The sequence below is a fragment of the Sceloporus occidentalis genome, unplaced genomic scaffold (assembly GCF_023333645.1).
Source record: "Sceloporus occidentalis isolate IW3139 unplaced genomic scaffold, rSceOcc1.0.p SCAF_40, whole genome shotgun sequence".
NCBI lineage: Eukaryota > Metazoa > Chordata > Lepidosauria > Squamata > Phrynosomatidae > Sceloporus > Sceloporus occidentalis.
In genome coordinates, this window is record NW_028317020.1 from 7,657,617 (window position 1) to 7,801,585 (window position 143,969).

A 143,969-nucleotide genomic window follows, 5' to 3' on the forward strand; every position below is an offset into this window, starting at 1 on the left:
TCCTTGGAATTTTCTTAATTGGTAAGTGAGGTGCTATTAAGGCTAAGACAAACCATTAGGTAAAGAGGGCACTGCTTGCAAGCTTACAATCTATTTCCTAATATTTTTAGCTGGTTAAATGGATGTGTGTGCTCTGTCTGTAGGTGACAGGCATATAGACAAAATCATGCTCATTCTCACCTATGATATCATATTGATGACTGTGAATAATCTGGTTTGTTTGTGAAAAATACTATTTTTGATTTTTTTTTATCCCTAGGGACCCATGCACAACACTCGGTGACACAAGATGCTTCCATGACTACCAGATCTGGAGAAAATGTCAAAATGAGCTGTATCCTAGGAGGGGGTCTAACTGTCAGTAACAACAGAGTGGTATTTGTTCAAAAGAAAATTGATAGTAAACCCTCATCAATACTACATTATTTCACTGAGTCCAACAAGGGAATGGGACCAGGGGTCCCAGCACGATTTGTGGGTTCTGCCTCAGGTAATGTAGGGTACCTCTCCATCTCCAAAGTGCAGCCTGAAGATGAAGCAGATTATTACTGTGCAACATGGACTGGTAGCCAGTATCACAGTGATAGGACAGAAAGAGGAAGACATGCAAAAACACTGAGCATCACCTGAGGTAGCTGTGCTGTAAATCATATGAATTCCTTGAGAAGCAATCCAAAGGTATTGGATGTTAAGACAATCGTGTAATTATAAGTGTAACTTCAGTGTAGCTGAGGACTGGCAGCCTCAGTTAGCTGTTAAGAAGAACAAAGAGGCATGTTGAGCTTTACCTTGGGATGCACAGATCCCAGCAATTATTACAGCCCCTCCATTCACTCTCCATCCAAGTAGGTGTAAAAACAGGCCATCATAACAACAACAAAAAAAGTTCTGAAAACTGCTGTCGTGCCTGGTAAATCTACTTATTCTGCACTAATTTCTGAAATATTTGTTTTAGCAAACAATTGGCCGGTTTAGTATAAAACAATTGATACATTTACCTATACAATTTCAGTGTTATTTAAAAAACAATTCACCTGCTTACATTTTAGTCTTTTTGAATAGCAGAAAGACTGGTGCTTCTGGTTTTGCACTGGAATGTGAATGATGAAAAGAAGCAGCAGTCTCATGTAATTTGGTTTGTAGCGTTTGCAAGACATTTTATTCTTAATTACTAACTGCCCCCAAGTGATGAGCACCCACACGTGTCACTTGGGGGCAGTTAGTAATTAAGAATAAAATGTCTTGCAAACGCTACAAACCAAATTACATGAGACTGCTGCTTCTTTTCATTAAGTCTAGAATACTGAACAGTGGCGTCACTACAGGGGGGCAAGGGGGGGCAATTGCCCCCCCTAGGTTAATCCTTTCCCCCCCTGTTGCCCCTCTGCCGAATTTGGAATAAAGTCGCAATGCGACTTTAAATCCCGTCTTTTTTTTCTTTTTTTTTTGTTAATGCGGAGGAGAGAAAGGGGCGCCTAGCAACCGCTCGGCACCCCCCATTCCCCCTTCACGAGGCCTCTACCTCCGTCACGGTGCCGGCATTTCATCCTGAGCGCCGAAATATGACGTCATATTTCGCCGCTCAGCGGTGAAGCAGCGGCCACCGCAGCAGAGAACGAAGACAGAAGCCTCGTGCTCCCGTCGCTGGACCTAAAGGTGAGACAACTACAAAGGGGGAGGGTAGATAGTGAGTAGGGAGAGGGGGTTAGAAAGTGATAAGGGAGGGAGAGGGGGTTAGAAAGTAATAAGGCAGGGGCGTCCAACATGCGGGCCAAATGCGGCCCGCGAGACCTCGAGGTGCGGCCCGCATAAGGTCGGCAGCCAGGGCAACCGATCTTACGCGGGCCGCACCTCGAGCATGTACTGGCTGACTTGGCATGATAGGAGTGTGATTGCTAACAGCAATCAAAGTCCCATCATCAGTGGTGTCGCTACAGGGGGGCAAGGGGGGACAATTGGCCCCCCTAGGTTAATCCTTGCCCCCCTGCCGAATTTGGAATAAAGTCGCAATGCGACTTTAAATCCCGTCTTTTTTTTTTTGTTAATGCGGAGGAGAGAGAGGGGCGCCTAGCAACTGCTCGGCACCCCCCATTCTCCTCCACGAGGCCTCTACCTCCGTCGCGGTGCCGGCATTTCATCCTGAGCGCCGAAATATGACGTCATACATGCTGAAACCTAGCTAGCTGCCCCCTTGTGTATTGATGCTGCCAGCAGTATGGGGTCTGCACATCACTTACAGCCACCCTGTACCAGCATGTACTGGCTGACTTGGCATGATAGGAGTGTGATTGCTAACAGCAATCACAGTCCCATCATGCCTAGGTTCCAGCATTTACTGGTTGGATGTGTAAGTGCTGGAACCTAGGCATGATGGGACTTTGATTGCTGTTAGCAATCACACTCCTATCATGCCAAGTCAGCCAGTGCATGCCGAAACCTAGCTAGCTGCCCCCCTTGTGTATTGATGCTGCCAGCAGTATGGGGTCTACACATCACTTACAGCCACCCTGTACCAGCATGTACTGGCTGACTTGGCATGATAGGAGTGTGATTGCTAATAGAAACCACAGCAAGCACAGTCCCATCATGCCTAGGTACCAGCATTTACTGGTTGCCTGGGTATGATAGGAGTGTGATTGCTGTGTGGGCAGTGTGGATGCCAGGGCTGGCTTTGGGGTGTGCAACCTGTGATCTATGCGTGTAATTTAGGGGGTTTTAAATATACCTTTTAATGATGTGTTTTTATGTGAATTCCAATTGATCTATACCTGCAAAGCTGGGTTTGTGTGTTATTCTGTATTGTGTGTTATTTATGTATACCTGCAAATACAGGGTTAATATGTCTTATTCAGTTGATTAATACCTGCAATGCTGTTTCCATGTATTTATTTGATCTATACCTGCAATGCTATGTTTCATATACTATTGTATACCTGCAAATACAGGATTTGTATGTCTGATTCTGTTTATTTGAGATCACAAGTGAATTTCAGTTGATCTATACATGCAAAGCTTGGTTTGTGTGTTAATGTGTTGATCTATACCTGCTATCGGCAACTGGGGCTAATGTTAATATATATGGGCAGCAGGGGCATCAATACACAAGGGGCAAAAACACTAAGGGGGGTATAAACGACAATGCAGTGTGAAAAATCCATTCTGATGTAGACGTCTGTGACGTAGATTGTGTCCTGCTGTTTGTGTGTTTTGGTTATCAGTGTAGCAGAGCCTGTCCTCGGGTGTGTGTGTATAGGTGTTGGTGTGGCAGAGCCTGTCCTGGTGTGTGTTTGGGTGTTGGTGTGGCAGAGCCTGTCCTGGTGTGTGTGTTCGGTTGTCAGTGTGGCAGAGCCTGTCCTAGGGTGTGTGTTTGGGTGTCAGAGCCTGTCCTGGTGTGTGTGTCTGGGTGTCGGTGTGACAGAGCCTGTGTTGGTGTGTGTGTTTGGTCATCTGTTTCCTGGCACTTAACTTACAGTAGGAATTATTTAATTTATATTTATCCAGAGATAAAATGCCCTCTTGAAGTTGTAGTGACTTCAGGAGACAAAACATTCAAGGCCCTGAAATCATTTAGTGGAAAAGTTATTTATTGTGTTATAATATTTATTTCAAGGATTAGTCGCACTAAATTGTGGCTTCAGGCTTCCCATGTTGAATGATATTATTTTAGCCCAATAACAAAAGTATAATTCCATAGCACATTACTTTTGGAAATTATTAATCCCCCCCCAGTTTGACTGTGGTATCTTGTGTGCCCCCCCCCCCTATATATTGTTTCTAGAGTCGCCACTGATCCTAAAATATTATATTTTATATAACTAAAAGGAACTAAAAAAATAAGTAAATGCTGGTGTACAAAAGGAAATTGTCTGTGGGCTCCAGGGGAATTTATTGTTAAACATGTTGCTTTGATCTCCCATTTACATACTGTTTCTGGGAAGCTTGCAGTACTAATAAACAAGAAATAAGGTCCCTACTGGGGATTCCCCCTTAACCAAGAGAGGCAGCCAAGTTTTTTCCGCCACCGCATGTTTATGGTATATAGTAAAAAGTTATTAGGGAACCCAACAGTGCCCACATGATGTCATCCAATCCTCATATTTGGATCAAGGAAAGTAACCATCCCAAAGTCACATGATGTTTTAATAAAATGTGATGCAAAAAAATAATCCATTTGGTGGCAGAAATTTGCAAAATGGGCATTGGTTGTGCAGGAGCATTCTTATATACTCCTGTTCACCAGCAGTATCAAGTGGTTGAAGGATGCATTGCATCCTCCATTGACTATAAACAAAGTCTCTTGTTTCTATTTTTACTGTTAACTGAATCCCCTTCATCCCATAGAAAAGGGTTAAAGAGAAGGCGGAGTGATAAAGTTTTCGACATTCTCAGCACATCTCATGAGCTTGATTATAGACCCCTTACCCATGCTTCTCATTTGCAAGAAATGGAGTTAATCCCTTTTTTTTTTTTTTTTTTTTTAAGTATCATCATGTCAAACGAGCTGCAGCAACTTTGCCCCAGGACACCAGCACTCTCTAAATTATCTACATTCACTCACACTCTCTAACACTCTCACAAACTCTCATTCACATTCACTCTCTCTAAAGGTTTCTCTACCTTCTCTGCCAACCACTTCTGCTTTTTCTGGCCACTTCTGATGACCACTTCTTCATCATCTTCTATCATTTATCTTCTCTTCTATCTTCAGTCTGCTATCTTCTATCTTCATCCACATCTCCATGGATATAACCTGTCAAAATGACAGCGCTCCAGATCCTCCAATTGGGGGAGGGGATGCCAACGCAAGAATTACAAACATTTTTTTTATTACTTTAGTATGGTTTGGGTTTTTTTATTCCTTTTTAGACCTAAGAACCTAAAAGAACTTCCCATTGGTACCCACTCAGACGGAACATTGGCTGACACTAACTAATGGTGTTTGGTTTCGAAAGATAAGGGAATTGTTCTGGATTTACAAATTACAATCTTTATTCCCTAGGAAACTGAATGAGGACGAGGATTTAGCTTTATTTTTGTAGTCTCCATCCTGTGTGTATACATTGTTTAGAATAAGCCCTAAAGGGGATAAAGAGTGAATTTGGGTGGGGGTCAAGTGTAGATCAGTAGGTGCCCATTATAATTCATGGAAATTAAGGCCTTTATCAAGGGGTGGGGATGGGTCAGTCTTTCTCTTTTCTCTAACACCAAACATCAGGGGAAATTATGTTTGTCCAACCTTGCCTGCAGGCTGGGTTAATTCTAATTTATTTTGCCCTGGTATAGTGCAGAAGCAGGCTGTTGGAGATATGGCCCTGCTTGTGGTGCACAAGCCAATGGGCGCAGGTGCAAGACACTTCCTGGGACTGGTCCTCGGCGATAATGTAGGTTTCGTAGACACCGTGCTAGCAGGGGAAAAGCCAGTGGCTTCAACTAATTTATTGCAGCAGTATGCCTGTACCAGGGTCATGGGCCCCCTACATCATGCTGTGCCCCCCCAGTTGAAACGCCGTTTTTTTTTCCACAGCCGTGATAGACGAGGAGAGTGAGAGGCGCCGGAATAAGTTTTAAGCAACCGTGCGGCGCCTCCCCTCCGCGAGGCTTCTGTCTTGTCGTGGTGCCGGCATTTCATGCTGAGCGCCGGTATATGACGTCATGGTTTATATGGTTCAGTTATGGTACATATGGTGATGGTGTTTTTATAGATGTCAATTATCAGGTACAATTTCCATATATTCATATTACGTAATATGTGTTGGGTTAAAAAACTATTTATTGTTTGGAGTGTCACAGTGTTTTGATTGAAGGGGCACTGTGGCCATATTATATATTCCAATAGCGGAAGTAAAATGTTGGTTAATCAATAAAATTGTGTCTGTGTGTATTTTGGGGGTATAGCTATTAAGACAAGGCCCTATAGACTGTTCCACAGTCATGATCTCTATGTTTTTTAACTTTTATTCACACTCTTTACAGCACTATATTTTGTTTATGGAACTGGAAGATAATACTGCATTGCTCATCTTCAGTGTAGAAACAATATATAGGGGGGGCACACAAGATACCACAGTCAAACTTCCTGGTCTGCCGTGGTCTGCTTCACTGCTGGGCGCCGGATATTACGTCATATACCGGCGCTCAGCATGAAACACCGGCACCGCGACAGAGGTAGAGGCCTCGTGGAGGAGACTGAGGGGGGCCGAGCGGTTGCTAGGCGCCCCTCTCCTCCACGTCAAAAAAAAAATAATAAAATGTTTGAGGCTGCCCGGGACTTAAAGTCCCATTGCGGGACTGTCGTGGGCAATGCGTTGGGTGGTTCCAAATTCAGCGGGGGGCAACAGGGGGGGCAAGGAATAACCTAGGGGGGCAATTGCCCCCCTGTAGCAACGCCACTGCTCATCTTGGTTGCTCATGCACATATTCTGGCTACATGATACTCACGTATACTTACATTACCTCCGGTTTCTTATAACCCTTACGGTTTTTGGTCATACAGGATTGCTTGTAATGTATTACTAACAGTTATCTGTTTTTTCATTTCAACATATACCGTAATTTGTATGTAATTTAATAAAAATGACTGCTTAGGCTTATAGCATCCATACAGATTCCGGATGGGAGGGTGCAAAAGTTCCAGATGCTCTCCCTACCTGATTGAAAAGGAAGTAAGAAAGTGCCATCTCTCTTTATATAGCTGCTTGATACTAAGTTGTAAACATGATCAATGAATGAGAGGGACACACACCATTCCCGCTTAGGCCAGCAGTCTCCCAATAAGTGCTGGTATGCTGTAATGAGCATACAGGCTCCACTAAGCAATTTGTTTTACTGCTATGTGCAGGTATATTATTTTGGATATATATATATATATACCGGTGACCACAGATAGCAAGACAGATCACTCTTGAAGTCTATCATATCGAAACGTTGAGGATCTCAATCCCATTGTCTGCTTCTCTGCCACCATTTGTTTCCATGAACATATTTGTAAGCGCTTTTCTGTTTTTCCACAGTGCCGATTTATTTTACATTTGATAACATGATAACATATTTTGTTTATGAATAAAATGGCTTTTTATTGGCAGATCACTCTAGTGGTACAGTGTTTTTGACTTATATTTTTGGTACGCACCTCCTGCAAATTTATTTTCTACATACTAGCACTCACAATTATTATTTTGTGCATGCTCTATGGTTTCAAATGAAAGCCCTATTTTTTTCTGAATAAAAAGGATGTATAATTGAATATCTGCAAACAGTCCCAAATTTGCAGAGACAATCCCATTTTTTGGGGGGATAAGCAGTGGCGACTCTAGAAACAGTATATAGGGGGGGCATTAATAATTCCCACCATTAAATCATACCACTGAAAAAACATATATAGCCAAAAGTAATGTGCTATGGAATGATACTTTTGTTATTGGACAATACAATACTTGATCATTCAACATGGGAAGCCTGAAGCCACAATTTAGTACGACTAATCCTTGAAATCCTTTAAACAACACAATACTTTAACTTTTGCACTAAATGATTTCAGGGCCTAATATTAGATCCTGCTGCTGATATATATATATATTAGCCCCTGCTGCCCATATATATTAATATTAGCCCCAGTTGCCGATATATATTAATATTAGTCCCTGCTGCCGATATATATATATATATATATAAATATATATATATAAATATTAGACCCTGCTGCCGGTAGCAGGTATAGATCAACACATTAACACACAAACCCAGCTTTGCATGTATAGATCAATTGAAATTCACTTGTGATCTCAGCACTGAAGGTATATATCAAATAAATAGAATCAGACATACAAATCCTGTATTTGCAGGTATACAATAATAATATATGAAACGTAGCATCGCAGGTATAGATCAAATAAATACATGGAAACAGCATTGCAGGTATTAATCAACTGAACAAGACATACAAACCCTGTATTTGCAGGTATACATAAATAATGTATGGAAACATAGCATAGCAGATATGGATCTACAGAAGAACACACAAACCCAGCTTTGCAGGTGCAGATCAATTGGAATTCACATAAAAACACAGCATTAAAGGTATAGATAAAACCCCCTAAATTACAGGCATAGATCACAGGTTGCACACCCCAAAGCAAGCCCTGGCGTCCACACTGTCCATATAGAACCTGGCCAGCACCCAGATAACACACATACGATTTGCCATCTTTGTCCCATATACGCCCGGCCTGTGACATCTCGGTCCCCAAGGCTCAAACATCCTGCTAGTGCCATCTTTGCACTTCCACAATTATACATCTATGATACACACAAACACATTAACTCATGCTCTCCCTCATTCAGACAATTCACCCACACATTACCTCATGCTCTCCCTCATTCAGACAATTCATCCATTTTAAGAAACTACGCCCCTTGGAGCTTCAAATGAGGGGTTACATGTATTTCGAGGACAAAGAGTGCACAAATAATGATGGAAAATGTTGCTTTGGCTAGAAAATATGTTTTTTTTTATCCATAGCGACATGTTCATTTGTGTCTAGCGCACTCCAGGTTTGTACTAGAAACACATACAGCCCCTCATTTGATGCGCCAAGGGGTGTAGTTCTTGCAAATGTGTACTTTTTGTGCCATAATTTAACTTCCTACATGAGCAGTAATGCCACGTCAAGGCTTCAACCCTAATTACTGATCATTCACATGCCTTTCATATCTCCATTCACTCGCAGAAGCACACACCATACTTTCCATACATTCACTCACAGAAGCACACACACCATTCTTTCCCTTTACAATCCCAAAGAAATGATGGTAAAGGGAGAAAAAAATCACTTTTACAGCAAAAATACGTTTTTTTAAGGCGCTCCAGGGATGAGATGGTTACTCACGTACCGCACAGGCTAAATGGCTGATTTTAATAATATTTGCAGTTCATCAGGATTTCAAAAATTGCCTCCCTCTACCGTTGGCTAAATTTAACCCCATGATCAAAGGGATCATGGGATTAAAAATTAGTATCGGCCATTTTTAAAAAGGGAATGTGACTTTTTATAGCTATATGATCGCTGTGGTAACATTGGCTACCACAGTGATCATTTAGCTAGAATACTTAAACTTTTTTTTTTTTTTTTTTAAGTTTAACTACTTTATGTTTAAATAATTTTTTTAAAAAAAATTTTTAACGTAATTGTTTTAATTCTTTTTTTATATACCGTTGGAAAGGTGAGATAATTACCTTTCCAACTGTATATGTTGGGGGTCTGTAGCTGCTTAGATGCCTGAGATACAGGCATCTAAGCAGCATGCCCCCATACCGCTTTAACTGACAATTGTCAGTTATTAATAAAGTTGCGCGGTGACATCATCGCGTCATTGCGTGTGCCGTCACCGGCCGGATCGGGTGGCCCCGGTGATGCCCTTCAGTGTGAGGGGCGGATCGCCGGGGTAGGTGGTGATGGGTGTCCACAGACCTCCATCAAGGTAAGATAGTGCTAGCGACGGCATGGTGCCGTCGTTAGCACCTGACTGGGACTGCTAGCGACGGCACCATGCCGTCGTTAGCAGTCAAGGGGACTGTCCTGGGTGGCTCCAAATTCGGCAGGGGGGCAACAGGGGGGGCAAGGAATATCCTAGGGGGGGCAATTGCCCCCCTGTAGCGACGCCACTGGGGATAAGGCCCGTTAAATCTGTTAGGCCCGACTGGGATAGACCCATCTCAGCATAAAAGTATTCCCTATGTACAATGCATTACACTGTGCACATTCAGCATTGTGTTTATGTTGTGTATTTGTGAGAGACAACCTGGGACAGAAGGGTGTCCCGAGGTGTATTGAGCAAACATTGTCAAGTATTTAATTTATGTGGGTACATCGAAAACAAAAAAGGGAAATCTTGATTAAACTCAAATATGGTAGAAATGGCAAAAGAATGTTGGTACTAATGGTACTAATAAGTCTTGGTAAGGAAAGAGTTACTGAGAACTAGGCAATAACATGACTAAGGGTAGAGGGTGAGCAGAAGACAGCAGACTGAATATTGTAACAAAAAAAGAGTTAGAATTAAATAGGGGGCAGGAACAAATGGGGTGGAATATTAATGTTATTACTATTCTAATAGGTTCACTAATCACATCGTTTTGGCACCGCTTAATAGAACATTCCCACAATTACCCATACCTCACATTTCTAAGATTGCTGGATGAACAATAGATGCTAAAAAAGTTTAGGTAACTGCCATGTCAGTGGTAATCATGGTGCTTGGATTTAGGTATAAAGTACTACATGTTGCGCATCAGTTCACTTGATGAGATATTTTATTCCAAGACAATGAAAGGTCTGTATCGTGGATATATCAGCTCATTGCTTCTTAAATAATTTGCATATATGCAAATAGCTCAGTGTTGCAGGAGTTTAAATTGAATCTGGAGGCTTTCAAACACAGATCTGTTTGTCATAGCTGCTGTCACCATGTCCTGGGCTGTCTTTCTCGTCATTCTCACCTCTTATTCCTCATGTATGATATTAAAAAAACCTGAACACACAGCTGGTATTAGGAATCCTCCAGTATTATATCGCCTGACAATATTTTATTATCTTTTTTTAGGTTCTGTGGCTGAATTTGCAGTAACTCAGGAAGCTAAAGCGTTTGTGCCAGTTGGTTCAGAGGTCAGTCTGTCCTGCAGTTGGAGTGGAGGCGCAGTCACTGGGGATAACTGGCCACACTGGATTAAACAGACACCTGGGGGTAAACCCATGCTTGTTGTTGGCAGTAGCAGCACCAGCAATCAGAACTACAGACCCTCCTGGACCTCAGACCGATTCACTGGATCCATTTCTGGGGGATCAGCCGTTCTCTCCATTAGCAGAGTGCAGGATGAGGATGATGTAGATTATTACTGTGTTTTATGGGGAAATAACCAGCACACAGTGTTATAAACTAATGCAGAACTAAAGCTTTAACTCTGACTTCCCTTTTTTTTGTAATTTATGACATCTTCTTATGTTCCTTTTTACTGCATTGTGTATTTTACACCAAACCACAATTGCAGATAAAACTGAGTTTAAAAAGCAATATGGTGATAATAAAGTATACTTGTGAATGTAATTTGACTTATTTTAGCACATTTGCAGGTTGGATTTGTTTATATTGCCTTCAAATGTAGTGCCCCCAGACACTAAATATACTAGTGTATACTCTGGTTCTTATCACATTGAAATAAAGTGTTCATGCTAATTGCAGTATAAATAAATGTTTAAAAAATGGAAAAAGAAGCATGTAGTTGTAAGTAGACTTGGGCACCAGGGGGCTCTTCGTGTTCGTCTTCGTGCTCGTCTTCGGGGGAAAAAACCTTTGTATTCCGCGAATATTCGCCCGTTCCTGTCTTCTCTTCGGGCGAATATTCGCGGACATTCTTCGTGCTCGTTTAATCTTCGTTTCCTTCCCGGTTGCCTAGCAGGGGTTAATACGGGGTTAACAACACATCGGAGCAGCAGCAGCTGCCGTGAAGGAACGTGTGTGCAACTCTATTGGTCGTTTCGGCAGGGGGCTGGTCTGGCATCAACGAGTGAATTGCAGAACGCACTTCATTCGTTGATGGCAGGCCAGCCCCCTGCCGAAACGACCAATAGAGTTGCACACACGTACTGAGGTGTACTGTACACAAAATGACCTAGAGACAAATGCTCCAAGGAACTTGGCCTCCGTTTTTCATACACAATCACACATCCATAGATGTTTAATAAAAGAATAGGGATTATTTTACATTTTTAAATTGATTTTGGACCACTTGTAATACATGCCTAACATTTGCTACCTATTTACAATGGCATACTTTGCAACAACCCAACTTTTACTGGACAGGACTGGAAAAAAGCAGGACTGTCCACCAAAATCTTGGGTGTGTTGGCAGGTATGCGAATGGAAAAATGTTGGACAAGAACTAAAAAACAGCTTAGGGTTAATGTACGGTTATGTTTAAGATTAGTAGCAGTGCACTGCTTTGGTTAAAGCTGTATTATGTCTAAATAATAATTTTATTTTAATTTTAATGGGTTTTAAAAAAAAAATTAGGGGTTTATTTAAATGTATTTTAAAGTTAGATTTATTATTTAGTACTTTATTATATTTATTTAATGTTTATACTAGTGCTACCTACCGAGCTATAACTACCAACGTGTATTTGCATACCTAGTTTAGCTAAATTAGATGGGACAGGACTGGAAAAAAGCAGGACTGTCCCTGAAAAAGTTGTGTCTGTTGGCAGGTATGTGGATGGAAAAATGTTATAGTATGAAGTGTGAGTTATAGCGTTAATGCTAGTGAGTGTAGAAATGAAGGCCAGGACAAATAACAAGAGGAAAGGTCCTTGTGATTTGTGCATTGTACATGTATGTGTTATGTGTGTTGTCACTTGTCACTGTGTTATATGTGTTATGTGTGTTATGTGTTATGTCACTGTGTTATTTGTGTTATTGTGTGTGTTATGTTTGGTTGTGTATCAGAAGGAAAATAATGACATGGAAATGGAAAAGGAAATGGAAAAGGCGAATGAGTGGGCAATTGGCGACCCACTCACCTGTTTCACCCCAGAGCAAAGCATCCAAACACTGTCAGTCCTAGACGTTTGGCAGCTGACTTCCAGAGCTCAGACACTAGGCCCTAGCGTAAGCTGGCCACTCCGGCGGAGGTAGCAGGCGTTGCCACACCGCAAACAGACGCAGCCAGGGGGGAGAAACTGCCCTTACCATTAGGGACATTTTGGGCATGACTCTAGCCAGGAAGCGAACTGGCACAGAAGAGATGCTGGCTCCACCACCACAACCACCACCACCACCACCACCAGCAGCAGCATTGAAAAATGGGAAAGGCGAATGAGTGGGCAATTGGCGACCCACTCACCTGTTTCACCCCAGGGCAAAGCACCCAAACACTGTCAGTCTTAGACGTTTGGCAGCAGACTTCCAGAGCTCAGACACTAGGTCCTAGCGTAAGCTGGCCACTCCGGCGGAGGTAGCAGGCGTTGCCACACCGCAGACAGAGGCAGCCAGGGGGGAGAAACTGCCCTTACCATTAGGGACATTTGAGGCATGACACTAGCCAGGAAGCGAACTGGCATCGAAGAGACACTGGCAGCACCACCAGCAGCAGCAGCAGCAGAATTGGGAAAGGCGAATGAGTGGGCAATTGGCGACCTGCTCACCTGTTTCACCCCAGAGCAAAGCATCCAAACACTGTCAGTCATAGACGTTTGGCAGCAGACTTCCAGAGCTCAGACACAAGGCCCTAGCGTAAGCTGGCTACATTGGCGGAGGTAGCAGGCGTTGCCACACCGCAGCAAGTGCAACCAGGGGGGAGAAACTACCCTCTCCATTAGGGACATTTGAGGCATGACACTAGCCAGGAAGCGAACTGGCATTGAAGAGACGCTGGCACCACCACCAGCAGCAGCAGCAGCAGCATTGGAAAAGGTGAATGAGTGGGCAATTGACGACCCGCTCACCTGTTTCACCCCAGGGCAAAGCATCCAAACACTGTCAGTCCTTGGCGTTTGGGAGCAGACTTCCAGAACTCAGACACTAGGCCCTAGTGTAAATTGGCTACACCGGCGGAGGTAGCAGGCATTGCTACACCGCAGCAAGTGCAACCAGGGGGAGAAACTACCCTCTCCATTAGGGACATTTGAGGCATGATTTCAGCCAGGAAGCGAACTGACCAAAGATACTGGCACCACCACCAGCAGCAGCGTTGGAAACGGAAAAAGGTGAATGAGTGGGCAATTGACGACCCGCTCACCTGCTTCACCCCAGGGCAAAGCATCCGAAGACTGTCAGTCCTTGGCGTTTGGGAGCGGACTTCCAGAACTCAGACACTAGGTCCTAGCGTAAATTGGCTACACCGGCGGAGGTAGCAGACGTTGCCACACCACAAACACGTGCAACCAGGGGGAGAAACTACCTTAAACATTACAGAGAAAAAAAATTAACTTTCCAAGCTAAGAGCTGGGTAGCCCAACTTGGGCAGATTGAATTTAAGAAAGGCAATCTGCTCCATCAGATGAGGTGCCATGCGTGAGCTCTGTGGCCACACACTCTTCTTTTCATCCCAGTAGCTAAGAGGATCAACATTAGGCGCAGAAGGAACTTCACAGAGGTAAAGTTTGACCATTTCAGCAGCACTACTCTCCTTTCTGCTGCTAGCTTTGTCAGATGGTCCAACTATACTCCCAAGTGCCTCTTCCCAAAACGCAGCTGCTCCACTCAGCTGTGTTGTGCTGCTTGTGGCACTGCCGCTGATGCTGCTGCTAGGAGTAGCAGACCACATCATCTCTTCCTCCTCCTGCACCTCTCCCTCCTCGGACAGCATTCCCATTTTACGCTGCCAGTCACGCACCTTGTTGACCAATTGCTCCCGGTAGCTACTGAGAACATTAAATTTCAAAGCTAGCTTTCCCTTAATTCTTGGATCGCAAAGGCACGCTAGCATCATTTCGGGACTCTCTTCCATTCGTTTGCGAAGGTGTACTTTTAGCAGATCCTTCAGCTTCCTGACTGTGGCTGCTACGTCAGGATGTAGAGTGCCACCTTGAACAGCCTCACGGTTTCCAAGGAACACATCCATCTTGCTGCCTAGATGGGAGAACACTGGGATTACCTGGGCCAGACTGGCAGTGTTTGAGCTTAAATTTTCTGTGGCATCCCTGAATGGTTTAAGGACTGCCACTAGCTGGGCGATCACTGTCCAATCCTCCCTATTCAATGGAGAGGTAATCCCAATATTGTGCTCTGAGGCAAGATTATGGATTGCCCTCTGCTGCTCCAAAATCCTCTCCAGCATGTCTAACGTGGAGTTCCACCGTGTACTGACATCCTGACGTAGGCAGTGTACGGGAAGACCTGACCTCTCTTGCTCTTCCCTCAAAAGTTGGCTAGACTTAACACTATGGTGAAAGTGCCCAGCGATCTTTCTGCAGCGGGACAGAACTACTGCTGCCACATTAGTTCCTTCTGACATTGCTGCCTTCACTACAAGATGGATGATGTGGGCTGCACAGCGCACACCAACAATATGACCATCTCGCAGCGCTTTCACCATATTGGCACCTCCGTCAGTTACCACAAAACCAACTTCAAAATTGGTGCCCGCCTCTGCTCCCACCCAAAGGCTAAACATTTTCCTCATTGCATGCAGAATATTTTGGGAAGTGTGCTTTTCATCCATCACTTCTGCATGGAGAAGGAAAGATCGGTAGCCTGCTGCAGCAGCTTCCGGCTGCCACCAGTGTGCTGTCAAAGAAAGAAAGGCATGCTGGCCGCTAGGTGCACTCCACAAATCTGTAGTGAAATGAACAGACTGACCAGCAGCCTTGGAAAGCTCCTACAATGAGGGGACAATGTTCCTGCTGAAAGTGAAACGTGACGGAACTGTATATTGTGGAGCCACAGCCGCCATCAATTGTTTGAAAGGCTCCTCTTCGACCATAGAGAAGGATGCCCCTCCAACAGCAATGAACTGACCAATCAGTCTCGTTACTTTATTAGCCTGCTGTTTGGGCATTGACCTTTTGGATTGGAATGCCACAAATTGTTCCAGGGTGGGCTGGACATGCAGTGCTCCAACCTGCCTTGGTCTCTGGCTGCCAGCACTAGCTGCTGCTGCTGCCATTGGCTCAGAAGAAGCAGCTGTTGGGGTTTTTCCACGGCCACCAGCTATGCTGCCTGCACTAAGTTTTACTTCTGCATCTTTCCCCAATAGCACAGCGTTGTGTTGAGTGCTGAGGTGATGCTTCATGCTAGCACTGGTAAAATGGCCAGACACTTTCCCTCTGCTTATTAGCTTCCCACAATGTTTGCACTTTCCATAGCGCCCTTCTTCAACATTTTCAAAGTGCTCCCAAATTGGGGCGCGCATAGCCTTGGAGTGTGCCTTGGGTGCTGCTCCTACTGCTCGAGGTGGATGAACAGAGGCAGAACTAGTGGTGGTGGGACTGGTGGTAACAGTACTGGCCATAGTGGGACTGCTAATTGCTTTAGCTTTAGATTTGCTAGGTTTTGCTGCTGCTGCTGGTGGTGGTGGTGATGGTGATGATCGCAGCGGAGAAGGTGGAGGCTCAGGGGAAAATTGTGCACTAGTCATTTGGACACTGCTCCCTGAGGAATCTGATTCCTGAGCACTCATCTCCTCTACTTCCTCTGGCTCATAGTCTAGCTCTTCATTAGCCAGATCGAATGGAATTCCTGCTAGGCTGGAGCTAAGACTGATATCGTCGTGAGACTCGTGACTAGTAGTAGTGCGAGCAGGAAGAATAGACTCTGCACTTGGCCTCTCAGTCTCAGGCTCCTCTGCTACCTCGCTAGGTGGAGTTCCACTATGTGTAGCCCTCTCTCTAACTGTCTTTACAAAAATTTTGTAAGGACTTGGTGGCTTGCTAGAGGTACTAGGAGGACATGGTGTGGCGGTACTAGTGGGAACAGTAGGCGCAGCACTAGTGGTGGTAGAGGCGGTAGAGGTGGGGGTGGTGGTGGTGGTGGTTTTCCCTACAAAGGAATGAGATCGCTTTGGTTTGGGACCCCTCTGAGTCAATGCTAATTTGGCTCTGCTTGGTACCTTGCATGCTGCTTGTGGATGGGGAAGATGCTGCTTGGGGCAAAAGGCACTTCTTTTTAGTCACTGGGCTGGTACTACTTGTGCTACCCTTTAACTTTGAACGTGCTTCCGGTGCTTTAGGCTTTCCGTAAAAAACCATAGAGCTTGTGGGCCTAGCCGCACTACTACTGCCTGCTTTTGGTGCCTTTCCTTTACTTGATGATCCTTCAAGCAATGCTTCCCCAAATGATAAGCGAGAGCTTGGCCTACTTGGCCGACTAGACTGACGCAAAGGCTGCATCTTAGAACTGGTGGTGGTGCTGGTGGTGCTGGTGGTGGTAGATGGAGCTTGTCCCTCCTTAGTCCCAAAAGGAGGATCCATTTCAAATTTTGTGTTGTGTGTGTAGTGTAGTGTAGTTGTCACGGGGTCAGGTAGCGGGGGAGGATCCAACTATGCAGATATATGGACGTAGCGTAGTCCAGTAAATAGTCCAGTCAAAAGAGCAACGGCAAACAGCGAGGTCAAAACGTATCCGAGGTCGAGGCAGGCAGATAAGAGGCAAAACGGTATAACAGGTCCGAGGTCGAGGCAGGCATATCAGAATCGTAGTCAAAAGAGCAGGCAAGGGTCGGTACACAAGGCAAGATAATGTCACAAGGAACAGCACACCCCAAAAAGCAATATACTTTGAACGGGTACAGAAGAGAAAACAAATGGCCTTTAAAAAGGGAATGCCTACTCACAATGAGGCTGCGGCGTGCCGTGCGCGGCGTGCGTGTCGTGCGCCGCGTGACGTCATCGCGGCAGTCATCCGATCCGCGATCCCGGTGGGGAGAGGTGGTGACGCGCCTGCACGTCCCTGGCGAGCAGGCGCAAGCCCGAGCGACGACGTGGAGGCAGGACCACCCTGCCGGCGTCCGGTCGCGGCGGCGGTGAAGCCGCGACCTCGCCGCGACCTCGCCGCGACCGTACGGCGTCGGCGGCATCGACGGGCGCGCCGCCGGGATCCCCTGGTGTGCGCACCCCGACGTGACCACGCGGCGTCAGCGGCAGGACGGAGTGAGCTGCCGCGAGCACGCAAGGTAAGTGCCGCGGCGGCTCGCGTGACAGTAGTGTAGTGTAGTGTTTAAAAAACTATAAAAAAAATAAAATAAAAATAAAAAAAAGGAAAAACGAATTAAAGACAAAAAAATTAGAGGAAGTTCTCTTCAGTGCTACTGCTTAAAAAGTAAAACTATGCACTACTGCACTGTGCTGTTGTGTGCAATCTGCCAAAGTGCTAAAGTTATTTAAATTATTAACTCAAGATTAACTATTTAATAACTAGCAGTATTTTATTTTTAATTTGAATTTACACGGGCCTAAGAGTTTAGCCTACTACTATGCTAGCCTAAAGCTATATTTCCTTACTATAAGTCTACCTCTAGGCAGACGCTCTCAAACCCACTAAGCTAAAGTGAGGTTAAATCAGATTCAGTATATGATTTATTAATTAATATTAAGTTATATAATATTAATAGATTAGAAATAATTTACTTATATATTATGTATTATAGATAGAAGAATATAGATTATGAATTAGAATTTAGAATTAGAATTACTTATATTAAAGATTATGAATTAGAATTTATATTGTTATATATTATTTATAATATATTATAGATTAAGATTAAAGAAGATTATAATTATTTTAGTACTACAGCTAGTAGCTTGAAGCTTTGCTTAGTACAGCTCGTCACAGTCAATTTTTCTTGAAAAGAATTAGAAATAACATAAAATGTCACAGCAAAACAGTTAGCTTCACTGCTTGCTGCACTCACTAGCCCAACAAGGTCACTTCACTGATGGACTGAGGTGAGCAAAACACTAAGGGTACTTTTAATAAAATTGAAATAAAATGTAAAATAAATGAGAAAATCGTTGCAAAACAGTTAACATCACTGCTTGCTGATCAAAAAAAACACACCACTTATGCGGCTGCACTCACTAGCCCAACAAGTTCACTTCACTGATGGACTGAGGTGAGCAAAACAAATGAAATAAAATGAAAGATTAATTAAGAAAAATTGACTTGGTCTCTTACTGTTGCTAAAACAAAGCACAAACTATAGAGCTGCAGCACCAGTACTAATAAGATTAGCTGAACTATACGCTAGTAGTAATTAATTAATATTATTTATTACTTTTATTTATAGCTAATTTAATTAACTATTAAGATAAGAAAGAATTATAGAATATTTGATATTACTGATTTTAGATTAGACACTAGTAGATGTCTTGAATGTCTACAGTACACTCTACACTAGTATACTATTACTAACTATAACTGACAAATATATATATAATTTTATAATGAATTCAATTATTAATTATATTAATTAATATTACTGATTTTAAATTAGACACTAGTAGATGAATGTCTACAGTACACTCTACACTAGTATACTATAGTATATATATATATGACTGACAAATATATATATATATAATATTATAATGAACTATTAAATTATAGATTCTATTAAATTATTATTTATAAATTCTATTTAATTTATTTAAGCAGGACAGGCAATAGGCACTAGTGCCAGCCCAGGGCAAGGGCACCCCAGTGCCAGTGAGGCACTGAGTGCACTGTCAACTCAACAGCACTTACACTACAGTTGATGACAAATTAAATTAAAAAAAAATTAAATTAATAAAATTATTATTATTAATTATATTAAGTAGCACTGAAGTGAGGATGAAGTACACTGTGAGAAATGGCAGGCTAAGGCTTACCAGTCTCACACAGAACAGAACAATCTCTCTGTAACGCTCGGATGCAGCACAGCAGTGTTGCCAAAGCAGTCACAGCGAAAAATGAATGGATCTCTCAGGCAAGCTCTGGTCTTATAAAGGCGCCTTCAGAATTCAAAAAACAGCAGCACAGGCATTGGACGAGACCCTTAGCGTGACGTCACAAGAGTGAGCTGATTGGACAGACAAGATCAGCTCATGACTCGGGCACTATATATGTTAACATGCAGCGAAAAGACATGAAATAAAAAACACAAGAGACATGAGGTCGTTGGAAAAAGTGTAAGGCCACAGTGCTTTATTAACTGTGACAAGTGCAAGAAAATATGTTAATATATTAATAAAACAAGAGATAGGTTATGCATTAATAACATGTAAAACCATAACCAAACAACATCTTGTAGGGATATCCCGCCAAATTCCAAACGGAGACCGTTGGGTCGGAACACCCTACCCTTCGAGAGTTCCCCCAGGGACTGAACCCGTGGAGAAAAACCACTTGAACATGAATGTTGGCATAACAACCAATTGTAAATTCAGCATACCTATCTCAAAATTCTGCCGTACCCTACATACATTTACAACAGATTAAAATTAGGGAGGGAGGGCGGGAAATTCTTTGGTTTGTCACTCTGATAAACAGATTTCTGATCAGTGGCGGGAAAAACGGTCCCCTAAATAGCCACCAAAACCCCACCCATACGAGGATGTAGGACCCCATAGGATGTCCCTTAACCCCTTCAGTACCGGGACGTACCTGGTACTTCCTGGTTAACAGTCACCGGTAGACCGGGACGTACCAGGTACGTCTCCTCCAAAAAACGCCCCCACATCACCACAATCGCGGTGATCGTGGGGGCGCTGCTGCTGCTGTCTGCCCAGGAGTCCTGGGCAGACAGCACAGCCTGTCTAAGCCCGCCCCCAAGCCCACGATCACTCCCACGGAGTGATTCTCTAGGCAGAAACTGCGATTGCAGAAAAATCTGCAATCGCGGTTTCAGCTGCCACAGGCAGCTTCAGGGAAGGGTGGGGGGGTATTGAATGGGTCCCCACACAAGTGTGGGGGCCTGATCCAACACCCCCCTGCTGCCTGATCGCTCCATGAGAGCGTCAGTGCAGCGTTAACCCCTTCAATGCCGCGATCGCGGCATTGAAGGGGTTAATTCCCGTTTTTTAGGGGGTTCTGCTGCTGGTGGTCTGCCTGGAAGCCCAGGCAGACCAGCAACAGCAAAAACGAGCCCCCAGAAGTCCTCTGATCAGTCCTGTAGGACTCCTCCCCTACAATCTCCAGTCTATTGGAGATTGTGTCCCAGCTGCCAGAGGCAGCTTCAGGGACAGGGAGACAGGGTTCTTTGGTCTCCACATGAGTGTGGAGACCAGACCTCCCCCACCCCCACCCTTCCTCAGTTAACCCCTACCCCCCTCTTCCTCAATTAACCCCTTCAATGCTGCGATTGTGTATGACCCCCATCGCAGCATTGCAGGGGTTAATATTAGTCCCCACAAGCTTGTGGGGACTAAATATCAATCAATGCTGTGCTTCAATGGAGCATCAGCATTGAAAGAGTTAAAAAAAAATAATGTAAAAAATAATAATGAAATTTTAAAAAAATAAATAAATAAATAAATAAAAAAATTAAAATAATAATAATAATTAAAAAAAAATAACAGCACTGACCTGAAAGTCCAGGGTGCTTCCAGGTCAAATGCTGGGCTGATCATATCACTCCTGGCCAATAGGAGTGATCGGATCATTATGGCAGCCCACGGATGACCCTGCTCTACAAAGAGAGAGGGGTCATCTAGGGTAATAATGAAAAAACACAAATTATTAATAAATGAAATAATTATTACCTGATCACTTGTCGGTGACATTTTAAGTCGCTGATTATTGATCGGTCTCCCTGATTGATGTCAGCGGCCTAAACCTGTCACTTACAAGTAATCTGATGAAAAAAAATATTTAAAAAAATGTAAATGCACATGTTCCAGTTTTGCCCTCATAGCTTCCTCAAAAAATACATGAACCATGCATGTGAGGCCTTGTTGGAACCGGGGGGTGTTGGCAGGGCCGGCCCAAGGAAAAATGCCGCCTGAGGCGAATTTTAAAATGCCGCCCCCCCCTTATCTACCCTTCCTCTCCCTCCGTCCCTGCCACCCCCCCCTTATCTACCCTTCCTCCGTCCCTGCCGCCCCCCCTTGTACTTACCTTTCAGCTGTCCTGCGGCGAGTCTCCCTGTTCGGTCTCGGTGCCGGCTTGTAATGCTGAGCGCCGGAAATCTTCCGGCACTCAGCATTACAAGCCGGCACCGAGACCGAACAGGAAGACTCGCCGCAGAGGAGAGAGAGAGGGGCGCCGAGCGGGTACTGACAGCTTGGCACCCCTTTCTCTCTCTTTCGCTTTAAAAAAAAAAAAAAAAGGGCTTGGGGAGGCAAAGTGCCGCCCCTTCAAAAGTGCCGCCTGGAGTGGTTGCCCCACTCGGCTCCATTGTCGGGCCGGCCCTGGGTGTTGGTGAACAAAATGTGGTGTTTTTTTCCCAGTGTTACACATATGCTGTGCAAGAAATAAATTGCAACATTGAAATGTATGCGTTAAAAACGCAATAAAATAATTTCCCTGTGAAGTTTGGCAGACATCAGTGAAGAAATGGCTGGCTGAAAACTGTCAAAACTACCCTAGTTGAACACCTTGACTCGTCTACTGTTCATAAATATATACTTTTATGGGGTAATTTACAGTGGGGGGGCTTCCAAAATGTCCCAAATGGGATATGGGCCCAGGAAACCAATTTCTGAAAACTTGCGCATGTTCCAGTTATGGCCTCATGGCTTCCTCAAAAAATGCATGAACCATGCATGTGAGGCCGTGTTGGAACCGGGGGGTGTTGGTGAACAAAATGTGGTGCTTTCTTCCACTGTTGCACATATGCTGTGCAAGAAATAAATTTTAACATTGAAATGTATTTGTTAAAAACGCAATAAAATAAATTTTCCGTGAACTTTGGCAGACATCAGTGAAGAAAAGGCTAGCTGAAAACTGTCAAAACTACCCTAGTTGAACACCTTGACTTGTCTACTGTTCATAAATATATACTTTTATGGGGTAATTTACAGCAGGGGGCTTCCAAAATGTCCCAAATGGGATATGGGCCCAGGAAACCAATTTCTGAAAATTCCAAATGTGAAAACGAAAATGCGCATGTTCCAGTTTTGCCCTCATAGCTTCCTCAAAAAATGCATGAACCATGCATGTGAGGCCTTGTTGGAACCGGGGGATGTTGGTGAACACAATTTGGTGTTTTGTTCTGCAGTTGCACATATTCTATACAAAATATAATATAAAATCTAAAGCAACATTGCAACATATGCAAAAAAAAAACCAAAAATATAAAAATACCTCAAAATTTGGCAGCAATTGGCGATAAAATCCCTGTTTGAAAAGTGTCAAAATGACCCTAGTTGTACACCTTGACTTATCTACTTTTCATAAACATATAATTTTGGGGGGATAATCAGTATTTGTGACAACTATTGCAGTTATTAGACTACCATGCCAAATTTGAAAAAAATTACATTTCAAAAACGTGATGCATGCCTTGCAATATTTGCCCTATACTGGTCAAAATAGATAAAAATCCTGGCCATGTTGGGTGGTTTCCAAATCAGGACAAGTTAATGAATATATTTGGGATAATTTTTTCCCATTGGTTTAATGTGTGTACAATTTGTATGTATACAAAACTGTAAAAAAATGCGTATTTTTTCATTTTTTCCCCACTTTTTCCAGTTTTTTTCAAACAAAACAATGTACTACATAGCTTACTATTGTTTCAAATGAAAGCCCTACTTGTGCTGAAAAAAACAATATATGATTTGTGTGGGTGCACCAATTGATAAGAGAGAAATTACAGTTGAAGAAAGACATGGCAAAAACACAAAAACGGCTCCGGTCCTTTAGCGACACGTTAGTATCAAAATCCCGGTCCTGAAGGGGTTAAAGAGACTCTTGGCCCAAACCCAGAGTCTCACCTCCAAATAAATTAACCAAATAAATATAAATACCAAGCCATCCGCCCCTAAAAGCCAGAAGGCCGACACCATTTCACCAGTCCATCCCTATAAGGGACGACTTTAACCCAACAAAAGCACACGACAAATAAAAACTTTTTTTTTCTTTTTTTTTTTTTGGGAGGGTGGGTGGGATCTTCTCAAGCAGCAGTTCCATCTTCGCCCGCGGCTCTCCTGCACAGCCGAGAATACCAGCCTTAAAAGGTAAGTACCAACAGCTTAGCAGTTCGCCTTGTGGCATGAACGCTAGCACTTCAGTCAACTCTATTTATAGGGCAAATTCGCGCCTTTAGCGAGGCGCTCCAAAAGCATCCTCGAGGCAAAGGCGGTAAACTACTAAGCGGCGCGCGCAACTCCAGATCTTTCTGAGTTATATAACATCACCTATTTTTTTTATTTTTTTTTTACAAAGCAGCCGCCTGAACTTTTGACCCCACCATGTACTTAATAGATAAGCACAGAGGTTAACAGCTGACCTCTGTGTGAACCCAAACCCTTTCCCCACAACTACATGTCGCCCAGCGCTATTTAGGCGGCAGGGCTCTTCATTAAGTGAGGTTGGTCTCAATCTTTTCCTGGATTAGTTCTCAGACTTCTCTGTCTGAGTGGCATAAATACAGACATATATTTGACCACCCCAGCCTATTCATACCTACATCCAAAGGTACATTAATATATTCTAGTGCCCTAGAAAAGGTACTGATTTGGATTTCCAAACCCTTTACATATAGTATAATTTATACCTGCACAAGACCCTAACCATTAGCAGCAGGGCCCTAACCATTAGCAGTGTGTGTGTGTCAGATCATGATGTTAGCGTGAGCTTGTGTGTCAGTGTATGGTGTTGGAGTGTGACAGATGGGCTTTAGTGGCGCCTGGGAGGGCCAGAAGAGGAGCAGGAAAAAAATGTGTGTCTAAGTGTACAGTGGTAGAGTGAGTGGGTGTTAAAGCACGTTTACTTGTTAGTCTGGGTGAGTGTTAGTTAAAGGGAGGCCTTGAAGATACACTGCACTTATGTGGCACTAACCCTAGGCTTGCCTCTGTTCTCAAAAATTGTGCTTATGGGACGATCTTAAACCAAAGGTTGGAGCAGTGGTTGGGACAGTGGGATGGACATGTGGCAGGCTGATGAGAGGGACATGGGGGTCCTGGAGTGAAGCATGTACTAGGCCCCAAGATTCTGGCTGGAGGCCCTGCCGCTAAGAAACAAAACTAGTGAGGGACTGCCTGGGAACGAGCTTTGTCCCCAGGTATACAGAGGCCTTCTACCTGCTCGTTGAAGCTGGAACATTTCGGGCCCCAAATCAGATAATACATGATAAATTGTCTCCTCTGTGACATGCCCTCCGCTCCAGATAATGATTGATTTGCATATATCCCTCTGGAACAGTTTAAGGTGTGATCTTTTAAACATGCTCTTACGGACCACTGAAATGGTCCAATCAGCAAAATCAATGCATTGGATGTTGTGGTGGTAACACCACTTTTTAACTGAAATCATGCATCAATTAAATCTTTCACTCAGTTTATGTACCTTTTCTGTCACCTTCTTTCAGGATTACTTGGACAACAGGTAACCATATACCTGCTGCTCGGTAATCCATCTATTAATTTAAATGTCAGCAAGGGGCTAGACTTTTTCAAGGTCCGACATCGGTGCAGGCAACCAAATCCCATCCAGACCTGCTCCTAGGGCCACCATCAATGGTATACAACAGGTACCCTTACGAAAAAATTACTGCAGTTTTTCTAATTTTTTGTAAGGGTAGTGTTCAGAGAAGAGGGAGGCCCAGGCTGCTTGACCCAACATGCTTGACCCATGTGCTTCCTCCGGCCCAACATGGTTGGTCTGAGCGCCAGAATATGATATAATTTCCCGAGGCTCAGACATAGCGTGGTAGTCATTGGGTATGTGATAGTGTATGTACAGTGCCCTCGAAAAGTATTATCACTCTTAGTAAATATAAATAAAGTAGGCTGTGAAAATTTGTCTTATTTTAATCTTTACTTTAAACAATACACAACAATACTCTGCTCTTATAGAAAAATAGCAAAATTGAAAATGCCCATTTCCACCATCAGTGCAATAATTAAGAAGTTCCAGTCAACTGAACATTTATAAATCATTGAAGAGGACATATATCTATATTGTCTCAACGAACTGTGAAAAAGAATGATTTAAGCGGCCAAAAAATCTCCAAGGATCACAGCTGGGGAATTTTAGAAGTTGGGGCCTGAAAGCCTTAAAAACCGCAAACCAGTGTCACCTACATCAGCGCAAGTTGTTTGGTTTCAAGAAAAAACCCTCTACTCTCATCTGACAAACTCAACCGTCTTCATTTTGCCAGACGCTACTGGAACTTGAAATGGGATCTGGTTCTACGGTCAGATGAAACCAAAAAAGAGCTTTTTGGCAATAAACACCAAAGGTGGCTTTGGCGCACACACAGAGGGGTAGTTCAGGTTACTCCCTTTGCACCCAGACAGTTTTAAGTACACGGGTTGTTATTGTCAAGGAAAGTTTTATGTCAACAAATGCTTGCCGATGGGTTGCGCCATTTTGTGTGCATTCTTTCCGTGTCCGTGACACTGCTCTCTCCTGGATTAACTCATATCTTTCCAACAGATCCTTCTCTGTGTCTTTTGCTGGCGACTCCTCCTCAATGCCTCTGTCTGTTGGAGTACCTCAGGGCTCTGTCCTGGGTCATCTACTATTCTCCATCTATACTTCCTCACTTGGAAAACTCATCTTTGGATTCAAATACCACCTCTATGCAGACGACACACAAATCTATCTCTCCACCCCCAATCTCTCTGCATCTGTCCTCTCTCAGATCAGCAGCTGCCTATCTGGCATCTCTTCCTGGATGGCCTCTCACCACCTCAAGATAAATATGTCTAAGACTGAGCTACTTCTAATCTCTCCCTCTAACTCTATTCCCCTCTCTGACCTTTCTATCACTGTTGACGGCGCCACTATCTCTCCATCACCACATGTCCGCTGCCTCGGAGTGACCCTAGACGCTAACCTATCTTTTCCAAATTTCATCCTTTCCTGACTGCCAGCACCACAAAACAACTAATCCACTCCCTCGTAATCTCCCGTCTAGACTACTGCAACAACATACTTACCGGCCTCCCTCTCTCCCGACTATCCCCTCTTCAATCTGTGCTCAATGCATCTGCCAGGCTAATTTATCGCACCCGACGCTCTGCATCTGCCGCACCTCTCTGCGAGTCCCTCACTGGCTCCCCATCCATAGCAGAATTAAATTCAAAATACTCACTCTATCCTACAAAGCTCTCACTAATACCGCTCCCCTTTACCTATCCTCCCTCATCAGCAAATATACTCCACCCCACCCTCTAAGATCCAACAATGACCTGCTCTTTGTAAATAAAGTATAATAATAATAATAATAATAATTCTTTGAGTCATATAGCACATTCTTGCATTGCAGGTCTGTTACAGGGTCACCGTACCCAAGGCTGGGTCCCCTGTTTGAGGGCTGAGGAATCACCAGTCAGTCCCTCATACGGATAGCACTCAGCTATCCACAGATCATCCAGACCACCATTCGTAGTAAACCAAGAAGAACTTCTTTATTACAAACACACAGAACTTATATACAAGCTCAATGCAATGTGTACCGAACCCAACCCCCAATCCCATCAGCCACATCCCATCACAAATCCCATCAGTATACAGGGGATGTATCAGGTGAGGGGATTAAGGGATACAATGGTTTCCCCCACCTGTGTTATCCCCCCTGTAGTGCGGGTGCCGTCTGGGATTATGGGATTATAGGATTGTCTCTTTGAAGGCTGGGGCTGAATCCACATCAGTCTCTGGGCCGGTTACACAATAAACACAATATAATATATTACCGGGTCACGGTATACAGAACCGGACACAAAAGTGCTCCGTGACCCGGCTAAACTTCATATGACACATGAGCCAGCTAGCCTGGCCCTGTCACAAGGTCAGGCTCAGCATCAATAGCCCATTATCTTGATTATTTCCAAGTTATAGGTCCTTCAGGTGGGCAGGATTATGCCTTACTGTTATGTACCTTACTAGATTTATTCGCTGAGTTAGGTGTGCCTGTGGCAGCAGAGAAAACAGTGTTTCCATCTAGTCTTTCTTTCTTGGGAATTGAAATAGACACGGAGCAAAGAAAATGCAGGTTACCAGCAGACAAGGTAGAGAAGGCCAGGCTGCTTGTTACCCAAGCGATGTGTAAAAACAAAGTTTCACTTCATGAACTCCAATCATTGCTTGGCGTTTTGAATTTTGCATGCAAGGTGATCCCTATGGGGAGGATATTCGACCAAAGATTGGAGAGATCCATGGCAAGGGTGACAAAGAGCTTTTTTAAGATAAGGTTAACCAAGCAGCTAAAGCAAGACCTGGCAGTCTGGGACTGCAATTGTTTACTGATGCAGCGGGCTCAGTGGGCTTTGGTGCTTTCCTATCTGAGGAATGGTGTGTCGAGATATGGCCAGCCAAATGGCACCAGCTGGGGCTCATGAAAAAATCTGACACTCATCGAGCTGTTCCCTATTATTGTAGCACTCAAAATTTGGTGGGCTAGCTTGGCCAACAAGTCCGTGGTGTTCTGGACAGATAATTTGAGTGTCGTGCATGCTATTAATAACCTGTCATCTGCATCTCTTCCAGTCATCAGGCTCATTAGGCACCTGGTACTATTATGCATGAAGCACAATTTTAGTTTTAAGGCTAATCATGTGCCATGAGTAAACGATACCATTGCTGATGCTCTGTCCAGGGGTTACATGAACACATTTTTCAAAGCTGCCCCAAGGGCATGCCGTAAGGGCGTTAACATTCCCAAAAACCTTTGGCAGTTAGTAACAGATGCTTAGATTATCTCATTGAAGGGTCTACTTTACAAGAGCCAGGGCCCTTAGCTGCCATATCCTCATTTTAAGAAATTTAAAGGATTGGTAAGACCATACAAAGAAATTTGTCAGACCTTAAGGGCAGTAGCTGGGGAATTCTACTGGAACACAAGAATATTCACTGGCTCAAGAAAAGAGGAACGACCCAGAAAGACCTGCCGCGCATGTTGGACATACAGCTGAGGAGCTGAGGTAAGCAGGATCTTGTTAATTTTACTTATCCCGGGTAACGTCCTGACATCCGTTAAATCGGTTGCCAAAAAGCTAATGCTCAGACGGCCAGAGTTTACATTAGTTTAGGCATTACACCTAGAAAGGCGAGTATCCTACCCCCATATCTATCCTAGCTTTACAGTCAAGACAGGATTAATTTGTCAGATACAGAGTTAAATCTGTTCAACAAGAACGTGTAGGAATTCATTGAATGGTGTCAGAAGTCCAATTTGGTGGCAGCAAGAGGGGGTAAACAAATAGAGTCCCCTATTTTCGTGGCGGTAATGCGGCTTTCCTCCTCCCAAGGTGCCCAGCGAACACCCTCTACGGTTTGGTTCAAGCCAGAACTGGGCGCTGACTTTGTGGTCGGGCCAGGCAACGGCAGATGGCTGGGTGCAGGCATACCCTTCAAGTGACGGTATCAGTCAATGACAAGCACTGAAATTGTGGTCAGGCCGTCAATGGCAAGCACTGACTTTGTGGCCAGGCTTGTCTTCAGGGCGAATGGGGAGGGCCATGGTGATAATGCCCCGTTGATCCTCTGATAGCTGCTGGGTGGGGTGGCCCTACCTGCTATCTGTTGTTTGGGGGGGGGGGTGGATGGCTAGTTGAGCTCCTAGCCTGCCCCTCGGACCCATGTGTCACACCAGATGCAAGATGAAGATGAACTCAGCGTTGACTGAACGCTGAGTGCATGGTGACTCCGCAGCTATCCTCGGGGAGAGGGAATGCTGCAATAGTTGGGGGGACTCCATATCCCAGTTTGTCTTTTGCTGTAAATAATAAATGAGACTTTATTTACCACATCGTATGTTTCAGTCTGATTTTTTGGTCCACTTACAGTAAAAATTGCAAACCGTGCCTAGGGGTAACCAGTGGGGCATATGCACTTTACTGTACTGTAGGGAGCAGTACACTGGAGGTCTGAAGCTGCAGGTTTTCTCCTTATCAGAAACTGCCTTAATTTCCATAGCTCTGTTATAGTCATAGGTGACAATCTTATTAAAAGCTTACACTTTACCCAGGGAAGCCTTCTTTTTTCAGATCAAGTCAAGCTATTCATAGATTTTAGATTTATTTTAGGGCAAACTGTAAATCTCATCATGATATAATGGTAAAAATACAAAAATAAACCACAAATTGTAACCCCCTATTATTTCCGCATAAAAATAGTAAAAAAAACCAAAACATAGTAAGTTTAAAATCCAAGCAAAATCTGTGCATACACTTAGATTGCAGACAAAGCCCACAGAGGTGACATTACACAATGCAGGTAGGCACAACAAAATTATATAACTGTGCCAAAAAAGTTTAGGTAGAAAATACCCATGCCTACAAGTATGACACAGTTTTTGCACCTGAGAATAAAAGTGGTGGGGCTTGTAGTTCACAAAAGATCTTTTTTACTTTGAAACAATTTTATTTATATTATTTGTTCTCCCATAGCATGCAAACAGGGATCATGACAGATGTAGCTTCAACTCACAGGCCAGGCTCAGCTCAGATGCTAAATTAAAAAAACTCCAACACACAAGATGAGTTTGAAAACGCCACAGCCGTTTTATTTAACAGTCATTGTCCTGTAAAACCTGAAATAATGACGTAACCAAAACTTAGCCTAGCTTGCAAAGTTATCCAGGTACCATACCACACACCAATTTTGGGAGGGGACATACCAGGATGCCCCAACCCGGACCTGAGGTTCCGAGCACCACTCCTTGCAAGGAACCTCCCACCGGTTATGACTACCAATGATCATACCACCACATTAACCCCTTGGATACCTGGCAAGCTATCGCCATGAGCCCATCCCTTGACACCTCAAGCCGGATGGGCTCCCCTACAAAAGAAAGCTTGGCCCTCTCAAAACCCACCGCCACTCACAGAATCAAGAAATCCGCACCAAGCGCCTACAAAAACCTATCCAGCACCACAAACCAGCCCACCCACCTTTGCTGCCTCTAGACAAAGCACACCAGCAGCGTAACCATTACGCCCAGACAATGCTCAATACCCCTCTAACTCACCAAATCAACCGTCTCATATGACCAACCCTCACATAAGCAACATAAATGAACAAACTAATAACTGAACAAGTTTTGTAATGTCGAGCCACCAAGGTCCAACAACCCACACCGAAAATTCCATCACACAAGCATCAAACCCTCTGGGTAAACCCAGCTCCTCAAACGCTACGCCTAACTGCGCCCCCCCCCCCACGGGCTCAGTTCTCCAGCCACCGTTCCACCACATCCCCCAAACTAGTGAATGCTGATAGGTGACCCCCACAAACCGGCACCCCCCCAGCAAGAAGAAGAACCAAAACAATCTTACTCATAACCAAAATTGTGTAATGGCAACCCAACCACCACCAAAAACTCCATCACCAAGCACCAAAACCCCTGGGAAACCCAGCTGCAAACCGCTATACCTAACTGCGGTCCCCGTCGGGGTCATTACTCTTGAGAATGGCTGATAACCGGCCTACCAAAAGAGGCCCGAGAAGCAACCCGAGTCACCCCCCGACCACCAGCCTCAAACACCATTTGCATTTGCAACATCCATCCTGATGTACCCGGAAGAACACCATCCGCTGGTATTACCCCCAAAAGCCCATCCACATGGCGTCATTGGGCACAATAGACAAACCAAACCTTCCCACCAAGACCAAGACATCCGATCATTTATGACCATAACCACGCCAACTGGGGACACCGCTCAGGAGACATAATCCACCTCAGAAAAACAACCATCAACATCGCTTTCCTGCTGTAACCCTTCAACCACGCAATTTGTCACATCAACAGATAACGCGTACCCCCTCACCCCAAAACCCCAGTATGACCCTACTTGATTGCAGGCGACCTGGACAAATGCAGCTACACACCACAACAAAGCAAGGGTTCCCTGTGTAAAGCTGCCTGTGCAACCCACTCAAGAAGCAGCTACAGGAGGGGCCAATAAGGGGGGGGACGACAAAAATTTCCAACACACCGTTACATAGAAAACATAGAAAGTGACGGCAGATAATAACCATTAGGCCCATCCAGTCTGCCCAATCTCTGAGTACTTTCCTTAGTACCTGCCCTTATCCTATATCTAACTCGGTCTTATGCCTATCCCATGCCTGGTCAAACGTCTGTACCGTTTTAACATCTACCACTTCTGCTGGAAGTCTATTCCATGCATCCACTACCCTTTTCAGGAAGTAATATTTCCTGATGTTACCTTTAAACCTTTGCTCCTCTAGCTTATGACTATGTCCTCTTGCAGCGGTAGTACTTCCTTTAAAAGAAAATCTCTCCCTTTATCTTGTTGATTCCCCTTAAGCATTTAAACGTTTCTATCATATCCCCTCTGTCACGTCTATCTACCAGGTTTCACCTCCCTCCAACCACCGATTAGACTGACAGCTCTCAAGAGCAGAGCCATGCTTTCCCCCTGCAGTGGTCCGTCCGTGACCGTGAGCTAAAACCTTTCCGCTGCCCCCAATTGTAAGGTTAAACAAAATGGATCCTTACCCCTGTGATCACCAAACTTAAATATCCTCCTACCAAAACCAAAGCTAAGCACTCTGTCAGGGCCCAGTCTAGTCCATTCTGGCCCCCGTGGGCTTCAGGCTTTTTTACCAGCATACTAGCCAGCTGATCTCACAATAGATGCATTACACTGTGCACCGGCAGCATTGTGTTTAAGTTGTGTATGTCTTGAGAGACTGCTAAAAGAGCTTGTGAATGTCGGCAAGAAATCTGACGACACCTGTTCAATGAGTTGAGTAAGCAAGAGCTTCTTTATTCAAGTGCGCACAGGGGAGAGTCCAGTTCGCAGACTTCTCTCCCCCTCCTTAATTTTCTAACAATATATAGACAAAGAAGCGCAAACAGTTATTAGCATATTGTCTAGCCATCTGTTGGTATATTTACTTTGATTTGCTGACACACACGGTTTAAAGAGGTCAAGAAAAAATAGCCCCCCCCAGACATGTGAAATCTTTACTTACAGAAGGTCAAGAAAGGGACAACTTGTCCTTTGTCGTGGTGGACTCTGATTCTTTTGCAACAAGGCACTTAGAGCAAAGAAAACACACGAAAACATACCATACGTACACATTCTTCCAAGACACAAACAAGACATAAGTAAACTAAGAAATGAGGTAGACAGGTGATTGTAGTGTTATCTTATCTGCTATCAGCAGAATAAGCAATGAGGTAAAGATCATTGTGCTGACATCCAGAATCAGCAAAATTCTTCAACTTCCACAAAGCTCTCTCTGGTAAGAATCTTGGGTTGGCTGTTTTATTGTAATATCAGGTAGAAAACCTTAGTAGAACTAGACATATATATTATCTGGAAAAGGGCATACGGTTATATGTTAGTTCTTGGAGGAGGTAACAAGGGTATTACATTTATCATTAATACACAACGCAGAGCGGATTATTCTCCACGCATATCAATTGGTGGTATTGGTTTGAGAGAGGAGAAGTATATACAACAGTTATGTTTTGTTGTCTGGTGTGGAATCCTAAATGCCATGTTTTGGTTTAAAAAAAAAACAAAATGGGAAAAGTGTCATTTATATTACGCTATGTACTTGGTATGTGCATTGATTTCTGGTCACCATGGGGGGCTCGCTGGGACTCTCCTGGGTCATTTGTTCTAGACTGGTTGCTGGCACCTCGTGTTTCGCGAGGTATCGGTTGAGGGCCCATCCTAAATCACTTTGTACCTATGACACAATCTAGTTGCACTAACAGTTCGCCATCCTCTTTGCGCCTATTGTCCTGGAATGTTGAGAGCTTAAATACCCCTATTAAGAGGAAGAAGGTTCTAAGTAGACTTGTGCATTCGTCTTCGGGCGAACATGAAAACAAACACGAAGAGTGCGTTTTCATGTTCGTTCCGAAGACACACCGAAGAGAAGACAGCGGCGGTAAAACGTAGGCGAAGACGAAGACACGCACCACGAAGATCTTCGTGATCGGCTTCGTCTACCAGTCCCCCCCCCTTCTAACTTACCTTGGCATCGCGGCAGTTCACGGAAGTGGAAATCTGCAGGTTCGCCGTCACGGGTTACAGGGCAGTGCGAATGAGCCTATTGGTCGCCTACAGGGACCTCCTCTGGCATCAACCAATTGGTTGATGCCAGAGGAAGACCCTGCAGGTGACCAATAGGCTCACTCGCACGGCCTTTGTAACTCCTGACAGCGAACCTATGGATTTCCGCTGCCGTTAACCCCTTCGATGCTGCGTTAGATAACGGGAGCGGAAATCCGTAGGTTAAAGGGCCGTGCAAGCGACCAATAGGCTAACTCGCACAGCCCCTTAAGGTGCAACAAGTGCACCAGGAGCCTAAATGTCTGTACGAGCGACCAACAGAGTCGCTCGTACAGACTTTTAAAACCCCAATGCTGCAACTTACCCTGCAGATCCCACTGGTCTCCCTGTTCTATCAGTTAAATGTCCGTACAAGCGACTTTATTGGTCGTTCGTACGGACATTTAACTGATAGAACAGGGAGACCAATGGCATCTGCCGGACAAGTTACGGCACCAGGAGTTTAACAGTCTGTACGAGCGACCCTATTGGTCGCCAGCAGGGGGCTCGTCTGCCATCAACCATTGGCAGACGAGCCCCCTGCTGACGACCAATAGAGTTGCTCATATGGACATTTAAACTCCTGGAGCCAGAGCTGCTGCGGTACGCATTAACCCCGTATTAACCCTTTAACCGGAAAAAACGAAGAAAAACTGAACACGAAGAATGTCCACGAATATTCGTCAGAAGAGAAGACAGGAACAGGCGAATATTCGCGGAATACGATTTTTTTTTTTCCCCGAAGACGAGCACGAAGACTAACACGAAGAGCCCCCTGGTGCCCAAGTCTAGTTCTAAGTCATCTTAAATGTTTGCATCCAGACATTATATATCTCCAGGAGACACACTGGTGTGATCCTGCTCATAATACCTTGAGGGCGCCCTGGCTCGGAGAGTGCTATTCCTCTATGTATGTTAAAAAATCAAGGGGGTTTCCATCTTGTTTTCTAAAAGGCTGCCTTTTGTGGTTGAATCCATGTCTAAGGACCCAGATGGAAGGTACATTATCCTTACTGTTAAATTATATACCGAAACGTTTACGTTGGTTATTGTTTATGCCCCCTCTTTTGGACATACTACCTTTTTGAATAAAGTCTATGAGCTCCTACTGGGTATATCCGCTCCTAATGTTATCCTGGGAGGTGACTTTAATTCGGTGGCAAACTCTACTTTAGATGTTTCAGGGAGATCTGAGCGCTTCGGCAGCATTGTCCTCCCTGCCCATGCTGGAACACTTTTCTTTGAGGGATGGCTGGAGATACCTTAACCCAGTTGACAGACAGTATACCTTTTACTCCCACCCACATGACTCGTTCTCCGGAATAGACTACCTATTTATTCCAGACTTACTCTTGCATCGTTTGTTGGGTGCGACGGTGGGCCAAATTGTGGTTTCCGACCACGCTCCCATTTGGTTGGATGTTCGACTGAAGGTCTCCCTTTGCAATTCTCGTAATTGGCGGTTTCCCTCATATCTCTATCACTCTGACGCATTCAAAGCCTTTTTGATTGCAAAGTGGAATGATTATGTTGACAACAATCATGTCCACCTGGACAATCCGGATTTATTCTGGGGGGCCTCTAAACCCGTAATGAGGGGGCACATTATTGCCTATGTAGCAGGGCGCAGGGGGAAGGCTGAAGCGCGATTCACTCAACTAACCAATGATCTTTCCTGAGCGTATGCTGCCCATAAAACATTAAATACGCCCCATACGGCGAAGGTTTACAAAGAGACCAAATCGCTGTTTAAGGCTTGGGCTGATGAAAAGGCTCAACTTTCCCATAATTATGTTAGAAATGCCTTCTTCAGGTGGGGTAATAGATCCGGGAAACTCCTGGCGAACCTTATCCGGTATTCAAAATCGGCTCATCGTCCTGTTGTACAGGTCTCCAGCTCTGCCCGGGAGGTGGTATCAGACCCTAATGATATCACACAATTGTTCGCAAACTATTTTGAGGACTTCTATAAAGGAGATCCGGCTGACCCAAATATAGTTTCTCAAATTTTTCATAGAGCTAACATCTATAAATTATCGCCGGCGGATAGGGAGCGGCTTGCTGCACCAATTACCCCCCTGGAAATTTCAACTACAGTTAAAAATCTCCCCAATGGTAAAACCCCAGGCCCTGACGGTCTTAGTGTAGAACGTGAGAAATGTGAAACCAAGTGTCAAAAAGTGAGAATAAAGAAAGAAAAAGAATTACTTTCCTTTCTTGAGATCGGGTTTTTAGCTGCAGCCCTATATACACTCTCCACGGAATGTAGAAAAAGGGAACACAAATTTGACTTCTGTCTAGGGGCGCTTGCAAACCCACGATCCAGAATAACTCATATAAAAAAATAATGAAAAAGGAAAAAGAAAAAATAGTGTGATACAGTAACAAATGTAACTCCGGCACAACGCTTCAATGAATACACTCACAATGTGAATGGATCTTTGGCGCGTGTATCAAAACCACTCCTCGGTATATGTGTTGATTTCTTGGCTCCACGTGTATGTAAGACAAGAGATATCTGATAGGGTGATACCTTTATAATCTGTATGTTTGCTATAAGGTAATGCACTCACATTTAGTTGGAAGATGTCAAGCTCGTCTGGTTTGTTGTCCTGGAGTGGAGCCGGTCTCTTGATGAAGTTCCTGGGGAGGCTTTGTTTGGATTCCACGAGAAGATTTCTTCAAAGATCCAGTGTGGGTGTTGGTAAAGTGCAAGTGCTATATATAAATAGTGTATGTTCAGTAGTTTATGAACTGATAGTGTGTGCCATAAATAGATCAAAGGATACCAGGTTGAATAAATAAATAAATAATTTAATCTGGGACCAAGCCCTTACTAAACCCTGGTCGGCAACTACACCATATAGGTGTTTACAAAGTTGTCCGAACGGGATAAAAAGTAATGTAAATAATATAAAAAATGTAAGTAGAATAAAACAATTTGAAAGACGAAATGAAGTCCAAAGTAAAACAATCCTCAAAGTTAAAACCCCAATGCTGAAACTTACCCTGCCGATGCCACTGGTCTCCCTCCCTGTTCAATTAGTTAGTCTGTGCCGGGTTAAATGTCCGTACGAGCGACCAATAAAGTCGCTCGTACGGACATTTAACTAATTGAACAGGGAGGGAGACCAGTGGGATGTGCCGGGTAAGTTGCAGCATTGGGGTTTTAAAACTTACCCTGCAGATGCCCCTGGTCTTCCTCCCTGTTCAATTAGTTAGGGGTTAACTTTGTTTTTTAAAGGGTTAAGGGGCCGTGCAAGTGAGCCTATTGGTCGCTTGCACGGCCCTTTAACCTATGGATTTCCGCTCCCGTTAACCCCTTCGATGCTGTGTTAGATAACGCAGCATCGAAGGGGTTAACGGGAGCGGAAATCCATAGGTTCGCTGTCAGGGGTTACAAAGACCGTGCGAGTGAGCCTATTGGTCACCTGCAGGGTCTTCCTCTGGCATCAACCAATTTGTTGATGCCAGAGGAGGTCCCTGTAGGCGACCAATAGGCTCATTCGCACTGCCCTGTAACCCGTGACGGCGAACCTGCGGATTTCCACTTCCGGGAACTGCCGCGATGCCGCGAAGCCGCGAAGACAAGGTAAGTTAGAAGGGGGGGGGGGAGAATGGTAGACGAAGACGAAGACAATCACGAAGATCTTCGTGGTGTGTGTCTTCGTCTTCGCCTACGTTTTACGTTTTACGACCGCCGTCTTCTCTTCGGCGTGTCTTCGGAACGAACACGAAAACGCACTCTTCGTGTTCGTTTCCATGTTCGCCCGAAGACGAATGCACAAGTCTAGTTTTATTACTTTTTAAAAAAGTAAATAATTAATATTTACTATTAAAACTTTTTCCTATAGGGTAGTCTTATGTTCAGGCTTTTTCTTTCCTAAATTAATAGTCAGATTTTGGTGGGAACTGGATGGTTCACCTACTGCATAATTATTTTTAAATGTTACCACATTTTTACTTATTTTTTTAAGCTATTTTAAATTTTTTTATTTTTTTATATTTTACTAATTACATTGTAATTATAAAGCTGGGCTCCATTGACTTGCAAGGTTGAATGCAGTACCTGTAGAGACCCTCTTGGAAACGTATTTATTTTTATAAGACGTCATATTCCGGCGCTCAGCATGAAATGCCGGCACCGCGACCGAGCTAGAGGCCTAGCGGAGGAGAGTAAGGGGTGCTGAGCGGTTGCTGAAAACTTATTCTTGAGCGGCCAATCGGCTCCTCTCTCTCCTCCGCGTCGAAAAAAAAAGGACAGCGTTTGAAGCCAGAGATTCCGGGACAATGCATTAAAGACCCCGGATTGAGGCCGCCCAGGACCCGGGGCAATCCGGGATATGTGGTCACCCTAAGTAAAATGTGTGTTAAAAGAAACACACAAAAAATGACTACCACAAAGGTTGGTGGTAGAATTAGAACATGGAAAGAGTTAAAATACTAGAATTTAAAATACCCTGGGGTGTCTAGTTTTCAAAAAATATATGTTTGATAGGAATAAATAGAACTGAGTGGCTTCAAAGATGTCTCAAATAGGACATGAAGGCATGTCACAATACACTACTTGTACTTCTTCCCCGTAACTTGCAAAACAAAAACATAGTCATTGGGAAAGTCTAAACTCAGGACAAATTAGAATCTATGTTGCAGGTTTTTTCATTAGCTTTTGTAGATGAGAAAAATATTTTTAAAATAAAAATAAGAAACATTTTCCCTCCAGAAACTAAACTGAGTTTAATAATAAGCCCTTCAATTATAACATGTGTGGGTACACTATATATGAGAGAAGAAAAATACGGCTAAACATGAGCACAGCAGAAATTAATTAAGATTAAAACAGCCATTGTCACGAACGGTATCAAAAATTAAAAAAAGCTCTGTACATAAAGGGTTAAAGCCACTCCCAAATCCACTAAATTGATCTTATTAGAAAATGAACCTTCCAAGACTTGGTTTCAGTTTAACACAATTTCATATTGCATGTATTTTGAATTAATACAACTTAATTTGTTTTAATTTGCATGGAGGGGCATATTAAAATTCTGTCATGAATAAATATGAAACTAAAAGGTTGTGTCTCAAGTTTCACTCAAAGCTGGTGTTGGGTATCAAATCATGCATCTGGTTGTACTCCTCCATCTTGCTGCCTCTTGTGTCTGCACATGTAAGAAGATAAACTGGCCTATTAACATGTTCTTGTACCTGGCTCCTATGTTTTCACCAACTTGACTATGAATTTATAAATGTATTATTTGACATATGATACGAATTGTGTTAAAACTCATATACTGACTATTTCTTGTTATATCACAGGTTATGCAGGTCATTATGTGTTGACCCAGGAGCCACTGAAGTTGTCTGTGAGATCAGGAGAAACAGCAAGAATCACTTGTACAGGAGAAAGTCTTACTAGCAAATATTATGTACGTTGGTTTTAACAAATGCCAGGCGAACCCCCTCATCAGATTATTTACAAGGATACTAGCAGGACTGCAGGGACCCCTGATCGCTTCATTGGAGATAGTTCTAATGATGTTGCCTCTTTAACAATCACTGGAGTCCAACCAGAAGATGAGGCTGACTATTACTGTTACACAGGGAGTGATACAGACAGCTTTTACACAGAGTCACAAGCTAATAGACAACTGAGACAAAAACATGCTTCATTTCTGTTTGCACTATCCAGGATATAATTTCTAACAAGAAAGCTCCTACTGAACACAGTGATGGGCCAGACCTCTATTTTAACTCATATTATCATGATCAGCACCATATTCTCTGTTGTGCTTAACAGTACACGGAAGACCACCTCAGACCTCAAAAGTTGTAAACAGAGTATTTTCAAGACCAGGCAGTAGAGCAACTTTCATAATTTTATTCTCACAGCTCCATTACTGATCAGCATACCTGTTTTTTTTTTTTAAAGAGCTTCTGGACACCCCAAACCAAAAACCAGGCCCCTGGGAATCAGCGTAGCTAAATGGACAGGGAGCATGTATGTGTGTGGGTTAGTGCATGCTCAGGGCATGTCCGTGTTTTGATTGGGGTATGTTAATTGAGGGGTGGGAGACCCTAGGTGATATAAGGTGCCCTCTGGGTGACCCCGGTCACTGTCCTTTTTTACAGGCACGGCCAACAGTCTTACCTGCTTCCCACCCTCCCTCCCTATTTCTTGTGTACTACCTTTCTTTCTTTTGTCACAGCTGGCGGTTTGTGTGTCCTTGCCGGTCTGGTTTTGGTAAGTGATGGAGTTTGGATGCTGGTGTAATGGAAGGCTCAATCCTCCCCTAACCTCTGGTGTTTTATTGGACGTGCCCACCGAGCTTGTTGGACGGCTGGTGGTTAGCATTGGTGGTGGGGCAGCGAAAGGTAGCTGTCAATTTTGTTTGGACGAGGGGGGAGGTGAGTACCTGTGGTCTGGATTGTGCAGTGTGAGAGGCCGGCAAGGACGGGGTTAATTCGGTTCCTGTGTTGGTTATGTTTTGAATATGTTACGGTAATGTGTTATGTATATTTGTATATTTGTATTTATTATTTATCGGTTATTGTATATTATTCTTATTGGTTTATGGTGTTTTGGGCCAACACAGTGTTTTATGGTTTTATAATAAAATTGTGCTGTGGCCTGCTTTATCCAATTTCGGTCTCCGTGTCGTTATTTGGTGGGTTAAACTGGTTTTGGGTTTACAATGCACGATACACACTACCTACATACAAGCCCTAGACAGCTTTAATTACCTAGCTTTTCTACTTAAAGTTTCATTTGTCCACACCTGGGAACTCTCAGGGTTTGACCCAGAGATTGCCGGGTGAAGCAACGCTTCTCCGGTTCTCCAGGTCGCGGGGTCTTGACACGCCCCGCTCCCCGCACATTTTCCTGTAAATGGGGGCGTTTCCCGCTGCCGTTAGCGGGAATGCTCCCGACGTCAGCGGGGGACGCCACCGAGGCCAGCGGGACCGCCCATTAACGTCAGCGGGACTGCACATTAACGTCAGCGGGACCGCTCCGCCGACGTCAGTGTGCAATCCTGGCAGCTTCCCGCAAGAAAAGGCTCCGGGTAGCCGGAGCCCAGAAGTTCCCAGGTATGCATTTGGCAGAGCTGTTATCACCTGACACATGGCGCAGGAACAGCAGAAACGTTGTGCAGAAAAACAGGTCAGGCATACCAAAGCAGGACTCCAGATGTCAGCACACAGGGATAAGGCAGGAATGAAAATCGAGGCAGAGCAGAGGTCTGGGACACAGTTCAGGATCCAATGGTAACAGAACAACAGGTTAAGATAAATCGTGGTCAAGGCAAACCAAGGAACAGAAACTGGTGCAAGACTCATGAAAAGGGTCATGAGGGTTGTAGATGGAACAGCCTCCCATTAGAGGTGGTATATGCTTATACAGTGAGGAAATTTAAACATGCTTGGGATAGGCATAAAGATTTCTGAATCTAAGATAAGACCAAGCACTGATTTAGGTCTAAGTCTCTACATCAGGAGAAATGGGCATAATAGATGGGCCAAGTGGTTCTTATCTGCAGTCAAATTCTATGTTTCTACTAAAAAAAACGGGTATTCGAAATGCCAGTATTTTAACTCTTTCCATGTCAGGATTTTTGGGAAGATACAGGCACTTGCTCATAAAAATAAAACTTTATTTTTTTTATTTTATATCGTATTTGCTCGAATATAAGACAAGGTTTTTTTCAGAGTAAATGCTCTGGAAAAATACCCCTTGTCTTTTATTCAAGGTTGTCTTATAATCAGACCTCAAATAGCGGTCTGACTAGAAGACTAAGATCCAGATCCCTCACAGAGCTGCAGGGGGCCTGGATCATCCTCTCTGGCAGCCGGTGAACGCATCCTCCGTTGTTCATGACCTTCTGGTACTCGGTCATAGAAGTTCCCGGGTAGCAGCAGAGGTTCACCGACTGCCAGAGAGGAGGATTCCCCGAGGCTCTGCAGGGTATCTGGATCCTCCTGTCTGGCAGCTGGTGAATGTGTGTGTGATGCATGCAGGCAACCTCCGTGCTTCCCTGGCACTTCTGCTGGGGCTTCTATGATGGAGCGCCGGCGTCACATGACCTTCCGGTGCTCAGTTATAGAAGCCCTGGCGGAACTGCCGGGGCTTCTATAACTGGGGCATAAGGCATATCTGGGGGACAGAGTGGCATATCAGGAAGGCAGAGTGGCATATGGGAGATATAAGGCATATCTGGGGGGGGCAGCATATAGGGAGGTAAAAGGCATATCCGGGGGGCAAAGTGGCAAATTCTGGGGGCAGATGTGCATAACTGGGGGGCAGGTTGGCAAATAAAGGGAAATAAAAACAAGAAATGCATTTTTCTCAATCGTAGTTTTTATTCCATTTAAAAAAATTTAATAATTAATATTTACTATTAAAACTTTTTCCTACAGGGTAGTCTTATGTTCAGGTTTTTTCTTTCCTAAATTAATAGTCAGATTTAGGTGGGAACTGGATCGTTCACATTTTTACTTATTTTTTTAAGCTACTTTTTTATATTTTACTAATCACATTGTAATTAGAAAGCTGGGCTCCATTGACTTGCAAGGTCGAATGCAGTACCTTGGAAACTTGTTTATTTTTTTTTTTCCATATATCAATCTTTATTAGAAATATTTACCATAAAAAAAAAAAAAATTTAGACAGATAACAAAAACATTCAATCAATTCACAATGTTGAGACATAATGGGTTGGAATAATTCTTATACTAATAAGTAATCCCAACAATGAGCGATTTCCAAGTTGTACAATTCAACTATTAACAATCATACCAGGCATACGTGGAAATCCAAATAACGTAAGAAAAAGATTAGTTAATTGATTTTTAATCTGAATTAGACCTGAACATTCCCACCAAATATGTTTGTGTGTACCAGATTCAGTATGGCATCGCCAACAGGAAGCACTTTTAGATGGTTGAAATTTAACTAAACGGACTGGAACCATGTACCATCTGTACATGAGTTTATAAAAGTGTTCCTGAAGGTTCAGACAATGGGACGCCTTTCGGGTAACTTGCCAAGCTTTGTTCCAGTTAAGTAAGGAGATAGATAAATCGAAGTCCATCTCCCATAGTTTTTGTGCCTTACTCTTCTCGTAATTTTTGTTAACCTTAAAGATTTTCAAGATTTTAGATATTAGGTTCTTAGGGGTAGTAGAAGTAACAAATTTGAACCAGGGGGTAGATTCAACTGGCGAATACATAGAGAGAAAATTTTGAGTCTAATATACTTAAACTTCAAGTATATCATAAACTTCAATCAGAGAAGGGAAGGAAACCAATTGAGATCCAGTAAAGAGATCGCCTATCTTTTCTACACCCAATTGTCTCCAGCTTTCCAGCGAGAGATCGGGGATAAAAAAAGAGAGGACAGTGATCGGGCAACCCTTAGTAAATGTAATCCCATTTTCCAAACGTTTCTTAATTTTAAAAAAGGTGGATAAAACATCATTAATAATAAGACTGGGGATTTTTTTCCTTTTAAGTTGAGTTTGAGGCATCTAAAAAAATAGGAAAGGATCGGACTTTTTGCACACATAATTCTCTATATCATGCCAGCCTGGAACATTTTTCTCCTTTGTCAGGTTCCAGGCTAACATGAAAGATATTTGAGAGGCTTCATATAGCTCGTTTAGATCCGGGTAGCCTAGGCCACCTAAGTCCGTACTCCTTTTAAGGAGATCTGTTGGAAGTCTAGTCGATTTGGCTGCCCATACAAAACACGAAAACAGATTATTCCATTCTGTTATAATCTGCTTGGAAACTTGATAGGGAATTAATCTAAAAAGAAATAGAATTTTGGGTACAATGTAGGCCTTAAGAATGTTTATGCGCCCCATCCATGAAGTCTCTAATTTAGCCCAATTTAAGAGCTGATGTTTAACATCAAAAAAAAGTTTTTTATGATTAAGGATAGATATTTCTTCAAGAACTGCACCTATTCTAATTCCCAGATAATCGATCTGCATTAGTCCGGAGTCAAATTGAACCCATGTTTGAATTTGATCTTTCTGAGAGTCAGATAAGTAAAATGAAATTAATTGGGTTTTAGAGAGATTCAACTTATAATTAGAATAGTTGCCAAAATTCAATTCTCCCTCTAGCAAAGCAGGAATAGAAATCGATGGTGAGGAGAGTGATAAGAGAACATCATCGGCATACAAAGTGATTCGATATTCAAAATCGCTGATTTTTATACCTACAAGATTCCTAGAGCTTCTAATGTACGCCGCAAGAGGTTCAATTGATAAGGTGTAGAGCAAAGGAGCCAATGGGCATCCTTGTCGAGTACCATTCCTAATAGGAAAGTAATCTGAATCTAATGCAGGGCCTTTCATTTTGGCCGTGGGAACTGTATAAAGAGCCATAGTTAAGTTAAAGAAGTGTCCACATATACCAAAAGCCTGAAGAGTCACAGCCAAAAATCTCCAATTCACCCTATCAAATGCTTTCTGAGCGTCTAGGGCCATTAGCACTGAAGGGGTTTTATTTTTATGAATAAATTCAATCATATTGAAAATTCTACGCGTGTTTTCATTAGACTTGCGCATTCGGGCGAACATGAAAACGAGCACGAAGAGGCCGTTTTTTTGTTCGTTCCGAAGACACGCCGAAGAGAATACAGTGCTGGCAAAACGTAGGTGAAGACAAAGACTCACAACCACGAAGAATCAAAGATTCTTCGTGATCGTCTTCGTTTTTGCCACGCAGCCGCCAAAATTTCAAAAAGGAGTGAGCTGATCTCGTCTGTCCAATCAGCTCACTCTTGTGACGTCATGCTAAGGGTCTCGTCCAATGCCTGTGCTGTTTTTTGAATTTCTGAAACCGCCTTTATAAGACCAGAGCTTGCCTGAGAGATCCATTCATTTTTCGCTGTGACTGCTTTGGCAACACTGCTGTGCTGCATCCGAGCGTTACAGAGAGATTGTTCTGTTCTGTGTGAGACTGGTAAGCCTTAGCCTGCCATTTCTCACAGTGTACTTCATCCTCACTTCAGTGCTACTTAATATAATTAATAATAATAATTTGATTAATTTAATTTTTTTTTTATTTAATTTGTCATCAACTGTAGTGTAAGTGCTGTTGAGTTGACAGTGCACCCAGTGTCTCAGTGGCACTGGGGTGCCCTTGCCCTGGGCTGGCACTAGTGCCTACTGCCTGTCCTGCTTAAATAAATTAAATAGAATTTATAAATAATAATTTAATAGAATCTATAATTTAATAGTTCATTATAATATTATATATATATATATTTGTCAGTCATATATATATATACTATAGTATACTAGTGTAGAGTGTACTGTAGACATTCATCTACTAGTGTCTAATTTAAAATCAGTAATATTAATTAATATAATTAATAATTGAATTCATTATAAAATTATATATATATATTTGTCAGTTATAGTTAGTAATAGTATACTAGTGTAGAGTGTACTGTAGACATTCAAGACATCTACTAGTGTCTAATCTAAAATCAGTAATATCAATAATTCTATAATTCTTTCTTATCTTAATAGTTAATTAAATTAGCTATAAATAAAAGTAATAATATTAATTAATTACTACTAGCGTATAGTTCAGCTAATCTTTTTAGTACTGGTGCTGCAGCTCTATAGTTTGTGCTTTGTTTTAGCAACAGCAAGAGACCAAGTCAATTTTTCTTAATTAATAATCTTTCATTTTATTTCATTTGTTTTGCTCACCTCAGTCCATCAGTGAAGTGAACTTGTTGGGCTAGTGAGTGCAGCCGCATAAGTGCTGTGTTTTTTTTTGATCAGCAAGCAGTGACGTGAACTGTTTTGCAAAGATTTTCTCATTTATTTTACATTTTATTTCAATTTTATTAAAAGTACCCTTAGTGTTTTGCTCACCTCAGTCCATCAGTGAAGTGAACTTGTTGGGCTAGTGAGTGCAGCCGCATAAGTGCTGTGTGTTTTTGTTCAGCAAGCAGTGAAGCTAACTGTTTTGCTGTGACATTTTATTTTATTTCTAATTCTTTTCAAGAAAAATTGACTGTGACGAGCTGTACTAAGCAAAGCTTCAAGCTACTAGCTGTAGTACTAAAATAATTCTAATCTTCTTTAATCTTAATCTATAATATATTATAAATAATATATAACAATATAAATTCTAATTCATAATCTTTAATATAAGTAATTCTAATTCTAAATTCTAATTCATAATCTATATCTTTAATTAATAAATCATATACTGAATCTGATTTAACCTCACTTTAGCTTAGTGGGTTTGAGAGCGTCTGCCTAGAGGTAGACTTATAGTAAGGAAATATAGCTTTAGGCTAGCATAGTAGTAGGCTAAGCTCTTAGGCCCGTGTAAATTCAAATTAAAAATAAAATACTGCTAGTTATTAAATAGTTAATCTTGAGTTAATAATTTAAATAACTTTAGCACTTTGGCAGATTGCACACAACAGCACAGTGCAGTAGTGCATAGTTTTACTTTTTAAGCAGTAGCACTGAAGAGAACTTCCTCTAATTTTTTTGTCTTTAATTCGTTTTTCCTTTTTTTTTTTTTTATAGTTTTTTTAAACAGGGAAAAGAAAAAATGTCGGTGCGCTAAGCTAGTCTCAGGCTCAAATAATACAAATGTATAATATGAGGCCTACCAAACAGTGTGAGCATGCTGCAAATACAGTGTGTTGGCTGTACAATGTATACAAAAAACAAAATACTGTCTGCGCTTCTCACCCTAATAAAGTTGGCAACAAATATATAAACATAATATAAATGAGAGGTTTTGGTTATATGAATTGGCCAAAGCATAATTAAGCTCACCCGCCACGTCAAGGCACACTCTCAATAGGGTGAGAACCTACTCTCACCTCCTACATAGTGGGCACACAAAGCAGTTTATACTGCTACCAAAACCAAATTAATGTGTTGGGGGAGGTGCAATTAAACCTCCTCCCATTTAACCCCTGGACAGCAAGCTGCAACCAGACTAATGAGGAGCCAACAACCTCAAATATGTGCAAACAGGGAAAAGAAAAAAGAAAAAATGTCGGTGCGCTAAGCTAGTCTCAGGCTCAAATAATACAAATGTATAATATGAGGCCTACCAAACAGTGTGAGCATGCTGCAAATACAGTGTGTTGGCTGTACAATGTATACAAAAAACAAAATACTGTCTGCGCTTCTCACCCTAATAAAGTTGGCAACAAATATATAAACATAATATAAATGAGAGGTTTTGGTTATATGAATTGGCCAAAGCATAATTAAGCTCACCCGCCACGTCAAGGCACACTCTCAATAGGGTGAGAACCTACTCTCACCTCCTACATAGTGGGCACACAACCTCAAATATGTGCAAACAGGGAAAAGAAAAAATGTCGGTGCACACTGTATTTGCAGCATGCTCACACTGTTTGGTAGGCCTCATATTATACATTTGTATTATTTGAGCCTGAGACTAGCTTAGCGCACCGACATTTTTTCTTTTCCCTGTTTGCACATATTTGAGGTTGTTGGCTCCTCATTAGTCTGGTTGCAGCTTGCTGTCCAGGGGTTAAATGGGAGGAGGTTTAATTGCACCTCCCCCAACACATTAATTTGGTTTTGGTAGCAGTATAAACTGCTTTGTGTGCCCACTATGTAGGAGGTGAGAGTAGGTTCTCACCCTATTGAGAGTGTGCCTTGACGTGGCGGGTGAGCTTAATTATGCTTTGGCCAATTCATATAACCAAAACCTCTCATTTATATTATGTTTATATATTTGTTGCCAACTTTATTAGGGTGAGAAGCGCAGATAGTTTTTTTAAACACTACACTACACTACACTACACTACACACACAACACAAAATTTGAAATGGATCCTCCTTTTGGGACTAAGGAGGGACAAACTCCATCTACCACCACCACCAGCACCACCACCAGTTCTAAGATGCAGCCTTTGCGTCAGTCTAGTCAGCCAAGTAGGCCAGTGTACGGGAAGACCTGACCTCTCTTGCTCTTCCCTCAAAAGTTGGCTAGCCTTAACACTATGGTGAAAGTGCCCAGCGATCTTTCTGCAGCGGGACAGAACTACTGCTGCCACATTAGTTCCTTCTGACATTGCTGCCTTCACTACAAGATGGATGATGTGGGCTGCACAGCGCACACCAACAATATGACCATCTCGCAGCGCTTTCACCATATTGGCACCTCCGTCAGTTACCACAAAACCAACTTCAACATTGGTGCCCGCCTCTGCTCCCACTCAAAGGCTAAACATTTTCCTCATTGCATTCAGAATATTTTGGGAAGTGTGCTTTTCATCCATCACTTCTGCATGGAGAAGGAAAGATCGGTAGCCTGCTGCAGCAGCTTCCTTAGACACACCGGGCTGCCACCAGTGTGCTGTCAAAGAAAGAAAGTTTCTCCCCCCTGGATGCGTCTGTTTGCGGTGTGGCAACGCCTGCTACCTCCGCCGGTGTAGCCAGCTTACGCTAGGGCCTTGTGTCTGAGTTCTGGAAGTCCGCTCCCAAACGCCAAGGACTGACAGTCTTTGGATGCATTGCCCTGGGGTGAAACAGGTGAGCGGGTCGTCAATTGCCCACTCATTCACCTTTTCCAATGCTGCTGCTGCTGCTGCTGGTGGTGGTGCCAGCGTCTCTTCAATGCCAGTTCGCTTCCTGGCTAGTGTCATGCCTCAAATGTCCCTAATGGTAAGGGCAGTTTCTCCCCCCTGGTTGCACTTGCTGCGGTGTGGCAACGCCTGCTACCTCCGCCAATGTAGCCAGCTTACGCTAGGGCCTTGTGTCTGAGCTCTGGAAGTCTGCTGCCAAACGTCTAAGACTGACAGTGTTTGGGTGCTTTGCCCTGGGGTGAAACAGGTGAGTGGGTCGCCAATTGCCCACTCATTCGCCTTTCCCAATTCTGCTGCTGCTGCTGCTGCTGCTGCTGCTGCTGGTGGTGCCAGCGTCTCTTCAATGCCAGTTTGCTTCCTGGCTAGTGTCATGCCTCAAATGTCCCTAATGGTAAGGGCAGTTTCTCCTCCCTGGTTGCACTTGCTGGGGTGTGGCAACGCCTGCTACCTCCGCCAATGTAGCCAGCTTACACTAGGGCCTTGTGTCTGAGCTCTGGAAGTCTGCTGCCAAACGTCTAAGACTGACAGTGTTTGGGTGCTTTGCCCTGGGGTGAAACAGGTGAGTGGGTCGCCAATTGCCCACTCATTCGCCTTTCCCAATTCTGCTGCTGCTGCTGCTGGTGGTGCCAGCGTCTCTTCAATGCCAGTTTGCTTCCTGGCTAGTGTCATGCCTCAAATGTCCCTAATGGTAAGGGCAGTTTCTCCTCCCTGGTTGCACTTGCTGGGGTGTGGCAACGCCTGCTACCTCCGCCAATGTAGCCAGCTTACGCTAGGGCCTTGTGTCTGAGCTCTGGAAGTCTGCTGCCAAACGTCTAAGACTGACAGTGTTTGGGTGCTTTGCCCTGGGGTGAAACAGGTGAGTGGGTCGCCAATTGCCCACTCATTCGCCTTTCCCAATTCTGCTGCTGCTTCTGGTGGTGCCAGCGTCTCTTCAATGCCAGTTTGCTTCCTGGCTAGTGTCATGCCTTAAATGTCCCTAATGGAGAGGGTAGTTTCTCCCCCCTGGCTGCGTCTGTTTGCGGTGTGGCAACACCTGCTACCTCCGCCGGTGTAGCCAGCTTACGCTAGGGCCTTGTGTCTGAGTTCTGGAAGTCCGCTCCCAAACGCCAAAGACTGACAGTCTTTGGATGCATTGCCCTGGGGTGAAACAGGTGAGCGGGTCGTCAATTGCCCACTCATTCGCCTTTTCCAATGCTGCTGCTGCTGCTGGTGGTGGTGCCAGGGTCTCTTCTCTGCCAGTTCGCTTCCTGGCTAGTGTCATGCCTTAAATGTCCCTAATGGAGAGGGTAGTTTCTCCCCCCGGGCTGCGTCTGTTTGCGGTGTGGCAACGCCTGCTACCTCCGCCGGTGTAGCCAGCTTACGCTAGGGCCTTGTGTCTGAGTTCTGGAAGTCCGCTCCCAAACGCCAAGGACTGACAGTCTTTGGATGCATTGCCCTGGGGTGAAACAGGTGAGCGGGTCGTCAATTGCCCACTCATTCACCTTTTCCAATGCTGCTGCTGCTGCTGCTGGTGGTGGAGCCAGCATGTCTTCAATGCCAGTTCGCTTCCTGGCTAGTGTCATGCCTCAAATGTCCCTAATGGTAAAGGCAGTTTCTCCCCCCTGGTTGCACTTGCTGCGGTGTGGCAACGCCTGCTACCTCCGCCAATGTAGCCAGCTTACGCTAGGGCCTTGTGTCTGAGCTCTGGAAGTCTGCTGCCAAACGTCTAAGACTGACAGTGTTTGGGTGCTTTGCCCTGGGGTGAAACAGGTGAGTGGGTCGCCAATTGCCCACTTATTCGCCTTTCCCAATTCTGCTGCTGCTGCTGGTGGTGCCAGCGTCTCTTCAATGCCAGTTTGCTTCCTGGCTAGTGTCATGCCTCAAATGTCCCTAATGGTAAGGGCAGTTTCTCCCCCCTGGTTGCACTTGCTGCGGTGTGGCAACGCCTGCTACCTCCGCCGGTGTAGCCAGCTTACGCTAGGGCCTTGTGTCTGAGTTCTGGAAGTCCGCTCCCAAACGCCAAGGACTGACAGTCTTTGGATGCATTGCCCTGGGGTGAAACAGGTGAGCGGGTCGTCAATTGCCCACTCATTCACCTTTTCCAATGCTGCTGCTGCTGCTGCTGGTGGTGGAGCCAACATGTCTTCAATGCCAGTTCGCTTCCTGGCTAGTGTCATGCCTCAAATGTCCCTAATGGTAAAGGCAGTTTCTCCCCCCTGGTTGCACTTGCTGCGGTGTGGCAACGCCTGCTACCTCCGCCAATGTAGCCAGCTTACGCTAGGGCCTTGTGTCTGAGCTCTGGAAGTCTGCTGCCAAACGTCTAAGACTGACAGTGTTTGGGTGCTTTGCCCTGGGGTGAAACAGGTGAGTGGGTCGCCAATTGCCCACTTATTCGCCTTTCCCAATTCTGCTGCTGCTGCTGGTGGTGCCAGCGTCTCTTCAATGCCAGTTTGCTTCCTGGCTAGTGTCATGCCTCAAATGTCCCTAATGGTAAGGGCAGTTTCTCCCCCCTGGTTGCACTTGCTGCGGTGTGGCAACGCCTGCTACCTCCGCCAATGTAGCCAGCTTACGCTACGGCCTTGTGTCTGAGCTCTGGAAGTCTGCTGCCAAACGTCTAAGACTGACAGTGTTTGGGTGCTTTGCCCTGGGGTGAAACAGGTGAGTGGGTCGCCAATTGCCCACTCATTCGCCTTTCCCAATTCTGCTGCTGCTGCTGCTGGTGGTGCCAGCGTCTCTTCAATGCCAGTTCGCTTCCTGGCTAGTGTCATGCCTCAAATGTCCCTAATGGTAAGGGCAGTTTCTCCCCCCTGGTTGCACTTGCTGCGGTGTGGCAACGCCTGCTACCTCCGCCAATGTAGCCAGCTTACGCTAGGGCCTTGTGTCTGAGCTCTGGAAGTCTGCTGCCAAACGTCTAAGACTGACAGTGTTTGGGTGCTTTGCCCTGGGGTGAAACAGGTGAGTGGGTCGCCAATTGCCCACTCATTCGCCTTTCCCAATTCTGCTGCTGCTGCTGGTGGTGCCAGCGTCTCTTCAATGCCAGTTTGCTTCCTGGCTAGTGTCATGCCTCAAATGTCCCTAATGGTAAGGGCAGTTTCTCCCCCCTGGTTGCACTTGCTGCGGTGTGGCAATGCCTGCTACCTCCGCCAATGTAGCCAGCTTACACTAGGGCCTTGTGTCTGAGCTCTGGAAGTCTGCTGCCAAACGTCTAAGACTGACAGTGTTTGGGTGCTTTGCCCTGGGGTGAAACAGGTGAGTGGGTCGCCAATTGCCCACTCATTCGCCTTTCCCATTTTTCAATGCCTCTGCTGCTGGTGGTGGTTGTGGTTGTGGTGGTGGTGCCAGCATCTCTTCTGTGCCAGTTCGCTTCCTGGCTAGAGTCATGCCCAAAATGTCCCTAATGGTAAGGGCAGTTTCTCCCCCCTGGCTGCGTCTGTTTGCGGTGTGGCAACGCCTGCTACCTCCGCCGGAGTGGCCAGCTTACGCTAGGGCCTTGTGTCTGAGCTCTGGAAGTCCGCTGCCAAACGTCTAGGACTGTCAGTGTTTGGATGCTTTGCTCTGGGGTGAAACAGGTGAGTGGGTCGCCAATTGCCCACTCATTCGCCTTTTCCATTTCCATTTCATTATTTTCCTTCTGATACACAACCAACCAACCAAACATAACACACACAATAACACAAATAACACAGTGACATAACACATAACACACAGAACATTAACACACAGTGACAACACACATAACACACATAACACATACACGTACAATGCACAAATCACAAGGACCTTTCCTCTTGTTATTTGTCCTGGCCTTCACTTCTACACTCACTAGCATTAACGCTATAACTCACACTTCATACTATAACATTTTTCCATCCACATACCTGCCAACAGACCCAACTTTTTCAGGGACAGTCCTGCTTTTTTCCAGTCCTGTCCCATCTAATTTAGCTATTTACGTATGCAAATTGGTAGTTATAGCTCGGTAGGTAGCACTAGTATAAACATTAAATAAATATAATAAAGTACTAAATAATAAATCTAACTTTAAAATACATTTAAATAAACCCCTAATTTTTTTTTTTAAAACCCATTAAAATTAAAATTAAATTATTATTTAGACAAAATACATCTTTAACCAAACCAGTGCACTGCTACTAATCTTAAACATAACCGTACATTAACCCTAAGCTATTTTTTAGTTCTTGTCCAACATTTTTCCATCCGCATACCTGCCAACACACCCAAGATTTTGGTGGACAGTCCTGCTTTTTTTCCAGTCCTGTCCAGTAAAAGTTGGGTTGTTGCAAAGTATGCCATTGTGAATAGGTAGCAAATGTTAGGCATGTATTACAAGTGGTCCAAAATCAATTTAAAAATGTAAAATAATCCCTATTCTTTTATTAAACATCTATGGATGTGTGATTGTGTATGATAAACGGAGGCCAAGTTCCTTGGAGCATTTGTCTCTAGGTCATTTTGTGTACAGTACACCTCAGTACGTGTGTACAACTCTATTGGTCGTTTCGGCAGGGGGCTGGCCTGCCATCAACGAATGAAGTGCGTTCTGCAATTCACTCGTTGATGCCAGACCAGCCCCCAGCCGAAACGACCAATAGAGTTGCACACACGTTCCTTCACGGCAGCTGCTGCTGCTCTGATGTGTTGTTAACCCCATATTAACCCCTGCTAGGCAACTGGGAAGGAAACGAAGATTAAACGAGCACGAAGAATGTCCGCGAATATTCGCCCGAAGAGAAGACAGGAATGGGCGAATATTCGCGGAATACGAAGGTTTTTTTTTCCCCCGAAGACGAGCACGAAGACGAACATGAAGAGCCCCCTGGTGCCCAAGTCTAGTTTTCATCCGCTGCTCTTCCAGGCATAAAGCCTGCTTGATCGGGGTGAATAAGGTCTGTAATCACACGGGCCAATCTCAAAGCTAGTATTTTAGAGTAACTCTTAATGTCAATATTGATAAGAGAGATTGGTCTGTAGTTAGAAACTATCAAGGGGTCTTTGCCTGACTTTGGGATAGGAGAGATGCTAGCTTCTAGCATTTCGCTAGGAAATTCATTCCCTAAGTCAATTGCGTTGAATGATCTCAATAGAATAGGGGAGATGACTGGATCCAAAATTTGGTAGAATAAAGCAGAGTAACCATCAGGACCTGGGGCTTTCCCCTGTTTAAGCTCCTGAATTACTTTAGAGATCTCTTGTAGTGTAAAGGGTTGATTCAACTCTATCCTTTTTTGTTCAGTAATTTTTGGAAGAGATAATGACTCTAAAAATCGAGTCGTATCCAGAGTGGAAGTAGTAGATTCAGAAAGGTTATATAGAGATTCATAATAGTCCTTAAAAGCATTGCCTATTTGTCTAGGTGATGTACAGGTTTCCCCTTTATAGATAATTTTATTAATTCTAGATTGTAAATTTTGCGCTTTAAGTCTATTAGAGAGATCTTTACACACTCTATTATTGTTGGTAAACCAACGCGCTTTCAATCTCTCCATCATTAATTCAGATTTAGCTTTAAGTTTAGTCAATATGGATTTCTGAGTACTCTCTATCTGCCTAGAAGGTCCATGGAGGGATTATATTTATTTTGTCTCTCGAGTAAAGCTAACTCAATATAAAGATCTGCCAGTTTTTTTCCTCTCTTCTTTTTTTCCCAGGACCCTTTTTTTTATTAAATAACCTCTGAGAACGCATTTGAGAGTGCACCAGAGATTCAAATCTGAGGTCTCAACATTATCATTTTGATACAGAAATAGCTTCGCCTGTTCTAACAAATCCGCCCTATCTGCTTCGCTTTTTATAAGAGCTTCATTGAGGGTCCACCTATTTCTCATCTTAAAATGAGGATTATCGTTCAGGGAAATGTAGATCGGGGCATGGTGGGACCATAAAATATTTCCTATAGAAGAATTGATACAATAATCCAAATTATGACTTCGCATGAAAAAGAAATCTATCCGTGAGTAAGCATTATGTACTTTAGAAAAAAAGGAGTAATCTGTATCATTTGGGTGTTGAAGCCTCCATATGTCATAAAGATTATATTTAGATAGACACGTAGAGCATGCCTCAGCTTTGGTTTTCAAATATGGTTCTGTTTTACGTCTTTTAGAGGTTTTGGTATCCAACTCTATATCTAATATACAGTTCATATCACCTGCCATAATTAATATCCCTTTAGAGACTTTCTCTATTATTTCCATTGATTTATTTAAAAATCTGGTCGATGCTTCTGATGGGGCGTATAAACTAACGAACGTATATACAACGTCATTTATATATCATTAATAAGTATAATCCTCCTACCCTCTTGATCAGTATCGTGAAAGATATATTCAAATATATTTTTGGATGCTATAGCCACACCTCTTTTTTTTATCTAAAAAGAAGATGAAAACACCTCACGATATTTACGATAAACAGTCACAACCACATAAAACAATCAACCTCTTCATGCCATGTCGGGGAAACGGGAAAAAAAAGAGAAAATAAGAGGTTCAAGTCAACAGGCCGATGGGTGGAGGGAGCACAGAAAAAAAATAAAAAAATTTTAAACACACAAATAGATAAGTAGGTAAGGCTTTTCCAGAGTAGCTAGCACCCCTAGAATTAACTATCTAGTGTTATTCATATTCAGTCCATAATTACCATATATCTAATAGTAAGATTGCAATAAATAAAATTGTAATAGATATGTATATATATGTAAAAGTAAATATATATATTATATGTCCATATCAAAAATGAGAATTTAAGAATCACCCTTTCCCTTTCGGTCGTGTATAAATGATATTCTCATACCCCTTCACAGAGTAATAATATCTTTCTTTTAATGTGTGACCATATATTTATCAGATGTATGTATAATCTAAGTATTTTTCTGTAATATGATTTTAATAATTCGCGTGTATAGAAGTCCCATAATACTGGGTACAAGTAAAGTTAAATCTGGGGGGGGGGAGAGAAAAAAAAAAAAAAAAAAAAAGTACATAAATAAATAAGTAAATGAAGTTTTCCCAGAGTGATTAGCACCCCTAGAATTAACTATCTAATTTTAATCATATTCAATCCATAATTAGCATGTATCAAATAGAAAAGTTACAATAAATAAAATATTGATAGGTATGTATATATATGTGTAAGTAAATGTGTGTAGTATATGTCATATCAAAAGTGAGAGTTACCCTTTCCCTTTCAAACGTGTATAAATGATATTCTCATACCCCTTCGCAAAATAATAAAATCTTTCTTTTAATGTGTGACCGTGTATTTATCAGGGTTATATATAGTTTAAGTGTTTTTACATGATATGATTTAATAATTCACGTGTATAGAAATCCCATAATGTTGGGTACAAGTAGGGTTAAATCTGTGGGGGGGAAAGGAGAAGAAAGAAAAAAGAAAAGAATTGGATTTCGTGAGATTCGATCAAATTTCCATGTGAGAACAAATTAAGGCTAATCCTTCATCTTTTAACCATGTGTAGATTGTTTAATATTTGAAAAACAATGGCCTAGGGCCTAGTCTATATTAAGTAAATTTGATAAATTAGGTACCTAATATTTGTATCAAAAAAAAAAAAAAAAAGGAAAAGAAAAAGAGAAAAAACAAAAAAACAAATTTAGGAAGAAGATTAGGGATTGAAGTTAGTTAGGTTCCACCCAGATAGATAATCTTTAGCTTGTATATAATCATTACAAACATAGTTTTTCCCTTTGTATGAAATTCGTAATTTTGTTGGAAAACCCCAAGAGTAGGTGATATTATTCTCTCGAAGACAAGCCGTAATATTTATAAATGTCTTTCTATGAAGTCTAGTTGCACGTGAAAGGTCTGGAAATGTTAGAAGAGAAGCGCATTTATCTGATTTGGTAGGATTTTTCCTCATTTCTTTAGTCAAAATATCCTTTATACGATAGTCCTTAAATCAAACCATAACGTCTCTTGGAGAGTTACTTTGGGTCCAGGAAGGCGGAAAAGCAAGTCTATAGAATCCTCCAATTGGTGCCAAGCCTAATTTATCTTGGTCCACATAAGTAGATAATAAATCTTTTAAGTAGGCATCTAGGTCTTTAACATCCTCTGGAATCCCACGAATTTTCAAATTTTGTCTACGCGATCTGTCCTCAAATTCAGCTAATTTAAAATCATGTTTTGTAGATTCTGCCTTAAGATAATCATTTTGGAGAGATAGCTCTTTGCATTTAAGTTGGAGAGACATAATTTCTTTAGATTGTAATGCTAATGATGTTTTCAAGTTAATGATTTCTTCTTTGTAATCTTTCAGATGTTGGTCCAAGTCAGCTTTAATTCTATTGTAAAGAGAATCTAAAGCAGTGGTTAAATTGGCATTTGTGATATATTCCAATGAGTTACTAATACTAGTTTCGTATAACGGTTCTGGCGATGATTTAGATGAGATAATGGATGTATCAGTATAACTTTTTGGAGAGTAATAAGCACTGATTGGCGGAGGTTTCTTTGTTTTAGCAGAAGTTTTAAGTTTCTCATCCTTATCTCCTTTAGCAGCCTTATCTCCTTTAGGAGGCATTTTAGGTTCTGTTCATTTAAATTGATTATAAATTTCAACAAAGTCCCGTTCTTGTCAAAGGGATGTTAAATACACTTAAATACACTTAAATAAATAGATAAATAAATATATGGCTTCTTCCTACTAATTTCCAGACATAATCTTAAATAGCAGCCCCAGCTGAGGAAAAATCAATATCCGAATCTTCTTCTTCCAATTAATATATCAATTTCATTGAAAAGTCGATAAATACTAAAGTGCAAGAGTACTAAAAATCACTAAAGAATAATAAAAAAAAAAAATTGATAAATATATGGCTTTTTCCAATTAATTTTCAAACATGATCCTAAGTAGCAGTCCAAGCTAAGAAGAAGTCAAATCTCCAAGTCTTCTTCTTTCAATTAGTGTATAGAGTTCATAAGAGTTAATTGAATCCGTAAGAGAAAGTGCCGAAGTGCTAGGAGTGGTTGTAAATACTAAAGTGCTCAAGTGTTAAAGTGCTAATGGTGCCATGTTGAATTACTGAAGATATTAAACAAAGTTAATCACTGAGACAGCCGCTCACTTGTTCACTCTATGTGTCGTTCACCACGTGGCGTAGCTGTTTCTTTGCTCTTAGCGTTTACACGGCATGCTTTACACGGCATTCTTGGCATTCTTGGTGTAGGAGAGAGGATCGATCGTGGCAAGCCGCCCTCATAATAAACACAATCTTCAGCTGCAAGGAGGTTGCAGCACGTGAAATGAGGACGGCCAAATAGCCTGAATCAGCAACCACACAGAGCTTCAAGAACACCGAGACCCCCGCACTAAAAGCACCCACGGCCTGCACTCAGGTCAGCATTAAAATCGGCCCCTTTCTCTTCACGGCAAGCTCTCTGCTCCACACATCGGCCCACAGACCCACCCCAAACACACGTACTACGTGACTACGTCATCATCCTCCGAAAACTTGTTTATTATTTTTTTTTAAGACTTGCAAAAAAAAATCGAGTCAAAATCGAGTGGTACTATTGCCATATTTGCTGAATTAGGAACAACCCAAGGAACAAGCCCACATTATAATTAATCTATTTTATTAACTGGTAAGAGTTAAGTATCATGCATGTTCTTTTCCCACAGCATAACACATCATCAAAAATGGAAAATTGGAATGTCAGTGTTCATTTAGAAAATATTTTTATTTCACAAGGAAAAACTACAGTGTTTTGTTTTTTTGTTATCTTGAATTTCATAGATTTCTGTCTGTATAATATTGAAAACTCAAAAATCAACATTTTGGTTACAAAGTAAAGACCAGTGCTGTTTATTATATTATCAATTATGTATTAACTGTTCTTTGGTATAAATCTCTACAGGTAGATGGACTGAATGCTTACTAGTTGTCTTTAGTCTCATCTCTTTTGGGAACCTAGCAATGACTGCAGTTTTGTAAAATTCCAATCTTAAATAATTTTGTATTTTTCCAACTAGCCATTTTTAAAGTTATAAATCATCTTCAAGTAAGCATAACATAGGCAAAAACCTTTTTTTGTAACAAAGCCTTGAATTAAAGAACGTTTGAGGTTTCACAAAATGTAGAAAAATAGAATATCCGTCATCAGTTGTTAAAAAGTACATGGTCAAGTGAAAAAAGAGTTAGGTGCATTTAATGCCGACGAATTATGCTTACAAGCTGCTATACTACTGAATATTTATTGTGGTCAACACAATGTATTGCTACATAACTAGACTGAGGCAGTTTGACTCATGTAAGTGCATTAAATTTAAGACCAGGGCCGGACTAAGAGCACCATGGGCCTGGTGCTGAGGATTTTGTTGGGCCTTTTTATGGAAATAAATAAAATAGAATATATAAATAATTATGGAAATAAATAATAAAAATGGGAACTCCTTGACATCTATGATGTACTGGATAAAGATGACATCAATGCTAGGCAGATAGTTTTGGATATACTCTTATGTAAAATAATTGGGAGTACCTCAGTACTATAAAAAAGTAATCATACATGGGAGGCCTAAAGTCTGCCTTGTTCACTCATTCACAGATACTCATTCCCTCAATTAATCATACTCATTCATACACCCTACCCCACCCAGTTACCTGAACTGAAGATCTCTCTGTGCCGCTGCTTCCCTCTGTGTTGCTCGCACTCTGTGCGAACAACTCTCTTTTAACTTCAAGAGGAAGCAGGGTCATGTGACATGATGTAAACTGACATGACTCCGCTGGGTTTCTGCTTCCCCTAGGTAGGCGGTACAGGAGACGCACAGGTAAGCAGCAGGGCCCCTGCGATCATAGTTGCTGCAGGCTTCTGCCCGCGTTAAAGACGGCCCTGGCGGTCGTGCAGCCGCATAGCCCCCCTCAGTCCCGGCTCTAAATGGGCCTATTTTCAGGTAGGGGCCTAGAGCTGCAGCTCTATCAGCCCCTACGTTAATCCAGCCCAGTTTAGGACTGTTACATTTATATTATAAACAAACATAAATAATTCATACACACAACTTATGTGGTACCAAATAATCATGATCTATATATGATAAAGCTTCAACATGATGCACTTGATCTAGTAGTCATTAGGTATTGATCCACATGCTGAAGTAAATTATAGAGAAGCATTATACAGTGCCTAATGTTTATAGTGTTTTATGACATAACAATCTGCTGAAGCCAGACACAGTTACATACTAAAAAGGCACCTGTGCCTTGTGTATCAACGACATGTGTTGTAGACCTTGACTCCGTTTTTGAAAGACACTATTCTACTGTGGTACATCTTTGGTGGTGGAACCCAGTTGACTGTCCTGAGTAAGTACCCAGTTGCCTCCTTATGGTTATTTGTTTTACTTTTAAATCAACTTCAGCATTATTCCTACATAAACTGCTGTCAGTATGTACCTTGCTGTTTATGTATCATGTCAGAAGCTCTCTTGAATTGTCACATATCTGATGTGTTTGTCTAAAAGTTTATATTTCAATTGGAAAAATACAGAATCATTGCTTTGTTGTTCAAAATCTGTATAAATTCCATGTTCATGAACAGTCTTGTTCTTTGCCCCTTTCATCTCCAAAATAACAACCAACATGACAGGGAATTTTCTGAGTTGTTTCTAAGGTCTTTGTTCTACTATTTTTTTTACCAATAAACCATCCATATAAGCTAGTGTTACTACATGTCTGAAAAACCTTTTGAAAAGTTTTACAAATCTACATTTTGTTTACTAATTAATTTAGTCAGTTTCTTGTTTAATCGGTATTGTCCCCGTAAAAGGAGTCTGTCCATTTTTGCAGCACCCAAAAAAATAATTACAAAATAAAATATATAATTTGTGGCGTAAAACAGAATGGAAGAGAATATCAGCCCACATCACCGCAACTGATGTTGACTGTATTACTTATTAGTTATACTGTTTTACCTGGGTAACAATAACCAAATGATTTACCTATATTAGTCCAACTGCTGTGGATGATGAAGAAAAATTTATATTGTTTAACACCAAAAAAGTACTTTCCAACTAAGATATACAGTCTCACAGTTCTCGGCCTTTTGGCTAAGATCAAGTGTAGTACCCTAAGGGAAGGGGGGAAAAACTTGATCCTCTGGCCTTGGGGCCGAGGTAGCATGGAGCCCGAGGTGTCCACTTGAGCCCCAGAGAAATTCTGGCGTCACTTTCACAACTTTGCACTGCAGTTGTGAAATGTGTGAGCACTGAAGGCCAATGTTACAGATGAAGCACTTTTCACTCCAAGACCCATACGGGCATGTGTGTGGATAATTTTTTATTTTTCGGCCTCACGGAAAATGGCTGGACACTTATTTATTATCGCTATTTGCACTTTCCGTTGGTGCACTTGTGCCTATTAATTAGGATGGATCACAGTTTTTTTTGATCACGGCCTGTCAAATGGTTTTTCTTTGGATACGATTTCAGTTTTGACGTTTTTGGACCACTGTATCGCAGTGAGGACTGGTTTCCAGTCGCCTGTTGGGAGAGGTGGGAGAAGTCTTTTGGCTACCCACCTTTTTCCCTATAGAGGTTCTCCTTTTCGGAGGGAACCACGAAGATCCGACCCTCCTGCAGGCCTCGGCCGGGGTGGGGAGGAAAAAGCTCCGGCATATTCCATGGGGGATTGCCGAGCGACAGTCTATCGACGGACCTGAGCTTCGCTGCGTCTTTCACAAGATTCACGGAGCACACCCAAGAGAAGCACGACACCTCGGGCTTCAAAAAAAGAAAAAATACAGTCTCACAAAGATATTTGAGGTTTTCTATAAATTGATTCTGGAACATGACACTGCTGGTCTTAGGCTAGAAGGTCTAGCAGTTTTTGTACAGTTTTAAAGGACTGTGGTGGATTTTTGGAGGTGGATCCCAACTCACCGTTCTTAGTAAGTAATCTGATCAACCATTCAACGCACATTTTTGTTTATTTCTCATCTCTTGTGTGCACTCTGCTTCTAATGTATTTCAAAATTCAAGCAAGATTAGTCTGTTTTGCTATATTTATGCCCAAAATATCCAATAATACAATAGTCTGCAGCAAGGTAAGTTGTTGTAACTTTTTTGTGTCCTATTAACATATTGTGTTCAGCTTAGTAGAGTAGCCATACAACATAAAACATCAATCAGCATGCCTGGTGAATATTACTGATTGTACTCAAGTAGCAATAAGGTTATAAAAACATAAGACAAAAAAACATAGACTTATCTATTTTCTCAACTACTATAACCAATTCAATTTAAAAAATAGTCAGAAGACTTATATGACCATAAGTATACATCAAATTTAACTTTTCTTATTCCTAACAAATCTATGCTGCATTCCAGTATTATAAATCACTAACGGCAAATATATCAGATCAGTCACCTTTGTTTTCAAGCTTTAAAAAATACATTGTCGATTTTCTGCTCACTGGGCATTTACTGAACCACAAAAAAGTGGCACTAAAGCAAGTCTTTTATGTCTGGAAACCTACCAATAATTACATGAACTCACACAAAGCCATGGAGCTATGTCTGTAAATATCACTTTATAACTACACCTGTACAAAGTAGTTTATCAATATACCTGCAAAGTGTATTTCTATGTATTTCTATTTCAGCAAATAGCCTTTGGTGTGTTTGTCTTACTCAAAATATTTTTTTTAATGATGTAAAATTATCTTGCTCTTTATATTAAAAAAATTATTGTGTCTCACAGCAATCCCTATTTTTGTTTTGAGATCAACTTATAAAATGAATTTATGACAAATTTAGTTTTTTCCCTCTTTCTTTCCCAAATCAGCTGGTGATGTGAAGCCCCCCACCGTTTCCCTCTTTCCTCCATCTAAGAGTGAATTAGAAAGCCAAACAGGCACGTTCACCTGTTTTGTAAATGATTACTCTCCTCGAGGTGTGTCGGTAAAGTGGTTGGTGGATGGAGCTGAGAAGACTGAAGGGGTGCAGGTGTCCACGGAAAGCAAACAGAAGGACAACACATACTTGAGCAGCAGCTACCTCACCTTATCCAGCACGGAATGGCTAGCACATGACTACTATTCATGTAAAGTGACACATCAGGGCAAAGATGTCAGCCAGACTCTTAAGAAATCTGATTATATTTGAGTTTATATTCCCTAAAACAAAGTTCTAATCAATGTTATGGGGACATAGAATATAATGTGGGGCATGTTAGGCTCCTGTCGTGGTTAAGAGTATTTGATGCTGCCCTTTAAAGTGCTACTGACATAATCCTTTCTTTGCATTTTTTTTCTTTTTTATTACTTTCTTATCTCACATTCTATTTTCTTCTGCTTCCTAATATAACAATGCTGGAGACATCTAATGGTTTTTCTTGTCACTATGCCTATTTAAGGCATTGAATAAAATAATTTTATCATTATAATATGATGTCTGTCATTATTCATATTTTATTTGAGGAAAACAGTTTAACTCTTAAAAAAAAAAGTTAATTATATACCAACTTCTCCACATCCATACCTATGGTGATATTTTTGGCAAGTAGCTTGTATCTGAGAGGTGCTCTAAGAATTTCAGAGCTGTACCACAGTATGGGCTGGTGTCTACAAGCCACAAAGTAACATCAATGTAGCCTACAGAAGATTCCAAAAAAAAGTGTTTTAGAAGAAATGAGATGAAGTAAGACTAAGCAAGATATTACAATGCCTGCAATCACTTTGTGCAGATAATTAAGTAACCAGATTATCCACCACAAAGGAAGGCACTAAATCATCCATTAGTTTATGACAAGCCAGTGAAATGTAAAATTATTTTTTGGAAAATTTTACATACACTTCTACTTAGGACCTTTGATTTAAAGAGATGCGACTAAGCCTACCCTTAGCATGTATATCATACAAGGACTGTTTGAACGTCTGTTATCTTATTAAAGTAGTGTATTCTGCAGAATCAACACAAATTTTTTAAGAAAGTTGTGGGCCTACATAACACAAGACATGATATTACGTAGCAAGACATACTGACGAAAATAATATTGCATGCACAAGATGTGATACAAACATATATCATACAGTATGTATAGGACAGTCTCCAATAAACCCTAGAACAAGTTAATGCCAGAAACAATCTAAGGTGCAACACTGGAAGGTGTGATATATTTGTCTGGCCCTGAATCACTGTGCTAAGGCTACATAAGAGCGTAAATTACAAGTGCCCTGCAAGTATGCAACTCCATCTTAGCCAACTTCTTCTATTCGTATGTTAAACAATTTTTACACCACCACTGGTTGATAATGTAGCAATACAGTACATTGCTGCATGGAGACTTCACTTGCAGCTTTGTAAAATGTTGACCTGAATGGGTAACATACAGCAAATTTAGCAAAATGCCAGCAGTACTGGTTGTGATACTGTTGTAGATTTCAGAGGCTGTATCCATTTAGTGATACGGAAAGAGGGTATTTGTAATATCCCGTTAATATTAAAAAGTAATCTCAGCGGAATTACTTTTTCTTTATTTTAGTGGTATTTAAGGTAATGGATAACACCTTATGGAAACACCTACATATATACAGCAACCTATGTGGTTTTCATTCTATCCTGTATTTAACTCTAAAGGTAAGAGTAGGGTCGTTACACTCACATTGTCATTGGGTGTAGACATATCTCCAAATCACAAAATACAACAATCAATATCAATCAATGGGTCCTTTGTACATGATATAATTATATAATGTAACAGTAATGTTGACTATCCTTCAATCACATCAGAAGCACATACTAATTTATCAGGGCATTTTTTATTTGGTTATACAGATGTTTCAAGGACTTGAGGCTTTTAATAGCAAATTCTAGGATTCCCATTTGTCAATTACAGTTAGCTAAGCATATTAAGCATAATAAAAGCGCACATTAGTATAAGTTACATATTATTTTCATCAACAAAAACCTCAACTATTAAAATTCTCATTTTGTTCTTCCCATCTTCTGCACATCTGTATTTCATCCATTTAACAGACGCCTAGTCCACTTTATTTCTACCCTTTGTCTATAGGAATCATTGGGGGGGGATTACACCCTTCAATAGGTCTCCCTCAAAGGGTAAATATCATTTGAGCAGAAAAACACATTATACTCAATAATTCTGAAAATGCAATGTCATTGCAATATTCTGTACCTAAACAGGTGTGACAGAGTAAGTTTTGCTTGAAGGCATTAACCCAGGGGTTCTCAAACTGCGGCCCTCCAGCTGCTGCAGGACTACATCTCCCATAATGCTCCTTCAGCTAAGGGGCTGGCTGAGGAGTATGGGAGATGTAGTCCCGCAGCAGCTGGAGGGCCGCAGTTTGAGAACCCCTGCATTAACCTATTAAGCCAGGTGTACTGTTGTGTCTGTTGCAGACATGAAGAGTTTGGCACCCAAATAAACAACTGCGGCTTGGTACAGCATGAATGTTTTGAGTTTTTTTGTGACATGGACCATTACAGAAGTTGATCAGATATTAGGATAATCACGTACAAGAAATTAACTGTGCTATGAAGAAAGAGGTATGGGAAATGCCATGTTAAAGATCTTGATCTTGACACTGTTAGCTGTAGAAGTTAGCACATTATTATTGTCTTGCAACTCTCCAAAGTTAGAGGCTAACAAACTTTTCCCCAAACCAAACAAACTACCTTGTATTATAATCGAGGTTATCTTTTATTCAGACCTGACCTGCTGCACAGCCTCAAAGCTGACTAACCCTAGGGCGTCTTCTCCACCGACTGCTTCTGTGTCCTTGTCTAGTCTTCCTCAGCTCTGCTTCTTCTCTTGACTCCTCTTGCCCTTTTGTCTTCTTTATTCATCCACTACTCTTGGGTATTAGCTCTGTTATTTGATAGACTAACGTTGCAAGACCATGGCCCTATTCATCTCCTTATGTGAAAATATGTTGTTGTTACTTTTCTTATTGTTAAATTTAACATTATTGTTGATTTTTTTATTCTCCCTAATTGTAGTAGTGGTACAGAATCTGTTGGAGCTCTATTATTATTAATTATGTATCAGTGAATCTGCTGGAGCTCTTTTAACATTAACTATGTATTGCAAGTGCATTATTATTCCTATAGTTGAAGAGAAAAGAGAGGAGATATCAGGGCAGAAAATGTTACCAACTTTTACTACAACTCTAATTCTTACATTTTAGGTATGCGGCACCCATAGAATTAGATCCAGGTAAGAAATAAAACCAAAGTAAATGAAGTAAAAATGTTCAAATTAATATAAAAAAAGTCCTTAAAAGTTGATCAGCTTACCAGTACCATGCAATACATTTCACCCTGTCTGAGCTTCTACCTGGCATCATGTAGAATCCCAGACAAGGCAAAACGCATTGATCAACTTTTAAGTTGTTTTTTTACATTTATTTGAAAATTTAAGTTAACTTTACGTTTTATTTTTTACACGTATGTATACTTTGGATGCTGCATATCTCAAGTGTAACCTACTACTTTTAAAAAAATAGTGTCTATTCCATTTATATTGATTCATATTATTTATACATTTTCTGGAGTGCCATACAGGGGGGCAAGACCACTACTATTACCATTGAGGAGCCTCCACATTTTTATCTATATGTGAGTATATATATATATATATATATATATATATATATATTATATATATATTTTGTTTCATGTTTCAATTAGTAGGTACATGGACCTTCACTTCAAACTAGAAATCTCTATTTTTCATAACATAACAGCATCCCTCCATACACTGAAACAGTAAGCTGCGAGAGGTGGGCAAGGCTCAGGCTGTAGTATGGTTGTTGAAGGGTACTCTCTGGGGAGTTGTGGATGATGATAGCACTGTAGCACCAGGTGTAAAGGACACGTCATGGCACAGGTGCAGGCTGTTTATCATGACGTGGCTGCCTCTTCTCTGCCTGCTTTGACTTATGTTTCTTGGTTTAGCTATATCTGGATAGTCAGTTTGTTTCGTTACTGGTAGTCTCCCACCGCTCCCACCATCTCCTGATTCATTCATACAGAAACACAGGTAGGGTTTCTAGGACCGTTCAAATGTTGCAAAGCTCATAGGGCGGATTTTAACCAATTTAATTGAGCAACTCTAATGCATTTAATTCTGCAGCGGCCCAGTTCAAATACCTGATATTTGTGTCCAAATACCATTAACACAATTTACTGCTAAACGTTTATTTATAGTTAAATAACTGGTAGTCTCAATACCAATGTGTCTCATTTTATTTGCAAGTATATAAATTAGGAGTCAAAAACAGGCCACATGACTTGTACTTGATCTCTCAGTAGTACATTTAAATAACATTCTTTTTGGTTACTACAAATTTAAAACCAAAAAAAAGGACATATCTTGTGTACATTCAATAATTTAAAGTACCTTCCTATTCTCTTAGTATCCCCATAATGCCATGCTATATGTGATTACTTATGACTACTAATTTTCTACTCCAACCATAAGTCTCATTGCAGCTTTGCTAGTGATTCCTGGTAGTGTAGGTATAAAACTAATCTTTTCATTAGAATATACACTGGGGATTATAGATGTGGGTGCATCCTGAAGCACACGTAAATGTGTATGTCCATTTGTTGTATATCTTTAACCTCTAGGCCATAAAAACACTAATTAAGTAACTGGTACAGGATGGTAAAATACAAAAGGTAAACACAACAAGCCCCTGCAAATAAAGATTTAACTGTAAATATGTTTTAGATGTTTAACAAGTGGCAAGTGGTATCTGGGGACATAGGGAGTTATTCACTAAAGCCCTAGTTTAAAGGCTGATTGTGAACATGCTAGGAACCTGGTGGAACACTGCTCCTGCTATGGTTAACATACTCTAACGAGGTTTCTTTGCTTGAAATTTCCATGCTGACTTGTTGTACTGTTTAATGGGCACTTGGTTAATGAGCTAAATCTCAGGGAAATTATATTGATGGGGCACTAATGTTGGTAGGTTCTAGGTGTTAAGGGATCGCGCCAAGACAAAGCTACTATTATTTCAATAAATATCAAAAGTGGCAATTCTGTGTTTTTTTATCTACTCGGGCGGGCTAACTTGAATATAAACACTGTACCTGGAGGAAAATAAATAAAAAAAACAATAGGATCATTCTATAGTTTGAGAGCAACCTTAACGCTATGGCAATTTACTTGAATTATAATGATCTTCTGGATTTTTTTTTTTACTTTAGTATAATTTTTCCTGCATATACAGCTGCTACACTCTTGGTAAAGCCCCTTGTGCTAAATTTATCATTACCGCACTGATGAACTGATCAGAAACCACGGTAATCTGCACAAACAAACTGAGAAAAGAGAACTGATACCCAGAAATCTAAAACGAGAGTGAGAATCTCAAGAAAGAGACGCACCTGCTGCCACCAATATTCACGAGGGCACACTCAGCTGAAAGATTTAGTTAATTCAGGTATTAAAATTAAAAAAAAGTTACACAATATTTAACTGTATAGAATTGGAAATGTTACACATGTTTAACAATTAATGATCTCTTATTCTCCTAGCAAATCTCTGCCTTGGGGACTTTTTAATACAAAGGGTTGATGATAAATTATTTTAGTTAAGAGTTTACAAAAAAATCAGGTATTTTAAAAAATAACTGCAAAAATTATAGACAAGTTCATAGAAAATGTTATATATATTACACAAATATTAAATAAATGTGTTATGTTTATTATTATATTACCATATAGTAAGCATATTTCTGGACTATGCAACTGTCTAAATGAGATGTTCCAGGACATGCTGAACGTTCTATAGAAATTGGGATGTGCTAAAAAAACTGTTTACAAGACGGTGACAATATTTTTTTGTTTCAAACCTAAACTGGGATTAGGAGCCAAACCGATGAACTGGGCTTTTTTGCAACAATATAGATCAATAAAAATAGCATGAAAAATTGGGACCCTGTAATAAGATTTTAGGATTACCTGAAGGTCTATATTCCCTATAAACTATATTAGAGTACCACGATTGTAAAGGTACTGTGGGTACTGTGCATTTTTAATCATGCTGCTTACTACTGGTTTCCATGTTATTTTTATGTTAAAACATTTTATTATTGTTTTCCAGGGTTAAACAAACAAAAGGCAAAATTAACAACAATCATTGAAGAGAAACAGACGGCAGCCTTTTTGATTACAATCGAAACACATAGTCTATACATTTTGTGAGCTTCTATTTGAGATTGCGAAGATGTCAATAAATATATATGCTTGTTATATGCAATGTGTTTTACACTTGATTTTTCACTAACACCAAACGTTGTCGATGTAGATATGAACTGCTTATGTGTATAAACCTTCAAAATAACAAAGGGTATAAGCTTTCTGTGGTTACAACTGCCATGCTTATTCTTGTTAAACAGAGAAACAGATTTTTCAACATTTTTTAAAACAGTAAATATATAAAAATATATGCATATTAACCAATATAGACAAATGTCGAACAATAAAAACAATTACCTTAAACTGAAAAACTCCCTGAACACCCCCCCATAAGGTTTACTAGTCACCCATCATTTTTTTTTTTTAAAGCAGAAAGGCACCAGACTTCTGTGATTGTGCACTTGGAATGTAAATAGTTTGGAAAGAGCAAAAAAAAACTAATTTGTGACATGGCAGCTTTTGATTTTTCCAAACAGATTACTGCTCTGAAACAAGAACAAATGCAGCTAGCTAAATAATTTGACAAAATCATTTTTACTGGACAAAGATAAGTCCACCAACAGTTGTGAGTACAAAGTTGTTTGTTACACAAAAGTTACATATATATATATATATATATATATATATACTGAAAATAACATAACTTTTTTGTTATAAAAGTAAACTTTAGGTAAGTGTATCTGGGTGAATAACTCCTGTGGTTTGTGCTACTGGGTACTGGTGGCGTGACATGTGTGCATATATGTATTTATATGTATAATTTATGGTGTTAGAGTGTATGTGTGTGAGTGTATGGTGTTAAGCATTGGTGTGTGTCAGGATATGATGTCAGATTTTGTGACCTTTGGGAGAGGGGGAGATAGAGAGTTTGTGTGTGTATATTTGCAAAAGTGTATGGTAGTAAAGTGAGTGTGCGTGTTTGCGTATGTTAGTATCTGTGTGTTACTTACAATACTACACACAGGTGTCACTAACTCTAAGCTAGTCCATGTAGTATACAATCACTTTTTAATATTAATAGAAATGGATTGAGTTAAAAAGTAAATTCTCCCTTTTGTTCTTGTTACTGGAGATACCCTGGTGGTTATATATTGAGCAAGTAAAATATAAAATAAAGCTACAAACAGTTGCCTAAAATCTTGAAATCACAGCAGCCAAGTGGGCAATTTCCCCCCTTGCCAGCAGGGCCAGATAACACAAGGGCTGGTGAAACTGAAGCTCCAGTCCATATCTCTTTTATAGGCCCATCAACAGGAAGCACAGAGGGACCTATAAACTTAAATGGCATTGCACCTTACACAGGCACCAGAGAAGAGAGGGCTGAGAATGCAGAAGTCTTCCTCCAACCAGCACACAAGTGACATGCATGAGATTGTGTACCGTTTTATAATTGGCCCCCCTACTTTGGTCCCTGGCCCCCCATGTGCCCCCCTAAATATGAAAGCTGGAGACGCCACTGCATTGGAGGCGCCCCCATGCAGTTCAGCTGGATGATCATGGATGGTTGGGGAGACTTCCCTCCAGCTGGCCCTCAACGCTCTTTTGCGAATCTGCCAGCACTGGCATATTACGTCATATTCTGTGCAAATTGGTGGACCCAGTTGGGGGGGGGGCAACTGAAAAAATTGCTCCCCTCGAGATAGACTGAGCCAGGAGAAGGAGGCCGGGTTAGGCAACATCACGTCATCATGGAGGGTCATGTGTATGATGCGCTCATATGAGTTCACCCCCAAGCGTGGTATACTTGGGGCGGAGCCAAGGGGGTAGCAAAATCCTTGCACCAGCCCTGTACAAATACCCTCCTTTTGATTACTAGTCATCATCTCCCGAACTTGAAGAAAGGATACCCTGTTGGCCAGTTCCTCAGAATGTGAAGAAACTGTGCAACAGATGATTTGTTTGCGAGGCGGGCTGCCAAATTATGCACCTGATTTCAGAATCGAGGGTACTGTGAGAAAATTATAAAAATGGGAATATCAGCGAGTAAAGAGCCTTAGCAGGGATAAGGCCCTATTTTCCCCTGGAAAGGAAGGAGGAGAGACCTGCTAAGGTTAGAATCATAACAGTGAACAGTGGGAGCTTCTCAGAAAAGGCCTCACTTAACATTGGAATATTCTTATACATAGATGATTCCCTTTTGCAAATCAATTTTGGTGACCATTGTTAACAGCATGTAGAACCCCTAACCTTAAAGATATAGTTGTGCAGAGTCATTTTGACTGCACCAATAAAGCAAATCCAAACACACATAAATCTTGGCCACACTCCAGCCGCCTCAAACGCCAATACAGAGATTCTTCTGGGTGCAACAACTGACCCCGGGTCCGTATTCACAGCCAAACTATGAAACTTTTGTTTTACAGGTAATGTGCCCCTTAATGTAATGTTTTCCTCCCAAATGGTCAGTGAAGACCTGTTTTTGGTAATCGAAAGAATGTTTACAGAGAAAGCTAATGGGATTTGCTTTCATCAACCAGCGGCTGCACATCCAGAGGAAGCGGAAATCAATGTCGCATTAAAAATCGGTCTGGGGGAGGTTTTCCAAAGCCTGGCTTAGCTGGGTCTGGGTGGGTGTCTAGGCTGGTCAGTTTAGGCCAGCATAGTGTAGTTAGAGACGCTCCAACTGGGAGCTAGGTTGTTTCTTTTTAGGATTTGGTTTTGGGGTATTTTGTTTGAACAGTTAAAAATAAAGCACTGTTTTGCTGCAAGTTGGTGTTCCTGAGCCTGATTGCCCTAGGACTGTGCTTAAGACCCCTAACTGTGACATTTATGGCCCTCATGCTACAGGGTTTGTAACAATATATCAAATATTGATAAATTATTTAAAAAAAATTATAATAATAATGTTATGTTACATAATGCTGATTGTGTCAATGTAACTCTAACAGTTAATACATGATCTGGATTATATATAATATAAATTATAGCAATCAATCATATTTTACAATAAAATGGCATAATTCATAATGTCACGATTTTCAGCAAAATTGCCCTGATGGTTTTGTATAAACTAATATTTTTATATAAACATGATCTCAATCTACATTTATATTTTATAGTTCAGCAGATAACAGTATGCACAATATATGTTAGTAAAAATGCTCATTACGTTACTTATACACATATGAGCTGAAATACGTCCATCTATATATTCAGACATTTTTACCTGCTTTTATGTTACATCTACATTTTCCATATACGCCAACAGCTACACCTAATTAAATACCAAGACAGTTATGAATAATCAATAAAGGTTACTGTATAACTAAAGGGATCTAGATGGCACTCAAGCCTTCAAGAAACTTGCACAGAGACACAGGAAAAAACATTCATTCATGGGTCTTCCTGGGGGGTCTATAAGAGACTTATATAGTTTCAGTATAGGTATTAACGTCAGATAATTGTCGTACTGCCCCACTTTTGTCGACATTCCCATCTAACTCCCTCATGACTAGATATTTCGGTCTGGTACTCAAAGCACCCCTTTTCCAGTGTCTCTGTGCAAGTCTGATCAACTCCTCTTCCACTAGTTTATGGTGTGAATCTATTACTGCATCCCTTCTACCAACAGGGTAGAAAACAGATTTAGGATTCAACATTTCAGTTCAGTGGTCAAAATAGGACCTAGGTGAGGAGATTTATACTCAAAAGCGAGTGCAGGTGGATCCATAACCTGATGTGTATGTCCCCTAAAGGCTTAAACGAGGAATTCAATTTGGGGTGCTTCCTGAAAAAGATTTAGCCTTTTTATTTATATCAGGCCTAGCTCATGCCAAGAACCTAACTGGTTAATAATATAATCCTCAATCTTCTCCTTCATGTGAGATACACTTATGTTACAATATAACATTTATTTTGAAGAATGTATCTTCAATTGTTGTAATAGCTACTGTTTTTTACTGAGCAGTAGATTAGTTTGCTTTCTTGATATGAGTATTTATGAATGTGTTTTATTTACCCCATTTCTGTTTTCTGGATATTAAATAGCCAATTAACAATGATGACGATTAGATCGTTAACAGTGAAACTTGCATCGATTATGCTGCTATGAGCTTTTTTTTTTTTTTTACAATTATAGACTTTTGATTATGGCATAGAATCGGTGATCCGTGTCTATTAATGTGTAGTATGTTTTCGTGCCCCCCCCCCCCGAGGAAATACTGTAACCAGATGCCAGTAACCTAAGGCTCTCCATTACTCTCATAAGGTGTGCTTATGGGAGGACTGTAAGCCGGGGTGATGTGGGTACACTGGCGGAGCAATAGGCTGGACAATTGAATGGAAACATCCCCAGCTTTAAGCCTCTACTGGGCCCCAAGATTTCTGATAGAGACCTTGATTGCAATCATAAGACATGGCATTATTATGGCTTTTTTTTTCTCTTAAAACAAATTACGCCTTTCTTCACAAAACATAGTTCTGGAATCTTCTGGAAGATCTGATCATTATACTACATGTATGCCTAAGATTTACTGTGGAATACGTTGTTGTAAATGTAGCCATTGCTCCAATAAGCATTACCAAAAAAATAAACGTTAACAAGTGGTTTGGAAGAGAATCCCTCTGGGAGTGAAGAATTTTAATAAGTCACTTTGTGACATCATTTTGAGAAAATCACATGCCAGTCTTATAGCTCCCTCTAGTGTATTTTTGTAAGCATAACACAGGCATTATTGCAAATTTGTAAAAGATCTCTATTGACTACTTACAAACCAATAGGTTTATCAAAACTAAATGGCTGGTATAGTATATTATAAAAGATCAATTATGATTCGCATTTTCATTATTTTAAGGCACATACACGTATCATTCAAACTTACAAGGTTTGACGGGGACGAATCACCTACGTATTTTGCCAGTTTACTAGTAAATCATTAGGTGAAATGGTAGCTCTATGTTATTGTGAGAGAACAGAGAGGACTGTGGAATGCAGCCCATAACTTATCTGTTGTCCTTTTGATCTATTTGCTAAAGGATTTGGGCAGGCCCTGTGTAATGCACAGTTCAATGCAGGGCCGGACTAGGACTGAAAAGCAGCCCTGGAAACATTTGGAGACCAGCCCTATATAGTTTATCTTGCAGTCGATACATGCAACACATGCCCGAGTCACACTATTTGCCGTACAAATAACTATAAAACATTATTTTTGTCACGTTATTTGTATTAAAATGCCAGAGAGCAAAAGTGTTAAAAGGCCCTAATAAATGAAATACTTTAGACATAATGGATTCAAAACATTTGCTACTGCAAACATTTTTAGATGAAAAAGTTCCATTCTATTCAGTGGAACAAAATAAAGTGATCACATTTTTTTCACGATATTCTTGTAAGAAACTTTTATTTCTTAATTATTTAATGTAAACTATTTTTTCAAATTTAATAAAAGCTGTGATTGAGAAAAATATATATTTTTTTTATTTCCTTTTATTTTCCACTCTGCCCCCAGAAATGCCTTATACCCCCTATATGCCACTCTGCCCCATGATATGCCTTTTAACCCCCTTTATGCCACTCTGCCTCCAGAAAAGCCTTAACCCCCCCCATATAACACCCCCCCCCCCCCCGATTTACCACTGCTTCTGGCGTCTGGTGAGGGCAAAGGGTGGAGGCCGGCATTCATGAAGTTAAAGGGGCCAGTGTGCACGCACCGTGTCGCCCAATGGCCGTGCCTCAGCTCTTCGTCCCACCCCTTTTAAGACATGGGACGAAGTGCTGAGGCACGACCATTGGGCGCCGCGGTGTGTGCAAGCCTTCCCCTTTAAATTCATGAGGCGGCCCAGGTGCCGCTTTCAATCCCGCTTGCAGCCGCTCAGCAGCTGTTTTGAATGTGGGTATGTGGGCCGACCAGCCCATGGACTGACCGGTCCACCGGGAAATTCCCGGCATCCCGGTGGGCCAGTCCGGCCCTGGTTCAATGGGTTAGGATAGTCCTGATTTAAACATGCAGTATACAGCCATAGCCAAGCTATTCCTGCAGCAGAAGATCCTACATGTTGGACCTCAAAATGTTTAGTGAAGTTAAGGAGATTGAACCACAATTCTCCAGCTCTCCTGCCAACTCTCGCTTTAGTGAATATGTCCATGTATTTGTGGATTTCAGATGCTTTTTAAGAGCAGATACATATGACATATATGTACGCTCATGTATAATGTATACATCCAGCAGTTTTGGGTCTTAATCAGTGGTGGGATTCAGCGGGTTCGCACCTGTTCGCGCGAACCGTTTCTTAAAAAATGATCGGTTCGCGCCAAACGTTTCTTAATTACCCTATTATAGGCCACACGTTCCACCCACTTAAAGTGGTTGTGCAGCCTATAATTGGGTTTAGGATCCAGATCCCCCGCGGCGTTACAGGGGACTTGGATTCTCCTTTCCGGCAGCAGCGGACGTCTGTGCGATGCAGACAACCCCGCTGCTGCCGGCGGCTCCGCCCACCCTCCTCACTGAACAGGGCTGTCACCGCCCACGAAGGTCACTGAGTCGCACTGGCCAGCTGACTCAATTCTATTTCGGATCAACGGGGACGGCTTCTTAAAACACCCCTGTCGATTCGAAATAGAAGTGAGTCAGCCGGCGCTGCTCAATAACTTTCGTGGGCAGCACCAGCGCTGCTCAATGACCTTTGTGGGCGGTGTCAGCCCCCTTCAGTGAGGAGGGTGGGCGGAGCCGCCGGCAGCAGCGGGGTCTTCAGTTAAGTAAGTTGATGTAACTGGGGGCATGCTTGGCAGTGGGAGGCTGGGACAAAGATGGCTATGGGAGACTGGGGGCAAAGGCAAATTCTGTCCCCAATTTCCTATAGGCATCTTTGTCACTAAATAGCTTCCCATAATCTCATGTTTAGTGACAAAGATGCCTATGGGAAACTGGGGGCAAAGGCAAATTCTGTCCCCAGTTTTCCATAGGCATCTTTGTCATTAAACATGGGACTATGGGAAGCTATTTAGTGACAAAGATGCCTATAAGAAATTGGTGACAGAGTTAATTAATGTGATGCGAGAGAGAGACTGCCTGAGTCTCTTTGTGCGAGAGAGAGACTGCCTGAGTCTATGTGTGTGAGAGACTGCCTGAGTCTCTGTCTGCATGTGTGAGAGATTGCCTGAGTCTGTGTGTGTGTGAAAGAGAGACTACCTGAGTCTGTGTGTGTGTGAAAGAGAGACTACCTGAGTCTGTGTGTGTGTGAAAGAGAGACTGCCTGAGTCTGTGTGTGTGTGAGACTGCCTGAGTCTGTGTGTGTGTGTGTGAGAGAGAGACTGCCTGAGTCTGTGTGTATGTGAGAGAGAGAGACTGCCTGAGTCTCTGTGTGCGTGTGTGAGAGACTGCCTGAGTGTGTGTGTGTGAGAGAGACTGCCTGAGTCTGTGTGTGTGTGTATATGAGAGAGACTGCCTGAGCTGTGTGTGTGAGAGAGAGACTGCCTGAGTCTGTGTGTGTGTGAGTGAGACTGCCTGCGTGTGTGTGAGGTTTTTAGTTTTTAGTACGAAATCTCGGAAGTGGTTCCTAAAAAAATTGAACCCCACCACTGGTCTTAATTATTATTGGATATTAATTCATATGCAGAGACTTGAAATGTCTGCTGCCTCCATTAGACCACCATAAAGGCAACCCCTACTTAATGCAAAGAGGAGATAGTAATCCAATAAATTTGTACCAGTGCTCCCAGTTTTACTATAACCTCCTCTTATTATACAGACTGTCACTATTATGGCTCAGTGATCTTGTTTAAACAAGAATGCAAGTAAATATCCTAACCTACATGCACAATTAACAAGCTGAATAAACTCCTCCGCTGCCAAAGAATGCCCCAGCAAGATTTAATAAAGAAGACATAAATATACATTAAGACAGCAATCCTCCATAATAAATATGTGTTAGATTTTTTACTATTACCCAACTGTCTCTTCAAAAAGTCTCCTGTCAGTTAAGAAAGTTTGAGCCAGATTTTCACAAAAGGGACATTAGAAATTCCACGTCAAGTTAAGATATTTGGGAGGCTTTATTTTTCCTTTTTTGGAGCAAGAAAAACTCTCCCCCTAGGCCACAAACAACCTATATCCCTAAACTTGACTCCTGGGGAAACAGCAGCATCAAAAATTATATATATATATATATATATATATAGTAAAAGCTTTGTTTTAAATATTCAATTATAATATATGCTTAAACTTAAATGAAACTAATAGCTATGAAGAAATAACAGCAGAATAAAAAGGTTAAATTCTATGTAGAGCAATGTTGAGAAAGCAGTAAAACAAGCTACATGGCAGTGAACACTTTATTCTAGGTGACACTCCTATGAGCAGGTAAAACAAGTCTCCAGTGAATTAGGTGAAGGTCTGCGATCGCCATTTGCAAGACCCATTAACCTCTCTCCAACCTCTTAACTGAAACTCATTAGCAGCTTAGTTTTAGATGCTGGTTTAATTGTTTGTCATTCAGAACTCGTGCCCTGAGGCTGGGTTTGTTCTTCCAATTGCCAGCTGGCTCTCATAGGACGCTTTACATATAGGCTTTATTTCAACATCACTGTTCCTTTCAGGGCATAATTGCAAATGCTGTGTGCACTTTATAACCAACACATAAATTACATCGTTACGTGGTAATCACTAAAGGGGCAGCCTAATGTCCCTGACACCACTACTATGGAAGGATACATATCAAAGTATTCTGAGGGTATATGCATTCTTCCAAAAGAAAAGAAAACATTCGCAGCCATAGTGCAAAATCATTTTTCTTCCTTCATGATCCAAAATTTCTTGGCACTGATTGGCTGCTTAAATTGTCAATCAGTGGCAGTAGAGTATTTCCAATTAAGTTAATTCCAATTAGCAGCAGCCAATCAGTGGCAGGACCTCCCCCCCACACACACACACACACACGCACACTGGGCTCTAAACAGACAACCACATGCACTGTTCATCAAAGCCCATGCTGGAGCTTATTACAGGTGGGTACATCACATGCAGGTTGATGTATTCGGATGAATGCAGCTCCTGCAGGGAATTCAGATAGGGAGTGGGAAAAGGGGCAAAAACATTTGTGGATTCTGCAGAAACCCCTCTGCATTTGCAAAAAAGACTTCGAAAATGTAACTATACGACCACCCACCTATCATATTCATTAAGGTGCATATGATGGCTGGAGTGTTCCTTTTATTTATGGATAATTATACACAGTAAAATAATAATATTAGTATTGCAAAATCAAATTACAATAACAAACTAGATTGACAGGTTTTGCTTATTATCACTAAGTACAGTAATTCTTTGTGTATCAGTTAGTCTGCACGACCAATTCCAAATAAAGGCCTATATAAAACTCATCACACATTTCATGTTCAATTGTTACAAAGGTCCAAGTGAGGTCAGACGGTCTTAAAACCATGGGACTAAAACAAAGATAAGTATTTACTATCAGACGTCTGCTAAGTGTTCATAATCCATTTGATAAATGAGTATTACATGTCCAACCATGTAAGCTCTGTTTGCGAGGGACCTAACGAAATTTACAAACCAGACATCTCTGTAAAATGATGAGCAATGCAATCCACAAATTGTGTCCTTGACCCGGACTGACCATTTAGCATACTCTATGGGATCATTGGGGTGCTGCAGTGTGCAGCTGAATATGCCTGGCACCATGCTGTGTGAGCATAAAAATGCAACATGCATGTTAAGCCAATGGCTACACCTATGTAATTTGGTGGTCCTTAATGAGTTGAGCTGTGGTATAGATGACTGGTATGGGAAATTCCACCACTGTTCAATCAAAGTTCCCCTGGTGATTCAAAAAATCAGAGTTACGCAACAGAGCTGCCGGTTATGTAACAAACCCCAATAGATCAGGTTCCATGGGCAATCCAATCATTATCAACACAAAAGGTAATTTCTAGTACATTTAATACTAGTGTTGTTACGTTTACCATCAAAACATATGGATTTACAGACCTAATACCGAAATGCAGTGTGTGAAAAAACTGCATTCAGTTGGTAAAGAGGTATGCTTTAATTATACAACTTTGGTTAACCACTGAAAGTGCTTCTATTATTAATTACTTATTGATTTATATAGCTCCATCATATTCTGCAGTGCTGTAAAATCAGTTAGCAGGACATAACAAGTAGTGGATCATATGACAATTTGGACTTACAGAATCAAAGCATGAAGAGGGTCCTACTTAAATGTACTTAACCATAGCACATATAAAACACAACATGCAAAATACCTGCCAGTCAATTACAAGCAGTGAATTACTCATTACAACTTCGGATATTCTCAAATATACACATTTTTCGGAGTTCAGTTTTTAGTCATTAGATAGTTAGAGCAGAGACTATACAGTGGGGCAAAAAAGTATTTGGTCAGCCACCAATTGTGCAAGTTCTCCCACTTACAAAGATGAGAGAGGCCTGTAATTTTCACCATAGGTACACTTCAACTATGAGAGACAGAATGGGGGGAAAGAATACAGGAAATCACATTGTAGCATTTCTAATGAATTCATTTGTAAATTCCTCTGTAAAATAAGTATTTGGTCACCTACAAACAAGCAAGATATCTGGCTCTCACAGACCTGTAACATCTTCTTTAAGAGTCTCCTCTGTCCTCCACTCGTTACCTGTATTAATGGCACCTGTTTGAACTTGTTTTCAGTATAAAAGACACCTCTCCACAACCTCAAACAGTCACACTCCAAACCCCACTATGGCCAAGACCAAAGAGCTGAATCTGCAATAGGCAAGCAGCTTGGTGCGAAGAAATCAACTGTGGGAGCAATTATTCGAAAATGGAAGACATACAGGACCACTGATAACGGTGAGCAAAAATCCCAGAACCACTGGAGTTTCTGGAGTGATTATTTAAAGAAGTCCCTGGAGTGCCGGTAACTATTTTTGGATGTCACATATAACATAGTATATAATATAGCAATGCACGTGCCGCACCACCCGACTTACTATGACACGTGCAAGCCTTAAAACTAACAATTGTAAACCAAATATAAAGGCTACAAATCGTAACCCTAAATTGTAAACAACCGAACCGGCTGGCACAGGCGTAAAACCATAAAAACGTAGAGACCACCGGCAGCCATTGTCACGGCTAGGATTCACCAAGGCACAAGCCCAAGGAGTGTCCTGCACTTAGGCCGAGGGCCTGTGCACCACGGGTCAAACCACACCTAAGGTGGTTAACCCTTGCGCTATGCCAGCTTGATAACCAACCACCAAGAAACAGAAAAAAGAGGGGTGGGAGGGAGGGAAAGCTTTCCTGGTCAATCGAAAAAGTGACCTAATCAGGGTGGGCTCCCATATATATAGTGACCCCCACCCCTAAGCACAGTAAGGTGATGCACACCTATCAATCGTCAGCTCAGGGCCGTCAATCAACATTGCCCGCCGGCCCCCATAGCTGACTCAGCAAATTTACTAAAAACAGGAAAACGGGAGGGGGAGAGGGCTGCCTGTCGTCCCCTCAGTCATGCGCCCTTCTTGCTCCATGCTCTCTCCTGGGGCTTTCTGTTTTGTTCCTCTTGGATTCAAGTCGGAAAAAGAATACATTTTAAGTAAGTAAGTAAGAGTTATATCACAGGCTGTGTATTAAAAAAAGTCAAAATATGCACCGCTTTTAGCTTAGAATCCTACTTTATCCTTAGCGTTATCTTGCTTTGGACAAAAAAATCTTAATGTGAGAATAAAATGTTGTCATTTTTTATTCTCATACATAAAGCTTAATTACAATAGAAAAGAAATGGCATACACAGGCATACTCAAAGATTAATCTAAGCTGGGGTCAAATTGCTACCTCAGCTTGTTGAGCTGAATTCACAGTGAGGAAATTGTCATTGTCCAGAAATCATTACACACAATGGCTTCAATTGTATTGTCAAATTAAAGTGCTTCTTTGCATGCTCATTTCACAGTCAATTTCCACTTTAATTAAACCTTTTGAAACAATCCATCCTAAAAATAGTTTTGTAATGTGTGACTACACATATAGGTTTCTAAAATATGTAGAACTAAATGTATGCTTGTGAAACTACAAAATGTGGGTTATGGATTAAACTTCAGTAACCTAAATAAAAAAAGTTCCTGGAGCCCATAAAGTCAGTACTAAGTTCTAGTAACACAAATGTGCACTAAGACCACATGGTTTACCTTACGTGGTCAAAATGGCAGCCTTGCAGTCGAAACAGTCCTAACCATACTTTGCAGGGTAGGCTACCAAGAACTCTCCCTGTTCTGGATGAGTGGCTTCATGTTGGGGCTGTGGTAGCCATGTACAAGGACATAGTTGCCCCTAACAATCTTTAGAGGGCAAGGAGTAGGTGGGAAGTAAGTAGTGAGTGTATGCGGTGAAACACTACTTGTCTGCCCAGAGAGCGATTAAACTGACGTGCAGACTTTGGGTCAGACCCAGAGAGTTCCCAAATATGTCTAGGCTATGTTGGTACCTAACCATGGACAGATACATTCTTCATGTATGTGGGTGCAGGCCATTACTAACAAGTAGAAGTTAGTGAAATGGTGAAGGAGTAGCAATGTGGTCCCTTTTAATCTGTTTTAAGGGTACCCATCATTATGTAAAACAACATCAATGAAATGTAATGTATCATTTTAATATGTTTCAAATCCACTTAGCAGTTAGTGTGCTCTCTTATTTATAGAACACCATTCAGCCGCATTCAACAGTTTATTGAGAATAAAAATGGATACATACTGTAGATTATGGAGAACCCCATGTGATTATTTTCTTTCAAATATTTAATTACTGATGTTACTAGTTCAGAATGCCTGGGATACAGGGTAGACTCAGTGTTGAAAGGGTAAAGTATTTGGTGTATCAGCATTTTTGACTTGTGTGGTACCTAATCCTCTTCTTGGTGTCATCATGTCCTCAGGGTGCTCGTGAAGGATGAGCAGCAACAACTATAATAAATCCCCAGGGAGTTGAGTGTTGTCTCTAAATAGCAGTAGATGCTGGGAACACAAAGCATTAAATTAGGATATGCATTACATTATTTATTTGAATAATTAAGTCAGCCACATGTGGTAGATGTGTTTCAAATCAGGGGCCCTTAAAACCTGTCGCCACCCCAAGTATATGTATGAATACAATGTATTTTCACCCCTGGAGAATGATACAGAACAACAAGTAATTTCTGTTGATCCCTGGGCTCTTATCTTGTTCTAGCATGCTATAGGTTATGTGTGGTTACCACAGTATCTGTGACGACAGTTCTCTTGAGGGTAAAAGGATTTGGTGTTTTAGAATCTTCAGTTCTTCCAGAGTTAAGATGACAACGCACAGCACAATGGGGCTACTCTACACAATATCTGAATCACATGGTGAAAGTCCTTCCATATCCCCCCAGAGTGCAGGAACCCTCACACCTGTGGATCATGATACCCAAGGTAAACGGCAAGACAGTCACACAGCTATCAAAAATGGAACGGTCAAAAAAGGCAAAACCAACCTACGACTGGCACAACTAAGAGGACAGATTCGAGCTCAGGTCAGAGAGCACAGCCCCAGGAATCAAATGATAGAACTGGTGGATAAGGTAACCCATGGAAAAGGAGGTACAAGGGCTTATCCTGAGGAAAGCAAGAACCACAAAACAAAAGATGGTAAAAAGCTTTGTCAGTGCTCAAGCCCAACATGCCTTGTCTCAGAGCTGGAGGGGAATCTGCATACAGAGCTGACTGCACTACGGCTGGAGATGAAGTCTAGTATGGAGACTTTAAGAACAGAGCTACGTGAAGAAATAAGGGCACTCCACAAAGATGTAAAGGTGTGCTGCCATCACTGTCCAGCCAAAGACACCGTGCTGCCACCAGCATCCGAGAAGCATCCTGAGTGGAAAAACGTCTTTAAGAAGGTTAACCGTAAAGAAGAACAAGAGGCACATGTGCCAGTCAGATTAGATGGGCAGATAAAAGCAAAGTCTGTGCCATCCCTGCTTCCTCAGTCAGGCCCTAGCAGGAACCAAGTGCTTCTAAGAGCCATGACCACCATTGCAGCTAAAAATGCTTTGGTATCAAGTGTAGGGAAAAGATCAGACTCTGATCCTGTGCTGCCTTCTGCCACAAAGCAAAAGCACAAGCCAGCTAACAAGTCACAAGAAGCAACAGGCAATGGACAATGCAATGGGAACTGGAATCGAAAGTTCAACAATGGAACAGTGGCTCCTCTGCCACAAAATGGAGTTTCTACTGCTAAAGCGCATTGAAGAGCTATGTGCCTATGTCACGCATTGCTCATGAAGATTATCTGGAGAGCCCAGCAAATGCACAATTGCCATGCCAGACATACATTTGTACTTGCTGATAGGTGCACCGTAGAGGTACATCTTGGGGTTTAAAGGACTTGTTGTGCAAGGGAGGTACCTAAACCTCTACAGGATATATGCTAGTAACACCATACATGTCTTCTGTAATCATTTGTTATCTGGCATGCAAAGCGTTAACATTTTTCTGTTTGATTTTCTTTTTTCCCTTACAGAAACTTGGCACCTTTATTTGCCTACCATACAGGAACATTGACTTGCTCAGTGGGACAGCCAATTTAGCTCCCCATTCATCTTAAATATTTCCCAGTGTATAAACACGGAAGCCGTCCCCAGCTTTTTGTCATATCATTCACTGTAATATTCAATGCAGGGATAGGTTAAAGCTCTTTGCATAATATAGTCCTGGCCCATTTCAGCTAGATGATGGACATATTTGTGAAAAAAAACAACTTTATAGTCGCTGTTGACTAGAAAATATTTGGTGTAATTTCAGTATGGACAGTTGTGTATATAGAAATGATTAAAATCTCATTGAAGAAAGATGGAATAAAATAATATTGATCTTTGTTTTTGTAAATGTAATTTAATATTTCTGTTTTCTTTTTCCATCAGATGGATGACTCTTAAACAGACATGCTTTAACTAGGAGAGTGTGCATCTGTAAATCAAAGACTGAACCGATAATTGAGACAGATGAATGTATTTATACAAATGGATGATTTCTTGTAGGAATGTTTTTTAGGTATGTAAACCTGCATCATAAAAAACATTTTTGCTAATTGTAGCTAGTGCGTCTAATAATATTACTTATGTAAACAATAGTTTGTCTGGAGGTAAAAGTGTTACGAAATCACCTGAATTCAAGCAGAATTTTTAACTGTGGCACACCACACGATGTGGAGTGAGATTCAGACTGTATCAGAGTATGGCCATTCACCTTGAGACTGGAGTAGAATCGCTGAGTGTTCCCAGAAATGGTAGTGGGAGGGAGACAAAATGCCAATTATTAAGTCCCGATCATTCATTTTGGCTTCACGTGTCTTTATTTTAAAGAACTGCATAGCGTGGTGTTGGACATGTTCTTCATCAGTCACTTGTTGAGGATGACAAAGATGATGGAAAGGACAGCATGATGATGTGCTGGTATGGAGGTCAGTGCTCTAATCTGAGTTATTGATGAAAGAAAGGCACAAAGATATAATCTGAGTAACGGAGCCAGTCTAATGATAGCTAAGGAGGGAACTCAACAGCGGTTTAGTAAGTCTTAGAGGTGCGAGAAGCTGGATACCTCTGAGATAAGGTTTCTTTTCACTTTTGCTGAATTCGGAAATAAGGAAAACATATCATTTTCCACTAATTCAAACCATGGTGAAAACCAATTATCATTCTATGCAGAAGGTGTGCCTTGTAAATGCCCCATGTAATAAACAGTGCTGAAAAGCAGTCTGTAAGGTATAGTGTAGTGTTACACTGGAGCCTTGCAATTAAGAAGGGATTAAAGCACAAGTGCTCTAAAGATTTATAAAGGAGAATTTAATGAGCTAATACTGAGCTGTTTTGGTAGTGAAGGGGTTACTGTTAATCTCTGAGGGAATTTATGATAATTTTCTGGTACAGATTTCACACCGAAAGGATTTTCCTAGACATACGAAAACTAAAAAAGTTTAGCAAGTGCTAGCAGAGGTGTAATGTTAACGGCAGAGTTGTGCTGCCGCCGGCTGAAATTTGCTGCCAAATCTGCTGGCACATCCCAGAGGAACGTGTGCTGCTTTTCCCTACGTGTTGCCTGTTTACTTCATACCAACAAAATTTTATGTGAAGTATATAAACACGTAAGACAAAAACATAACATTTAAAATGTGCGTCACTTTAACAGCTCCTGCTCTTGTTGTGAATGTCTATGTGTTTGTAATGGCAGTACTGCTCTCAGTAATTATATTCCACATTATTGCATGAAAACCCAAGTATATATTTATATATACATTTACATATTAAATTATTGCTGCATCGATGTGCAAACCCATGAAAAACTATTTTATCAAGGTGACATCCAGCACTAAACCTTGATAAAGAAGGTTTCAGTGTTCCTGCTAAAAAAATACAAAATAAGGTACATTTTTTCTTTTAATTTTCTTTGAATAATTCTGAACCAAAGTGGCAAAGTTGTTGCAATTAACAGGAACATACGGTTGGTTGTCATGTAGGTAAGAATCCTTTTTTTTTTTTATGTTGTACCAGATTTGCTGTTAAAATAACCCACAATATGCCTTGTTACATTAACCATATCTCAGGTTAACCAAGTGAGTTGCAGATGCATGGGAAATGTGCAATGGACTCTACACAATGTCCTTGTATTAGAAATACACACACAGGGTTTTATTATTTTAAATAGGTGTTGCTTGATATAAAAGTAGTAATGGGCACGATGACAATAAAACATTGTCATCAGTGTAACGCAGACACCATATGGGGTATACATTGCAACAGCTACTTGTAGGTAGACAGCAGATAGAACATTTCAACTCAACAACAACATCATGTATTTAAAAAAGGGCCAATGCTGGAGACCCCCTATCCAAGAAGGGACATTAGCCTCTATGTGCAAGGCCAGCTTTGACCTCTGTGTATTGTGCAGGACCAACTTGGTCCCTTTAGCCAGATGAACTCCTAATAAATGTCCCTTCAAAAACCATAGTGAGGTTGATGAGTTGAAATGTGTGATCTAACCTAAACTCTCCTGCTGCCACTACTTTTGAGAAAATGAACCCCTGTGTGTTTTTCGATTGCTACTCAAGCTGTATTGCATTTCAAATTACCAGGACACACCAGGTCACATTTTTATATAGAAAGGTAATTTAATCCGTGATAATTATTATATCAGCACCAAATGTATAATGCACTTTTGTAGAAAGCAGTATACAATAAATTGAATTTATTTATTTTTCCTTTTTGTGCAGTTTTGTACAGTTCCAAAATAACATGGCTGGCAGTAGTTTACTTATTGTCTTGCCTATAAAGAAAAATAATCTTTACTGTGGTAAGATTGCTTATAAACCATGAGATAACCAATGACACCTGTCTGCTTACATGTGTCATAAAAGTTCAGATTTACAGGAGTTCCGAATTCTGACTTTACTGAGCTCTTTAATCAAAATTGGATTTGAATAGGGGTCTGAAAAACAAAATGCCTGCCCCTATCAAGCACATTTAAGAGCGCACTCTACCAAAAAAGATGGTGTTTAGGTAGACCAACTACTGCTATAAACTGTTATGGTAATTTACTTGGGGGTTATAATTTCTCTTCAAATAATAATCTTTCATTTTCCTGATATAATAATAAACTCATGCCTGTAGATATCAGAACAAACTCAGGTTTGGACTGTCGGATTAGGCTGTGCCAACATGATGGTATAGCTGAAGAACATGGACATATAGAACCACCAAGCTATTTTCTAATGGCGATCCCTTTAAAATGCCTGCATCCAGGACCAAATATGGACAGGTTTTTATTGGTGGATTTGTATTTGGAGCAGTTCTTCTTCATTTCCTGAAGTATTTGCCAAGAAAAGGCTAGAGAATTCGATACAAACCAATATGGCTTCTTAGAAGAGGAGAAGAGCTTTGGTGGCCAAGCTTGCTAGACACAGTGTGATGATAGAGGCACTAAGAGCATTTGATTGGCTTATGGTGGCATCCACTGAGGCCCAGACTTTGCGACCATTGAGAGGTTGAGGTGGTCGGAAGTTGTCTGTCATTTTGAGAAGGCTTTCACCTTTAGCACTGAAATGAGCAGTGTCTGTAAAAATCCGAAGCTGTCAAGACATAATATAGAAGTACATTGTCCTATGTAGTTTGCTGCAAATTCTGCACATTACTCATAGATAATGTCAAGACACATTTCTCATCTACACAAATGTACGGGCTGGTCAATTTTTAACTGTTTGTTTTCATCGCAATCATACAAATACGGTTTCATCTTCAAACATCTAAACAACTAGCATGAGTTTTATGGTAATGTAAATATATCCCTATATATTTCCCTGTTGTTAATCAGAAGAACACACACCAGTAGTAGCTTACTAAGTCTTTTCTGTCGATGCAGACATTTTATAACACACACAATAGATGTTATAAATCCTGAGAGGTGTGGGACCCATGGCTACAGAAGGAGGATGAGGTAGATTTCTGGTCCCTCAACTTTACCTCTCAATGAACTGCATTATATTTTCCAGGCACAGGTTTTCAATAAGCTTAAAGTGGGGCGCACAATCTATGTCAGTAGGGGAATAGGTGTGTTGATGCTCCTTTCCATAACATAACTGAGATACCTGATCATAAATTACTTAACCTACCTGTGAACGGCTGATAGTAACTGGCTGCTCAAACACAGTCCAAATCACAACCTCAGAGCAATCTGGAGTGGTGAGTGAGCCCTGATATCGATAGTACCGAGTTAGCTTGTCATGGGGGGGAAGGAGAGACTCCAGGGGAAATGTTGAAGTCAAATCTATGTAGTCACCTGAAATGCAACAGCAGGACAAACAGACAAACGGATGTTTCATATAGTCAGGAAAATTACTGCATATTTTCGTGCCTGCCCAGCAACCTCACAGCCAGTAATGTGATTTTTACATAAGCCATAAAACTACCTAAAATTAGATTAATATATTTATCCTTGCTATCTAATGCCAATTACTTTAAGAGAACAAAGGATTATAATGTTCTCACTTCTGTGCTGGACTGGAATGTTTTATTCCATGTTTTTTTTTTTTGTTTTTTTTTTAAAACCTTTTAATTGAGAAACTTCACAGATGGAAACATATGTGAATGCATGTTTTAATAGGGGTGAGTAGCCACAATCTGTAGCAGATCCCTGTGATTAGCAATAAGTAACACAATAGATGTGACATACTTAAGAAATGTAAAATAGATACAAATGGTATATGTCTTATATAGTTTGCCTTATACCCAAGCAAATATTCTAAAGTGCAAAATATGTAAAACAAAAACTAATGCATACTTACCTTCCAAAGACACGTTCTTCATAGCAGCCACCAGCGTGTTATAATTAGGATTGTCGATCTCACCGACCTACAAATTAAGAAAAGTCAGATGAAACCACAAATGGAAGACTGTTGTGGCTAAGGCATCATTGTGTTTTGAGCAAAGCTTACAGTGAAAAAGAATCCAAGCACGGCCAAGCCTTGAGGGTCCTTCTTGGCATCCACAATGCTGTTATATTTGGCATTCATATGAACAATATGTAACTGTATCAAACAAGAATACATCTGATTATATACGAGGTATTTGACATTTACGCATAAAGAGCAATTTTGGTAAATGTAGAGCAAACATTAGGAAGAACCAAACACCATTCCCCTGGCTAGAGAAAGAGAAACCTGACACAGAGACTCAGGAAGGCAGCAAGATACTCTAAGTCAAACCTGGAGATTTTCCAGGTATGGCGGTTGCTGTTCTAACCATAACATCTAATACATAGTAGAGTTAAGTAAGCTAGTACAGCTGGACTGTCAACCCATATTAAGTTGAAAGAAAAATCAAGGGGAGTAGAGAAATAAATTGCTTTGATGATGGGTTAGCCAATCAGCATTCTTAATGAACAAATGACATCATGTATCTTACATATTAGCTAATCTTGTTCTAGAATAATTGGCAGCAATTAGTTATTCAATTAAACAAGCTGGATTTCAATTGTGTAGCCCAAAACCATATCTGTTACTATCAAATCACATCACAGGAAAATAAACTATTTCACCAAAGGTAAGTGGATACTCCTCCAAATTATTGAGCTTGGCTGTGACACACCAATTGCTAACATGTGTATAAAACGATGACAGCACAGACCTGCTTCAGCCAAATATTCTTTGTTTACCTGGTTGCAAATGTCCAAACATATTAAATTGCCAAGTTTGATTCACACCTATTGTAAGGAGTCAAGTACCTCCATAGGGAATTGCTTCCCATCCATTGTGTGCTCTGATCCATCCTTTGTGGGGTTTCCCCAGTGGAAGTGAAACTGCAGTGCCCTGTATGTGTTGGGAAGTCCTGCACCACTGATGTTGATGTTCCCCAAAATCACCTCTCCTTCAAGACTCAAGAGAACTGTACAGGGAGAGAAGAATATACCGGCTGTATACCTAAACTAGTTGTAGACATAGAACAAAATGGTACAAGAACAAGCGAGGATGAAAAGGAGAAGAGATAATATTTTTTAAAAAGACCACAAATGAGCAAGTGCATGGCAGTATTTTCTTCTTAGTACGGCACATAATAGAGTACGTAGGTTTGAGATACTGTCTCATTTTCACTCAAAGAAAGGGCATTATTCTGTTGTTTCTTACTTCCCTCGATAAAAACACATAATAAGTTAACCTGACTGGTGGAGTGAGTCACCTTCTGTACTGGTTTGATATGAGATCAATTTGGTCCAATATAAGCTGTCATGTTCCTCTCCACTGGTCGGATCTGCATTGGGCTGGTTAGCTAGTGGGTATGGACATTCTGTGTTCTGATGGTTAGTAAGAGACTTTCCCTAAATAGTTCCTGTCTGCTTCAAATATATAAAAATGTTTGCAAATGTGCTAATTCAGGTAGCATGCATATTATTATATTATTTATGTAAGTACATTGTGTCATTGCATACTATATAGATTGAATGATCATGAGATAGAATGCATGTGTCCATAGGATGTGTGCATGATGTTTTACTGTGGCTAGAACACCTTTTATCAGCAAAGATAATTGAGGGAGGGCAACCAATCACAGGGAAAATGTCTCCACCACTTACCTGAGTGTCCATCATTCATGAGCCTCCAGCGGTGAGATGGAGCTTGATTATATCCGTGGAATATGATTTCCCCAAGCTGGGTGTCTCTCTTTACCTTGGATCTATCAATGTTGATGGGAGACTGTTTTTCACCTCCACAGGTGTGACTTATGTCCTTCCAGTGGTCTGCACCTGGGCAGAAGAGATATACACCTTTTTAACATTTCCGTAACCCATCTTTCCTATTTTTAATAAGACAATATATCTCTTCTTACACTAAAACATGTGCACACATATATATCAACGCATAATTATCAAGTAACACATCAATATGTTGTTGTGCAGAAGTGTTTTTAAATTAAGCCTGGCACAAGAACATGTTTGTTCCTTAATGCCATGTGTGCAGTGTGTCTGCAATGCTTCATTGCCCATTCTGACCTTAATGAATATTAACAAATGGGTAAATTAAGTCAATGTTTAACCTTTATTCATTATTAATCTGAACTTTTCAGTAGGGCCTTAGAAGTGATCTCTGTTTAAATAAATTGTATTATATCCCTTACGAAAAAATTACTGCAGTTTTTCTGAAGTAATACTGCAGTTTTTTGGACATGAAAAAATTGCAATACTGCACTTTTACTGCACATTTACTGAAGTTTTACTGCATTTGTACTTCACTGTACTGCAGTTTTACTGCAGTTATTAATGTACAGAAGTACAAATGCAATAAAGCTGCGGTACATTGAAGTACAACTGTAGGTTTGCAATATAAAAAAAAAAGTGCAGTAAATGTGCAGTAAAAGTGCAGTATTGCAGTTTTTTCATGTCCAAAAAACTGCAGTATTTTTTTGTAAGGGATGTATTACGTGACATACTTATATCCTGGCATTTTGACCCACCTTTCCATAAGCCTATGCCAGAATATAATGTATGGATAAACTCAGTATGTCATATTATCAAAATTCCAGTTGCCGATGGATGATAAATATTTCAGACATAAAGGTTATTGTGTTTTCAACATGGTAAGTGCCACTGATTCTTGCCTGTGCGTCATTGCGAATAGTTTTCAAAAAGCAAATACATATTTCTGATGTCAATTAAATTAAGTCTGGTATTAAAGTAATGTATCATTGTGTGTAATGCGCTTACAACAAAAACATTTGATGACATGAAGAATATTAAAGTGAGTTCTTAAAAATGGTAACATTTAAAATGTAGGCGGCAATTACTTGAAAGAAATGCATTTCTCTAAAGTTCTTAAATGGAATTCACTTTAGTAAAGGGGTATAATGTAGGACACGGTGGGGCCCCAAAGGCTAATTAATGCACAAGTGGATCCCTTGGTGTTACCAGGTAAGAGCAAAGTGTTGTTTATCATATCACTGGCTGATTGACGTGAATAGCTGGCATCTCACTTTTATCAGCTCCATAATAACTCCATAATAACTGTATATAATTGACACAATTGAGATTCATAATAAAACAAATTGAGAGTAATACAGCATGCAATGCACCCCCAACATTTTGTATTACGGCTCTGCTTTAATCCACAGCTGCACAGAGAGATTGATCAGTTTGAAAGAGTTTGAAAGAGTCAATGGGGGGTACTTTAATGTGCAGATTGTAATTAATAATACCATAGCAACAACTGAAATGATCCTGCCTATTGTGCAACTTTTACCCTGATTTCACACCCATTAAAGGTCACTCGTACAAGCCTTTTATTTTTTACATTACGAGCCTAGAGACTTCTGGAGTGTTATTAATGCACTGATGGCTTTAACTTAAAAAGATCAACATGTTGTAAAAGAGGCATTTTTTTGATTATTGTGAGGACATGAAAAAGGCTGCAGAATGTGATTGTGTTATATAAATTAATCATAGTAATAAAACATATAAATCTGATATGCTCAAAACAAAGAGTAAGAATGCAGTACTTTACTCACCACAGCTGAGGTTCTGTGAGGAATAACACCAGTGACCTGAACAGAAGAACATGGTATGATATCAAAAGTAATGCCCTCAATGCTTTGTAACATATTTAGAATTTACCTATAATTCAGCCATCTTACTGTTCATGTAATACAATATGTGTTCCAAAAATGCGAGAAACTAGCATAGTATTGCACTGATAAAAAAATAAGGTTAGGCCATTAAAGTAGCAGCTCTTTACAATACACTGTAATTTAAAATACAGTATCTTTCGGTCTCTAAGTTGAGACCTCCAAAGCTCCATATATATGCAGCATAAGGGAACATTTCTTCAGCTGTGTTGAAATATAAGTTTGAAAATATAATACTAAACACATTAAGGCATAATAACTTGGAAGCATTTAAGGTCTTTAATGTACACAAAATGTATAAAGATTAGTAAATGCAAAACCACTGAGCATGCTATCATCTCCTGTGCTTGAACCACACTACTAGGAATACAAAAATATAATAATTGTTTCCATACCATTAACACAAAATAATTATTTGTGAAAAAAGTGATACATAAACATTAATTTTGGCAGAAGAACTCTATAAGACCACCTCGTCTTCCCTTATTTCTTACTATTGCTAGATGTCAAACCTTTTGCTCCATCCTTGGCCTAGCCTATGTTCTGGATAGCCTTTTCTCTATCCCAGCCATGCTCAAATAATGTACTCACTGTATTAACCTTCACCATTTCTCCTGGAATGGTTTTCCATGTATTTGTCACCCTTTTTTCAGTTATGTTATAGAGCAAGGGGTCTATTGCCTGCGTTACACTTACAAGTACAGATAAAATTGATGATTGCCTCACCTCCTCCAGATGCCTGCACAACTAGGGGAAATGTGAGGACAGTCACAAAAAGTTGATGCATCTTAGGCGTTGTCATCATTCTGTGAGATGCCACCACACACAGGTGACCAGAAGCTCTCCCTCACCTTTCCTTGGACACGCACAGCTAGAATGAGCCCATAGCCCTTCCCACCTCATAGTTTAAATATTTATAGAGAACTGAATTTTCAGTTATTTTTTTTTTCCCACTTGGGAGGGAACAAAAGAATCGGCTGGACTCCTCCTGAGATATTGGGCTGCAGCCGTTAACTCTTTTTCTTCTGATTTTGGCTTTGAGAGGGTCACAGTTCAGAAATTCCTGTCCCATGCAGCCTGTTCTAGCGTGGCCAGCCAGGTGAAGCTGTTTTTAGAGGTCATTGATCCATGCTTCACTAACATACCACCTTACACAATGAGAATGCAAGTCTTCTCCAACTCTACTTAGAAAGGGTTCAATGTCATGTGTGACCTTCACAGAAAAAGTGAAAGCACATATACTGTAGGAAGCATGTAATAGGTTTTAGGCTTGTGCACTGCAATAGTCATAAAAGAAGAACATTTAACTAGAAGTGCAGCTATTAAAAGGACAGCACGATGCAGACTTTAAAAGACATATAGTTAACATGCAATAAGAACTTTATATAACATGAGGAATGGCTATAGATGATGGGAATCTACCATTCTAACAGAAACAGGAAGCTTGTTAACACATCTGTAGCTAAATTACTGTTTTATGGTCTAGAGGAACTGGAAATAATTTCATTTTCTTTTAAACTTTACTCAAAGCATTTAAAATAGAGCAGCAGGTTCTGAATATCAAGTGACCACTAGATTTACATTCCCAAGGGTAGCTAACAGGTAAGTATTTTCATGATAGTAGGACCCAGAAATCATACATTGAGTGTTGGGATTGGATTTCATTTTATTCTTCTAAAAGCCTGGTGATTAAATGTTTCACTCAAATCTATTAACCCTTGCTACGACTAGAGATTTTTTTTTTTAAGTTTTTTATTTTGATGGAGAAAGCACACACAGACTAAAATGACATCCAAGTATATTAAGCAAACTAAAGGTCAGTAGAAGGATGCATTTTGTTCAAGGAAAATAGAATTTGAGAATTAGACAGCACAAACCTGAATCCAGGTTACCAAAGCAAGACAGAGGGAAAAAAATCACTGAGGAAGATTTGATAAAAATAACTTATATTTAATGGAATTTAGTCATTCCAATTTTTAAATTAAAAAAAATGTTTAAACTATAGCAACTGACATATTGTAAGGTGTGTAGCTCTTAAAGAGTTAAAATGAAGGTGATATATGTAATTGCAGATGACTGAAACTATATACCAGGTCCTTTGTGGTCCTTATACTTATAATCCCTCTCTTTTAAAAGAATAAACAAAGGGGTAGTGGGGTGGGATGTAATAATCATACCTGGAATGCACATTATTAACCATATAGAAACCATATTTTAGAATTTCCTAGTCAGCTTGTTTGAGACTGTATTGTGCATATACTCTATGTGCTATCAGCCAGTTATGTCACTAAATATTACTTTGGTTGTCTGCAGGAGACAGTTAGTAATTTAAACCATCAATTCAATCAAAGGATGAGCACTCAGTTGAGAATACATTACTTAATAATTGACCATTATTTCAAACACCAAAATATATTTATAAAATAGGTAATCTTCATGAAACCAAACACCTTGTCATAAAAACACACTAATCCAGCTGTAAAACTTTTTTAAATTGGAATGCATTTTATTTATGCATTTTACTTTCTTGTGTGTAATGATTCTAATTTGCTAGTTTAAAAGGCACCCAACATGTTCTCAGTGTGTAGAATTTTATTAGAGATCCATATGCCTCAAATTGTACTTCTGTTGTGGATGAAATACTGCCATTTTCCTAAAATATGTTATTTTTTAAAATTTAAACCAAGAAATATTTATACATTTTATAACACTTAATAACATATGTGCCTTTTCATGCAGAGATCTATATTTATGGGGTTACTGATGCATTACAGAAATCTTTCCCAAAGACTGTGACATCTTTGTGAATCCCACCCACGGGACTGAGCACTGTCCACTAAATATGTTGGCAAACCATATTGATTATTTTATTCAACTCCAATTTAAAACATTATGTCATTTATTACTCCTTAAGATCATACTTGTTTTGCCACAAATCCGTTTTTACTATCATTCAATGTGTCTCTCTTATTTAAACGAAAATCAATCAAATCATCCTTGTCCAAGGAGTCCTTATAATTTTGGTCTCTATTGTTTTGTATACCATTGTCATAATTGGTGCAGCTTGCTGGCACTTAGAGAGGTAAAAGTAACAATTAAAGAACTATACTTTTGTATTAACTGCAACTGTAAATTACTTGTCGTCATATGTTACCTGAGGAATTTAATAGCATGTTTCTTTATTCTGCTTTGTCAGAACATACCTGTCTTAACGGCTAATTAAACAGGTTAATAATCCTATATAGGTAAAGTAGGCAATTAGAGTACAGCTCATAAGGTCTAGCAATTTAGAAAGAGTATTTCATGTTTGAGAAACTCAAGGTCAGAGAGAGAGAGAGAGAGGGCGAGTAAATCAGGTGGATTATAAAACAGTTGTAAATCGGAGACTCACAGGTTCTTACCAAAGAAATAAAGTTACTAGTGCATTTAATGCCTAGATTTCACAAGCCAGTGGCTACTAAAGGCCACAGGTTATCTATGCAACACTCTGAAATAGTAAAGGTAGAATTTGAGGCAGATCCTCCACTCTTTGTAACATGAAATTCACATAGTTCTGTTATTTCCTAATATCTATTATGGGGTGTTTTATGGACATAGTGAATTTAAACGATTATAAAATTAAGACCGTTTTACTAATAACCACCTTCTTTCGTAATAGTCTGGGGAACAGGAGCTTCCTCTGGTGCCCTCTCCTGGAGGCTGGTGAGATAACAAGCGCTGTCCAAGGTCCTGAGAGATACTTGGCCATATGGACATCTTTAGTACAATATAATTAAGCAGTACAAGTAACATAGATATTAGAATAAGAATAGAACAGAAGATGTGGTATACACTACATGACCAGAAGTATGTGGATACTAGATGATTACACCTTTATGATCTTGTCGGACATCAAATTCCAAAACCATGAGAGCCATGGTTAATACGGATTTGCCCCCCTTGCTCCTTGAACAGCCTCCGCTATTCTGGGAAAGCTTTCCACATACTGGTTATGACTAATACAAAAAAAAAAAGCAAGCTGTTCTGAACACAGTCATTAAATTGTAAATAAACAGGTAAGGACTACTCCTGAATAAAGTTGGCGATCATGCTTTGTTTTATGTATTGATTGGTCATTATTATTCTAGCAGCAACCCAAGAATCTGAATGTGTATGCCTTTTTTGTATAAAAAACAATAAGGTTGTGTCAGAACTATGCTATAACTTGATATTGGGTAGAATATGCAATGATGTTAAGGTGAATCTTTCCCTGTAAAAAGACGATTGCCTGTACTTGTGTATACTTTACTTTGTTTTTTGATATTTGAATTTTGACAAATTTTGTTTCCCTAAAAGACAGCTTAATAAATGCAGTATACTTTTCATTTTTTATAAAATACAAGTGTTGTGTATTGTGACAAACCTTGTTGGTTCAGGTACATAAATGTCATTTTTGGGGATCTTAAGCATGGTCTTCCAGGACAATAAGGCCCAAGTTACAGTAAACTGTGATTTATTTGCAAGTGCACAAATCAAACACCCTAAAACAAAATCATAAGGAAAAAGCTTAGCTCCCAACTGAAGCCCTGGCTGGCTATACTTTGCTAGCCCAGACAACCATTCACTTCCCTGCCAGGCCCAGCTAAGCCAGGCTCTAGAACAGCAGTTCTCAACCTGTGGGTCGCGACCCCTTTGGGGGTCGAACGACCCTTTCACAGGGGTCGCCTAAGACCATCGAAAAACACACATTTCACAATATATAATTACATCATTTTATGGTTGGGGGGTCACCGTAACATGAGGAACTTTATTAAAGGGTCGCAGCATTAGGAAGGTTGAGAACCACTGCTCTAGAAACATCTCCCCAGACAGTACACACAGGTAAACCTGGCTCAAGAATCTTCTTCAGGGCCTCTCCTTACTCTGGAAGCACAGGGGGACTTAGTCTCTCCGGCTGTCAGACTCAAGGCGGCTTTAATGCCCAGCACCTTGCCGAACGTAGGCTTCAAAGTTCTGGACTGTATCCTGCATAGGCCAGTTTGGGCATCCAGTCTGCTACTTTACAGGAGTGGAAGCGTTGGCCCATCCTGGTCTCCAAACGCTTCACCCCAGGGAACCATACACAAGATTTGCACAAAATACACACACAACATCTCCCTGGGGCTGTATAGTGTCACAGTATTTAAACACAAACTTTATCACATTGTTTTCCAATGTTTTTCTCCCTACCATCAAACACTAAACATCGCTTATATCTTAATTTACTTTACGTGGAATGCAGAAATTAAAATTTGAGCTACGTTAACCATGTAAAAACCTCAGTGACGAGCAGTAATTTTGGTTAATGTTCTTCACTGGTGGAAACATATTTGCATATACAGCACCCTCTTCACTATAGTCTTGCTGCTTTTATGTTCCTTTATGGAGCCATAATCCTTCAGCCGATGACTACAGATTTTCAAACTAAGATATTGTCTGTACATTTTCTATAAAAAAAAAAAAAAAGTATTGCCATAATGAGCAAAGGGAATATCTTATTGTATCATTCTTAGTCACTGCCACATACAATCTTTTATAGAATAGGTTTTTTTATTATTTTGGCATCAGAATGAAATGTTTTATCACATTGACATGAGGAGAAAAAAAGATTTAGTGTAAAATAAAACAAGAAAATGTAATTTAAAGTCACAAGGGCTGAAAAATACAGCATCAAGTGTCATCTCTGCATGATATAACAAACTTACGTACACAGCCACAGGTAAAATGCATTCACAAAAAACAGAGGCCGAGGAGAAAAAGCAGTCATGTCAAGGACAGCCACGCTTCTTAACCTCTTCCTCCACAGTTTTTTCACCCCATTTCTTGTGAACGTCAGATTTTTGAAGCTCTCACAGGACCTACAAAGCGATCAATGGTAATGCCTTAAGGAGGATATGCAATATGCGGTACATATTGGCTTTAAAACAGTCTTGTGTGTTATTTTAGGTTGACCGTAAGCAGTAAAGTTTCAGAATATCATGTTTTCTGCTCTGGGAACAAGAGCTAAACAATGCTCAACTTTAGCATGTTGGCAAACAAACTTAAGTCACTGGCACACAGGACTTAACTGCCACCTTCATTTTATCTTGTTCTCCGTTAGGAAACTAAATGGGATCTATATCCAATATATTGGACCATATTACAAAGCTTTAAGAATGCATACAAACCAGGCGTTGTTTCCAGATGCTGGTGAAGTGGAATAAAAGTGCCTTAATACCCAGCAACAAGAACAGTTCCATGTCACAAATCTTTTGGAAAGCACTTTCAAAACCTGCTGCATGCAAAATATTTTTGGATGAATAATGAATGGCATTATTGACTATTGCTCTTATTTGCAAGGAGCAGTCCATCTAGCTCCTTAATAAATCACATGCACACGATGGGTGGCACGCCTTTAATGTTTTCAAGATGAATACCCCCCAGTCATTCACAGAGACCTTAAGAAGCCAATGACTTAAAACATGACCATGATATAGCAGGGCCACATTTCTGAAGACCCACAACAGCACTATCACTTCTAATGTGCATGCCAGAAAGAAAAACCTAATTTTTACAATGGGGTATGGGTACGAAATTCACATTTGACCTTTACCTGCTGCAAGTTCTATAATATTAATTCCTGCAGTAAATAAATGTGTGCTTGTGCACATAGGCTAGTTTATGGGGAGCAATCAATAGTTGAGGTTCTGCTACATAAATGACCTGCAGCCAGCAGCAGACCAGTCAGTGAACTTCTACAGTGTCACAGCTGAAGCTCCAAACCCTGGTTTAGCAAGGGTTTGTGCGGAAGGGGAAATTAATCTCAATAAAATGCAATTTGTTTTCCTAAACATTAAATTAGCTTATCTTAAATGAAGGTACAATTTTCCATTATTCATAACACATTCTAAGACTTAAAGGCCAAACATTTACACACAATGCATAAAAAAAAAATCTATTTACAAAATCTTACAGTGGCATACGGAACAGGATAATCACCAACTGGTTCTTTTCAAAACATACTGTTCCAAAACACTTTTTTTTTTTCTTCTTTTGTTAATATTCACACGGGAAAACGAAAGAAGGCACCTAACAAAAATCTAAAGCTGCATTTTATTATTTTAAACAGCTTCTACAATGAAGAGTTCCTAAAAACCTCTTTCTCCAAACCGCATGCCCTCTCACTACCTGCACAGTGCATTCTGATCCTACACTCCCATGTAAACTGTAGAGTCCCGGCATATGTGGACATGCGGTGATATGGTTACTCAATATAAACAATAAAAAAGATGGCTACAAACTGCATGACTAGTTTGGGATACTAGATGGCAATAGTCTAGTATTAAATTGGAGAGGACATTAGAAATGTTTTTTTTTTTGTTTGTTTTTTTAAATCTGCTGGTCCCAACTGAAGACACTGGGGTTTATTCACTAAAGGGAGAGTAGTGGTTTCAATGCCCCTAACACTCAATTTATTATAAACCGTTAACCCATGCAAGTTTCTCCAGCATGAGGGACTGAGCTGGCTCTGTATAATGCATAATTCAATATGACAGGATGAAGATTTTTTTGTGATTTAACTCTACATTATAGCAGAAGTTCGCTGGGGTTGGCAGTTTATGATGTATAGTGACGTAAAGGAGTTGAAACTGCAACTCTCTCTTTGGTGACTAGATCCCATTATCTAAACCTTACAAATATAGAGACATATCCATAACCACCTATTTGCCACATACAAATATGATTTCACAAGAAACATGGAAAGGAGATGGGGGGAAAAAAGTTTTATGCAGAGATTAACAGTTGGAAAACCAACAGCAAATACGAGTGAGCTTCAGAGTCACCACAAAAGTCTTCATGATATCACTTGTGAGCATTTTCATATCCAGCTGGAGCAGTTTACAGTATTGATAGGGGTCCCATTAAAACATCTCTTGCTTGATTATTGCAAGTTAATTAACGGGAAAAAAGCAGGAAAAGGAAAATACAGTCCTAAATTCTGTATCAAAAAAGTCAAAGAGAGCGACACTGTCCCCTTTCTCCCGCGGTTCCTTTGTCTCGCACATACACACTAAAGGGGAATGGAGAAAGTGCAGAGCCTGAAATGTACTATTACATTGTAAATCATGATTTCAGACCAAGTTGAAACCCGCCTATTTAACACCTGAGCTGCCAGGGGAGTTTCGCAACTTGGTGTAGACACCTTAGGTAGCAAAAGGGGTGATAAAGGAAAAAAATATTAATCTAGCTAAGAGTGAGTTTTGGGAGCTGACTGAAAGTGGGCAGTGTTCCACGATTTCAGGGGCTCAGCTTTGTAATGGACACTGGTTGCGTGCTGCTCCCGGGTTGGTGTACAATTGCTTGTTTTCTTTTTCACACAACTGTGTTGACAGAACAGTTACTGGGTGGTGGTCCCAACTGGCCATCACTAGCGAAGGCTTCACTCTGGAGGGTATTAGGTGGCACTAGCAAGGAAGTGCTACCATCTTCAGAGTCTTCAGTATCTGCTCGGGGATGAGTAAGTGGTGGTACCGGTGGAGGCAGTGGTTCCTCAGAGGTCTGAGGGGATGAGGCGCTGCTACTACTTGCAGTGGAGAGCTGGCCCAGCACAGTTGACTGATGAGTCACTTGGTCTAAGTGGAAACAGAAATAAAATTTAAGTACAGGGGGACATACACAAGTAAAAAGAGCAAAAACGGAGAGGACTTTAAAGGGGAAAAAAAGATAAGACTATATGTAGAGGTTTCCTGCAACTTTAGTTCTACATAAAGTACATGTATTATACATGGCTCCACTCTTTATATGAGATTTTATAGTATGCCGAATTAACACAATCTATACTGAACCACTGCATTGTTGGGAGTAGGCTGTACAATTAGCTTCCCTCTCAGGCAATAAAAATTAAATCTCATTGTTTACTGACAAGAAATATTCTTGGAGCTAAAAAAAAACAAAAAAAAGAAAAAAAAAAAGAAAAAAAAAAAAAAACGTAATTGATGAAGAGCCCATCTATGCTGTGACCTAAAGTCTAACTCAATTCTTGTCATTTTGAGAAGAATCTTGACAAATGCAATGTAAAAGGTGATATGGCAAAATACAATACCAGTAAGTTCAACTCACCAGGTGTGGAACACAGAATGATATCTGGGCTAATTGATGCTTCATAGGGTGGAGGTGGGTCATCAGGATGTTGGGTATCCGAGTACTTGTAGGCAGTGTAAGGGGGAGGTGGCTCGTGGAAGTGGAAGGCTCCACCTTCGCCATCATCTGAAAGATGGAGTGGGGTCAATCCAGTGCCAAATCCATCTGGTCCATAATCAAATCCAGGCATCCTGCGTCCCAGATTAAAGTGATGAACTGCAAGGAGGAATAATGGGCATAATAGGTAAATTAGCTGATTTTATGCAAGTTCCCTTACAGCACTTCTAAGACTTTACAACAGAGCAGTAAATGCCGTACGAAAGTCACAAAATAAGAAGCAGCTATAATTACACTACATTATTTATTTTAAATAATATATGAACATAATATACAATAAACCCTGCTTAAAGGAATTAGGCAAATAAGGTGTTATCAGTCCTGGATTCAGATTTTGTTTAATGAGATGGTAATGTTTCCCGATTTGGGTGCAGAATGCCAGTTTCTAGATTATTGTCTCTGAGATGCCGAGCAGGGTCATGTTATGTGACCCTGCAGTAGTAGGACAGCAGCTCACACATAATGCAAACAGCAGTATAGACAGGGATTAGCGTGAGGCAAGGAGAGCTGCAGTGATGAGAGAGCATGTGAGGGAGAAAGGGAGTCTGTATGTCAGCATAGGTTAGAGTGTCTGTGTAAGCATGAATGCATAGTTATTAGAGTGTGTGTTAATACTTGGTGTCAAGATGTGTATTTGGGTGTATCGTATTAGTTTAAGTGTATTGTGTAACGTGTCATGGGTGAGCTTTGGGTTAGTGGTGTATCTAGGCATCCACTCCAAACTAAGGGTTTTTTCTTCCGAGGATAGAGATAATAAAGTCTGCGTTTTCTATGTGAGCCATAGGGTCAACAACAGAGTACCAAAACGGAAGACAAGTTCCTGAAAGACTTCTGGATGGAGATCCTATTCTCCAGGATGAACCCAATCCTACTCAAGTAGTCCGTGTGAATAATCAGGGAACTCTGGATGTGTACGTCTGCCAGACGGTAAACGTAGCTTTTGGCCCAGTTGAAAATACGAACTGCCAAAAGCTCCAATGGAAATCTTCTTGTACCCACCTTGCAGGTTTAAATATGTTCCAGCAGTCCTATTAACAGTTCATATCAATATTTCTTTGTAGCGCTGTGCATTATGGCCAAATATCTGGGTCATTATGAAGAGATCAGCTGACATCATTGGACTCCCAGTCTCTTTAATTATTTAATTTACATTTCATTTTTGTCCCTTGATTTTTTCATATTTTTTTTTTGTAAAGGGAAGAAACTATTTTTCTGTTTTGATGATTATAATGTGATCAGCAAGCAGGGTTCGATAGTCCTACATAACAGATTACAATAATTGTAATTAGCCAGCAGGGGCAGCAATGGGAGAGCCCTACATGCTCTCGTATATTCAAGTGAACTCCTGGTGGGCATCAGCAGTGTAACTTACAGCGTGATCGGTCAAGACTGTTGATAAATGTCCCTGTTAACTCAAAGTCAGGATGTACCTGTACGTCCTAAAGGGATTCTTGCCACAAGTTTTAAAGGACTTACAGGGGACACAACAGGATAAAATTTGTGTCCGCTGACTGGCTGCTTGAACCAGTCAATCAGTAGTAGGAATGGTCTCCCACTAAAAATCAATGAGAGAACTTTCTGCAGACGCATGTCTTAATAGATCCCCTGTCTGCATCGTTTCCTGAACCAACACTGGAGCAGAGGCAGTAAGTAGAGCATGTATCAGGAGATGCGTTGGGCTGAACATATCTCCTGTACAGAAATAGCTGTGACATAGGGAAACGGCAAATGCATATGAAGGGATTTTGCAGGATCCATCCATGATTTTGCAAAGGAAACACAGAAATGTAATTTATAATTTGCATAAGATGGCTGAAGTGATCTTTTAAAGCAAAACAGACTGAGAAATCTGGCATTTTATCATGTCCACTGAAGGTTTACTCACATAAAACAAAGAAGCTTCTCCTGTTTCTAGTGGCTGTTTTAACTGCAAAACTTAAGAACTAGGCAAATTTCAACTGGATTAAAGAATAATTTTTTGGAAGAGTTTTAAAAACTGTACTAGGAATGATGTTTCTAATGCTGCATTTATAACATTCTGTAAGTTTAATAAGTGGCTCTCCACAGCTTAAACAAAAAAAATACCAGATGGTATTTTAACGTAACAATAATGTAATAATGCCCATGCAGCCTAAAAAGCTATGGAAAATACATGCATGAAAGGCGCTTACGGTTGGCTCCAATGAGTGACTCAATGTGTTCCCTGCGCCTCTGCCGCAGCCGATGCACCATGAAGAGGAGGAGTGAGAGGATGAGGAAGGAGGATATGCAGCTCACGATCAGGCGCATGCCGCTTGCCATGGAATCAAACAGGCTGTTCCCATCTACAGAGAAATAAACAAGCTACTACTGACTATTCAGTGAAATCCACAAATGTGTATTTTATGCTTGCAAGTAAAGCATGTATAAGGACCTGAACAAGTATAAAAAAAATTACATTATAACATGATGTGAAGTCATGATTTCTAAAGACATGGATATTATGCATCAACTCTTTCTGTAATTCTTTCAGCGGCAAAGAATACCAAAGGTTAAAAATAAATAGGGCTGAAACAACTAATCGATAATAATCGATAATGAAAATCGTTGTCAACGATTTTCATTATCGATTAGTTGAATCGATTTTTATCGATTATAAAAAGAGGTTTTTTTCAGAGCAAATGCTCTGAAAAAATCTTCTCCTATATTTCGACCTCAAACAGAGATCGGATTATAACACTAGAATCCAGATCCCCCGCAAAACTGCAGGGGACCTGGATTCTCCTGTCGGCCGGTCTCTCACTTCCGTCTCTCTTCCCCCTCCCATACTCCACTCTGGCTCCTCCCCCTCCCATACTCCACTCTGGCCCCTCCACCTCCCATACTCCACTCTGCCTCCTCCCCCCTCCCATACTCCACTCTGCCTCCTGTCAGCAACGGAGGTTCAGAAGACACCAGGGAGCCCGTAGAGAGGCAGAGCGGTGTATGGGAGGGGGAGGAGTCAGAGGGGTGTATGGGAGCCACCCTCCCATACACCACTCTGGCTCCTCCCCCTCCCATACGCCACTCTGCCTCTCTACGGGCTCCCTGGTGTCTTCTGAACCTCCGTTGCTGACAGGAGGCAGAGTGGAGTATGGGAGGGGGGAGGAGGCAGAGTGGAGTATGGGAGGGGGAGGAGGCAGAGTGGTGTATGGGAGGGGGGAGGAGGCAGAGTGGTGTATGGGAGGGGGAGGAGCCAGAGTGGAGTATGGGAGAGGGAGGAGCCAGAGTGGAGTATGGGAGGTGGGGGTCAGATGTGGATAACTAGGGGCAGTTTGGTAAACAAAAGAAAATATAAACAAGGCTTTTTTCTCATAGTTTTTATTAAATATGAAAAATAGTTAACATATGAATTAATATTTACTAATAACTTTGTATTAAAACCTAGTTTGAGAAACACTGTTTGGGTTCTTGTAGCTTTTATTATTATGTCTGTAAAATAAGAAGGTGAATACAGAGAGAGAGGCCATTGCAATAAAGAGGTGAAAGTGTAAATTGTACGTTTTTTATCACATTTTAAATTTTTAAAAAATTGCATTTTTTTTATCCGATTAATCAAAAAAATAAAAATCGGCCAACTAATCGATTATTGCAGCCCTAAAAATAAACAAACTTAGATCATTCAACCAATAACTCCAAATGACTCCCCTCTCCTCCACACGAGTAAGCCGTATTCTAAACACTCCATCTTTCTTTGGCATACAAACACGAGCATCAAAGATCACTCTGATATAAATGGAAAATCAAGTAAACGGGAACCAAAAAAATCCAAAATCAATTCTGAAATCATTCAGCAAATTGCCTTTTTTAAAACTACAAAAGAGGAAAAAGAATAAAAGAAGGTTATGGAACAGATAAATCATAAAACCATAGAATTCTTAGACTAATAATAACCGGCAAACCAAAAAAAAGCGGTAGGGTAAAGTATAAATGAAAGAGTAACGAACAACCAATATAACATAGTAAGGGAGGAAATAATATCCGTGTCTTTATAAAGCATGACTTCGCGTCATGAACTAATGAAATCTGATAATTTACAAAGACACGGAGGCTTATATTACGCAGGATCAAAGCTGTGCTAACACTGTCAGAAAAATGAACGGTCGGCTTAAAATAAAAAGCACAAAGTGTAGATTCTCTAGACCAATATGCAGCCTTAAAGAGGTCTTCCAGCTTACACCCCAAATGTGCAGCCTTTGAGGCCACCGCATTTCTTGTGGAATGAGACCCGAAAATGGAAAGATTCACACCTTCTTCACTCAAAATCCATTTAACATCTAGTTAAACATGTTGTAGAAACAGGTTGACGGTTTTCTTGTACCAATAAAAAGGCAACTGAGGAGAAGAGGGAAACCTGATTTAATTGCAGTTTTGGCAAGTTTAGAAATTTCAAAATTCACTCCTTCCATAAACAACACCTGAAACCCATTTACATGAAATCAGACAAAATAGAGTCACTAACTCGGCTGATAATTGACAAAGTGATAAATCATGATTGGCAGGCCATTCAGAATACTTGCAGCAAGAAAATCTGATGCCCTTCAACAAACGGCATACTAAAATATGCTTAACTGATGGTACCCCTTACTGTCTGCCAAAATAACCAATCCGTAAAAAAATAATCATAAGGTAAGCCAAATGCTGATCAAAAAGAATAGACAAAAAGGAGAGAATCGAAGTTACAGGTGCAAGAATGAGATTCAAGTGTCTCTCCAAGCACCAATGACTCCATGCACTCCATGTATGCTCGTAGGCTGTCCTGGTCACTGGGATGAGGCATGACTTTTCTCAGTTTATAAAAAAAAAACAGATTCTGAAGATGTAATTGGAGTGTTGAGATGTTCTGGACAACATCAGCATATCGTCGAGGTAGATAAGCCTTACCCCTCTTTTGCGCAAGTAGCCTACTACCGGCTTTAACATCTTTGGTAAAACACTATGGGACCACGACAGACAGAATGACAGGCAAGTGAATCGCCACCTCTGTCCATCCCAACCAAACGGCAGGAAGTCTTGATGGTCCTCCGCGATTGCGACTGTCCAGTACACATCCTTTAGATCCACGAAATATAGTAGGTCCCTTAGGCACCGAATGCCTTACATTTGGAAACGTTGATATCTTATACAGGCATTTAGAGGCCGAAGATTGATCAACGGTCGAAAACCGCCTCCCTCCTTGGGAACCAAAAATACCGTATTTGCTCGATTATAAGAAAAGGTTTTTTTTCCAGAGCAAAGAGGTCTGACTACAAGACTAGGGTCCAGATCCCCTGCAGCGCTGCAGGGGACCTGGATCCTCCTCTCTGGTTACCTCCGCTGCTGCTTCCTCTGGGGGCTTCTATGATGGAGCGCCGGCGTGACTGTCCGGTGCCCCATCAAAGAAGCCTCAGCAGAAGTTCCGGCAGCCAGAGAGGAGGATCCCTCGCAGTGCTGCAAGGAACGTGGATCTTTCTCCCTGGCAGCTGGTGACGGAGGCTTCTATGACTGAGCACCGGCGTGACCTGACCTTCCAGTGCTCAGTCATAGAAGCCCCGGCTTTAGTACCGGCACCAACGGTTGTCTATGCGCATCGCGCAGACGTGCACCGGCTGCCCCCTTAGACACCAGGGAGTCTGAAGTACGGACGAGTCTGGGGAAGCAGAGTGGCATATAGGGGGTTAAAATGCATTCCTGTAGACAGTGGCATATAGGGGGTTAATATCTGTGAGGCAGATGTGCATAACTGGGAGGCAGGTTGGCAAATAAAAAAAAAACATTTTTCCCAGTTTTTATTAAAAATAGTTTACATGTGAATTAATATTTACTATTAAAACTTCCTATAGGGTAGTCTTATATTCAGGCTTTTTTCCCCAAATGAATATTCACATTTTTTTTGGGGGGGGTAGTCTTATAATCAAGCAAATGCGCTACGTTGCTGAGGAAACCTGGGGTAGATGACGGGATCAGAGTAATTGCTCCTTTTTCCTTATAAGAATTGGATCTCCTGAGAGACCAAACACCTTGTCTGCTTTCGAGAAGTGAATGTTTCGGGGAAGGGTCTATAGGCATGGAGGCCAGAGAAAACTTTATTCGGTATCCAGAGATTGCCTGGAGAACTCAAGCATCTGAAGCGAGTGCTTCCCAAGCCAGATAAAAACAGTGTAATCTGCCTCCAACTCTAACAAGGAAGAAGGGGGACATGACATTGTTCTTAAAATAAGTCCCTCTGGCCCCATTGGCAACCTCGCTGGGGAAAGAAGGTTGAAGATGGAGATCTAGTCTCCTGCAATGATGCTCTTGAGATTTTGGAGCCTCGTAGTCCCATATAGGAACCCCCTGGTGCCCGGCTGGCAAAGAGGCCTCTGGACCTGCCAGCCAAAATTATGGTCTTGAAGACCTTCTTGCTATTGGTTTGGGCTTTGTCTAATTCTGTAAATGCGTACACATAGTTTCCTAGCTCCAAGACTTCCCCAAAGAGGTCATGGTCATGTTGACCCGTTTAGTGTCTAACTTCAGAAGTAATGCTTTGCGTCATTCTGCGGCCACAGAGTTTGCGCTGCCAATGAGGCATATGGCCCTCTGTACCGAGCCTCTCGATGCCATTAGATCAATCTGGAATTCATTGGGCAGGGCAGCCTCCATGTCCAAGATTTTTGTGGTGGGGCCCATTACATCCAGGACTTTGTCCTGAGAATTGTGGTTTCCGACATGATTTACGGCATCATGCATAGGTCGTCGAAAACAGTAGTGCGTGGGCATTCAGCCCTCATATTTCTGGTTACTCTGTCTAAGGGCTGACTCTTTGAGCCACATACAGAGCTACATGTTCAAAAGGACACCACTCTGAAGATCTCAGATGTTGTAACACCTCCAGATCAAAAAGAGTGGTTCCCCTGAGGGATCAAGCAATACTTTTTCTTCCCTTTGTGACTTACTAGTCACCTCCTTAGGAGACTAAGGCTCCTGTTCTAGGATAATGGGCTCCAACCCAGAACCAGGAACCTTTTTCTCATCTGACACTTCCTCCTCTGCCGAATTAGATTCGGACAAAATTGCAAGGGTTTTTGCCCTTTTCCAGCGTCTCACCAATTTTGCCATGCGAGGAGCTCTTTTATGTGGTATAACCAAATCATCTGCAACAGGGTGAGACCTGTCTATCAGATCCGATTTGGAAGAGATGGTTTTACCATGCTGCGACCACCTGGCATCTCCTTCGGGACTTTAGACCCCGTAGGAGCTTCTAGAGAAAATAGAGGGAAACCCTGTACATCCTTAAAGGTAGACTGGGCGATAGTATTAGACATCATGTCCATAGTTGATCGAAGGGCCCAGGATACTGATTTTGCCAGAGTTTAAAACTCCTAGGAGTTCATGTAATCACTCTGGGAGGTTTCCTCAGGGACAGATACTGTAGGGGATACCCTGGGTGGGGATCTATTGTAAGAGACATGGCCACTAGGGGTTGCTTCATGGTGATTCTCTGTCAGATTGCATACCTGAAGTATGCAAAGCAGCCATGTGCTCTGATGAAGGAAAAACAGGAAAATTTGGAACAAGCACACACTCCAGGCCCCAAATACCCATCCAAATGCTCTGCCCCTAGCACAGATAGATGGTCAGGCCACAAGAAAATGGCTGCCATATACCTGGCATAGCCTCGCGGCTCCAACAAAATGGCTGCCACAATGACTAAATGTCGCCATATGTGGCGGGCACCAATAAAATTGCAGCCACAGCCGAGAAAAGAAAATGTGTCTCGCAGCAAATGGACAGTTGTTGATATGGCTGTCAGATCGTGAACAGAAAGGCCCTCAAGTAGAGCACAAAATATAAAATCATAAAATTAAGGGGGAAAAAAACGGGAGAGGAGGGGACACCACCACCACAATACATAACCACACAATTACACACCCACAGAAGACACCATACAGACACTCTATACTTATCTGGGAAGCAGCAAAGAAAGAGAGGGAGTGTTTAGAAAGTAACTTATGGGGAGGGGAGGGGAATCATTTGGAGTTGTTATTGGTTGAATGATCTATTTTTTTTTTTTATTTTAAATAGCTGGTGAAAGAATTACAGAAAGAGTTAATGCATAATATCTCTGTGTCTTTGTAAATTATGGCACTGAATAGTTGTTAAGAGAACATACATACCACAAATTTACAGTTTCCTACAGATAAAAGACCTCAACTGAATTTATACCAGACCGAGGTATGAAGATGAGTATTAACACTTTCTTAAACAGCCTCACAACCTAATGCTGTATGAGCATGGAAGAAAATACAGCTGGGGATGGCAAAGCTGTAAACCAGGCATGACTGCCTATGTTAGGAAAGGAAATAAAAAAAAAAAAAACTCTACAGAAATATTTTTTATTTTTCTTCAGGCATTACCTTACCTGGATCCAGGCACGTGAATTTGCAGCACTCCTTGGGATCTTTACGATAATGCTGGCAGCCTTGCGGTCCCTCGCACAGCGCAGCCACACACATTTCTGGCTCACCATTGTGACATGTACAGCTGAGACAGGGGTCATTTCCCTTTGGAGTGAAGTAATAACCTTCGTCCACAATATTGTCTTTAATGTCGACACATGTCTGACCTGGCAAAACATACTGAGCATTACTGGTCCTTATCGTGCATCTGATTTATTTGCCTCAAGGCCATTTTTACGTTGGACGTTTATAGCATACTATAAGTAGAAAAGTAAATGAGAACACAACCCTATTACTAGTATTAGATTAAAACAGTTTCCTTAGCGCTTATGCAATGACAAGTTTACATCTGATGCTGTACTGGAAGTATATATTTTGCACTGCCCTGTCCCAACAGGATTCCACCTTGTTAACTAAAGTTTTCTTTGGCCTTAAATACAGTGATGTAGTTTAGCATTTAAGTAAATGTGGTTTTATATCAGTTTACCACACTAAACTGAGTATTTACGTCAATGTTAATGAAGTCCTGCTTAATTCTTTCCTTCCTAGACTTTTATTAGTCAGTGCCCAGATGATTGATACTATTTTTTATCACAAGGAATACACTTTGGCGTTTGTCCAACGTCACAATAACATAGAACACATACACAACATATATTTATAATCTAAACTCTAGAACAGAAAATAGTCGTTATCAACCTTTTTTCTATTGTCACACTTGTACAACACTTTAGTGGGAGATCCCCTTTAACCCCTTAAGGACCAGGTTGTGTTTTACCTTTTGTACCATTGGGACCGAGGCTGTTTCAACACTTTTGCGGTGTTAGTGTTTAGATGTAATTTTCTCCTTACTCATTTAGTGAACCCACACAAATTATATTTTATTTTTTTCAGGACAGGAAGGGCTTTGTTCAGATACCATTGTTTTGATCATATTATCTAATTTCCCATAAAAAAAAATAATAAAATATGATGAAAAATAAAAAAAAAATAAAAAAAATAAACACATTTTCTGACTTTTACCCCAAAAATCTTTTACTCATCCAAAAAAGCTAATGAAAAAACCTAATAAATATATTCTACTATTTGTCCTGAGTTTAGAAATACCCAATGTTTTTTGCTTTTTTCTGCACGTTATGGAGCATTAAGTACAAGTAGCGTTTTGCTATTTCAAAACCATTTTTTCCAAATCTGGTAATTCTTCCCCCCATGTGGCATTTCGGGTATCGTTGAAGCCGGCCACGCAATTTACCCCATCAAATCATATATTTTTGAAAACTAGACACCCCAAGGTATTTCCAAATGCTAGAATTTTAACTCTTTCCATGCACTAATTCTACCACCAGTCTTTGTCAAACTTGGTGGTAGTAATTTATTGTGTTTTTTATCGCTAAAATTGCTCTTCAGGTATGGATTTACAGCTCCTGGTATACAACACTTTCAAACAACACCCCAATATGTGTTCAGCAACATCTCCCGAGTACAGTCATACCCCCCATGCATGGGTTTGTCGGGTGGCTTGGGAGGTAAAACGCCACATTTAGGAAGTGCACATTTTTTAACTTGGAACTTTTACATCTGGTCATTCTGCCCCCATGTCCTAATAGGACCATCTTTGAAGCCAGCTAATTCAATTTACCCCATCATACCATATATTTTTGAAAACTAGACACCCCAAGGTATTTCAAATGCTAGTATTTTAACCCTTTCCATGCATGAGATTCTACCACCAGCCTTTGCCACACTTTGTATTTTTTTGCCATTTTATTTTGACGGGTATACGTCACTATCAAACAACACCCTAATATGTGTTCAACAACATCTCTCGAGTACAGTGATACCACCCATGCATGGGTTTGACTGCTGTTTGGGGGTTAAAAGGCCACATTTGGGAAGTGCGCTTTTTTTCCCCCATTTCAGTCAGTCTGTGCCTATGCCCTATCTTTGAGCCCGGCCACTCCAATTTACCCCATCAAACCATACATTTTTTTAAATTAGACACCCCTTGGGTATTTGAAATGCTTTTATTTAAATTCTTCCATGTCAGGATTTTTGGGAAGATACAGCGCTAATTTTAGCATTTGCTCATAATAATAAACTTTATTATTTTTTTTTATTATTCTTTTTGGACTTTTACTACATTTTACTGGAACTGGATAGTTCCTCTGATGCATAATAATTTTTAAATGTTACCATGTTTTTTTAAGCTTTTTTTTTAATATTTTACTAATCACATAGTGATTAGAAAGCTGGGCTCCATTGACTTGTATTGTTGAATGCAGTACCTGCATTCAACCTGAAACTGGAGCCAGAGTTCTCTAGAGGGTCTGGAGACCGTCTAGCGAACTTTTTCAACTTTATTATTTTTTTTCCCGGGCGTCGGCCATACAATGTATGGCGGTTGTTGACGCCCCGGGGAGGGGCCAGACATGGCCCATGATGCCGATCTCTGTGTTGCTGAATGCCTCGACATTGAGGCATTACAGCAACACCGTTTAAGCTTAGAAAGTTGATCACTTTCTAAGCTTGTTTAAGTCTCATGACGTGTCAGGCACGTCATAGGCCGTTAAGTGACCGTTTTGCATGACGTGCCTGAGCCGGCAATGGACGTTAAGGGGTTAATCATCAAGCCAGACACGGACTAATGAAAGTCAATAGAGGAAGTGTCTTGGCAATGTCACGAAGAATCAGCTCAGTGTGGTATTTGAGCAGGCAAGGTCAATGCAAACTACTACACGATATTTGCAAAAAAAAATAGAAACCCTCATGTCGGCTTATGAAGTGAATTCTAACCATGTTCAAGAGCCCATACACAACACCAATATTGAGCAGTTACAAAAACACAAACCAACAGCTGCTACCTGTTTGGATCCAAATCAGCTGGATAAGCAGAAACCCTAAAATAGCCTGGTCATTTCCTAAGGGTTAACACAGTTTCACATTGCAGGAGGTTACACTGCCAACTTGGTGACATTCACAACAGTGACAGTCAAGGTACATCACAAGTGGAAATCCAACGTGCCCTGGCAATCATGTCTCCATGTGAGTGCAAATTTCATATTGTGCATGGTGGACTGAGCTGTTGCCCATATATACACTCCCCTATACTAACACCACCTACTTACTGCGTTTGCAAAGGAAGGAGGACTTTTCATAGCAGTTCTCAGCATACCAGCTGTGCAGGCCATGATGCCGCAGAGAAGGCAAATGGAAACACTGCAGTTGAGCACACAAGATGTTTTCATTTTCAGACATCGCTGTTCCAAAGATGGGCACAGGAGGTAAAAATACTTCAGAGGAACCTATTGGAAGGGAGTAAAATGCTGGGTAATGCAATAAGCAAAGGAGAAGGACTTGATCCAAGTGACTGGGAGACCTCAAGAAAAAAAATGTGTAAATTCAGGAGGTAGGCAATGTAACAACCGAAAACCTTCTATTGCAGAATCTACAAGAGGACACTGGAGATATCCAACAATTGCATCTCGTACCTTTATAAGCCACCTCCCAATGTCCTTCTACAGATTGATTTCTACCGGTGATCACAAACTGGTAACCAACCCACAACCTAATTACAAATAAAAAAAACAAAAAAAAAAAAACACATAACCATCACATGTTTTAAAGAGTTTAGTAGGTCACATAAAAAAAATCAGTTTTTATTAAACTTCAATTAATCTTTGGAAACCATGTATTTAAAATCAAGCATTAATAATAGCTTTGAGACTACTGTACATGTTGAGGCACAGTAAGCGCAATACACAAGAATACAGCTTGGAATAGAACACCAAAGTGGATGCAATAAAGGGGAGCTACATGTGTTGTACTTACACCTATGGAAAACACTTAAACACTGAATTTCCTCTCAAACTAGAGGAATATAAATTTGTTTCATGTCATGAATTAAGAATTTAACATCAAGATGACTGAAGAATATATATTCAAAGACCATGGTGCTGTGGGGTTTTTAGATTCATGTCTCACCTTCTTTGTTCCTTTCTTCCAAATGGCCTCTCTTCCATGTCCCATTCTTGGGCAAGGATGAACTTCAGCTCCAAGTCTGTGGTGAAGGTGGCCAGTGACCCATTCACCTTCTGACAAGTCTGCACAGCATCCCAATAATTTTCTCCTGCAGAATACACCTTGTAGCAGCTGGATGTTCCCTCGTAATGGTGCCATCCTGTTGGGCATTTTCCTAGAAAACATGCAAGAGAGAAGGGGAACACACCCCATCACATAAATACCTTTAACAGAACAAACAGATTACACAAATAACAGATAAACATCATTTAGTAAGATAAAATAGCACCCAACTGTGTTTGAGAGCCCAAATAAGTATGTATATATATATATATATATATATATATATATATTGCATTGAATAAATGAACAGATCTCACTAAACATATAAATACTGTTTATCAAGACCATACATTCTCCTTGGAAAATCTTCCAGGGTTAACCATTCACAAAGTATAGTACACACAACACAACTTTGTAAAAACTATAGTTAATAAATATATATATAAAAAATGTAAGAAGTAAATAAGGATATTGCATATTAGAAGGTAAAATACATAATTCAGACAACACTGGGTCGGGAGGCAATTTCAAGTCCCACAAAAACAGGACTGACCCACTTGTGGATGGCAGGAGCACAGTGAGGTCGCATAGTAACATTACGTGCCCTTATGGTAAAGGCCTGGCCACTCACAGAACAAACAGATTACACAAATAACAGATAAACATCATAGAAGGTCAAATACATAATTCAGACAACACAGTATGCAAGTGGCCAAAAGGAAGAGCTCCAGGAAAGGTATGGGTGTGATGCGTGAGTGTGTATGTTAGTTAAGGGTTATGGGTGCACTCAACTTTACCTTTGCCCCAGGCTAAAAAGTTGCCAGCGCTCCCCTCCTATACATTAAATTTGATGTTAGATACAAATGAAGCCCATCTAGTCAGGCCTGATGTGAAGACTCAAAGCTATTAGTCCCTGGTTTCATTTTAAATTCAGAATATCTTTATGCCCATCCCATGCATAAATGTCCTTACTTTTGCCTCTAGCACTTATGTTAAGAGGCTAGTACGCTTACAATAAATGGGAATTAAAGCCTGTTCCTCTGGAGCTTAGCTGCAATTTCTTTACAAATGACGCAATGATACGAGAATGTATAGGAGAAATAAGGTCAAATATCACAAATTCAAGTAATGCAGCTTACTGCTGAAGCGGACTGGCTGGGCTAAGTTAACAGTGTGAAATCGGGGTGTTTCTCCACTCCTGCCTCTGTTGTGCCGTCCATCCATAGTATCCTTTCCATGAAACGTTCGCTGGTCTCCACCAGGACCTGCCATAACACAGAAAGGAAAATAGCCATTAGAAAAACAAAAAAAATTCTAATTTTGTCCGGCATTAAAACAAGTACAAAGGCTCTTTAAACATACCCATCTACGCAAACAGTTCCATAGCATTGGATTGTACATTATACAAATAGCTGTTAAATAAAAGTTAACACACACCGGAATTAAGCATTTGCATGCTTGCAACAATCTAAAACAACGTTTTGGTCACAAAAACTTAACCCTCAATTGACCTATAAAGCAGGTTGTTGCCATAAAAAAAAAAAATTAAATAAAATAAATAAAAGTTAAAAACTGATGAGGCTTCCTGAGCGTTGGTGGTGTGCTTATGTTTTTAAACATTCAGAGGGGAAGGGAAAAAATAAAAAAAATCAAGAGTAGCGAGTGTAAATAAAGTGGAAAAGTACCACAAAAAAAAATAAAAAAAAAAATAAAAAATAAAAAAAAAAAAAATATATATATATATATATATATATATATATATATATATATATATATATATATATATATATATATATATATATATATATATATATATATATATATATATATATAAAAACACTCAGTTGTTTGCCAGTTCATTAGGTCTCTAATAGAAAGGCAGTTTGGGGATGTGATCCCCCCCATTCTTCCCCTGCTACATGTGAAAAGGTCATTTGGTTGTTGGACACAGCTGCAGGAAACTGCCAAAGGCAGGTGCTGCTCTGGATTTAGACCGCAGGAACGTGTTTTGCCGAGTGATTTGAATGCCACTTGTGCTGGAAAGGGTATCAACTTTACAGAAGCAAGGGCTCAGAACTGGCTGGTGCACCTGTCCTTCCAGAAGATCTGACTACACAGAATACCCAAAATGTAAGATTTAACTTATACATAGTTTAAAAATCACAGTGAGGCTTTTGACCTCTTGGGCATGTACATGAAATGTGACTTGAAACATCAGACGTGATAATAAAACCGAGAAGCCAAAGCTATTGTTTGGATACAGTGCTGAGCATCTTCTGTTATTTCACATCTGAATATAAAACCAATAAATAACCTACTAGACAATAATATCTTGTCCTGATCTTACTGCTTGGGGTCAGCAATAAAATTTCTTAGTATAGAACACCCAGGAGGATCATGTGACCCGAGTTCAACCGTTCCTCTGCCTTTACATGGTTTCTCATTCTATGTTGCTACGTGGGCATGTGGGTGAAAGAAGGTTATCTAGGCCAAGAACCTGGTACTTAAGGATTAAAAGTTCCAGGGTTTACCTAACACATATTAGACACTAATTTTAGAAGTGTCTCCATACAACAGACACACTCTGGTGTTCTTGATATAAGATACAAATCATTCATGTGTCTAAATAAAGCTTAGGACATGACTTTGAAGAAGCTCTCCTTTTCAGGTTAGATCCATAGATCCATTTTCACACAAAGTAGGAAGGTCATCCTAAGAGACACGAATGAAACGGGAACAAACAATATAGCAAAGGAATTCTACCAAGCGATCAAAACCCAAGGGCTGGCTCATCTAAAAGGTGCTGACGACTAAATGTCAGTCATTTAAGCAGAGAGCCAATAGCGTTAGAAAGAAAAAAAAATGGCCTCTATTCTGGACCCAAGCTTATTGATTACTCTCACTCATGTCAGTTATGCAAACTGAACTCTACAGTCATTGCAAAAGGATTCTACTCAAATGCCAGTAGCTGCTACAGGACAGTGTCTTAATGTTATCGCTCTACCATGCAGAATCAAACACACAACTGAATTAAGGGTAATACATGTCAGAAAGGTTAAAGTTGGTACAGCACGATGATTTATTACCTAAAAATGCATGCATATAAACACCATTGGAAATACAAGGTAGTCCACCCAAAAAAAAAAAATCCAGTCTTCTGCGATTGCATTCCCAAATTCTAACACTAACTCCATAATTAATAGGGTCTTACAATTTCATCAAGGAATGAGCGAGGTATTTATTGTTTGTGGTCAACACGTGAATATTTTATGAAGGCTCAGGCATAAAAATGAGCAAAGGTAGAAATTTTTGCTGGTCAGACATCAATATGCCCAACTACTGATTTGATGTGTGTTAATGCATCATCTGAAATTCAGGAGTGGAACAGCATGAAAAATACGGAGACAAGAATAGACATACCCGGACAGTTAACCTCATCACTCTCATCCTCGCAGGTCGGCCATCCATCACACTGCCAGTGCAAAGGAATACACTGGATTGTACCACTGTGGCATGCAAACTGCCCCGGGGTACAGCGCAATTCTGCAAGAAAGAGAATGTTACATTTAGGGCATTCCAACAATTCTACCTCGGTTTCAGCATATCAACAAAGCATTGGCCAAAAACTAGAGCGTCTGTAGTAGAAAGACAAATTTATCAATGTGAACATGAAGATATGTTTATGGGTTTATAACTTACTGTCAAGGTAGTAAAACGTGTTTCCTGGGATTCATGGCACATTGTGATTTTGTAAATGTGGTTTTCTTAATGTTTCTGTTAGGGTCCCTTTATCAATTACTAAGAATGTATACAAAATACTCATTTCTGGTTAGCGTGCTGTAAATAAAATCTGTAGGGATAGATACACTGTAACACATCCCGTGGGACTTCTGTATAAAAGTCATAACCTCAAACATAAGGTTCAAACTGTAGGTTTTTTTTGCCAACAGCCCCAGGTCATAGAGTTTGTTACCATGTGACATTTGTGGCGGCGGTACTAAGAAACTACGCCAAATGAGGATTTTTTCATTTATGGACTTAAATGGCATTACGCAGTGCTGTTTCTCATTTACAGTTAACAAAACTGCATACATATTCTGTCTATTGTCACAAAACCTACAATGAATATTTAAGAATGTCAAATTATTTACCCTGCATAAATTTTTTTAATCTTTTTCCATTTCTACGACTACCAGATATAGCCTTATCGTGTATTACATGCTTCTGGAAACCTAAATCTTAAATTGTTACTTTGAAATTGCTTGGTAATTCCTTACAGTCACCTTAATGACATGTCTTCTGTGAAATATTCTATTATTATGTGGTACACAAAATTTCACAATGAATACCACATTTGATCAATGACTATTTTTCAGACAAAATCTAGGGAGAAAAAAAAACCCCCAAAAAACCAACTCATATGTTAATTATGAAATAGGACCGTTGCACAGCCAACTAAGCCGCTGGGCTTGTAATTCACGCTCTCTTTCATCCTCTCACAGCCCACTCTCTAGGTCTCCCTACAAGCTCCATAAACAGTTTCTTGGATTCACAGAGAAAGGTAGATGCAGAGAGACACTTCTTTCTCTGAGAATCTGTATTCCGTAATGCCGTATTCTAGCCAATTGGAGTGCTTCCGCAAACGGCCATAGCCACGGTGCACACCACGGGGGCAGCATCTCCCCATTCCTCCAATTAGGTGAGAGGGTGTGTCCCAAAGCTCCACCTCTTTTGGCGGAAGCACCTGACTAACAGAGCCAATAAAAGTGGAGAAGAATGGGAGCTGCAGGAATGGAGATACGGACACGGACAACAAACAGTGGCTTTTAATCTTTTTACAATCAGGTCATCTTATTTTGAGGCATTTTTTTATTAAAAAGCTTTAGGGTTTGTCTTCTAATAGAGCAAATATGCAAGAGAGGTTTTATGGACTGATGAGATGAGAGTGACTCATGAGTCTAGATTGGATGGGCCCGTGGCTGGATCAGTAACGGGCAGAGCTCCACTTCGACTCAGAAGCCAGCAAGGTGGAGGAGGGATACCGGCATTATCAAAGATGAGCTAGTTGGACCTTTTTGGGTTAAAGATTAACTCAACTCCCAAACCTACTGCCAGTTTTTAGAAGACTTTCTTCAAGCAGTGGTACAGGAAATGGTCTTCATCTTTTAAATAAAATTAAAAAAAAAACCATGATTTTATGCAGGACAATGCTCCATCGCATGCATCGAAGTACTCCACTGCATGGCTAGCAGTAAAGGCCTCAAAGATGAAAAAATAATGACATGGCCCACTTTCCTCACCTCATGGCCTAAACCCTATTGAGAACTTGTGGGCTCTTCTTAAACAGCAGATTTATGCTGAAGGAAAACAGTACACATTTCTGAAAAGTGTCTGGGAGGCTGTGGTTGCTGTTGTCGTCAACAGATTAAGGAACTGACAGACTCCGTGAATGGAAGGTTTAAAAATGTTATTGAAAAGAAGGGTGGCCATATTGGTCACCGATTTTGGAAATGTCACTAATGTTTATTTGTAAATTTTGAGTTGTTTAGTATTCAGTTTAATAGATGAAAATAAACATGTAAGATGGGGAAATTATTTTTCATTTAGTTGCATAATAATTCTGTACACTAATAGTTGCCCAATAATTGTGCACAATATATGATATTATCCTAAGAAAGTAAAAGTGAGGTTTTGGCTTTCTTAAATATTCAGGTTTCTTAACATTTTGGATTGAGGGAGAGCACTGTAGTAGTTCAATAATAAAATGAATTTTCAAAAATACAACTTGCATAATAATTTTGCACACAGTGTACATATATTCAGTAGCATAACTAGCAAGGGGCACGGTCTGCCCCGGGTGCTGCTCATCAGAGGGGTCGCACCACGCCGGCACCCCTCCACTAGAGGAGCAGGCTCGGTTGGGGAAATCTCCCTCTAACCGGCTTAAAGCCAATCAAGGGAGCAGGAAGTCTGTTAATGCAGACCTGTGCGTTGGGATTTGCGGTCATATCCCGGCGCACAACACTGAAGCCATGTGCACCTACTGGAAAGGAAGGACGCATAATTTTGTACAATTTTGGTGTGAATAAAATTGTGGGATTTTTTTTTTTATTTTTTTTTTTAATTAAAAGGTGTGGGGGTCATTTTCGGTTTCAGCCAAGTGAATGCTGAATTTTCGGTTTCGGTCAAGAATTTTAATTTTGGTGCATCCCTACTATATACTAAGCCAGATGCCACATCAATGTTTGGCTTAGTATATAGCGATAGGGGTTATGTTGCATTATTGTCAATATCTGGCTCAATGTATAGTGATAGGTGTTATACTGTACCACCATCAATGTCTGCACCAGTATATTATGATAGAAACTATGCAGTTTTAAAGTGTGGGGGGTGCCACATACAGGATCCACCCCAGGTGCCAAATACTCTAGGTATATATTTACAAGCTAATGCTGGACCCGCCTCCCAATGCAGTCCTCTACTACCTACTACTAAATTTAACACGCTGTTGAAAATAACTCATTAAATGCTGAACAGTGTTGAAGAACAACACTATACACTATATCAACCTATAGTCCATCAAGTTCAATAGGTTGAACTTGATGGACTATAGGTTGAACTTGATGGACTTTGGTCTTTTTTCAACCTTATGAACTATGTTACTATGTTACTATGTAACACTCAAACCCTTCACAGAAACATCTCTTCCATCATGTAAAATTTTTCAAGGAATGCTTATCGGCCATGTGCTTTTAAATAAGCTTAAAAAGAAAAAATGCCATAAAAGTGTTTTTTTTTGTGATTGAATGTTTAGAAGAAAATATTAAATGACAGATCTGCTTATTTGTTTAACATGCCCAATGGGCTCGATGTATTCCCTAAACAGAAGATCATATAGAATCTTGAACAACGCAGTTCACTATTTACAAGTTTACTGGACTATCTAAGACTACCGTCTCTTCTCATCAGATCTTCCTTCAATTTGCTATATACTGGTATATATTAACTTCCAATCTGCATTAAAGCTTTGCGATCTCTCTCACTCCTAAGTGTGTTCACACTGCAACAGAGATGCTGTGTTGAAACCCCTAATGCCATGTTGATTTGGTTAATCTCCCTGTAACTGGCTCCTTACCACGTCTCATTCTAACAGCCCCCCCCGTGTAGGAGCATGGCACTCTTCTCCTTCTGGACTAGTATGTCATAACATGTGTTCAGTACAGTATTCATTTGTATACTTGTAATTTGTATTCCCCCCCTGTTGTAATAGCACTAGAGTATCTGCTTCTACGCTATAAATAAAATATAACAGATTCCACGTTATGGGGAGAGGACTTAAAAGCCTGTTAGAAGACCCTCTAGCACAGAATTTTATACCCCGGTTTGAGACCGGGTAATTAAACGCAAAAGCCATTTCTCTAAACAGAGGGGCTTCAATTCCCAGAAGGAGAGAATTCTGCAGGAAAAAAAATGAACTGGGAAGTCATCCAAATATATTTAGCAACATATAATCCAAAGCATAGCATGCCACTACAGGCTTAGTTGCTCTAAGAGAAAGGCAATACGAGACTCAACAAGAAATTATTCTTGCATATTATGCATTTCAGGTTTAAAAAGTGGAACGGGGCAATACAAAATCTAGAGACTACTTTCCATTCACTTCTTAGCTACGCATGAAGCAAAGACTTTTCCATTCACTATGCTAATGAACCGTGGGAAACAATTCTCTATGCTGAGCACATAGTTGGGAGGTAAACTATGAAGAGTCTCCTGTCCGACATCCACAGCAATTCCCCTTCACATATTACAGTCTGTTGCGAAGCTTTACAATAAGATGTAAAGTAAAAGTCTGAAAAATATTAAAAACCATAAAATGAATTCAGATAGCTGAATACATAGCACCCATGATTTCAAGTTAGAGGGTGGCAGTCAATTCTACTTCATAGAAAGCCCAGTGGAAACCTGGAAGTGGAAGTAGTGCTGTCAAACTAAAGGATGTGCAAAAAGTTTAAAAAAAAAAAATTAAAAAGTTCAAACACAAAAACTATATTGCAAACTCGTTTTAGGAAAATAAACAAAAAACCTTGGGATATACTACACATATTTAATTCACACTTTATTACAGACACCTTTAGATGTTTTATACAGTAAAGAATCCACGCAACAAAAGGGCATTAGTGTTCTTGGAACACCAGGCGTTCAAGAACTGCATACCGATTATCGACCAACTGCACTCAACTCAGAAAGCCAACTCGGGACAGAAAGACATTGTTACACAACAACACACCTACATAACAAAAAATACGTCGGTGTGATTCCTAATTATGGCCACTGGTTCATCAATCCGTCCGTTTATACTATTACAGCACAACATGGATCTTAGGAAGAGTCACAAATTGAGCACAAAACACAGGACAATGGTCATGGATCATTTTTAAACAGAGGCATTTGCAATAAATTATAAACCCAATATCTTTTGTTCCTTTGCCACAGACAGCCCCAATGTCCCTCACACGGAAGTCTCTAACACAGTTATTCTAACGTCTTGTCCATATATATTAATAAAGTGACCTGTTGTTCACACACAGCAATACATTTAGTGTTCAGATAATGCACATCCGCCCATACACAAAGCATGTCTACTCACCTAGCTACTCACTACCAAGGCTATAAGTATGCTCACCTGATTGCAGTCTTGCCAGAACTACTCGTGGACCTGAAATTTAAAATTTAAAAGAAACTTACCAAAACAGTCACAATCTATATGTGCACATCACAGAAAGACACATAATACAGGAAGTGGTCCACATTATTTAGCTGTGTTTTCCAGAACACATGGCCAGTGCTGCCCTGCAATGTGTGGGATGTATAACCTCATGGAAGTGACCAATTACTCCATTATACATCTCATACAGTGCATCTGGGTTTTTAGTATTACTTATTTCTTACAGGTAAATAAAAATGCATATTAACATTTTTACAAGTTACTCTAATATGCATTCTATGTTGTAGCATTGGGTGTCTCTTTAAGAACGGTATCAACTGAATTAAACCAACATTAACAGCTTCTCCATGTGTTTCACTAGCAATTCAACACAGTCACCGGGATGACTGAGATAACATGTATTAATAAATGACCTCACAGTGCAGAGTTAAATTGATCAAGAAATCCAACTCACTCACTTTTGTGAATACATGCATGAGTGTGGCAACACCACCAACGGGTAGCAACAAATGCACTCAAAATGAACAATATAGGAAACAAGGTAATTACCAAGGCTTGTCATCCATTGATCTTTTCATAACACATCCATTAATAGACCTATGTCTTATATCATAATGCAGGAACTTAACCATTCTATGGAAATCTAAACCTAATCCATCTCAGAATAGAAGACATCTGACTAGGAATGTCACCACAATTCTAGAGACAGAAATCATAACCATGAGGTATTAATATCCCTGCTGGTGTCTCCCGATAACCCCACTACTGGCCTTGCTTGATGATCACTGTGTGATCGGCTACAGTGGAGATCAGAGTGAGAAAGTTTAATATGAAGGTCGAATGCCCCCCGTTCAATATAACTAAAATAAAATTCCTAAAGCCCACCCACCACACCCAGGAATTTAATCAGCTATCACCCTCTAGGTAAGATATTGATCTCCATTGCATTAATAGCAATGCAACAAAATGAAATAGAAAAAAAAATGACTAAAAACAGGGGCGAGGGTTAAGTCCTCAAACATAAACCTATCTATGTATATGAGGGGATTACTGAACTTCGTGAATGTTGCTGTACATAAAGGGTTTTTAATCCCTTCTCAACAGTGGCACCAAACAATTCCAAGTGAATTTTTTTTTTTTTTATGTTTTTAAACTTTAGCACTAATATTGCAGTCAATGTATTGATGGTTAAAAGCAGAATCCCTATTAAACCAAAATATAATACAGTGCAAATACACAAGAGGAGGACCCAAAATAATTTGACTTTATTAATTCTCAAGTTTTCACCAAATTAACCCAAAACAATATTGTGGCCTGGTTTAACAAAGTATTACATTAAAAAAAAAATTGAAATCCTGCTGCAAGACATCTATTGTATAGTTGCAATTTTCAGTCATTTCGTAATTAGAATTATACTGAATGATTACATCAATAGTTTACACAATATGCAACTACTGAAACATTTCTAATTTAATCCCGCATTTTAAGTAAAGTTTGCTTATTCATCCTCCCAAAAGCTCCACACTTGGCAGCTGCGGATAATTAATAGTGAGAAGGGGGGGGTTCAACTAACAAAAAAAAAGTATTTTTGTGTATAAAATATAGTGCTGTTTATAGTAATGTAGATAAGCATTGACTAAAACCTGGTTTTCACCAATTTTCTTTATCGGCAGACCTGGAGGCTGCCATTGTTGTCAGTCATGTGATATTTTTGGGTGACTTGCCTGTTCAAACACCACACTGTGCCGATTCTTTATGACAATGCAGCTTAAGCCCATATCCCCATAAACTTTTACAAAGCCACAAAGTCAGCATGGATGATTAAGAACAAGTCAGTTTATTGTTTAACACGGGCAGACTGATAAAGAGTCAGGGTGTTTGTCTAGTGGCTAATATGCAATTGTCTAAAACAAATTATGCAATAACTAGAACAGTTTTAAAAACTAAAACCGCACACTATTTTATATGAAAGCAAAATTTTAATCTGATGCTAGTAATGAAAGTATTTGGAGGTAATATGTCATAAGATGCACAAGGGTAGGACACCAGATACCATTCCATCAGCACTATATCACATGTGAAGTGAATGTGAGGAAAGAGGAAAAAGACAGCATAAACAACAAAAGTCACCTGACAAAACAACACGGTTCTACGTTACAGATCGGCAATCTAAAAATCCTAATTCAGATTGATGTTTTGCAAAGCATTTCTTGTTCTCACAAGCAATAAGCAAAGGCTTTCTTTGGAACGATATAAGTGGGTCGGCAGCCGCCAGCTTCCGTCTTGACATAATTGGCTTTCCCTGACTTGCTTCTAAAGTGGGTCAATTTTGTACATTAAATACTCGACATTTAGGTGATGGATGGAAGTTATTCTCGGCCAAAGGATATCTGTAGCATAGTGCCTGGGATGGCTATTTCATGTGAATTTCCCTTTCATGGCTGTGCAGGCAAGCACGGAATTGGGTTTAATCATAGTTAACGATGAAACGGTTTCATTTAAACAACTGATAAGTAAAAGTACTAATAAAATGAATGGATTATGATTTTAAAACATCATGGCACGCTGGATGGCCTGTGTGCTGGAAGCAAGGGGAGTGCTGCGAATATACATGCAGGTGTCACTAATATCCATAATACTTTGCTGAGGCGGTCAGGGACAGTAAACAGTGCCCATTTTTATATAACATCATGCCTTTAAGCACAACAGTTTAAATGAAGAATAGAAAGCAAAAGCCATGGTTAGCCAAAATTTTATAGGCAATCCTAAAAACCAGGAAGCATTTTATAAGGTTAATGAAAATGTCAAATGTAAATCAAAGGGTCGCTAATATTAAAACAAAATATATCAGATCCATTTGTATGCATTTAACAAGCTATACAAAAATGAAAGTTACATCCCCCTTATGTGTGCTTGCAAACGCTTAGAGCAGGGGCGTCCAAAATGCGGCCCGCGAGACCTCGAGGTGCGGCCCGCGTAAGATCGGCAGTCAGGGCAACCGATCTTACACGAGCCGCACCTCAAGCCCTGCTACTTACTTGTGGGAGGGTCTTCTGGACAGCACAGAGGAAGCGGAGTTCACGTGACATCCTACTTCCTCTGTGCTTTAGCAGAGAAGGCAGAGGGAGGCCGCGCCCCGTGCTGAAGTCTGTGAGCGGCATCGAGGAGCTGTAGTGCAGGTAAGGGGGTGGGGAGGGTGTTTGAATGAGTGTGTGTTATTGAGGGAATGAATCTGTGAATTAATGATTATATGAATAAATGAGTGTGTGTGTGTGATAGCATGGATGTGTAAGTGCTGGAACCTAGGCATGATGGGACTGTGATTGCTGTTAGCAATCACACTCCTATCATGCGAAGTCAGCCAGTACATGCTGAAACCTGGCCAGCTGCCCCCCTTGTGTAGTGATGCTGCCAGCAGTATGGGGTCTGCACTTACAGCCACCCTGTACCAGCATGTACTGGCTGACTTGGCATGATAGGAGTGTGATTGCTAACAGCAATCAGAGTCCCATCATGCCTAGGTTCCAGCATTTACTGGATGGATGTGTAAGTGCTGGAACCTAGGCATGATGGGACTGTGACTACTGTTAGCAATCACACTCCTATCATGCCAAGTCAGCCAGTACATGCTAAAACCTAGCTAGCTGCCCCCCTTGTGTAGTGATGCTGCCAGCAGTATGGGGTCTGCACATCACTTACAGCCACCCTGTACCAGCATGTACTGGCTGACTTGGCATGATAGGAGTGTGATTGCTAACAGCAATCACAGCGAGCACAGTCCCATCATGCCTAGGTACCAGCATTTACTGGTTGCCTGGGTATGATAGGAGTGTGATTGCTGTTAGCAATCACACTCCTATCATGCCAAGTCATATTGCTAATTTTGTCCAATTGTGTGTTACCTACTTTTATTAAACATGTGAGTTTTTATTATTAGTTTTAAAGGTGGGGGTCATTTTCGGTTTCGGCTAAGTGAACCCTGAATGTTTTGGTCCAGAATTTTCATTTTAGTTCATCCCTAGAATAAATCTAGGGAATCCTGAATTTGTAGTCACAAAACTTTCAAGGCCCAGAAATCAGTGAGAGGAAGAGTAAAGGTTTTGTGTCATTTTACTTTATTTTAATCTGCATATTTTATTAAAGGCCATATTTTTTGTCACAGTGAAAAATGAGTGCGGCCCGCGCACGTATACAATTCTGATGAAGTGGCCCACTCCAGAAAAAACTTGGACACCCCTGGCTTAGAGTCATCTCTATACCGTCCCACCGACTGCCTGCCTGCCTGCCTGCCTGCCTCCCTCCCAGGAGCTCGAACGCATCTGCCGCTCCACAGCACGCATGTTCAGTTATTTAATGCAAGCCAGCCCCAGTACTGTGTGCTTTAGGTTTTCAGAGGGTCAACCTCCACCCATGTACGTATGTAGGTATGTATGTAGGTAGGTAGTTATGTATGCATGCATACATACACTCAAAAAGCATTCCCATTGATTTCAATGGGAACATTAACCTGCCAGTCGGCTTCTAGCAGTCAAAACTGGCAGAAGTTCCATGCAGCAGTTGGGGGTTATTTTTTTCACATTAAAGTAATTATGGAGGCATTCTTCGTTACGGATGCTGTTTGGGGTACTAAAGATTCCCCCTTACATTATTTCAAAATAGCGGCCACTGCCTAGAAGACCGCACACTGGATATGCCGTATATTTTAGAATTGTTACAGACATAAAATGGACAAAAAGCTATTCGTATGCCAAGTACATTACACAAGAACGGCCAAGAAACCAACACGTAACGAGCAATGGACCGCTTGCATGCTTTTAATAATTTTGCGCTGCGATCTGCCTTTTTTTGTTCCTGTGACCCACCCAAGGAACATACTGGACAGCTGATACGCACAATACAGTATAAACGTCCCTTCCAAAACACAAACGCTGCTTAGTTTGCTTTAGTAATTACTGCTATGCCCAATACCGTATTTATTAGCAATCAGCAAGCTAAACACAAAATGCTTTGCAGCAATAATAAGGAATATTTCTATCGTAACAAAGGGCAAAGCACCCTTTTACAAATTATTTTACTTAAGCCTGCAGAGAAAAGACATGTCATGTGTCAGCAAGTATGAACATTTTTGTTTGACAGTCACATTGAAGTTATCACAGCCTATAGCTTTTACAGCCATTACTGTTGGACACATGTCCAAATAGAGCACGCCTCGAACGTTTTATTTGATAAAGGAGCACAATATTAAAGCCGTATTAGAAAATTCAAGGGAAAACCTGGTTAGGAATCACCATTTTCACATACTGTAACCCTAAAAGATGTAGGCAACATGTTTTTGTTCACACAAACTTATGCCAAAGTTTTGATTAGCTGTTGCTTTTAACCCAAAGAGACCATACTAATATGTTAATCATCTCGTTATCATCAGATGGCTCATTCAGCATAGACAACACAGTAGAAAATAGAGGGGAAAATGTATTGGTAATGATAAAGTCATCAGTAGATGAGAGCATATAGACAATTTAATAAAAATATTATTGTTAAGCATATCAGTCACAGTAACCAGTAAATAAACAAAGTGCACACAAACTGTCCAGAGTAAAAGAATCCAAGTTAACATGTAAGGCTACTATGTTCATTAAAACTCTCAATGGTAGTATATACGGTATACTGTAATATTGGAAGATCTCTACACATCAAAAAATCTGCAGCTTGTAAAGTACCTTTTACATCAAACAAAGCACTAGGTGCACTTTATCACTACAGACACATGTTTTCACTATTGTTTTTGTGGGCGAGGGAAGCCCATCAATATTTAGTGCTGTTGGCGTGCGGTACACATACTGGGTTTTAATTACAATTGCTCGTATAACACACTGTGATTATAGTGGCTTCAATAAAAAGGTGATTAAGGGCTGCCAACAGGTTACAGCAACTGCACTCAGGTGACAACTGCCCCGTTTGCATATCATTACTTGCAAGCATGGCATCATTCAGTTTGATAGTACAACTCAAATGCTTTTGATTCCAAATTGAACAATGATCTCTCTCATTGCAGAGCTGAAGGGGTTAAGAAGGCATCCTGCAATGCCTGGGGGAAGGAAGCTAGAAAAGACGTGCGAGATGCATCAGGCAAACTGGGATTGCAGCAGGGCCTTGGCTATGGGAGTAGCCGTCACCCGGATCAGACCTCCAGGCACAGTGTGGGCACGGTTTCTTCTTATATTATAGTTAATGCATAACCTTTTCCAGCATGGCCTGGAACTTGCTTAATTCTGGTATATCTGTTGCACCCTGGCACTGTATGAAGCTATGGCATAGTGCATAGGCGTACATCACACCAGGCAACAACGCTGGACCTTCACTCATCCAGTCTCACTGGGCATAGTATCCTACATTAAATACTCCCTCTATACCCACAGCCTCCGGTTAAAGGGTCATTATGATCGTTCCCTTGTGCAGGCCGAAACCTGTTTTCCACTCACCTGGCCGCAGCGGCTCGGTCAGGGTTAGCACAAGCAGAAAGAGGAGGAGGAAGGTGCCGCTGTCCGGTTTGGGCACCATTTATCCTCCGTTCATCCTCCCGCCAGAGCCGTGAAAACGGGACACACCACCGAATGGAGGGGTATTGCTAGCGTGATTATGTGACGAAATTCTACCTGCCGGTAATAACTGGATCTGTAGGACAACCCTTTCCCCTACCCTTTTCCCCCGTTACCGGGGAACCGCTCCGATTCTGTAATGAGACGGAACAAGATGGCGGCCTCCTTCTCCCCACAACAAACAGGAGCACAACGCAGCCAATCAGAGTGAGGCATGGGAGGGACTTACCGTTTTATTTCACGTTTTATCGGACACTCCGCCCACTTAGCTGTATCACCAATCAGCAGTTAGATGGCTGCGCCAAGTAACGCGGACTGTCAATGTTGCGAGAAGCACCTTGGCGGTACTCCTGCAAACTAATCTTTATTTCCTATAATGATGCGATCATTTTAGTATAAAAATATCTCAAAATAACTGCTGCAAGAACACAAACGTTGATGGATATGTAACCATTAATAAGAAAAGCTTAAAGGGGAAATCCTACATTTTTTATTACTAGTTCGAATTAAAAAAAATAGTTTTTTCAAAATATTTTGGTGTTTTTATTTTGAAAATAAATTTTGTATAATGTTTTCAGCTGCATGTTCAGCCTTTTGTATGTGTTTTGGCTGTTAGCACAATTTACTAGACAAACACACTTAGTGGTATCATGGTGCCTGCGGTAAACGGGACATGTCATGGGACACAAACTCCAAAGGAGGAACAAGAATTCCAGCTCCAAAACCAGACTCCCACGGCAACAAACCAACGAAATGAACGTGAAAATAAAAGTGGAAATTTTCCTTTTTAGGAGCCTTTATTCTACACAATCTACGTGGGAGAATTTCTTCTGAAATATCTTGGCAAATAGGATCAGATCTCAAAACCAAGGAACTCCCTTATGACATCACACTCGCTGCCACGCAACAATGTGCAGATTTCTCTACACTCACTGTACACTGCGCTAATAAACCAAACCATAATCCTTATCTAGCCAAGTAGGATTTTCTTTCCCTGAAACCATGGATGAAGCTACTATGCTTAAGAAGAGAGGTTATACAATTGGCAAACATTTAGGAGAAGGATCGTACGCAAAGGTGAGGTCAGCATATTCTGAACATCATAAATTTAACGTAGCCATAAAAGTGATTGACCGGAAAAAATCACCAGCTGACTTCCTTGAAAAATTTCTTCCACGTGAGATTGAGATCTCAAAAATAATGAAACACCACTCGGTTGTAAAGATTTATGAGATTTTTGAGACAGCAGATGGCAAGGTCTACATTATCATGGAGCTGGCTGTTCATGGAGATCTGCTAGATTTTATCAAGGAAAAAGGGCCATTGTCAGAAGAATTGGCATGCAGGATGTTTCGCCAGCTCGTCTCCGCAGTGAAGTACTGTCACGATCTAGATATCGTCCATAGGGATTTGAAGTGTGAGAACCTTCTCTTAGATAAGGACTTCAACATCAAGCTCTCAGACTTTGGCTTTGCACGACATTTAGCCCGCAACAGCTCTGGCAAGATTATTCTTAGCAAAACTTTTTGTGGATCACCAGCCTATGCTGCTCCAGAGATATTGCAAGGTATACCATATCAGCCCAAAGTCTATGACATCTGGAGTCTGGGAGTAACTCTTTATATTATGGTTTGTGGGGTAATGCCTTACGATGACTCCAACATCAAGAGAATGCTGCGCCTTCAGAAGGAGCACAGGCTAGAATTTCCACGCTCTAAACACATCTCTAGCAAGTGCAAAGAATTAATTTATGGTATGTTGCAGCCAGATGTTACACTTCGTCTAACAGCAGACCAGATTTTGAATCATGGCTGGCTACAGCTAACCCAAAAACCTAAGGAGCAGAAACCCAACATAAAAAAAGCAGTGACCGCTGGAATTCATACAAACGTGATGGAGGAAAACAATCTGGACAAAGTTCTCTGTAAATCAGAGGATGAAGAACCCGTAGTTAAGGAAAAGCATCTGCAGCAAAAGATAGCTAGCACAGCTTTAGACATGGAAGTTGAAGATGACATAGTGAAAACTAATCCAGAACACAGCCAGAAAACCACCATGTAACACCAAACGTACTTAGTTACACGCATGACCAATTAAAAGTAGTTTAAAAAAAAAGTCAGAGTCATCCAGTTACAAAAAATAACAAAACAGGATTTACCAGGGATGCAAACGAGAGGTTGTTCAGATATTAGTAAAACAGTTAGGCTTATTGATCAGTATGTGAACGTTACAATGAAGAGGTTTTTTTGTTTGTTGCCAGAATACTTTGAGTATTTTCAGTAAACCGGGAGTTTAATAGACCCCAGAATGTTGCAAATGTTATAATTTGCTTTCGAGGCAAGATAAAGTAGAGTTTTGCAGCTAGAACCATAAGAGCACCCACGTTCACAAAGGAAAACTTAGAGCAGAGGTGCAACTCCGGTCCTCAAGGGCTGCAAACAGGCCAGCTTGTCTGAACGCAAGTTGATGTATTAATTATTAATTGCAATGCCTGTGCTCATGCTGGGATATCCAATGGTGACTGGTCAATGGCTATCGAGCACTGGAATTGTGTAGTCCTGTCCTAAAATGTCATTTTAGTCAGATAGGGATTACTATGGCTACAAAGAAATGTAATGCATCACTAAAGTACATTTTTGAAACAGTTACGTACCAAGTATCCTTGTATGAACCAAACACATTTTGTTTATTTGGTTGGTAGAGCTATATTCAGCCTCATCGTATAGATAAATGGATGCTGAATAAACATTGTGCAATTTAGGAAATTTCAGTCTTGTCGGTGACATCCAAAGACGCTTTATAAAACATTACAAAAAGCAGAGAAATAGTGGAATAGCATACAGCATAAATAGGATATTACATTGAGTCTCTTAATTAACCATTTCAAACGTGAGACGTTTGGACTAAGCAGTTGTCGGTAATATTGCTTTAACACTCTCCAGATCATCCCAAAATTTGGTAACTTGTCAGTGGCTTAGCCTCCGGGAAACAGTCTGCGTCAAAACTATATACAACAGTGTAACCAATGTTCATTTTGTATTTTGCTTTCAGAAAAAGTCTGATGCTTTTCGTCTTTTGGGTAAATGCAGCAGATTATCTGTAATGGATGTGGTATCTGGAGCGACAGGCGTTTGGGACGGAGTCCTTTTTGTTGGTGTAATATTGGGTGTGTGGCTAAGGCCTCCTGGAGTCTTGTAGCCTGGGGTGCCCGTGTGTGCAGGAGATGGCGTATAACTGGCTCTCAGAGCTTTGTCGGTATATTTACTAGAAGTCCTGTTCACCAAACGCTGCAAAGCGGGAGACAGCGAAGGGGCGAGTCCTTTGGGAGTAAGGCTGTAAACAAAAAACTAAATATTAATATTTGAACGTACTTAGGAACAATAACTGAAACAGGTAAGATATCATAAAGCGACCATACAACTGATGTTCCCTTAAGACCGGAAAAGTTCAACATCTGTGCAAACCTTACTTGGAATACGGCTTGCTAAGTCATTTTCTTAAAAACAAAACAAAACAATTCTGTGCCACTTAAAGGCAAATTTGCGCTCCAAGTTAAAACAAGTCTAACCCTAGACATCTGCGGCATTTTTACAAATCACATATAGATTTTGAATATTTGGTTTAGATGTTAAGGAACTACACATCAATCTCCTGCTCTGAAATCTTCAATCTAACGCAACCGTTAAAGTCTACCAACACACGTTTGCACTAAAATTGGTGAAATTATTCACTTTATATACATTAATTGCAACACCATCAAACAGGTATATTATATGTACAAAAACTGTAAAATCTAGAACTTTAGAAAGTAGCAAATACACTTTGTGCCTTTCAATGCTGTGTACACGGGGCAAACGGAGAACAAAAAACGTTCTATGCAAGGCAGGGGATGCAAGGCAAAAAAAACCATTTCTAATAGACATTTTAGAGCTATATTTCTTTAGGCAAAGGCGATACCTTTTATTCGACTAACAGAAATGATCGTGGCACAAAAGCTCTTGGGGCCTCAAAGGTTTCTTCATTTGGGATGAAGATACATGGACTCCTTCTGTACAAGAGACCTCTGTGGTCCCAAAAGCTGACATAACTATTTATTTTTCTGTGTAATACAATTTCCAACTTAATCTAAGGACTGCATCTTCTCCTGGACCCATGTGGCTATATCCATCTTCCTTTTTTTTTATAGAGTTCATTTTGAACAAACGCATGTGTACATAACTCAATATGTACAGCAGTAGACATATTTAAGGAAAAAATATTGATAAAAACTGATTCAACAAAAGCGCTTTTTTTTTTTTGAGTAATAAAAAAGTCATGCAATGAGGGAGCATAATTCCTAATGTACCAAACACTGATATGATGTTCTCACTGGTGATGTACGCAACATATATTACCAACAGAAATTTTGTACACTATTTAGTAAATAATGCCTGCAGCGCAGTAAATATTTTTAATTCAATTGGCTGTTGCCTTCACCTTGGATCCGGAGTTCATAAAATAATAAAAATAATAATAATAAAAGCATAACAGGAATTATGGGATAATTATTGTCTTTACAACACCACAAAGAGGATTCCATGTTGTGTAGACAAATGGATTGTCTTCTAGCAGTTGCTATGATCTTTTTTTATATTTTTAAATTAACACAAAAAATAACCTGTCACAGAAAACCCTTATAGTCGTCGTCGCTCACCTTGCCAAGTTTTCTGTGACCTTCCTTAAGGCTTCCTGCTTCTTTGATCTGTTTTTCGCTGCTGCTTCGTTTGCCATTTTCAGACCCAAACGTTCCCTGCGGCCTGGCTCCAGAATCTAGTGAACAAATCCAAAAGAGAAATCAAAGTACATTTCGCTTCTGACAAACACAATTATGCTGAAATCATCCAGAAATATATATGACAGAGGTGGAAAGAAAAAAAAAAAATGTGTAGGCATCAAAACAGGTTTTTTTCCTGCATTACATCAGTGTTTCCTACTTGGTATTATTTAAACATGATATATCTTACCTTAAACGATGGGCCCGGAGTCTTCTCCAAATATGGAGTTTCCGATCCATCCAAACGGAAAGGAGTGCTCTCAACCTCACCCCATGTCATCAGCGGGGACTCATTAATTCCTGTGAGGGTATAATGAGGTTGTTTTTAATATTATAATAAGATAATCAAAATCACAAGTCGTGTTAATAAAGGACTCCCTAGCTAATCTGTACAAATAGATGCCAGCTTTCAAGAACAACCATGGCACACATCAGTAAACAGATATCTACACCCTTCCCCGTTTGCTAGCACGTGTATACACAGACAAACAGAAATGCTCCAGAAAGCACAAACTCAGTTTCAGACCACATGTTACCTGGAGCTGGAGAGGGTGTTGCAACAAATCCAAAGCCATTAACTTTTGGGGACTCCGTCGGAATGAGCTCCTTCCCGTCCGGGCCTACTTTCCCTTGTTTGTACTGAATTAAAAGACAAAAAAGTTGAATGCTGTCATACTATTACACATGTGTACAGCAGCTCTTACTCCTACAAACAATTAACAACTAGTAGCAAATAAAGAAGCACGAAGGCGTGCAACCTTTCTGTTAAAGGGTTAAAGCAGGGGTTCTCAAACTGCGGCCCTCCAGCTGCTGCAGGACTACATCTCCCATACTCCTCAGCCAGCCCCTTAGCTGAAGGAGCATTATGGGAGATGTAGTCCTGCAGCAGCTGGAGGGCCGCAGTTTGAGAACCCCTGGGTTAAAGGGTACACACAGCATAGAGCGGGATTGGAGATCAGGTACCTGCGCATTTAAGGCTGCTGCCTGCTGGAGCTGAGTCTTACTCAGGGCCTGGCTGAAGGGGTCTTTGTGAAAGCGCGTGTTTCTATGCAGAACTTCTCTTGGTTTTTTGAATAATAAGTCATTATCAGGAACACCTGGAAATATAATATTAAAGTCACACTGGCTGCACTAAACTGAAACAAACACTCGAAACTAACAAAAGCGTATATTCCACTACATATCCATATATGAAATGTACATTTATATATATTTTATAAAGGTAAAGCAAAACAAGTACACGCACAATAACAAATTATATGAACACACTGACCCACACTAGATAGATTATACACACTTCTCTGTGGCCAATCAATTTTAGTAGATTAAAAGATATCAAAGAGTAAGCATTTGGAAACCATCTGAAACCAGTGAATTAGCACAACATTTTCCATAAATCTTTCAACTCTAGAATTACTAGTAGGAGAATGGGTTGATCTGATACAGATATTATATGACACCAAGTGCAAAAATAAAGCCATATGAAAATACAGTACATATAAAATGTATGTCTCGTTTTTCTACAGCTGCATTAGTCATACGGAAAATGTAACTGCTAAAACTGTCAAACTGAATTTGAAGAGGAGAGAAAAGAGAGACACCTGTAGGATAGTACATGAGAGAATTGTGTGCCTTATACTCCCAGGTGTCCAGTCCTGCTTTCCCACACTCTATAGCTTGCTTCTCGACTGATGGTAGAGCCAAACTCTGCAGTTGCCGCTGTAAAGTGAAGCAAATCATATTAAGAAATACAGGTTTCTTACAAAAATATAGCTTATATTTACCATCAGATACAACAACAACATGACTTTATATCCCATATCCATCCAATACCATGCAAGCACACACGGTTACCAGTCTATAGAAAGATCAGAGTTTTTCACTTTGGATGCTGTATGAAATGGTGATATTGACATCAGTTTTGTTTTAGGTAGTGCTTTGAGTCTGAGCGCTCTCTCACTGAGCTTCTGTGTCACAACACAGTAACTTGCAGTGATATTTAAAATGTAATTTCAACAATTTAACTATACATCATAAAGAGTAGCCCTTCTCCCAGATCAAATTGCACTGGTATAGGCCTTTACAATGAGTAGTCAATCGGGAAAACAATAATATTTTCCTCCAACACAGCTTCTCTCTCATCCTTGGTGCCTATAGTTCCCCCTACAAAAGAATGCATTGAGAGCTCATTGTATTTCCAAGCAGTTTGTCTGAATGAAAATCCAAACACGGGTGCCCATTTCATTTGACATGTTTCACTGAACATAGAACATTTGTAAATAGCATACTTGTTTGTACTCCTCCTCCGCTTCATAAAGCCATGCATTCCGACTCCGCTCCTTCTCCTTTGCCACCTCCATGATCTGTTCGAAGGAAGCATTGTCCTCACTCGTATGTTTTGCCAAGAAGCGGTCTAGACCAGGAAGATCATCTGCTTCCTCTTCTGTTTTCTCAACATACCCTACAAAATTCACAACAATTACTTGTCGAATAGCTTTGGTGATAGTGATGTGTGTCATAATGCCATCAGGTGTAAGTTTGTGACGTAGAGCATACCAATACAATACTGAAGATAAAGTATCTTCTGGTATAAGGTATGAACAATGTCAGAAAAACCTTATAACATGGCAACAGCGTATGTGTTATGTATAGTCTACACATTACAATAAGGAGGGCTAAGAACAGTGTTCTTTTAAGCATGAAGTATCCCTCACCTTCATCACTCACTGTGCATTTAGCTGCGATGGATGGAGTACAAGGTGCCCCACTGGGAGTTTCAAATGTGGCTGGAGTGACATCTACAAGAAGCAAAAAAAAAGTCAGCAAATTATATATATGAAGTTCAAAACCCTACTAGTCACACAACTTCAATACTTTGTAATATTGTGGAAGCATGTTGTTAAGTAGTGCACACAGCAAATAGTCATTTTATGGATATTACAGACGCCCCTTACTGAAAAACAACTAAAAAATGTAGTACACACCAAACTGAATAAAAATAAGGCTAATAAAAGCCATGCTTCAAGAAGTAGATTTAAACAGCAAGATGTGAAGATATTGATCACTATAGGGAGTCCCCAAGAGTGCAAATACATACAGGCTAAGTAGTTGGCATTCTAACTTAGTTTGCCAACGATGTGCACAGACAGAACTATAGGGGTTAAAATAAAGCAACACAAATTAAGAGATGAGAGAGAATTTTCCAAAGCATAATGCGCAAACAAAATTGCACGCGAAACATGAATAGCACAGAACAAAGGAGGGGAAGAAGGACTTTAATTTACATGACATGCAGGTGACCAGTACCAGAAAAAGCACATTCACACGCCATACTTACAAGGAAGTGGAGTTTCCTGGGAGGATTTAAATGAAGATGTGTCAAATTTGATAGCTATCTGCCTCATCTTCTCCAGGTCACCACACTCCTCCGCTTCTAGATATTCCTTTTGAGCCTGTAGCTTCTCCACATCAGGGAAGAAATCTCGCTGAATTATTTTTTGCAGGTTCTGTAGACAAAGCACACACATGGCTCACAAATCAATGTTAACCACAGGCATCTCCATGCTGTCAAACAATCAAAAACTAGCAATTCTGCACATTTCTGGAGTCTAAAGTTGCTTTCCTATTTAACCAGATATATATATATATATATATATATATATATATATATATATATATATATATATATATATATATATATATATATATATATATATATATATATATATATATATATATATATATATATATATTATAATATATATAGTACCGTATTTGCTCGATTATAAGACGAGGTTTTTTTCAGAGCAAATGCTCTGAAAAATACCCCTCGTCTTCTAATCGGGGTCGTCTTCTAATCAGACCTCAAATAGAGTCTGATTAGGAGACTAAGATCCAGATCCCCCGCACCGCTGCAGGGGACCTGGATCCTCCTGTCTCACCCCCCCCCCCCCATCATACACACACTTACCGGTGCTTCCTGCTGTATTGCCGGGGCAGCGGGTTGACGTCTACGCGATCCGCGTAGACAACGTCCGCTGCAGCCGGAAGGAGGTGTGGCTAGCAGCGGGGGTTGTCTGCGTCCGTCGCGCAAACCTTCCCCGACTGTCAGAGATCAGAGTTCCCCGCACCGGTGCGGGGAACTCTGATCTCTGACAGCCGGGGAAAGTATACGCGACGGACGCAGACAACCCCCGCTGCCAACTCCACCTCCTTCCGGCTGCAGCAGAAGGCGACGTCAACCCGCTGCCCCGGCTGGAAGCACCGGTAAGAGAGGGCTGAGAGGGGAGGGGAGGGGAGGGGAGGGGAGAGTGTGTGTGTGTGTGTGTTAGTTAAATGGGGGTATAGGGTGTGTGTGTGTGTGTGTGTGTGTGTGTGTGTTAAATGGGGGCATAGGGCATTTCTGGAGTGGCGTTAAGGGGGCATTTAATAGAGCACTCTGCCTCCTGAAATGCCTTATACACCTATATGCCACTCTGCCCCATAATATGCATTTTAACCCCCTAAATGCCAGAGTGGCATATAGGGGTATAAGGCATTTCTGGAGGCAGAGTGCTCTATACAATGCCTTTTAACTCCCTTAATGCCACTCTGCCTCCTGAAATGCCTTATACCTCCCTATATGCCACTCTGCCCCATAATATGCATTTTAACCCCCTAAATGCCAGAATGGGATATAGGGGTATAAGGCATTTCTGGAGGCAGAGTGGCATATAGGGGTATAAGGCATTTCTGGAGGCAGAGTGGCACATAGGGGGTCAAAAGGCATACCATGGGGCACAGTGGCATATAGAGGGTTAAAAGGCATATCATGGGCCACAGTGCCATATTGGAGTGGCAAGCCTGGGGGCAGATGTGCGTAACTGGGGGACAGGTTGGAAAATACAAGAAATAAAAACAAAAAAAATATTTTTCTCAATCATAGCTTTTATTAAAAAAAATAGTTTACATGAATTAACATTTACTGGTAAAACTTTTTTCCTTTAGGGTCGTCTTATATTCAGGCTTTTTCTTTTTTTCCTAAGTTAATATTCAGATTTTGGGGGGTCGTCTTATAATCAGGGTCGTCTTATAATCGAGCAAATACGGTATATTGCCTAATAATTCATAATTTAAATAAATGAGATAAATTGTGCTAACCTTAGCACAATATCTCATAAGCAGTCCACTTAATTACAGACCTTGAATAAATTATTTTTATTTTAGCCTGTGCCAAGAAAGGATCTGCCCAAAACTATAGCAGCATTAGATTAAATAGGTCTATGTGAGTTAAACAGATCCTTCATCCCTCACATTTAGTCCCTCGCACCTTAAAAGCATCTAAATATTAACCAGATTGTGGCTGAATTTTCCCATCTATTCTTTTTTGCTGCCACAATGAACCCTTTCATATTCATTAGCGTGTACGTCAATTCATATGCTCTACTGTTCTTTATGCACCATGTCTTTTAAGTCATCTGCATATCTATGTCTTTGTAAGCACCTCTTCACCTCTGTGTCTCACCCTTCGCTCATTTGGAGAAAAGCCTACATGTCTGTTGATCGTTATTCTCTGAAAAAGTGTTTAATCGTATTTAACATGATCAATAGTTTGACAGATGCACAGCTAATGCATGTAAGATGTTATGACGTCACAACGAATCGCAAAACTCTAATTTCAAGCTGCATTGGGAATCTAGAGTCTTAACTCATGTCACATTTCCTAGTGACTCTGTGGCATTTTGTTCGCATCCCCATCCTCCTTCTTTCTCACCTCTATATACGTCTCTTCGGACAGGACCTTTTTCTTTGGCCTCCTCTTTTCCGCCTCATTTAAGGATTCCTTAGGTAGGACTAAGGCGGTAGATCCGAGTTTCTGGGCGACCAACGAGGTACCCGAATCTGAAGCTGCCATCGTGCAATCACGGCAGGACAGAGCTCACGGAATCGTGATCCAACTACCAAAAGCCTGACCGGAAGAAACAAATACGTCATCACCGTGCGACTCTAGCGACGCGGCGCGTGCTGGGAGGTGTAGTCAAACTTAATACGTCATGGTCACAGGGGGATGCTGGTTAATGTAGTTTGCGCTGTATAGGTTGTGGCGGTTGGATTAATTGAGCGTTGAGGTGATGTATAGGTTGAGGTGATGTATAGGTGCTTATGCTAGGGTCGGACATTTAGTTATCCTTGTAAGAAAGGAGTCATGGAAGCTGTGGGTTTTCTGAGGAGAGACATGATTCAATTTGGGAAGTTTTTTCTCTGATGTTCCACAGTGTCCTACAGCCCTAAAGGTCACCGAAATGGCAGAAATAAAAATGTTTACATTGTCTAAATAAAGTGCATTATTCTTATTCTAAATAATTTGCTTAATTACCTAAATAGCCGTCGATAGGACATAAACAGGAAGATTCACCCACAGCCCTCCTGAATCAAAGTGTCCCTGTTTGGCGATTTGAAATGTTTGGAGGCTTGTATTACAAGACAAGCTAAACCTCTATACCTCTTAAGTATACATTATGTGAGCTATTAGGACCCTCTAATCTGCCCATTTTTCCTAATAAAGAGAGTCAGGCCTCAATCAGTCTGTCTTAAATTCAGGATAGTGTTTTGGCCGATCCAATGCATGTTTAAATTCCCTCACAGTCTTGGCCTCCACGGCTGTGGCTGGAGGCTTTTCCGCTTATCTACCACCGCTCAAAAAACTTCCTTACATTACATCAAAACCTATACATTTTATATTCCTACGTCATATAACCTTACTTTGTATTTTAGTTACTCTGGAAGCTAAACACTACACTAAATTGCCAATTTCCATACACTGTAGGCAGGGATCTGAATCTTTTTGAAAAGAAACTCCTGTTTGGTCACCAATAATCAACATTCCGTGTTCCTCAAATGCATGATAACGAAGGGTTTCCATTTATGTTCCGAGTTTATTATTATTTATTGTTTTCTATAACACCATCATATTCTGTAGTGCCGTACAATGGGTAAAAGGCATATCATGGGACAGAGTGGCATATAGAGAGTTAAAAGGCATTTCTGGGGGCAGAGTGGAAAATAAAAGGAAATAAAAAAAATATATAGTGGCATATAGGGGGATAAAAGGCATATCATGGGCCACTCTGCCTACAGAAAAGCCTTATGCCCCCCATATAACACTCCCCCCTGACTTACCAGTGCTTCTGACTCCCTGGGGTGTAGTGGTGGCAGCGGGTGGAGGCAGGCGTTAGTTCCGACGGGGCTTCTATGACTGAGCCCCGGAAGGTCATGTTACGCCGGTGCTCCATCACAGAAGCCCCGGCTGAAGGCCAGCAGTAGCGGGTTTTGTCTGAAGTGTCAGCAGTAGCCGGGGAAGGTATGCGCGTAGACAACCACCGCTGCTGCCCACGCTTTTGCCAGCGTTCGGTGATAGAAGCCCCGGTGGAAGTGCCGGCAGCAGCTGAGGTTGAGCAGCGGACCTCGATTATAAGACGAGGGGTATTTTTCAGAGCATTTCCTCTGAAATAAACCTTGTCTTATAATAGAGCAAATACGGTATTGATTTTGGTTTTAAAACAGTTCTAGTTTGTTGATAACAGAGGCGTATATAGGGTATGGCAGCCATGGCACGTGCCATGGGCGCCATCTCAAGGGGGGCGCCGGTGAGCGGCTTTTAAATGCCGTTTTTTTTTTTGATGCAGAGGAGAGAGAGGGGCGCCTAGCAACCGCTCGGCGCCCCTCATTCTCCTCCACGAGCCCTCTACCCCCGTCCCGGTGCCGGCATTTCATGCAGAGCGCCGCAATATGCTGGCATATTGCGGCGCTCAGCATGAAATGCCGGCACCAGCGAGCAGCTTTTAAACACTGATGCGGAGGAGAGAGAGGGGCGCCGAGCGACCGCTCGGCGCCTCTCGTTCTCCCCCGCATCAAAAAAAAGAAGACAGCGTTTAAAAGCCGCTCGCTGGTGCCTGTTGCTTCACTGCTGGGCGCCGAAATATGACGTCATATTACGGCGCTCAGCAGTGAAGCAGCGGGCACCAGCGAGTGGTGCAGGAAGACAGCAGCATCGTGCTCCCGTCGCTGGACTTCAAGGTGAGAGAGGGGGGGGATATATAGTGGGTAGGGGGGGAAGGTATATAGTGGGTAGGGGGGGAGGGTATATAGGGGGGAGGGTATATAGTGGGTAGGGGGGGAGGATATATAGTGGGTGGTGGGGAGAGGGTATATAGTGGGTAAGGGGGGGAGGGTATATAGTGGGTAGGGGGGGATGGTATATAGTGGGTGGTGGGGAGAGGGTATATAGTGGATAAGGGGGGGAGGATATATAGTGGGTAGGGGGAGGGAGAGGGGGGTAAAAAGTTATAAGGGAGGGAGAGGGGGGTAAAAAGTGATAAGGGAGGGAGAGGGGGTAAAAAGTGATAAGGGAGGGGGAGAGAGGTAGAAAGTGATAAGGGAGGGAGAAGGGGTAGAAAGTGATAAGGGAGGGAGATGGGGGGGTAGAAAGTGATAAGGGAGTGAGATGGGGGGTAGAAAGTGATAAGGGAGGGAGATGGGGGGTAGAAAGTGATAGGGGAGGGAGAGGGGGTAGATATAAGTAAAGAGTGTGCATTAATGTGTGGATGCATTGAGTGAATGAGAGAGAGCATGAGTTAATATGTGAATGTATTGTCTGAATGAGGGAGAGCATGAGTTAATGTGTGGATGAATTGTCTGAATGAGGGAGAGCATGAGTTAATGTGTGGATGCATTGAGTGAATGAGGGAGAGCATGAGTTAATGTGTGGATGAATTGTCTGAATGAGGGAGAGCATGAGTTAATGTGTGGATGCATTGAGTGAATGAGGGAGAGCATGAGTTAATGTGTGGATGAGTTGTCTGAATGAGGGAGAGCATGAGTTAATGTGTGGATGAGTTGTCTGAATTAAAGTGTGAATTAGTGAGTGACTGTAAAAGTGTTTGTGTATCATAGATGTATAATTGTGGAAGGGCAAAGATGGCACTAGCAGGAGGTTTGAGCCTTGGGGACCAAGATGGCATTGGCCGGACTGTTTGGGGACAAAGTTGACTTGTGCTGGGCTATTTGGGGACAAAGATTGCAAATCTTATGTGTGTAATCTGGGTGCTGGCCAGGTTCTATGTGGGCAGTGTGGATGCCAGGGCTGGCTTTGGGGTGCAACCTGTGATCTATGCCTGTAATTTAGGGGGTTTTAAATATACCTTTAATGCCGTGTTTTTATGTGAATTCCAATTGATCTGTACCTGCAAAGCTTGGTTTGTGTGTTCTTCTGTAGATCCATATCTGCTATGCTATGTTTCCATACATTATTTATGTGTACCTGCAAATACAGGGTTAATATGTCTTATTCAGTTGATCTATACCTGCGATGCTACGTTTCATATATTTATTGTATACCTGCAAATACAGGACTTGTATGTCTGATTCTGTTTATTTGATATATACCTTCAGTGCTGAGATCACAAGTGAATTTTAATTGATCTGGGTTTGTGTGTTGATCTATACCCGCTATCGGCAGCAGGGACTAATATTTATATATATATATGGGCAGCAGGGGCTAGTAAATGGGTTTTAGATATTTGGACAGGGGCGCAATTTCAGTGCTTGCCATAGGCGCTATTTTCAGTAGATACGCCTCTGGTTGATAATAATACAATATATTCACACATCTGCGTGTGGGTGATATGGGTATTTTTACATAGATCTCTCTTTTACTAATTAAAACTCATAAGTCATTAAAACTATTTTTATTACTTTACATGAAAACTGGACATTGTAGACCTCTTCAACAGTAGCGGTTTTGGAGAAAAAAATAGTGACACTTATTGCCTCAAAAAGATAAGTGACACAATTCTCACAAATGATTTTATGTTGTTATTCCTCAGGTTGCGAACGTTCATTTTGCTTATTGTTCTTAAGGTATTAGTAGGTCTCATTAGATGTTTTCGCTCCCTGAAGAATGATGACTGATGCAGTGACTCTCTTTTGTCTTCTCCATTTGGCCCTGCGGTTCTTAAACCAAACCTGTGAACATAAATATATATGTGTATATTACTCCTTTCAAAACAACCTGCATTACATTACATGTATTTATATAGCACCAGCACATTCCGCAGAGCTGTCACAATCAGTGGAATCATTTAAAATCATACGCAATAACAAACTGGCACAAGTGGAGAAGAAGCAGTGTCTCTGGCCAAACATCTTCTCTTAAAAAACACTTTTTAGATTGTTTACTTTCTGAAACACATGTATGTGCGTATAACTGGCAAGTCCAGAAAGCTAAAGATAACTATTCTGCAACTTTTTGGCAACATTAACCTAAAGCTTCACCAACATGCACAAGGACTGTGCATCAAGGAATGACCTGTTACCCTGACACCACATCATATCTATGTAACAATACCCAGTAATCCTTTTTACCAACACTATTCTCTCACCATAAATATTTTAATATTTTATTGTCTCTCTA

The 143,969-nt window shown here is 40.9% G+C and overlaps 4 protein-coding genes and 1 pseudogene across 4 annotated transcripts; 2 read left to right on the top strand and 3 right to left on the bottom strand.

Annotated features, from left to right (window-relative positions):
* Positions 1 to 249: 249 nt before the first annotated feature.
* LOC149290328 (immunoglobulin lambda-1 light chain pseudogene) lies at positions 250 to 62,409 on the top strand (annotated as a pseudogene).
* A 23,955-nt stretch (positions 62,410 to 86,364) lies between these two features.
* On the bottom strand, positions 86,365 to 92,399 carry LOC149290329 (carbonic anhydrase 15-like). The gene is made up of 8 exons (XM_089489493.1): positions 92,339 to 92,399; positions 91,496 to 91,531; positions 89,571 to 89,741; positions 88,725 to 88,885; positions 87,937 to 88,029; positions 87,787 to 87,853; positions 87,115 to 87,281; positions 86,365 to 86,574 (listed from the first exon to the last, which is right to left on the bottom strand). Exons 1-8 carry the CDS (start codon positions 92,397 to 92,399, stop codon positions 86,365 to 86,367), a joined length of 966 nt encoding a protein of 321 aa, XP_089345619.1.
* Positions 92,400 to 99,982: 7,583 nt separating this feature from the next.
* Positions 99,983 to 128,668, bottom strand: LOC149290330 (integral membrane protein DGCR2/IDD-like). The gene is made up of 10 exons (XM_089489494.1): positions 128,590 to 128,668; positions 116,803 to 116,925; positions 114,522 to 114,647; positions 113,284 to 113,494; positions 112,791 to 112,867; positions 112,428 to 112,604; positions 109,266 to 109,469; positions 103,039 to 103,191; positions 100,730 to 100,966; positions 99,983 to 100,242 (listed from the first exon to the last, which is right to left on the bottom strand). Exons 1-10 carry the CDS (start codon positions 128,666 to 128,668, stop codon positions 99,983 to 99,985), a joined length of 1,647 nt encoding a protein of 548 aa, XP_089345620.1.
* Positions 128,669 to 129,708: 1,040 nt separating this feature from the next.
* Positions 129,709 to 130,767, top strand: LOC149290331 (testis-specific serine/threonine-protein kinase 1-like). The gene has a single exon (XM_089489495.1). It carries the CDS (start codon positions 129,709 to 129,711, stop codon positions 130,765 to 130,767), a length of 1,059 nt encoding a protein of 352 aa, XP_089345621.1.
* Positions 130,768 to 131,753: 986 nt separating this feature from the next.
* Positions 131,754 to 139,412, bottom strand: LOC149290332 (splicing factor ESS-2 homolog). Its single transcript, XM_089489496.1, has 10 exons — positions 139,272 to 139,412; positions 136,857 to 137,025; positions 136,234 to 136,317; positions 135,808 to 135,980; positions 135,121 to 135,238; positions 134,483 to 134,616; positions 134,056 to 134,158; positions 133,710 to 133,819; positions 133,400 to 133,515; positions 131,754 to 132,039 (listed from the first exon to the last, which is right to left on the bottom strand). Exons 1-10 carry the CDS (start codon positions 139,410 to 139,412, stop codon positions 131,754 to 131,756), a joined length of 1,434 nt encoding a protein of 477 aa, XP_089345622.1.
* Between the last annotated feature and the right edge of the window lie 4,557 nt (positions 139,413 to 143,969).

Bases quoted from the DNA above. Each gene is read 5' to 3' on its own strand.
- LOC149290329 (XM_089489493.1), bottom strand. From the start codon at position 92,399: ATGCATCAACTTTTTGTGACTGTCCTCACATTTCCCCTAGTTGTGCAG. The intron at 87,854-87,936 runs GTAAGCTTTGCT...CTTAATTTGTAG, and splicing joins TGCTTGGATTCTTTTTCACT to GTCGGTGAGATCGACAATCC. The intron at 86,575-87,114 runs GTAGGTTAAGTA...ATGTCTTGACAG, and splicing joins TTACTATCAGCCGTTCACAG to CTTCGGATTTTTACAGACAC.
- LOC149290330 (XM_089489494.1), bottom strand. From the start codon at position 128,668: ATGGTGCCCAAACCGGACAGCGGCACCTTCCTCCTCCTCTTTCTGCTT. The intron at 114,648-116,802 runs GTATGTCTATTC...GTGTTATGGCAG, and splicing joins TGATGAGGTTAACTGTCCGG to GTCCTGGTGGAGACCAGCGA. The intron at 100,243-100,729 runs GTGAGTTGAACT...GTTTCCACTTAG, and splicing joins CATTCTGTGTTCCACACCTG to ACCAAGTGACTCATCAGTCA.
- LOC149290331 (XM_089489495.1), top strand. From the start codon at position 129,709: ATGGATGAAGCTACTATGCTTAAGAAGAGAGGTTATACAATTGGCAAA.
- LOC149290332 (XM_089489496.1), bottom strand. From the start codon at position 139,412: ATGGCAGCTTCAGATTCGGGTACCTCGTTGGTCGCCCAGAAACTCGGA. The intron at 137,026-139,271 runs GTGAGAAAGAAG...CTTTGTCTACAG, and splicing joins CCGAAGAGACGTATATAGAG to AACCTGCAAAAAATAATTCA. The intron at 133,516-133,709 runs GTAAGATATATC...TTTGTTCACTAG, and splicing joins CTCCGGGCCCATCGTTTAAG to ATTCTGGAGCCAGGCCGCAG.